The sequence below is a fragment of the Pseudophryne corroboree genome, chromosome 7 (assembly GCF_028390025.1).
Source record: "Pseudophryne corroboree isolate aPseCor3 chromosome 7, aPseCor3.hap2, whole genome shotgun sequence".
Taxonomy (NCBI): Eukaryota; Metazoa; Chordata; class Amphibia; order Anura; family Myobatrachidae; genus Pseudophryne; species Pseudophryne corroboree.
In genome coordinates, this window is record NC_086450.1 from 70,330,650 (window position 1) to 70,474,828 (window position 144,179).

General features: G+C 45.6%; 1 protein-coding gene across 4 annotated transcripts; it reads left to right on the forward strand.

Moving 5' to 3' along the window:
- The first annotated feature begins 22,849 nt into the window (after positions 1 to 22,849).
- LOC134944595 (uncharacterized) lies at positions 22,850 to 66,239 on the forward strand. Of its 4 annotated transcripts, none has more exons than XR_010181911.1 (6): positions 22,929 to 23,312; positions 25,572 to 25,710; positions 26,520 to 28,924; positions 56,786 to 56,809; positions 61,546 to 61,721; positions 66,005 to 66,235. XR_010181911.1 is itself a non-coding variant. In XM_063933279.1 (5 exons), the coding sequence occupies exons 2-4, from the start codon at positions 28,795 to 28,797 to the stop codon at positions 61,695 to 61,697; spliced, it is 306 nt and encodes a 101-aa protein (XP_063789349.1). In that variant the 5' UTR covers positions 22,850 to 25,710; positions 26,520 to 28,794; the 3' UTR covers positions 61,698 to 61,721; positions 66,005 to 66,239. The 4 variants fall into 4 exon arrangements, 1 of the variants encoding a protein (XP_063789349.1); XR_010181910.1 differs by having other exon boundaries at positions 25,575 to 25,710; XM_063933279.1 differs by having other exon boundaries at positions 22,850 to 25,710; positions 66,005 to 66,239.
- Positions 66,240 to 144,179: the final 77,940 nt, after the last annotated feature.

Genomic DNA, 144,179 nt, shown 5'->3' on the forward strand with positions numbered 1-144,179 from the left:
GCCAGCAGAGCGACTGAAAAGCTTCGCTAGACCTTGTGTGAAACTACATTGTTCGTTGTAATTGTACGACGCGCGTGCACATTGCGCCGCATACGCATAAGTGCCTTTTTTGCCTGATCGCTGTGCAGCGAACGAAAGCAGCTAGCGATCAACTCGGAATGACCCCCATGATTCTAGTCTACTATTTGGATGTATAATTCCAGTGATTTTACATTATAATTCCAGTGATTTTGCAGTATAATTCCAGTGATTTGGACGTATAATTCCAGTGATTTTGCCATTTAATCAAAGTGATTTTGCCATTTAATTCCAGTAATTTGAACACATGATTACAGTGATTTGGACGTATAATTACAGTGATTTTGCCATTTAATTCCAGTGATTTGGACGTATAATTCCAGTGATTTGGACGTATAATTCCAGTGGGAATTTTTGTGTCGCTTGGGTTAGTCATACAGCTACCTCTTTGCACCTCTTCGACATCTTTGCATGAGGTGCTGTTTGGGGCCTAGTTTTTGAAAAGTGCCATCCTGTCTGACACTGCCGTATGAGTCCAGGGGTACTGCTGTATTAGTCCACCAAGTGCAGAATTAAAAAAAAATTATAGGGGCGTGCTGGAGATGCTGTCAGCGGACCGAACAATTGCGGGCCACTCTCGACATTCAGCCACTGCGTGATACTACTAGATGGGGCAGGTGGTTGTGTCACTTAGCTTAGTCATGCAGTAACCTCGGTGCACCTTTTTTTCTTCTTTGCATCATGTGCTGTTTGCGGCCTTTTTTTGATATCTGCCCTCCTGTCTACCACTGCAGTGCCACTCCTAGATGGGCCAATTGTTCGTGTCGCATGGCTTAGTCATACAGCTACCTCATTGCACCTCTTCTACATCTTTGCATGCTGTGCTGTTTGGGGCCTAGTTTTTGAAAAGTGCCATCCTGTCTGACACTGCAGTGCCACTACTAGATGGGCCAGGTGTTTGTGCCACACACTTGTGTCGCTTGGCTTAGTCATACAGCAGCCTCGGTGCACCTCTTTTTCTTATTTGCATCCTGTGCTGTTTGGGGCCTTTTTTTAATATCTGCCCTCCTGTCTGCCACTGCAGTGCCACTCCTAGATGGGCCAATTGTTTGTGTCGCTTGGTTTAGTTATACAGCTACCTCATTGCACCTCTTCTACATCTTTGCATGAGGTACTGTTTGGGCCTGCCATCCTGTCTAACACTGCAGTGCCACTCCTAGATGAGCCAGGTGTTTCTGCCGCACACTTGTGTCGTTTAGCTTAGTCATACAGCCACCTTGGTGCAACCTTTTGGCCTAAAAACAATATTGTGAGGTGTGAGGTGTTCAGAATAGACTGGAAATGAGTGGAAATGAATGTTAATGAGGTTTTTATGATTTTTTTTTTTAAAATCATCCAGATCCAAAACCAAAACACGAAAGGGTGGTTTTGGCAAAACCAAGCCAAACACTAGATACAACAACCACCAGTGCCTGGCGCTAAATTATAGAATATATATATATACAGTATATATATATATATATATATATATATATATATACAAATATATATAGCCGTAATAACAATACCTCTGATACCTCAGACACCGATTAGTCAGATATTTTTATAGCAGCAGAGGAGTAATTGGCTTGTGGATAAAGCCAAAATTCACCTGAAGCAATCAAGTGTAGAGCAAATAAAACAACTTTTTTTTCTATCCTGGCGCTATTTAATTAGAATGAAGGAATAGGACATGAATAAACTTGATACACAAATCTATAATATTTATAATTAGTTTTAATCTCTGATGACTAGCCTCATATAAAAACCAATAAAATATATTCAAGAATGCAAACACAATACACAGTATATAATAAATGCATTTATTGTATATTGTGTTTGCATTCTTGAAAATATTTTGTTTTTTTATATGAAACTAGTCATCAGAGATTAAAACTAATTATAAATATTATAGCTTTGTCTATCAAGTTTATTCATGTCCTATTGCTTCATTCTAATTAAATAGCGCAGGGAGAGAAAAAAGCTGTTTTATTAAAACCAAGCCAAAACCAAATCACGAAAGTGGAATTAGAACCTAAACCAAAACACAAGTGATTCCCTTGGGGTGAGGCCACAGAGTAGATTATTAGTAGAAGTGTTCATATTGGAGAATTACTGGTGAAGAAATGGTGACGGGGCATTCGGGGACACTAGCCACGGATTTCACACTTTGTCAAATGATTTGGCAGAATGATTATTTATGCATGTCATATATTCCATCTTATAAATGTACCAAATACGGGAAAGGACAGCTTGTAGCAGTTTTTAACTACAGCTCACAATACACTGGAACATTCAATAAGTCAAGAATTCAATCTAATCACAGATATATGTATTTTCCAAATAATGATATTGCAAGAAAAAGACAATGAAAATGATTAAGAATATAATTGGAATGAAGAATAATCACTATTTCTCTAGATTTCCCAAAGTAAATTGTCCCAATCTTCACCGGCAATATGTTGGAGATCAGGGATCCTACAGTGCCACAGTGTTGCAATAGGGCTGTGGTCTAACTGTACTTGTCGCACAAGGGATGGAGATCCTAAAGTGCCACAGTGTTGCAATGGGGCTGTGGTCTAACTGTACTTGTCGCACAAGGGATGGAGATCCTAAAGTGCCACAGTGTTGCAATGGGGCTGTGGTGTAACGGCACTTTAGAAGAAATATTGGGACAATTGTATTAAGCCTGAAGAAGTGAAAAAGCAGTGATAAATGGAAAATGATAACGCACCAGCCATTCAGCTCCTAATGATTGGCTGGTGTGTTACCACCTTCCACTTATCACTTCTTTATCACTGCTTTATAACTTCTGCAGGCTTAATACATCTGCCCCATTGATCCGGGGAATTAGGTTAAATAATGTCACTGTTCTCGAGTGTTGTAAAAGTATATCTGTAGCAAAGGTGTCTTGGAATCTCTATCAAGCAACTGTCTCTGTATTAATAATCTCTTGAAAAAAATAACTCAGTCTCTCCAAATGAGTCACTTTCTTTTAAGGGTGCATCGGGCCATTTTTGGTGTTTTGTGTTTTGGTTTTTTATCAATATCTCTTTTGTATTTTGAATCTGTATTGTTTTTACCAAAACCACCCTTGCGGGTTTTGGTTTTGTATCTGTATTTAAAAAAATCAAATCATAAAAACAGCTAAAATCACAGAATTTGGAGGTGTTTTTGTTCCTGCAGTATTATTAACCTCAGTAACATTAACTTCCACTCATTTCCAAGCTATTTTGAACAACTCACAGCTCACAATTTTGTTTTCATCCAGTTCAGGTCAAAAAGTTGCACTGAGGTAGATGGATGACTAAGCTAAGCGACAGAAGTGGTCGTCACAAACACGTGGCACATCTAGGAGTGGCACTGCAGTGGCAGACAGGATATCAGTTTTATAAACTATGCCAAAAAAATGCTCCAAAGAGGACATATTGCAAATAAAAGAGGCGCAAGATGCAATTGTCCTTGGGCCCTCCAACCCCCCCATATGTTGTATGTTCTATATTTTATAGGACATGCACAGTATAACATACCAATCATTTCAGCGACAGGTACTGTCACTTGTTTTTGAAATGATTGGTTTGTTTGGACCCCCACAAAACAAGCTGGCAATGGGCAGTGCACAAACTGGCTTTAGTACTTTAAATAGGAACGATGTTGTCATCAACATCCGATTCCTTAGTCCCATCAGTGTGTACATCCTCTTCTTCACAGACTATTCATTTGTCCCCCTTCTCTACTTTTTGGAGGTAATTGCTGGTAAAGGTCTTGTTTGTGGAATTTGTACTTCATTTTAATTAACATCATCTTTTCCACATTTTGGGGAGTAACCTCCTATGCCAATCACTGGCATGGTTCCTGGCTGCGCTGAAAACTCTTTCTGAGTACATACTGGAGGGGGTGGGGCCAACTTAAGTAAAACAAAGCCAGTTTGTGCAAGGACCTCCAAATTGCCTCTTTTTCCTGCCAGTATTGAAACGGAGTGTCTGACATGCTTATTTGGATGCTATCCCTGAAATAGTCATCAAACATTAATTCTATGGTGACAGCATCATATGCAGTGACAGTAGACATGTCAGTAATTGTAGGCAGCTCCTTCAGTCTGCACCAGATGTCAAAATGTGTTCTCTCTGCAGATTTGTGCCTGTTGGAAAGAAAGACACAATGTACGACTTAAACTAGGATCAAGTACGGTCGCTAAATATAGTGATATGATTTCAAGGGATTGACAACCCTTGAATCCTGGCAAAGCAAATGAAGAGCTTCATCTACACGTCTGACATACTTAGCGTAATCGCTCCATTTCTGCTCTTCCTTCACTTTCTCCAGCCGCTTTTGCAAAAGCCTGATGAGGGGAATGACCTGACTCAAACTGGCAGTGTCTGAACTAACTTCACATGTGGCAACTTCAAAGGGTTTGATAACCATATACAACATGGAAATTATTCTCTACTGCGCTTGACCCAGGTGCATTCCCAGTCCTTTCCCTTTGTCATAGGTAATGTGTAGGCTTGAATGGCCTTTTGCTGCTCCTCCATCCGCTAAAGCATATAAAGGGTAGAATTTCACCTCGTTACTACCTTTTGCTTTAGATGATGGCATGACAAATTCAAGAGTGTTTGCTGGCGCCCTACCCTCTTCGACATGCAGTTGCTAAATGTCGAAAATGTCCCCAATTTTTTTTGCCCATCGAGACATTCTCCTGCACACCCCAGTCATTTTTTTTTACATTCTGCACAACCAAAATAATTGTGTGAGCAAAACATGTTGGAATTCACCCATGTCACGATCCGGGTATCTGGACGCCATTTCTTACCCATCAGATGCCTCCTAAGGCTGGCTCAGCGCTCCAGGACCGGATCCCATCTGTTATCCTAATGTTCACATTCCTGCATCCTCTCCTGTCTCTCTGAGACGCTGTCACAGTAACGCCTTATTACATCTGGCATGGCGTCTCCCGCGGCCTCCGCCGCCGTCCCTGAGCTTCTGCATGCAGAGTGTCAGAGTGGCGATTACGTCAGCCGCGGCCTCCGCTGTGTCCGCGTGGTTGGAGGTGCACTTGTCAGCCTGGCGTCTCCTGTCTCCAGTGGCCGGCGCCGCCATTACTGTTTTCATTACCACATGGATTACAAACCAAACTTCCCTCCAAGTGTCTGCATGGGCGCAGCCATCTTGGATTCTGTCAGCTGATCATTTCCTCCAATCTGTTGTCAGTATTGTTAATCTGCATAATTGCCTAGCCAATCCCTTCCTTGCTGCAGGTATAAATACACTGTGCCTGAGCAAGGAAGGCGTCAGTGCTTTGGTTGTCAAACCTAGTTCCTGTTTGTCTCTCTCCTGTGATTGTCTTCCAGGTTCCAGCTCCTGTCTCAAGACTTCCACCATAGAGACCCGCACCAGCATTCCACCTGCGGTGTAGCCTGACTCTCCAATCCATTGTGGATTCATCTGTTTCCAGCTACAACATTACCTGCTTCCAGCTCAGCTTCCAGCAGAGTACAGCTTCCCTTAAAGGGCCGGTGTCCTTTCTACACTTTACCACTCTCCACCGGTATTATTATTTCTCCGCTCTCAAGTTCTACATTTCAGTTCATATTTCATCGCTCCCAAGTTCATTTATTATTTAACTGGTTCCAGCCAGTATCCACTCCGTGCTAACAACAGTCTGGTTCCAGCCAGTATCCACAGCAGCTGTTTTACCTTCAGCAACCCAGCTTTTCCTGGAACACCAGCTGGCACAATCCTGGGTTATCTCCATTGCTACAGTCGGGCCTGGTAAGGACTTTCCATCTAGAAGATCATAAGAACTATCTCACACTACCAGTGCCCTGTGGCTCCTGCCATCCTGTAGTACCCAGGAACTGTATTTATTATTTGCTGACTTTTACGTTTTCTTTTACTGCTGCTGTGTTGCGGAGTTATCATAATAAACATCATTGACTTTTATCTAAGTTGTCGTGGTCACGCCTTCGGGCAGTTATTATTCATGTTACTTACATGTCCAGGGGTCTGATACAACCTCCCAGGTTCCGGTACATCTCAGCCCCTACAACTGAGGCTGCCTCCCGTCAGCTCAGGCCCTCAGTTGTGACAGTAAGCACTGACCTAATGAATCCAGCCGGAGACCAGGATCAAGCGGCCAGGCCGATGCAAGAACTGGCAGCCCGACTAGAACATCAGGAGGCTGCACAGGGCCACATCATCCGCTGTCTCCAGGATCTCTCTACTCGGCTGGATGGGATTCAGACAACTCTCCGTGGATCAGGCGCATCTGGTGCGTCAACCACAGTGACTCCAGCTATAACCCCACCCACCTTACCCATTTCTGCTCCACGTCTTCATCTTCCAACGCCAGCAAAATTTGACGGATCTCCAAGATTCTGCAGGGGATTTCTCAACCAGTGTGAGATTCAGTTTGAGCTACAACCTGGCAATTTTCCCAGTGACCGTACAAAAATTGCCTACATCATCTCTCTTCTCAGTGGCTCCGCCCTTGACTGGGCATCACCGTTATGGGAGAGGTCCGACACCCTGCTATCTTCTTACACTGCATTCGTGTCAACATTCAGGCGCATCTTCGACGAGCCAGGCCGGGTAACCTCAGCTTCATCCGAGATTCTCCGTTTACGCCAGGGGTCACGTACTGTAGGACAATATCTGATACAGTTCCAGATCCTGGCATCCGAACTGGCATGGAACGACGAGGCCCTGTATGCTGCATTCTGGCATGGCTTATCTGAGCTTATTAAAGATGAGTTAGCTACCAGAGACTTACCTTCTAAGTTAGATGAGCTAATCTCACTCTGCACGAAAGTTGATTTACGTTTCAGAGAGAGAGCAACTGAGCGTGGAAGATCATCTGTTCCAAAATCTTCTGCTCCTCCTCCTCGTCAACTGTCACCATCTAAAGATGAGCCCATGCAAATTGGCCGTTCCCGTTTAACTCCTGCTGAGCGCCGAAGACGTCTCTCTGAGTCTCTTTGTCTTTACTGTGCAGCTCCGTCTCACACCATCAATGCCTGTCCCGAACGTCCGGGAAAACTCCAAACCCTAGCTCGCCCAGGAGAGGGCCGGCTAGGAGTATTGATCTCCTCTCCATCTCCTCATGATTGTAATCTCCCAGTCTCGCTTCAAGTTGCTCAACGTTATCGGAACGTCATTGCTCTCCTTGATTCCGGAGCAGCTGGGAACTTTATTACTGAAGCCTATGTTAAACGGTGGTCCCTACCCACCGAGAGACTCACAAACACACCCAGCGTTTGCCCAACCACTCCCCCGTTTCTCCAGCCACTCCTGCGTTTTGCAACTCGAACGCCTGCGTTTTTCCACACACTCCCAGAAAACGGGCAGTTTCCGCCCAGAAACACCCACTTCCTGTCAATCACACTACAATCAGCACAGCGATGAAAAAACTTTGTAATGCCGTGAGTAAAATACCAAACTTTTGTGTAAAATAACTAAGCGCATGCGCTCTGCGAATATTGCGCATGCGCAGTTAGGGGATAATCGCAGTATAGCGAAAATCGGCAACGAGCGAACAACTCGGAATCACCCCCATAGTCACAGTTTGTACAATGCAGACGTTATGACAAGCAATAATACTGCACTGGACTAGCTTATATATAGCTATGTAATCTATAGATATAACACTACACAGTAAAGAATGGATGTATATCACAGGGAAATTGTACCAAATAACCCTGACCAAATGCACTCTTTCTTAACTATCACTGTCTAAACGACATGTAGAATACTTAAGTGTCTTGTAAAGGCACAGCGCTGACTGTCAGGCGGCTTTACAAAGGAGGATTTGCCAAAGCAGTCCCAGGAACAGTGTAGCTGAGAGAAATGGCACCCAAACACTGACTGGTAGTGAGGGAGAGAGAGATATGCAGCTCCAGGGTGGGAACATGGCACCCTGGGGCTGGGGGAGGGGCTACAGGTCTAAGCCCTATCCCCCCTGCTGGACATAACCACCGATACTATGGGCTTGTAGAAAATAGTTTATAAGAGAAACCGACCTGTGCCCACACCCTGGTGGCCTAGTGGGGTCGCCTGTACTGTCACAGTGCCCATGCCAGCGCGGGCGGCCCGCCTCCCACCGGCCGCGCTGGATCGCGATAAAGCGCGGGTCCCGCGAACGGGACCCACTTACCACCTCCCGAAGCGCAGCCACGCGATCCTGGAGAGCCCCAGCCGTGTATGTCTAACGACCACACGGCAGTGTTCAGCGCCGCTGAGGAGTGATGGAGCTGCAGCAGGCAATGCCTCCTGACATCTAAACTCTGCTGCAGCCCTTGTAGTCTTCACTTTTTCCACAAAATAGCTCTTCAGTTCTTATGGCTGCCAGGAGCAGCCCCTCTGTTAATCGCCTGCTATCTGCAGCACCAACTACAAAACTGAGCTCCTGTGCAGGGAGGTGGGGTTATAGAGGAGGCGGCGCTATGCATCTTGGGAACAGTCAAAGCTTTTCAGCCTGTTGGTGCCTCGGATCAAGATCCTACTCTACACCCCCCATGTCTATCCTTGTGGAGCCCAGTGTACCCCGCCAGGGGCGGATCCAGAAGAAAATGATAGGGGGGGCACCATGGAAGGGGCAAGTACATTTGCGTGCGGCTTCGGTGCATGTGAGGTGGCGCTTCTTATACAATGCCCACAGTTGTAGCGCTCATTATGCAATGTCCACTGTACTGGTAGTGCCCGTTATATAGACCCCATAGTAGTGGTGCCCCTTATGCAATGCCCGTATTGCCCCCAGTAGTAATGTTGCCTGTAGTAATGCCCCCAGTCATTTGGCGCCCTAGTAGCTATGCCTCAGTGGTAATGCCCCTGCAGGTATGACCCCAGTAGTTTACCCCCCCCCCCTTTAGTTTAGCCTCCCAGTGGTAATGCCCCCAGTAGTTTGCCTGCTTGTAGTTTAGCCACCAGTAGTAATGCCCCCCTGTAGTTTGCCCCATTGTAGTTTAGCCCCTGTAGTTATGCCCCCCTTGTAGTTTAGCCCCCAGTAGTAATGCCCCCAGTAGTTTGGCCCCTGTAGTTATCCCCCAGTAGTTTGGCCCCGTAGTTATGCCCCCAGTAGTTTGGCCACCCTGTAGTTTAGCCCTCAAGTAGTAATGCCCCAGTAGTTAAGCCGTCAGTAGTAATGCCCCTGTAGTTACGCCGCCAGTAGTAATGCCCTCCTGTAGTATGCCCCCAGTAGTTAGCCCCTTTGTAGTTGGCCCCCAGTAATAATGTCCCCCAGTAGTTTGCCCCCAGTAGATGCCCCCCAGTAATAATATCCTCCAATAGTTTGCCCCCAGTAGTAATGCCCCCTAGGAGGTTGCCCCAAATAGATGACCCCCCAGTAGTAATGCCCCCAGTAATAATGACCCCAGTAGATGGCCCCTCGTAGTAATGCCCTCAATAGATGACCTCCACAATAGTAATGCCCCCCAGTAGTAATGCCTCCCCAGTAGTAATGCCCCTTGTTGATGCTCCCAGTAGATGCTCCCCCAGTAATAATGCCCCCAGTAGTAATGCCCCTTGTTGATTCCCCCCAGTAGTAATGGGGGCGTGGCCTGGCAGGCAATGAGTGCAGACGAACCCCATCAGAGCTCCCGACTGGCGTCCACTTAACCCATACCGCCGGAGCCGTGGGATCCTGGAGCTTCCCTCACCCTGCCCGCCCACCATGGCCTTCTACCTGCTGAGCTGCTGCTCAGGCTGGGGAGCGGACGCCTATTACGGACAGAGAGCGGTGCTGTGTCCCGGCGGCCACGACCGGAAGTACCGGAGCCTGCCTGCTGATCTCTCCTCCAGAGCTGCTGCTTCTCTCACGCTCCGGCTGCTACTGCTATCTCCCTGTGCAGCACCGGGAGGGGCGACGACGGAGGGACGTGGGAGGGACGGAGGCCACAAACGACAGGGGGGGCACGGGCCCGAGTGCCCCCCCCCTGGATCCGTCACTGTACCCCGCAGCAGAAATATTAATTTGTGGAGGCAGGAATCTCCTGGGTGCAGCATTAAATCTGCCTGGGGACAAGGGACGTGCAGTCAGGGGAGGCAGTGCCTCCCCTGTCATTAATGAGTAAAATAATACAAAGATACTTATGACACATAAGTATCTTCTTTATTATTTTAACTATCATTCATGTGTGAAAATCAGTTTGGGAGGCACCGATCGTGGTGCCTCCTGTAGTGATTAGGAAAGGTATGGGGAGCGGGGGGCGGGCGCGGGCGGGGCCTAGCAATGGGCAGGAAAAGCCCATTGAAATAACATGGGAAAGCGGCACCATTAGTGGTGCCGCTTTCCTACAGGGACGTGCTTTCAACCTATGAAAGCACGTCCCTGTGAGTGAAGCCACAGTGATTGGCCAGCGGATCCGTCACTGGATCCGCTGTCAATCACTGTGTGAGCGTCGGTACCAGCGAAGGTGCGGGCGGCGGAGGTGCGGGATGCGGCGGGCCGGGCGGCGGAGGTGCTGGCGGCGGAGAGGCGGGCGGCGGGACGCGGCGGCGGGACGCGGCATTCAGGCCCCTTGTGCAGAGTTTGGCAGCGGAAGCGGTACCCATTTCAAAAATGGCGCCTCAGCGTCATTTTTGAAATTCAAGATGGCCGCCGCGAGCCAATCATGGCTCGCCGCATTATCGCCCCGCCCCCTCCCGCTGACTTATATAAGTCAGCGCGAAGCAGTGGCTGTCAGTCCGACGGCGGAGGAGGAGCGGAGAAGAGCTCCTGAAGACGCCGTGGAAGTCCTGGATGGGCGACGGCTATGCAAAAGAGCTTAGCAGCCGCCGCCCACCAGGTGAAGATGCTGGAAGTCCTGGGAAGGCGGCGGCCATGCAAAAGAGGTTAAAGGCCGCCGCCTCCCAGGTGAAGACGTCGTGGAAGTCCTGGATGGGCGGCGGCTATGCAAAAGAGCTTAGCAGCCGCCGCCCGCCAGGTGAAGACGCCGGAGGAAGACCCCAGAAGCCCTGGGGAGGTGGCGCCCCCCCAGGTGAAGACGCCGGAAGCCCTGGGAAGGCGGCGGCCATGCAAAAGAGCTTAAAGGCCGCCGCCCCCAAGTGAAGACCCAGTTTAATAAAGGATTTTTTAAAGAATGCGTCGTGTTTTTTTTCCAATATTTTCTTTACAGGTGGACTACAGGTGCCAGCGGGCCCTTTATGTCCGGGCATGCTGGCACTTGTGGTTCTCCAAGTGCCAGCATGCTGGGGCAGGCTTGCTGGGACCTGTAGGCCACCTGTAAAGAAAAATATTACTATTCTTTGCAGGTGGACTACAGGTGCCAGCGGGCCCCTTATGTCCAGGCATGCTGGCACTTGTGGTTCTCCAAGTGCCAGCATGCTGGGGCAGGCTTGTTGGGATCTGTAGGCCACCTGTAAAGAACAGTATTAGCATACAATGAACCCCGCACCCACCGCCACCAGGGGTGCGGGGCATAGCACTGGGCTATCAGTCCAGTGCTGGTTGTTGCTCGGGAGGGGGGACCCCATTTAGATTTTTTGGGGGCCCCACTTTCCGAGGAATTCCAGCCCTGGGCTGACTAGTTTGGGGTGTGTTTAATGGCATGGCAGGGGGACCCCACACTGAGTGTCTCCCCTGCTATGGCATTATCCCCCCTGGCTGGTTCTGCCTGGTGCTGGTTTTAGTGGTGTGGGGGGACTGCACTTTTTTTTCGGGGGGGGGGGGGTTTAGCTGCAGTGCCTCCCCAGGCCCTGACCTCACCGCACGTCACTGCTGGGGACCCATGTAGTTATTACTGGTACTGACACTGCAGACATGCACTATCCTGAGATTCATATATACAGTATGTACTAACCACAAATTATATTCCCCTTTACAGAGTGGATCTGGATTTAAATTGAGTTTGGACTATCGGTGGAAAAATGTTTCCAAATCCGACTCTCCACCTGCACAGATGTCCTGCTTAGCACTGAGCGCAGATATAACAGATACGTGTGTAATCACTTCCTTACCAACACTATGAAAATAAATACCATAAGTACTTTGTGTATTTTCTGCTCTGCTCATCATTATATATTTACTGCATGCTATAAAATCTCAAAATAAAATTTGTCAGACTGAAGCAAAGTGATGTGTGTACTGTTTAGTGATGTGCATTGGACATTTTTCGGGTTTTGTGTTTTGGTTTTGGATTCGGTTCCGCGGCCGTGTTTTGGATTCGGATGCATTTTGGCAAAATCTCCCTGAAAATGTTTTGTCGTATTTGGGTGTGTTTTGGATTTAGGTGTTTTTTTTCAAAAAACCCTCAAAAACAGCTTAAATCATAGAATTTGGGGGTCATTTTGATCCCATAGTATTATTAACCTCAATAACCATAATTTCCACTCATTTCCAGTCTATTCTGAACACCTCACATCTCACAATAATATTTTTAGTCCTAAAATTTGCACCGAGGTCGCTGGATGACTAAGCTAAGCGACCCAAGTGGCCGGCACAAACACCTGGCCCATCTAGGAGTGGCACTGCAGTGTCAGACAGGATGGCACTTAAAAAAAATGGCCCCAAACATCACATGATGCAAAGATAAATGAAAGAAAAAAGAGGTGCAAGATGGAATTGTCCTTGGGCCCTCCCACCCACCCATATGTTGTATAAACAGGACATGCACACTTTAACAAACCCATCATTTCAGCGACAGGGTCTGCCACACGACTGTGACTGAAATGACTGGTTGGTTTGGGCCCCCACCAAAAAAGAAGCAATCAATCTCTCCTTGCACAAACTGGCTCTACAGAGGCAAGATGTCCACCTCCTCCTCATCGTCTGATTCCTCACCCCTTTCACTGTGTACATCCCCCTCCTCACAGATTATTAATTCGTCCTCACTGAAATCCACCATCTCAGGTCCCTGTGTACTTTCTGGAGGCAATTGCTGGTGAATGTCTCCACGGAGGAATTGATTATAATTCATTTTGATGAACATCATCTTCTCCACATTTTCTGGAAGTAACCTCGTACGCCGATTGCTGACAAGGTGAGCGGCTGCACTAAACACTCTTTCGGAGTACACACTGGAGGGGGGACAACTTAGGTAGAATAAAGACAGTTTGTGCAAGGGCCTCCAAATTGCCTCTTTTTCCTGCCAGTATACGTACGGACTGTCTGACGTGCCTACTTGGATGCGGTCACTCATATAATCCTCCACCATTCTTTCAATGGTGACAGAATCATATGCCGTGACAGTAGACGATATGTCAGTAATTGTTGGCATGTCCTTCAGTCCGGACCAGATGTCAGCACTCGCTCCAGACTGCCCTGCATCACCGCCAGCGGGTGGGCTCGGAATTCTTAGCCTTTTCCTCGCAGCCCCAGTTGCGGGAGAATGTGAAGGAGGAGCTGTTGATGGGTCACGTTCCACTTGACTTGACAAGTGTCTCACCAGCAGGTCTTTGCACCTCTGCACACTTGTGTCTGCCAGAAAGAGAGATACAATGTAGGCTTTAATCCTAGGATCGAGCACGGTGGCCAAAATGTAGTGCTCTGATTTCAACAGATTGACCACCCGTGAATCCTGGTTAAGCAAATTAAGGGCTCCATCCAAAAGTCCCACATGCCTAGCGGAATCGCTCTGTTTTAGCTCCTCCTTCAATCTCTCCAGCTTCTTCTGCAAAAGCCTGATGAGGGGAATGACCTGACTCAGGCTGGCAGTGTCTGAACTGATGTCACGTGTGGCAAGTTCAAAGGGTTGCAGAACCTTGCAGAACGTTGAAATCATCCTCCACTGCGCTTGAGTCAGGTGCATTCCCCCTCCTTTGCCTATATCGTAAGCAGATGTATAGGCTTGAATGGCCTTTTGCTGCTCCTCCATCCTCTGAAGCATATAGAGGGTTGAATTCTGAATTCCACCTCGTTACCACCTCTTGCTTCAGATGATGGCGGGGCAGGTTCAGGCGTGTTTGCTGGTGCTCCAGTCTTCAGCACGCGGTGGCTGAATGCCGAAAGTGGCCCACAATTCTTTGGGCCACTGACAGCATCTCTTGCACGCCCCTGTCGTTTTTAAAAAAATTCTGCACCCCCAAATTCAATGTATGTGCAAAACATGGGACGTGCTGGAATTTGCCCACATGTAATGCATGCACAATATTGCTGGCGTTGTCCGACGTCACAAATCCCCAGGAGAGTCCAATTGGGGTAAGCCATTCTGCGATGATGTTCCTCAGTTTCCGTAAGAGGTTGTCAGCTGTGTGCCTCTTATGAAAAGCGGTGATACAAAGCGTTGCCTGCCTAGGAACGAGTTGGCGTTTGCGAGATGCTGCTACTGGTGCCGCCGCTGCTGTTCTTGCTGCGGGAGGCAAAACATCTACCCAGTGGGCTGTCACAGTCAAATAGTCCTGAGTCTGCCCTGCTCCACTTGTCCACATGTCCGTGGTTAAGTGGACATTGAGTACAACTGCATTTTTCAGGACACTGGTGACTCTTTTTCTGAGGTCTGTGTACATTCTCGGTATCGCCTGCCTAGAGAAATGGAACCTAGATGGTATTTGGTACCGGGGACATAGTACCTCAATCAATTCTCTAATTCCCTGTGAATTAAAGGAGAATACTGGACACACGTTTAACACCACCGCAGTTGCCAAGACCTGAGTTATCCGCTTTGCAGCAGGATGACTGCTGTGATATTTCATCTTCCTCGCAAATGACTGTTGGACAGTCAATTGCTTACTGGAAGTAGTACAAGTGGTCTTCCGACTTCCCCTCTGGGATGACGATCGACTCCCAGCAGCAACAACAGCGGAATGCGGTCAAGATGCCGCCAGCCGGAATCCCGGCGGTCGAAATACCGACGCCGGAATCCCGACATATTCTCCCTCCGTGGGTGTCCATGACACCCATAGAGGGAGAATATAATAGTGTGCCGAGCGTAGCGAGGCACCGTGCCTGCAGCGCGGCGAGCGAAGCGAGCCCGCAAGGGGCTGCGTTCCGCTCGCCACCCCTGTCGGGATAGTGTGGTCGGGATTCCGGCGTCGGGATTTCGACCGCCGGGATTCCGGCCGGCGGCATTTAGTACTGATCCCACAACAGCAGTGCCAGCAGCAGTAGGCGTTACACTCAAGGATGCATCGGAGGATGCCCAGGCAGGAGAGGACTCGTCAGACTTGCCAGTGACATGGCCTGCACGACTATTGGCGTTCCTGTCTAAGGAGGAAATTGACACTGAGGGACTTGGTGGTGTGGTTTGCAGGAGCTTGGTTACAAGAGGAAGGGATTTAGTTGTCAGTGGACTGTTTTCGCTGTCACCCAAAGCTTTTGAACTTGTCAATGACTTCTGATGAATGCGCTCCAGGTGACGTATAAGGGAGGATGTTCCTAGATGGTTAACGTTCTTACCCCTACTTATTATGGCTTGACAAAGGCAACACACGGCTTGACACCTGTTGTCCGCATTTCTGTTAAAATAATTCCACACCGAACAGGTGATTTTTTTTTGTAATTTGACCAGGCATGTCAATGGCCATATTTGTCCCACGGACAATAGGTGCCTCCCCGGGTGCCTGACTTAAACAAACCACCTCACCATCAGAACCCTCCTTGTCAATTTCCTCCTCAGCGCCAGCAACACCCATATCCTCATCCTGGTGTACTTCAACAGTGACATCTTCAATTTGACTATCAGGAAATGTACCGTGGGTGCTCCTTCCAGCACTTGCAGGGGGCGTGCAAATAGTGGAAGGCGCCACCTCTTCCCATCCAGTGTTGGGAAGGTCAGGCATAGCAACCGACACAATTGGACTCTCCTTGGGGATTTGTGATTTAGAAGAATGTACAGTTCTTTGCTGTGCTTTTGCCAGCTTAAGTCTTTTAAATTTTCTAGCGGGAGGATGAGTGCTTCCATCGTCATGTGAAGCTGAACCACTAGCCATGAACATAGGGCCTCAGCCGTTCCTTGCCACTCCGTGTCGTAAATGGCATATTGGCAAGTTTACGCTTCTCATCAGACGCTTTTAATTTTGATTTTTGGGTAATTTTACTGAACTTTTGTTTTTTGGATTTTACTTGCTCTCTACTATGACATTGGGCATCGGCCTTGGCAGACGACGTTGATGGCATTTCATCGTCTCGGCCATGACTAGTGGAAGCAGCTTCAGCACAAGGTGGAAGTGGATCTTGATCTTTCCCTATTTTACCCTCCACATTTTTGTTCTCCATTTTTTAATGTGTGGAATTATATGCCAGTAATATATCAATAGCAATGGCCTACTGTACCATACTGCTATATAGATATATATATATATATATATATAGTATCCTTAAAACAGGCGGCACTCAGAGAATTAATCAATGATCTCTTTGGTGAAAAAAAGCCCAGCAGGGCAACTTTATTGTGACGTTTCGGGGTGCTTGGCCCATTCCTTAGACCGTCTGAGGAAGGGGCCAAGCATCCCGAAACGTCACAATAAAGTTGCCCTGCGGGGCTTTTTATCACCAAGAAGATCATTGATTAAGTCTCTGAGTGCCGCCTGTTTTAAGGATACTATTTACAGATGCAAATCTGAAAGGAGGGCACCGGAGCAGGTTATGCATAAGCCCGGAGTGCCAGTGACATTGATTGCATTGATATATATATATATATATATATATACTGGTGGTCAGCAAAATTCTGCACTGTCCTCCTACTATATACTGTGCACAACTACAATGCAGCAGAGATATGGATCAATAGTATACTTGATGACACAGAGGTAGAGCAATGGACTACTGTACCGTACTGCTATATATATACTGGTGGTCAGCAAAATTCTGCACTGTCCTCCTACTATATACTGCGCACAACTACAATGCAGCACAGATATGGATGAATAGTATACTTGACGACACAGAGGTAGAGCAATGGACTACTGTACCGTACTGCTATATATATATATATATATATACTGGTGGTCAGCAAAATTCTGCACTGTCCTCCAACTATATACTGCGCACAGCTACAATGCAGCACAGATATGGATGGATAGTATACTTGACGACACAGAGGTAGAGCAATGGACTACTGTACCGTACTGCTATATATATATATATATATATATATACTGGTGGTCATAAAAATTCTGCACTGTCCTCCTACTATATACTGCGCACAACTACAATGCAGCACAGATATGGATGGATAGTATACTTGATGACACAGAGGTAGAGCAATGGACTACTATACCGTACTGCTATATATATATATACTGGTGGTCAGCAAAATTCTGCACTGTCCTCCTACTATAGACTGTGCACAACTACAATGCAGCACAGATATGGATGGATAGTATACTTGATGACACAGAGGTAGAGCAATGGATTACTGTACCATACTGCTATATATATACTGGTGGTCAGCAAAATTCTGCTCTGTCCTCCTACTGTATACTGCGCACAACTACAATGCAGCACAGATATGGATGGATAGTATACTTGACGACACAGAGGTAGAGCAATGGACTACTGTACCATACTGCTATATATATATACTGGTGGTCAGAAAAATTCTGCACTGTCCTCCTACAATATACTGCGCACAACTACAATGCAGCACAGATATGGATGGATAGTATACTTGACGACACAGAGGTAGAGCAATGGACTACTGTACCGTACTGCTATATATATACTGGTGGTCAGCAAAATTCTGCACTGTCCTCCTACTATATACTGCGCACAACTACAATGCAGCACAGATATGGATGAATAGTATACTTGACGACACAGAGGTAGAGCAATGGACTACTGTACCATACTGCTATATATATACTGGTGGTCAGAAAAATTCTGCACTGTCCTCCTACTATATACTGCGCACAACTACAATGCAGCAGAGATATGGATCGATAGTATACTTGATGACACAGAGGTAGAGCAATGGACTACTGTACCGTACTGCTATATATATACTGGTGGTCAGCAAAATTCTGCACTGTCCTCCTACTATATACTGCGCACAACTACAATGCAGCACAGATATGGAAGAATAGTATACTTGACGACACAGAGGTAGAGCAATGGACTACTGTACCGTACTGCTATATATATATATATATATATATACTGGTGGTCATAAAAATTCTGCACTGTCCTCCTACTATATACTGCGCACAACTACAATGCAGCACAGATATGGATGGATAGTATACTTGATGACACAGAGGTAGAGCAATGGACTACTATACCGTACTGCTATATATATATATTCTGGTGGTCAGCAAAATTCTGCACTGTCCTCCTACTATAGACTGTGCACAACTACAATGCAGCACAGATATGGATGGATAGTATACTTGACGACACAGAGGTAGAGCAATGGACTACTGTACCATACTGCTATATATATACTGGTGGTCAGCAAAATTCTGCACTGTCCTCCTACAATATACTGCGCACAACTACAATGCAGCACAGATATGGATGGATAGTATACTTGATGACACAGAGGTAGAGCAATGGACTACTGTACCGTACTGCTATATATATACTGGTGGTCAGCAAAATTCTGCACTGTCCTACTATATACTGCGCACAACTACAATGCAGCACAGATATGGATGGATAGTATACTTGACGACACAGAGGTAGAGCAATGGACTACTGTACCATACTGCTATATATATACTGGTGGTCAGCAAAATTCTGCACTGTCCTCCTACTATATACTGCGCACATCTACAATGCTGCACAGATATGGATATATTGTATACTTGACGACACAGAGGTAGAGCAATGGACTACTGTACCATACTGCTATATATATACTGGTGGTCAGCAAAATTCTGCACTGTCCTCCTACTATATACTACAATGCAGCACAGATATGGAGCGTTTTCAGGCAGAGAACATAGATATTTACAGCACACTGAGCACAGATATTTGCAGCACACTGAACACAGAAACTGAGAGAACGCAGCCACGTCCTCTCGCTATCATCTCCAATGCACAAGTGAAATTGGCAGCGACGCGCGGCTCTTTATATGCAATACGAATCTCGCGAGAATACGACAGCGGGATAATGAAGTTCGGGCGCGTTCTTGTTAACCGAGCAAGGCGGGAAGTTCGGGTGGGTTTGGATCCCGAGAAACCGAACCCGCTCATCTCTAGTACTATTTTTCTTTTTGTTTAATTGGGGTTTCAACAATAACACAAACAGTACATTCATTAAAGGGCCAAGAGAAAGTAACACAAATATATGATCATAAAGCCAATAAACAGTAAGTAATACAAAACTAGGACTTCACGTTATGGTGGCAGAAATCACATACAGTACATCTGCCCAAGTATTAGCAAATACATAAACAAAGATAGGGACACAGATTGCGACAAAGACAACATAATATATCGGAAGAGGGACAGGGCAGAGGGAATTCAGAGATGAAACAGGTGATAATACACAACATGTGACGTGTCTAATGTTCAAACCAGAAGGTAATGTAAAACACAAGTCAAGATGAGCTTGCAGGTCCATGGAGCACAAACCAGTAGATTAAAAAATTCACGCCTTCTGCCTGTGGGGGAGATGTATCAAATTTTCTAGAGATAAAGTGGAGAAGTTGGCCATAGCAACCTATCACCTGCTAACTATCAGTTATCTAGTATGGTTACGATGGTTAGAAGCTCATTGGTTGCTAAGAGGGTATGCGGTCTATAGATCTACAGTGTCTAGATAGTCAATTGGTCAACATCAAATGATCTACATGCATCAGATTGACATGGTCAAAAGGTCAACATGGTCAATATGTCGACATGTAAAAGGTCAAGAGTGCTTATGGTCCACAGGTACAAATGGTCAACATGTTCAAATGGTCGACATGGCAACAGTCGACACACATATAGCCAACCAGATAACTCAGCTGCTGTTATTATGGGAAACTGTATTGCTAGAAGATGCTATGATAAGCAGAAATAGAAAATCACTACTGCTGACCATGCTTGGTAGATGGACTTCTTATTCCCAGTGTACTTAGGGGGTTATTCAGCGTTCATTGCTATATTGCTAAATAGAAAACGGACAATGTTGCATTGCATGTGTGTGGGCTTTCAGTATGTGATCGCATCCCAGAAGGATGCGATCGCAACATGATTGACAGGTGGCGGATGTTCGGGAGCGGTAACTTGGCATTGGTGGGGAGTAGTGTAGGAAACATGGCGCCAGACCATTTGCACACGCAGCCTCGCTGCGTATACATGGGGTCTACCTCTATTCCATGATTCCTGAGATGTGATCACAATTGAATTGCAATCGCATCGCAGGGCGGCGCTACACAGGCTTGGCGGCCTTGCCCTGTGCTCGGCGGCCACCAGCATTTATTTTTATCAGTAGCAGCTTTGCTATTTTAGCAAAACTGCTACTGAGTCTGAATAACCGCCTTATTCTCCAAGTCACTGGTGTTTATATAATGGGTGCAATGTGTGTGGTGCCCACTGCCCCTGGGTCCAGTGGGCCCCCACAGTACACAATGCACCTATATTTTAATAATGCACTGAAACTGGAAGGGGATGGGGAGGGGGAGGTTTAGGGGAAATCTGAGGAAAAATTACTTCACAGAAAGGGTAGTGGACAAGTAGAATAGCCTCCCATCAGAGGTGGTAGAGGCTAAGTCAGTAGAGCAATTTAAACATGCATGGGATAGAAATAAGGATATCCTTACAAAGAAATAAGGATCAAATAAGGTTTGAGATTAAAAAAAAAAGGGGCAGACTAGATGGGCCAAGTGGTTCTTATCTGCCGTCAAATTCTATGTTTCTATGTTACTTACCTTTCCGGAGTCCCATATCAGCAAAAATCAAAGCCAAAATGGAGGCCGTATATGTGTGATAGTGAAATTAGTCTCCGGAACATGGCGGGCACCATGTTCCAGAGACCTACACATAAGCAATAGTCTCTGGCACAATGCTGGCGCCTATTGTGCTGTGGCAAAGAGGGGACCCCCTCCTCTCCTGCTCTAAGTGCTGCATAACGTAAGAGATATGTACATATAACACACAAGCATACCTCCCAACATTTTCCCTTGCAGAAACTGCAACCACAAAGGGTTGGGGCCTTTTGTGGAGGTGGTGGGGTCTCATATGAAAGTTGTGAGGCCTCTCGGCACCCCTTGTTTGTATAGGGGGCTAGCCAAGCACTCTATGAGATGCTAGGCTGTCCCCTACACTCTCCCTGTACTGTGGCTATATGCTGTGCACATTAACTCTAGCTGTTACTTTGAAAATCAGTTTGTTGTTTTTTGTGGGGGATTTATTTAGTAGATCACATCATAATTAGAGATGAGCGGGTTCAGTTCTCAGAGAACCGAACTGTACCGAACTTCACGATTCGAGTACGGATCCGAACCTGGCTCGGGTTTTCCCGCCTGACTCAGAGTCCAGAACAAGGCAAAACGTCATCATCCTGCTGTCAGATTCTCGCGGGGTTTGGATTCCATATAAAGATCCGCGCGTCCCTGACATTTTCCCTCCTGCATTGGAGAGTGTAGAGAGAGGACGTGTCTCCATCCTCAGTATCCTCAGTGTCTGTATCTTGTGCTAAATCTGTCCAGTCACAGTGCTTGTATCCTCTGCTGCAATTTGTCCAGTGCTGTCCAGTGGTGCTGTGTTGTGCTACATCAGTCCAGTGGTGGTGTGTTGTGCTGCATCAGTCACAGTGGTGGTGTGTTGTGCTGCATCAGTCACAGTGGTGGTGTGTTGTGCTACATCAGTCACAGTGGTGGTGTGTTGTGCTACATCAGTCACAGTGGTGGTGTGTTGTGCTACATCAGTCACAGTGGTGGTGTGTTGTGCTACATCAGTCACAGTGGTGGTGTGTTGTGCTACATCAGTCACAGTGGTGGTGTCCTCTGCTGCCATATGTCCAGTGCTGCTGTATAATAATAATAACAACAAGTCCCTTACAGTGTTGCTGTGTTGTGCTGCATCAGACCAGTGGTAGTGTTCTGACCATCAGTCATTCCAGTGACCAGGCAGTAACAGTGGTATATGCTGCTGCTATATGTCCACTGCTGCCATATAATAATAATAACAACAACAACAAGACCCTTGCAGTGTTGCTGTGTTGTGCTGCATCAGGCCAGTGGTAGTGTCCTGGCCATCAGGCATCAGTCATTCCTGTGCAGCATATTGTGCTATATAACTCCAAAAAAAAATGGAGAACAAAAATTTGGAGAAAAAATTAGAGAAAGATCAAGAACCACTTCCTCCAAGTGCTGAAGCTGCTGAAACTAGCCATGACATAGACGATGAAATGTCTTCAACATCGTCTACCAAGGCCGATGCCCAATGTGATAGTAGAGGGCATATAAAATCCAAAAAGCCAAAGTTCAGTAAATAGAACCAAAAAAAGAAATTTTAATCATCTGAGGAGAAACGTAACTTGCCTATATGCCATTTACGACAATGAGTGGCAAGTAACGGCTGAGGCCCTGGTCTATGTTCATGACTAGTGGTTCAGCTTTACATGACGATGGAAGCCCTCATCCTCCCGCTAGAAAAATTAAAAGAGTTAAGTTGGAAAGAGCACAGAAAAGAACTGTGCATTCTAAGATGGTATCACAAATCCCCAAAGAGAGTCCAAGTGTGTCGGCGGTTGCGATGCCTGACCTTCCCAACACTGGACGGGAAGAAGTGGCTCCTTCCACCATTTGCAAGCCCCCTGCAAGTGCTGGAAGGAGCACCTACAGTCCAGTTCCTGATATTGAAATTGAAGATGTCACTGTTGAAGTACACCAGGATGAGGATATGGGTGTTGCTGACGCTGAGGAGGAACTTGATGATGAGGATTCTGATAGTGATGTGGTTTGTTTAAGACAGACACCGGGGGAGTGTGATACGAGTGTGATATGAAAGGGTGAGAGTGGGGTTTTCTGACTGACTTCCATTTTGTGCCGCAGTAACTATGCCACATAATGACAAGAGAATAGCAATGGTGTTTGTCTTATGAAAGGGTGTTTGTCTCATGCTAGAAGAAGGATTCTTAGAATAGACAAGGACTCATGTTGTTATTTTCAGTTTGTTATAGACAAGGACTCGTGTTGTTATTTTCAGTTTGTTATAGACAAGGACTAATGTTGTCATTTTCAGTTAGATAAGATGTTTCAGAACCCCCGGAATGTACCCACATATGGATAGATTGTGTTTTTAGTTTTGTATAAAGGACGGGGAATGTTAGGGGAATTTCGGAATCCACCTGAGACGCTAGCAGACGTGCTGCGTGTGAATACCGAATTTCTCCTTGAGACGATCGTCTTGAGATTCCCCGATCCAGAGTGCTCAAGTGATGCTACAATATTCGGTAAGATATTGATGTAGTTTCTTGATATTATGCCTATATTTATGATTATGTATTAATACCTGACGAAAATACTATAAGAACTAATAAATTATTTACTATTGAGACATAAAAGTGTTGTTTGTTTTGCTGCATTAAAGTGTAAGCCTGTTCTGGGCAACAGTGAGCGCAGAATGTATTGAGCAATCTCACACACCCTAGTTCTATACAGCAAGACATTTTTGGCGTAGTCGGCAGGATTGTGTTTTATTGTATCTCGGCATAGGAAACGTGTAGCGCAAAACTCTTTTGTACGGTGGAAGGTCCTGGCCAGACTGACTCCTGTGCAAAATTTTGACAATTGGCAAATTGCCAACTTTTTGCCGATCTACAATATAACATAGTTTAATCAGGATGTTTTGCAAGAAAAAGAAGGGAACAGAACAGATTACTGTTCCAGGATGGACTGAGAGTCCATATAGTATTATAGCACGAGAGTTATTAACGTCAGGTTTAGCAGAATCATGGGATGGTAAACTCAAGAATGCAGAACCCCTCGATGTTGTATATGTACTTGAGGGGGTCCCTGCCAAGGCAGGTGATGTAATGGCGCTGGGAAGACGGTGCTGGATACTAGTATCAGCATACCGTAAAATGCACCAAAGATATCAGCAGTTACAATCACATTATTTAGATATAGAACAAACAGTAATTGACCAACAAGGAAAGATAGGATTGTTACAGTGCAGCAATCAGATGTTATCAGAAAAAGCCCAGAAATATCAGATTGTACGAGCAATTATTGCTTCTGCCGATCTTCAATGGGATCCCGATACATGGGATGGTGATGTATGGGATAGTAGTAGTAATGGGGAGGAGGGAGACGACAAGGGGGGATGGGATCCTCCCAATCCTGTCATTGACCCTCCTGGGGCAAATGCTTGTCCTGTCTCGCGCAGGCAATTAACTAAGGTTGCAGAAGGTGGAGGGCAGGCAGTCCTCAAAGAGAAAATGATACTGCAAGATTTCACTCAAAATGAAGTTCTGGAACTATTGACCAAATTTTCACAACGCCCCGGGGAAGGCGTCCTTACCTGGCTGGTCCGTTTGGTAGAGGATGGCGCTGGAGGGGTTGATGTAGATAGACAAGATGTTGCAAAATTTGAAGCCTACTGCTCCTCCCGAGGAACAGTAAGATTCAGAGGGTGATGCATAGGTAGCCAGCCAAGCCCCTGTATGGATTCGTCATGATGAGAGACCTTATGTCAAATTAGGAATCCATTGGTCACGGGGCAATGTACAAGAGGTCCCCGCGTTAATTGACACAGGGGCGGAGGCTACCCTAATATATGGAAATCCCAATAGATTTAAAGGACCCCGAATTAAAATTGCAGGGTTGGGGGGGTCGAGTAACTGAAGGGGTACAGGTGGAAATACCTCTAAAAATAGGAAATTTACCTATTAAGAAATGCCGAGAACTAATAGTACCCATTAGAGAATATATTATAGGCATTGATGTTTTAAAAGGACTGACCCTTTATTTAGATACAGGAAAATTTAGTTTTGGAGTCAGAAGTAATTGTATTCAGGCCAGACCTATTGTGGTGAGAAAAGTAAAAATGCCCCCAGTACATGTCCCACCTGCAACTAAATTAATTGCAATGAAACAATATTGTATACCGGGGGGTCATCAAGAAATAAACAAAACCATTAAAGAATTAATGGATACAGGAGTGGTACGATATACCACTACTGCTTGGAATAATCCGGTATGGCCAGTGAAAAAGAGCGATGGCTCCTGGCGCATGACTGTGGATTATAGAGAACTGGAAGAATCACCAGTAAAATGGGGTAAACCTTATTCTGAGTTAAGCGACAAATCTCAATGTCACACATGGTTTACAGATGGATCCGCACGTTATGTTGCGGGAAGAAGAAAGTGGAGATCAGTTGCCTTTAATCCCTGCATGTCTAAGACATTAGAAATAGAAGGGGAAGGAAAGAGTAGCCAATATGCCAAATTATTTGCAGTATATTTGGCCCTTAGACAGGAAATTGGAGGTGAATGTAATATTTATACTGATTCATGGTCAGTAGCCAATGGATTAGCCACATGGATAATGAGCTGGAAGAAACATTATTGGAAAATTCATGGGAAAGAGTTATGGGGAAAGGAAGTCTGGGAGGACATTGAAGTTATCACTAAACAAACAAAAGTAACTGTATTCCATGTTGATGCACATGTACCATTAGACTCACTTGAACGTTTGTTTAATTCACAAGCAGATGCACAAGCCGCCATTGCTAAGTCATCTCATGAGCCAGTGGCAGGAGAGACGAAGGAATTGGAATCATGGTTGTAGGGTACAGCCCTTTGGGCACACCAAAAGAGTGGACATCTGGGAGAAAAGGCAACTTACAGGTGGGCGCAAGAAAGGGGTATTCCCCTCACATTGGACATTGTGAAATCTGTGATTTTACGGTGTCCCTTGTGTCAACACTCCCAAAAGAGGGAAGTGCCCCATACTGTAATGGGCCATATTGGAAGAGGTAAGTTACCTGGACAAATCTGGCAGATGGACTTCATTGGACCCCTGCCAGAAAGTCGAGGGTGTAAATTTGCATGTACAGCAGTAGATACATACTCAGGATTAATGGTAGCTTTCCCCTGTAAGACTGCTACACAATGGAGTACTATTAGGACACTTGAGATTATAGTACAATATTATGGTATGCCCTTACAGATTCAAACAGAAAATGGTAGCCATTTTACAGGACAACAAGTCTAATCATTATGGACAGTTGTCAACCCGTTCTAGTATGGCCAAGAACGGAATAATAGTGATAGGAGGAGTAATTGACCCCGACTATCAAGGAGAAATTAAAATAGTTATGATGAATTTGAGCCCAGACCCCTGCGTAATCTGTGAAGGGGACCGAGTGGCACAATTGTTAATAATACCCATTTTGATAGAGCCTATCCAATTGGGAGAAGCTCCAACCGAACTTACTGTTCGAGGAGACAAAGGTTTTGGTTCATCTAACACTGTGAATGTAGGAGCAAAAATTTGGGTACAGAAGCCTCAAGGGCCGCCTGAACCGGCTGAGGTTATAGCTGTGGGAAAAGACAGAGTACTCTTAATAATGAAACCAGGACAAGAGAAATGGGAATATGTACCTCAAGAAAAATGTTATTTGCGAGAGTAACTTACACTAATTTTGTACCTATAGATTGTCGTGAGGCTCAGTCTTGGAATCCTTGGAATTGTATTATTGGTCGTCCCCTCTAGTACATGGACAGCTGGATTGAAGATAGAGAAACGAGAGTTGCATACTGTACGGTGGGGATGGAACAATGCCACCATACCAAGAACCCAAGATAATTTCACTTGTCAGGCCAATCAGCGCTGTACTAGTATAGTAAATATAACAATTTCAGGAACGATGTGGGCTGGACCGCCTGATCCACAAAGAAACAGATATCGACCTACATTTGCCTTACATCAGTCAGAAGGCAATATCACAATTAATGCTGCAGTAAATATAAGTTGCTGCTCCAAACCTTATAGGTTCCGATTTCTCCCTAAAGAAGAGAAGAATAAAGAATATAAGAATTGTTCTAAATAAGGAGCAACCACATTTCGGTTAGCTGTAAAAGACGTTTTAATTTTGGTATGTCATAATGCTACTGAAATAAAAAATCGAACGTGGTGGGCACAAGATTTAATGTTTATTGATATCAATGCATCACGAATCGATATTGGACATGTTAAAAGATTACCATCTACATGTGAAAATGTAGGTACACAAGCTCAAAAGACTGTGTTAGTCACACAAGTTGTTTTCCCTCCCAATAATAGACAATGTATATCCCGGCAACGACGTGCCTGGTATGATACATTGTTGGGAGGATATGGGACTCTAACAGGAGTATTAAATGGGATAGATATTGAAACATTAGCCAATAGGATGCATAGCGCCGGTAGTAAATTAAATGACGGACTTACATTACAAGCAAAATGGATGCCTACTATTTTTGAGCCAGCCAAAATATCGGCTGGAATAGATACTTTAATGAACCAGCTAATTAATGCTAGTAATGATTTTGCTGTTGGATTTGATACCAACATTACTAAATTTATAGATTGGACCGTCTGTACACTACAGACTATGTATGAGCAACAACAAAAAGGCGTTATGCAAACTATGCTAATGACCGGAAATGAACAAGTATGGAGAACAATGTTTAATACAAGTGTGTCCAGGGACGCTTGGATACACTTGGAAGCTGCTAAAATGATTTGTAATGACACCATATGCCAAGGTATTTTAACTATGTATAATGTAACCAAAGTTATTCAAATGTGTAAATATATTGTAATGCCTTTGTTGTTAGGACCATCTGGTGGAGAATGGTACTGGTTCCCCACTATGAAAGGAGAATATATAGATGAGAATAATAGAACTCATGATTTGAGTATTTGTACACCCACTTTACAAGGCAAGATATGTAGAGTACAATCTGCAGTTTATGAACCTTGCTTATTAGAGAATGGAGTAAATTTATGTAAATGGATAGTTTTACCTTTGTCATATACAATGATGATGGAGGTAGCCCCACAAGAAGTATGTTTGGTAACTGATACACCAGCCATACCTGGAATGGTAGTTCAATTTTCCGGATGTATTAGTAATGTTAGTTCCTTAACCTGGGAAAATTAGACATTTATATTGTATGCTGACCGTGAAGAACATGTTACAAAATATTGGAGTCCACAAAATTTAAGTATTCCCCAATGGGATTTGAAGTTAGATAAACTACATACAATTATGAAACAATCCAAAGTTATTGAAGATCATATCAAATATCTAAATCAATCTATTGTAACTCATCAAGTGACAACAACAATAATTGTTGATCAATTACAGAAAATTGGTTCTGATGTCCAGGATGCAACTTCTCATCATTGGTGGGACTTGTTTACTGGATATTCTCCGTCTGCATCCAATATGCTAAATTTTCTGATACATCCTGTTCTCATACTGTGTATAATAATAATAATTTTATTTATTTGGAACTGTGTGGTATTTTACCGCATATGTTGTAAACGACAAAAGGTTGTAATGGCAAGTTATGCGTTATAATTGGAATCAGTCAAGGGCTGTTTGTGATACGAGTGTGATATGAAAGGGTGAGAGTGGGGTTTTCTGACTGACTTCCATTTTGTGCCGCAGTAACTATGCCACATAATGACAAGAGAATAGCAAGGGTGTTTGTCTTATGAAAGGGTGTTTGTCTCATGCTAGAAGAAGGATTCTTAGAATAGACAAGGACTCATGTTGTTATTTTCAGTTTGTTATAGACAAGGACTCGTGTTGTTATTTTCAGTTTGTTATAGACAAGGACTAATGTTGTCATTTTCAGTTAGATAAGATGTTTCAGAACCCCCGGAATGTACCCACATATGGATAGATTGTGTTTTTAGTTTTGTATAAAGGACGGGGAATGTTAGGGGAATTTCGGAATCCACCTGAGACGCTAGCAGACGTGCTGCGTGTGAATACCGAATTTCCCCTTGAGACGATCGTCCTGAGATTCCCCGATCCAGAGTGCTCAAGTGATGCTACAATATTCGGTAAGATATTGATGTAGTTTCTTGATATTATGCCTATATTTATGATTATGTATTAATACCTGACGAAAATACTATAAGAACTAATAAATTATTTACTATTGAGACATAAAAGTGTTGTTTGTTTTGCTGCATTAAAGTGTAAGCCTGTTCTGGGCAACAGTGAGCGCAGAATGTATTGAGCAATCTCACACACCCTAGTTCTATACAGCAAGACAGGGAGACACCTGTTGTCTGTGGGATGAAGAAGCCCATTGTGATGCCTGGGCAAACTACCAAAAAAGCCACCTCTTCGGTGTGGAATTATTTCTCCACAAATCAAGCCATCTGTTGCCTCTGTCAATCTGTAATAAGTAGGGTTAAGGATGTTAACCACCTAGGAACATCCTCCCTTATACGTTACCTGCAGCGCATTCATCAGAAGTCAGTGTCAAGTTGTGAAACTTTGGGTAAGAGCATAAGCAGTCCACTGACACCTAAATCCCTTCTTCCTCCTGTACCCAAGATCCTGCAAGCCACACCACCAACTCCCTCAACGTCAACTTCCTCCTCAGTCAGGAACATCAGTACTCCTGCAGGCCATGTCACTGTCAAGACAGAGGATTCCTCTCCTAACCGGGATTCCTCTGGAGGATCCTTGAGTGGTACACCTGCTGTTGCTGCCGCTGCTGTTGTTGCTGCTGGGAGTCAATCGTCATCCCAGAGGGGAAGTCGGTAGACCACTTGTACTACTTCAACTAAGCAATTGACTGGCCAACAGTCCTTTGTGAGGAAGATGAAAAATGACAGCAGTCATCCTGCTGCAAAGCAGATAACTGAGGCCTTAACACTTATGTTGGTGTTACATGTGGGTCCAGTATCCACCATTAGTGCAGTGGGATTTACACAATTGATGGAGGTATTGTGTCTCCGGTACCAAATCCCTTCTAGGTTCCACTTCACAGAGAATGTACAAAGACATCAGAAAAAGAGTCACCAGTGTCCTACAAAATGCGGTTGTATCCAGTGTCCCCTTAACCACGGACATATGGACAAGTGGAACAGGGCAGACTCAGGACTATATGGCTGTGACAGCCCACTGGGTAGATGTATGGCCTCCCGCAGCAACAACAGCTGCGGCAACAGCAGCAGCATCTCGCAAATGCCAACTCATTCCTAGGCAGGCTACGCTATGTATCACAGCTTTCCATAAGAGGTACACAGCTGACAACCTCTTACGGAAACTGAGGAACATCATCGCAGAATGGCTTACCCCAATTAGACTCTCCTGGGATTTGTGATATCGGACAACGCCACCAATATTGTGCGTGCATTACAAAATCCTGCACGTTCCATGTTTTGCACATACAATTAATTTGGTGGTGCAGAATTTTTTTAAAAATGACAGGGGTGTACAGGAGATGCTGTCGGTGAACCGAAAAATTGCAGGCCACTTTCGACATTCTGCCACCGCATGCCGAAGACTGGAGCGCCAGCAAACACTCCTGAACCTGCCCCGCCATCAAACTGAAGCAAGAGGTGGTAATGAGGTGGAATTCAAAACTATATTCTTCAGAGGATGGAGAAGCAGCAAACGGCCATTAAAGCCTATTCATCCACCTACGATATAGGGAAAGGAGGGGGAATGAACCTGACTCAAGCACAGTGGAGAATGATTTCTGTCTTGTGCAAGGTTCTCCAACCCTTCGAACTTGCCACACGTGAAGTCAGTTCAGACACTGCCAGCTTGAGTCAGGTCATTCCCCTCATCAGGCTTTTGCAGAAGCAGCTGGAGAAATTGAAGGAGGAGCTAAGATGGAGCGATATCTCTAAGTATGTGGGACTTGTGGATGGAGCCCTTCATTTGCTTTGCCAGGATTCAAGGGTGGTCAATCTGTTGAAATAAGAGCACTACATTTTGGACCACTGTGCTCGATCCTAGGTTTAAAGCCTACGTTGTATCTCTCTTTCCGGCAGACACAAGTCTGCAGAGGTGCAAAGACCTGCTGGTGAGTAAATTGTCAACTCAAGCGGAACGTGACCCGTCAACAGCTCCTCCTTCAATTTCTCCTGTCACTGGGGCTGCAAGGAAAAGGATAAGATTTCCGAGCCCACCCGCTGGCGGTGATGCAGGGCAGTCAGGAGCGAAAGCTGACATCTGGTCTGGACTGAAGGACTTGCCAATGATTACTGACATGTCTATTGTCACTGCATATGATTCTGTCACCATTGAAAGAATAATGGAGGATTAGATGAGTGACAGCATCCAAGTAGGCATGTCAGACAGTCCGTATGTATACTGGCAGGAAAAAGAGGCAATTTGGAGGCCCTTGCACAAACTGGCTTTATTTTACCTAAGTTGTTTCCCCCCCCCCCTCCAGTGTATACTCCGAAAGAGTATTTAGTGCAGCCGGTAACCTTGTCAGCGATCAGCGTAGGAGGTTCATTTCACAAAATATGGAGAAGATGATGATCATCAAAATTAATTATAAATTCCTCCGAGAAGACCTTCACCAGCAATTGCCTCCAGAAAGTACAGAGGGACCTGTGATGGTGGATTCCAGTGGGGACGAATTAATACTCTGTGAGGAAGAGGATGTACACAGTGAAAGGGGTGAGGAATCGGAGGATGAGGTCGTCATCTTGCCTCTCTAGAGCCAGTTTGTGCAAGGAGAGATTGATTGCTTCTTTTTTTGGTGGGGGCCCAAACCAACCAGTCATTTCAGCCACAGTCGTGTGGCAGACCCTGTCGCTTAAATTATTGGTTTGTTAAAGTGTACATGTCCTGTTTATACAACATAAGGGTGGGTGGGAGGGCCCAAGGACAATTCCATCTTGCACCTTTTTTTCTTCTTGTCATCATGTGCTGTTTGGGGACTATTTTTTTAAAGTGCCATCCTGTCTGACACTTCCGTGTATGTCCAGTGGTACTGCCATTTAATTCCAGTGATTTGGACATATAGGTGGTCATTCCGAGTTGTTCGCTTGCTAGCTGTTTTTAGCAGCCACGCAAACGCTATGCCACCTCCCACTGGGAGTGTATTTTAGCTTAGCAGAAGTGCAAACGAAAGGATCGCACAGTGGCTACAAAATAATTTTGTGCAGTTTCATAGTAGCTTCAGACCTACTCAGCGCTTGCGATCACTTCAGACTATTCAGTTCCTGTTATGACCTCATGAACACGCCCTGCATTCGCCCAGCCACGCCTGTGTTTCCCTGGCATGCCTGCATTTTTTTGAACACTCCCTGAAAATGGTCAGTTGACACCCAGCAACGCACACTTCCTGTCAATCAATCTGCGGCCAGCAGAGCGACTGAAAAGCTTCGCTAGACCTTGTGTGAAACTACATTGTTCGTTGTAATTGTACGACGCGCGTGCACATTGCGCCGCATACGCATAAGTGCCTTTTTTGCCTGATCGCTGTGCAGCGAACGAAAGCAGCTAGCGATCAACTCGGAATGACCCCCATGATTCTAGTCTACTATTTGGATGTATAATTCCAGTGATTTTACATTATAATTCCAGTGATTTTGCAGTATAATTCCAGTGATTTGGACGTATAATTCCAGTGATTTTGCCATTTAATCAAAGTGATTTTGCCATTTAATTCCAGTAATTTGAACACATGATTACAGTGATTTGGACGTATAATTACAGTGATTTTGCCATTTAATTCCAGTGATTTGGACGTATAATTCCAGTGATTTGGACGTATAATTCCAGTGGGAATTTTTGTGTCGCTTGGGTTAGTCATACAGCTACCTCTTTGCACCTCTTCGACATCTTTGCATGAGGTGCTGTTTGGGGCCTAGTTTTTGAAAAGTGCCATCCTGTCTGACACTGCCGTATGAGTCCAGGGGTACTGCTGTATTAGTCCACCAAGTGCAGAATTAAAAAAAAATTATAGGGGCGTGCTGGAGATGCTGTCAGCGGACCGAACAATTGCGGGCCACTCTCGACATTCAGCCACTGCGTGATACTACTAGATGGGGCAGGTGGTTGTGTCACTTAGCTTAGTCATGCAGTAACCTCGGTGCACCTTTTTTTCTTCTTTGCATCATGTGCTGTTTGCGGCCTTTTTTTGATATCTGCCCTCCTGTCTACCACTGCAGTGCCACTCCTAGATGGGCCAATTGTTCGTGTCGCATGGCTTAGTCATACAGCTACCTCATTGCACCTCTTCTACATCTTTGCATGCTGTGCTGTTTGGGGCCTAGTTTTTGAAAAGTGCCATCCTGTCTGACACTGCAGTGCCACTACTAGATGGGCCAGGTGTTTGTGCCACACACTTGTGTCGCTTGGCTTAGTCATACAGCAGCCTCGGTGCACCTCTTTTTCTTATTTGCATCCTGTGCTGTTTGGGGCCTTTTTTTAATATCTGCCCTCCTGTCTGCCACTGCAGTGCCACTCCTAGATGGGCCAATTGTTTGTGTCGCTTGGTTTAGTTATACAGCTACCTCATTGCACCTCTTCTACATCTTTGCATGAGGTACTGTTTGGGCCTGCCATCCTGTCTAACACTGCAGTGCCACTCCTAGATGAGCCAGGTGTTTCTGCCGCACACTTGTGTCGTTTAGCTTAGTCATACAGCCACCTTGGTGCAACCTTTTGGCCTAAAAACAATATTGTGAGGTGTGAGGTGTTCAGAATAGACTGGAAATGAGTGGAAATGAATGTTAATGAGGTTTTTATGATTTTTTTTTTTAAAATCATCCAGATCCAAAACCAAAACACGAAAGGGTGGTTTTGGCAAAACCAAGCCAAACACTAGATACAACAACCACCAGTGCCTGGCGCTAAATTATAGAATATATATATATACAGTATATATATATATATATATATATATATATATATACAAATATATATAGCCGTAATAACAATACCTCTGATACCTCAGACACCGATTAGTCAGATATTTTTATAGCAGCAGAGGAGTAATTGGCTTGTGGATAAAGCCAAAATTCACCTGAAGCAATCAAGTGTAGAGCAAATAAAACAACTTTTTTTTCTATCCTGGCGCTATTTAATTAGAATGAAGGAATAGGACATGAATAAACTTGATACACAAATCTATAATATTTATAATTAGTTTTAATCTCTGATGACTAGCCTCATATAAAAACCAATAAAATATATTCAAGAATGCAAACACAATACACAGTATATAATAAATGCATTTATTGTATATTGTGTTTGCATTCTTGAAAATATTTTGTTTTTTTATATGAAACTAGTCATCAGAGATTAAAACTAATTATAAATATTATAGCTTTGTCTATCAAGTTTATTCATGTCCTATTGCTTCATTCTAATTAAATAGCGCAGGGAGAGAAAAAAGCTGTTTTATTAAAACCAAGCCAAAACCAAATCACGAAAGTGGAATTAGAACCTAAACCAAAACACAAGTGATTCCCTTGGGGTGAGGCCACAGAGTAGATTATTAGTAGAAGTGTTCATATTGGAGAATTACTGGTGAAGAAATGGTGACGGGGCATTCGGGGACACTAGCCACGGATTTCACACTTTGTCAAATGATTTGGCAGAATGATTATTTATGCATGTCATATATTCCATCTTATAAATGTACCAAATACGGGAAAGGACAGCTTGTAGCAGTTTTTAACTACAGCTCACAATACACTGGAACATTCAATAAGTCAAGAATTCAATCTAATCACAGATATATGTATTTTCCAAATAATGATATTGCAAGAAAAAGACAATGAAAATGATTAAGAATATAATTGGAATGAAGAATAATCACTATTTCTCTAGATTTCCCAAAGTAAATTGTCCCAATCTTCACCGGCAATATGTTGGAGATCAGGGATCCTACAGTGCCACAGTGTTGCAATAGGGCTGTGGTCTAACTGTACTTGTCGCACAAGGGATGGAGATCCTAAAGTGCCACAGTGTTGCAATGGGGCTGTGGTCTAACTGTACTTGTCGCACAAGGGATGGAGATCCTAAAGTGCCACAGTGTTGCAATGGGGCTGTGGTGTAACGGCACTTTAGAAGAAATATTGGGACAATTGTATTAAGCCTGAAGAAGTGAAAAAGCAGTGATAAATGGAAAATGATAACGCACCAGCCATTCAGCTCCTAATGATTGGCTGGTGTGTTACCACCTTCCACTTATCACTTCTTTATCACTGCTTTATAACTTCTGCAGGCTTAATACATCTGCCCCATTGATCCGGGGAATTAGGTTAAATAATGTCACTGTTCTCGAGTGTTGTAAAAGTATATCTGTAGCAAAGGTGTCTTGGAATCTCTATCAAGCAACTGTCTCTGTATTAATAATCTCTTGAAAAAAATAACTCAGTCTCTCCAAATGAGTCACTTTCTTTTAAGGGTGCATCGGGCCATTTTTGGTGTTTTGTGTTTTGGTTTTTTATCAATATCTCTTTTGTATTTTGAATCTGTATTGTTTTTACCAAAACCACCCTTGCGGGTTTTGGTTTTGTATCTGTATTTAAAAAAATCAAATCATAAAAACAGCTAAAATCACAGAATTTGGAGGTGTTTTTGTTCCTGCAGTATTATTAACCTCAGTAACATTAACTTCCACTCATTTCCAAGCTATTTTGAACAACTCACAGCTCACAATTTTGTTTTCATCCAGTTCAGGTCAAAAAGTTGCACTGAGGTAGATGGATGACTAAGCTAAGCGACAGAAGTGGTCGTCACAAACACGTGGCACATCTAGGAGTGGCACTGCAGTGGCAGACAGGATATCAGTTTTATAAACTATGCCAAAAAAATGCTCCAAAGAGGACATATTGCAAATAAAAGAGGCGCAAGATGCAATTGTCCTTGGGCCCTCCAACCCCCCCATATGTTGTATGTTCTATATTTTATAGGACATGCACAGTATAACATACCAATCATTTCAGCGACAGGTACTGTCACTTGTTTTTGAAATGATTGGTTTGTTTGGACCCCCACAAAACAAGCTGGCAATGGGCAGTGCACAAACTGGCTTTAGTACTTTAAATAGGAACGATGTTGTCATCAACATCCGATTCCTTAGTCCCATCAGTGTGTACATCCTCTTCTTCACAGACTATTCATTTGTCCCCCTTCTCTACTTTTTGGAGGTAATTGCTGGTAAAGGTCTTGTTTGTGGAATTTGTACTTCATTTTAATTAACATCATCTTTTCCACATTTTGGGGAGTAACCTCCTATGCCAATCACTGGCATGGTTCCTGGCTGCGCTGAAAACTCTTTCTGAGTACATACTGGAGGGGGTGGGGCCAACTTAAGTAAAACAAAGCCAGTTTGTGCAAGGACCTCCAAATTGCCTCTTTTTCCTGCCAGTATTGAAACGGAGTGTCTGACATGCTTATTTGGATGCTATCCCTGAAATAGTCATCAAACATTAATTCTATGGTGACAGCATCATATGCAGTGACAGTAGACATGTCAGTAATTGTAGGCAGCTCCTTCAGTCTGCACCAGATGTCAAAATGTGTTCTCTCTGCAGATTTGTGCCTGTTGGAAAGAAAGACACAATGTACGACTTAAACTAGGATCAAGTACGGTCGCTAAATATAGTGATATGATTTCAAGGGATTGACAACCCTTGAATCCTGGCAAAGCAAATGAAGAGCTTCATCTACACGTCTGACATACTTAGCGTAATCGCTCCATTTCTGCTCTTCCTTCACTTTCTCCAGCCGCTTTTGCAAAAGCCTGATGAGGGGAATGACCTGACTCAAACTGGCAGTGTCTGAACTAACTTCACATGTGGCAACTTCAAAGGGTTTGATAACCATATACAACATGGAAATTATTCTCTACTGCGCTTGACCCAGGTGCATTCCCAGTCCTTTCCCTTTGTCATAGGTAATGTGTAGGCTTGAATGGCCTTTTGCTGCTCCTCCATCCGCTAAAGCATATAAAGGGTAGAATTTCACCTCGTTACTACCTTTTGCTTTAGATGATGGCATGACAAATTCAAGAGTGTTTGCTGGCGCCCTACCCTCTTCGACATGCAGTTGCTAAATGTCGAAAATGTCCCCAATTTTTTTTGCCCATCGAGACATTCTCCTGCACACCCCAGTCATTTTTTTTTACATTCTGCACAACCAAAATAATTGTGTGAGCAAAACATGTTGGAATTCACCCATGTCACGATCCGGGTATCTGGACGCCATTTCTTACCCATCAGATGCCTCCTAAGGCTGGCTCAGCGCTCCAGGACCGGATCCCATCTGTTATCCTAATGTTCACATTCCTGCATCCTCTCCTGTCTCTCTGAGACGCTGTCACAGTAACGCCTTATTACATCTGGCATGGCGTCTCCCGCGGCCTCCGCCGCCGTCCCTGAGCTTCTGCATGCAGAGTGTCAGAGTGGCGATTACGTCAGCCGCGGCCTCCGCTGTGTCCGCGTGGTTGGAGGTGCACTTGTCAGCCTGGCGTCTCCTGTCTCCAGTGGCCGGCGCCGCCATTACTGTTTTCATTACCACATGGATTACAAACCAAACTTCCCTCCAAGTGTCTGCATGGGCGCAGCCATCTTGGATTCTGTCAGCTGATCATTTCCTCCAATCTGTTGTCAGTATTGTTAATCTGCATAATTGCCTAGCCAATCCCTTCCTTGCTGCAGGTATAAATACACTGTGCCTGAGCAAGGAAGGCGTCAGTGCTTTGGTTGTCAAACCTAGTTCCTGTTTGTCTCTCTCCTGTGATTGTCTTCCAGGTTCCAGCTCCTGTCTCAAGACTTCCACCATAGAGACCCGCACCAGCATTCCACCTGCGGTGTAGCCTGACTCTCCAATCCATTGTGGATTCATCTGTTTCCAGCTACAACATTACCTGCTTCCAGCTCAGCTTCCAGCAGAGTACAGCTTCCCTTAAAGGGCCGGTGTCCTTTCTACACTTTACCACTCTCCACCGGTATTATTATTTCTCCGCTCTCAAGTTCTACATTTCAGTTCATATTTCATCGCTCCCAAGTTCATTTATTATTTAACTGGTTCCAGCCAGTATCCACTCCGTGCTAACAACAGTCTGGTTCCAGCCAGTATCCACAGCAGCTGTTTTACCTTCAGCAACCCAGCTTTTCCTGGAACACCAGCTGGCACAATCCTGGGTTATCTCCATTGCTACAGTCGGGCCTGGTAAGGACTTTCCATCTAGAAGATCATAAGAACTATCTCACACTACCAGTGCCCTGTGGCTCCTGCCATCCTGTAGTACCCAGGAACTGTATTTATTATTTGCTGACTTTTACGTTTTCTTTTACTGCTGCTGTGTTGCGGAGTTATCATAATAAACATCATTGACTTTTATCTAAGTTGTCGTGGTCACGCCTTCGGGCAGTTATTATTCATGTTACTTACATGTCCAGGGGTCTGATACAACCTCCCAGGTTCCGGTACATCTCAGCCCCTACAACTGAGGCTGCCTCCCGTCAGCTCAGGCCCTCAGTTGTGACAGTAAGCACTGACCTAATGAATCCAGCCGGAGACCAGGATCAAGCGGCCAGGCCGATGCAAGAACTGGCAGCCCGACTAGAACATCAGGAGGCTGCACAGGGCCACATCATCCGCTGTCTCCAGGATCTCTCTACTCGGCTGGATGGGATTCAGACAACTCTCCGTGGATCAGGCGCATCTGGTGCGTCAACCACAGTGACTCCAGCTATAACCCCACCCACCTTACCCATTTCTGCTCCACGTCTTCATCTTCCAACGCCAGCAAAATTTGACGGATCTCCAAGATTCTGCAGGGGATTTCTCAACCAGTGTGAGATTCAGTTTGAGCTACAACCTGGCAATTTTCCCAGTGACCGTACAAAAATTGCCTACATCATCTCTCTTCTCAGTGGCTCCGCCCTTGACTGGGCATCACCGTTATGGGAGAGGTCCGACACCCTGCTATCTTCTTACACTGCATTCGTGTCAACATTCAGGCGCATCTTCGACGAGCCAGGCCGGGTAACCTCAGCTTCATCCGAGATTCTCCGTTTACGCCAGGGGTCACGTACTGTAGGACAATATCTGATACAGTTCCAGATCCTGGCATCCGAACTGGCATGGAACGACGAGGCCCTGTATGCTGCATTCTGGCATGGCTTATCTGAGCTTATTAAAGATGAGTTAGCTACCAGAGACTTACCTTCTAAGTTAGATGAGCTAATCTCACTCTGCACGAAAGTTGATTTACGTTTCAGAGAGAGAGCAACTGAGCGTGGAAGATCATCTGTTCCAAAATCTTCTGCTCCTCCTCCTCGTCAACTGTCACCATCTAAAGATGAGCCCATGCAAATTGGCCGTTCCCGTTTAACTCCTGCTGAGCGCCGAAGACGTCTCTCTGAGTCTCTTTGTCTTTACTGTGCAGCTCCGTCTCACACCATCAATGCCTGTCCCGAACGTCCGGGAAAACTCCAAACCCTAGCTCGCCCAGGAGAGGGCCGGCTAGGAGTATTGATCTCCTCTCCATCTCCTCATGATTGTAATCTCCCAGTCTCGCTTCAAGTTGCTCAACGTTATCGGAACGTCATTGCTCTCCTTGATTCCGGAGCAGCTGGGAACTTTATTACTGAAGCCTATGTTAAACGGTGGTCCCTACCCACCGAGAGACTTCCTTCCTCCTTTTCCTTAACTGCCGTGGATGGCAGTAAAATTTTTGATACTGTTATTGCTCTAAGGACTCTACCAGTTCGTCTGAGAGTGGGAGTTCTTCATTCCGAACTTATTTCACTTTTAGTGATTCCAAGAGCCACACATCCTGTGGTCCTGGGCCTTCCATGGCTCCGTCTTCACAATCCTACAATTGATTGGACGACTACGCAAATCCTGGCATGGGGTTCCTCCTGTGCAGAGACATGTTTGTTTAAAGTATTGCCTGTCTGTTCTTCCTCCCCCAGGTCGTCTGATGTTCCACCTCCTCCATATCAAGATTTCACGGATGTGTTCAGTAAAGCTTCTGCTGATATCCTTCCTCCTCATAGAGAATGGGACTGCCCGATTGATCTCGTTCCAGGGAAGGTTCCACCTCGAGGCCGAACTTATCCGTTGTCTCTGCCTGAGACGCATTCTATGGAGGAATACATTAAAGAGAACCTAGCAAAGGGGTTCATTCGACCTTCTTCTTCCCCAACCGGCGCAGGCTTCTTTTTTGTAAAAAAGAAAGATGGTGGTCTGCGGCCGTGCATCGACTACAGAGGTTTGAACGACATTACCATCAAGAACCGTTATCCTTTACCCCTGATTACTGAGCTCTTTGACAGAGTTAGCGGAGCTACCATCTTTACAAAGCTGGACTTGCGAGGTGCATACAATCTCATCCGGATCCGTGAGGGTGACGAGTGGAAGACCGCCTTTAACACCCGTGACGGACATTATGAGTACCTCGTCATGCCCTTCGGATTGAGCAATGCTCCAGCTGTCTTCCAGCATTTTGTCAATGAGATTTTCAGAGACATTCTATACCGTCATGTCGTGGTCTATCTAGACGATATCCTCATTTTTGCCAACGATTTAGAGGAACATCGTTTTTGGGTTAAAGAGGTTCTGTCCCGTCTCCGTGTCAATCATCTCTATTGCAAATTAGAAAAATGCGTCTTTGAAGTCAAGTCCATTCCGTTTCTAGGGTACATTGTGTCCGGTTCCGGACTAGAGATGGATCCTGAGAAACTACAAGCAATTCAGAATTGGCCGGTACCCTTAACCCTCAAAGGGGTCCAGAGGTTCTTAGGGTTCGCCAATTATTACCGAAAGTTTATACGAGACTTTTCCACCATTGTGGCGCCTATTACTGCTTTCACCAAGAAGGGTGCTAACCCGTCCAAGTGGTCTGAAGAAGCCATGCAAGCTTTTCATCTTTTAAAACAGAGGTTCATCTCTGCGCCTGTCCTGAAACAGCCTGACATCGACTCTCCTTTCATCCTAGAGGTGGATGCCTCCTCCGTTGGAGTAGGAGCGGTGTTATCTCAGAGGGCTAAAGATGGCCATTTACATCCTTGCAGTTTCTTCTCCCGGAAGTTCTCCCCAGCTGAGCGCAACTATGCCATTGGCGACCAGGAGTTGCTAGCCATCAAGCTCGCTCTAGAAGAGTGGAGGTATCTGTTGGAGGGAGCTTCTCATTTAATCACCATACTTACAGACCACAAGAAACTTTTATACCTGAAGGGCGCACAATGTCTCAACCCTCGTCAGGCCAGATGGGCACTTTTCTTTTCCAGGTTCGACTTTAAACTCCAGTTCTGTCCGGGCTCTCAGAATCGCAAGGCCGATGCCCTTTCCCGCTCATGGGAGCAAGAAAATGAGTCAGAGTCTTCAGACAAGCATCCTATTATAAATCCGTTGGCATTCTCCACGGTAGGGATGGACTCTACGCCCCCATCAGGGAAAAGTTTTGTGAAGCCGATGCTAAGGAAGAAGCTCATGCATTGGGCCCATGCTTCCCGTTTTGCCGGACATACAGGTATCCAAAAAACCCTGGAGTTTATCTCTAGGTCCTATTGGTGGCCAACTCTGAAAAAGGACGTCTTGGAGTTTATTGCATCTTGCCCAAAGTGTGCCCAACATAAAGTATCCCGCCAGTCGCCTGCGGGGCAACTGGTTCCACTATCCGTTCCCCGTCGACCATGGACCCACTTGTCGATGGATTTCATTACAGACTTACCCATGTGCAACAAGTTCAATACCATCTGGGTGGTAGTTGACCGGTTCACCAAGATGGCACACTTCATTCCTCTCACCGGTCTTCCGTCAGCTTCCAAGTTGGCTCAAGTATTCATACAAGAGATCTTCCGACTCCACGGTCTTCCTGAAGAAATTATCTCAGATCGAGGAGTTCAATTCACAGCCAAATTCTGGCGAAGTTTATGTCAAGTCCTCCAAGTCAAGCTAAAGTTTTCCACGGCTTACCATCCTCAGACCAATGGTCAAACCGAGAGGGTGAATCAGGACTTGGAGGCCTTCCTCCGCATCTATGTGTCCTCCTCTCAAGATGACTGGGTTCAATTACTTCCCTGGGCCGAGTTCTGTCATAACAACCAGTATCATTCTTCATCTGCTTCAACACCATTCTTCACTAACTTTGGATTCCACCCTAAAGTTCCTGAGTTCCAACCGCTTCCAGCAACTTCTGTTCCCGCAGTGGATATCACCTTGCATCAGTTTGCCAATATCTGGAAGAGCGTACGATCAGCTCTGCTCAAGGCATCGTTCAGGTACAAGAAGTTTGCGGATAAGAAGCGTCGAGCAGTTCCTGCTCTCAAGGTGGGTGATCGGGTATGGTTATCCACGAAGAATTTGAGGTTATGAAGTTTGCACCTCGCTATATCGGTCCTTTCAAGATTGAACAAGTCATCAATCCTGTTGCTTACAGACTCCAGTTGCCTCCCTTCTTAAAAATACCCAGGACATTCCATGTTTCCCTATTGAAACCGCTGATCTTGAATCGGTTTCATTCCTCACTTCCTCCAACTCCGAAAGTCCAAACTCAACGAGGCGTTGAGTATGAAGTGGCCAAGATCCTGGACTCACGTCACCGTTACGGTCAACTACAATATCTTATTGACTGGAAGGGTTATGGTCCTGAGGAACGTTCATGGACCAATGCTTCTGATGTCCATGCTCCTGCCTTGGTCCGGAGATTCCATTCCAAGTTTCCTCAAAAGCCAAAGAAGTGTCCTGGGGCCACTCCTAAAGGGGGGGGTGCTGTCACGATCCGGGTATCTGGACGCCATTTCTTACCCATCAGATGCCTCCTAAGGCTGGCTCAGCGCTCCAGGACCGGATCCCATCTGTTATCCTAATGTTCACATTCCTGCATCCTCTCCTGTCTCTCTGAGACGCTGTCACAGTAACGCCTTATTACATCTGGCATGGCGTCTCCCGCGGCCTCCGCCGCCGTCCCTGAGCTTCTGCATGCAGAGTGTCAGAGTGGCGATTACGTCAGCCGCGGCCTCCGCTGTGTCCGCGTGGTTGGATGTGCACTTGTCAGCCTGGCGTCTCCTGTCTCCAGTGGCCGGCGCCGCCATTACTGTTTTCATTACCACATGGATTACAAACCAAACTTCCCTCCAAGTGTCTGCATGGGCGCAGCCATCTTGGATTCTGTCAGCTGATCATTTCCTCCAATCTGTTGTCAGTATTGTTAATCTGCATAATTGCCTAGCCAATCCCTTCCTTGCTGCAGGTATAAATACACTGTGCCTGAGCAAGGAAGGCGTCAGTGCTTTGGTTGTCAAACCTAGTTCCTGTTTGTCTCTCTCCTGTGATTGTCTTCCAGGTTCCAGCTCCTGTCTCAAGACTTCCACCATAGAGACCCGCACCAGCATTCCACCTGCGGTGTAGCCTGACTCTCCAATCCATTGTGGATTCATCTGTTTCCAGCTACAACATTACCTGCTTCCAGCTCAGCTTCCAGCAGAGTACAGCTTCCCTTAAAGGGCCGGTGTCCTTTCTACACTTTACCACTCTCCACCGGTATTATTATTTCTCCGCTCTCAAGTTCTACATTTCAGTTCATATTTCATCGCTCCCAAGTTCATTTATTATTTAATTGGTTCCAGCCAGTATCCACTCCGTGCTAACAACAGTCTGGTTCCAGCCAGTATCCACAGCAGCTGTTTTACCTTCAGCAACCCAGCTTTTCCTGGAACACCAGCTGGCACAATCCTGGGTTATCTCCATTGCTACAGTCGGGCCTGGTAAGGACTTTCCATCTAGAAGATCATAAGAACTATCTCACACTACCAGTGCCCTGTGGCTCCTGCCATCCTGTAGTACCCAGGAACTGTATTTATTATTTGCTGACTTTTACGTTTTCTTTTACTGCTGCTGTGTTGCGGAGTTATCATAATAAACATCATTGACTTTTATCTAAGTTGTCGTGGTCACGCCTTCGGGCAGTTATTATTCATGTTACTTACATGTCCAGGGGTCTGATACAACCTCCCAGGTTCCGGTACATCTCAGCCCCTACAACTGAGGCTGCCTCCCGTCAGCTCAGGCCCTCAGTTGTGACAACCCAGATGTAATTCTCTCACAATATTGGTGGCATAGGGCCTAATTCAGACCTGATCGCTGCTGCAAATTTGTTAGCAGTTGGGCAAAACCATGGGGCTAATTCAGACCTGATCGCTGCTGTGAGTTTTCACACAGTGAGCGATCAGGTCTGAACTGCGAACGCACCGCAGTGCGCATGTGCATGCCAAAGATGCGATCGGCATCTCAGCCCAGCAATCGCCTCTGCCTGATTGACAGGCAGAGGCGTTCGCTGGGTGGGACGGGGCGGACCAGCAGCATTCGGCAGCCATTTTGGGGGCGCGGTCCAGGCAATGCAGGCGTGCCTGGACTGTGCGGGGGGGTAGGCCGTGGTGGCTGAGTGACATCACACGCAGTTGCTCTGAATCGGGACATGGCAAAAAGTCGCCTACCAGCGCAGCAATGCTACTCAGGTAGGGATTTACTCTCCGGGTGCACTAGCATCGCTGCCATGTGATGCTATTGTATCTGTGCAGAGGGAGGAGGGCCAGACATGTGGGGCGGACTAGCCCTGTGCTGGGCATGCCCCCGCTTGTCAGGATGGCTGATTGTAGCCGTGCAAAATCTTGCACGGCTTCGATCAGGTCTGAATTAGTTCCCTTGTGCACTGCAGGTGTGGCAGATATAACATTTGCAGAGAGAGTTAGATTTGGGTGGGTTATTTTGTTTCTGTGCAGGGTAAATACCGGCTGCTTTATTTTTACACTGTAATTTAGATTGCAGATTGAACTCACCACATCCAAATCTAACTCTATCTGCTCATGTTATATCTGCCTCCCCTGCAGTGCACAAGTATTTGCCCAACTGTTAACAAATTTGCTTCAACAATCAGGTCTGAGGGGGTCATTCCGAGATGATCGTAGATATGCTAAAATTAGTACAGTTAAGATCATTCACACTGCCATGCGGGGGGACACCTAGCAGAGGGCTAACCCACCCTGCATGTTAGTGCCGCTTCCCCCCCCCCCCACAGAAGTGCAAAGGCATCGCACAGCGGCGATGCCGTTGCACTTCAAGAGTAGCTCACGACCAGCACAGCTCCTGCGGCTGGCTGGGAGAACCTCCTCGCTGCCCAGGTCGCAGCGGCTGTGTGTTATGTCATGCAGCCATCGCGGCCCGCCCCCCCCCCCCCCACCCCCCAATGTTCCAGCCACGTCTGCGTTGGCCGGACCGCGCCCCCTAAACGGCGGCTTAACGCCGCCGTCCAGCCCCCTCCCGCCCAGTGACTGCCTCTGCCTCAGAGGCGATCGCTAGGCAACGACGGCCTTCAGCCGTCTGGCATGCGTCGGCGCACTGTGGCGCCGGCGCATGCACAGTTTTGACCCGATTGCTGCACTGCGATAAACTGCAGCGAGCGATCGGGTCGAAATGACCGCCTGAATTAGGCCCATTGTCAGATATCACAAATCCAGAGGAGAGTCCGAGTGGGGTAAGCCATTGTGCAATGATTTCCCTGAGTTTTTCTAAGAGGTTCTCAGTGGTGTGCATCTTACTTAAACCGGTGATACACAGTGTAGCCTGCCTCTGAATGAGTTGGAATTAGTCAGATGCTGCTGGTGCTGCTGTTGGTGCTGCTGAAGGCAATACGTACATCTACCCAGTGGGCTGTCACAGTCATATAGTCTTTAGTTTGCCCTGTTCCACTTGTCCACATATCCTTGGTTAAGTGGACAGTGGGCACAACAGCATTTCTGAGGACACTATTAACACTTTTTTTAAAGTCGCTGAACAGGTTGGGAATTGCTTGTCTAGTGAAGTAGAATCTAGACGGGATTTGGTACCGGGAACACAGTATGTCAATCAACTGTCTAAATCCCACTGCACTAATGGCAGATACTGGATGCATGTCTAACACCAGCATAGCTGTTATGGCCTCAGTTATCCGCTTTGCAACTGGGTGAATGCTGTCATACTTCATCTTCCTTGCAAAGGATTGTTGAACAGTCAATTGTTTGTTCATCTATAAGTAGTCTTCCTGGTCCCGTTCTGTGATGAAGATCGACTACCAGCAACAACAGGAGCAGCAGTAAGCGTAGCACTCAAGGGTCCTCCAGCGGAATTGGATACAGGACTACTTACGATCCTGAATGAGGAGGAAATTGATGATGAGGGTGTTGGTGGTGGGGGTTGCAGGTGCTTGGATATAACAGAAAAGGCAGCTAGGTGTCTCTGGACTGCTTACGTACTTATCCAAAGTTTCTGAATGTTCACCGAGAGCATCACACAAATGAGTCCGAATTATGTAGAAGTAATTTATATGTCACACACTGGCGGTTAAAGTGACACACAAATGAGTCAGAAATATATATAATAATTACACACTGCAGTTGACTTTACCGACAGCGTCGCACAAATGAGTCAAAAATATGTAGTGGTATTTTTTATATGACACGCTGGTGGTTACAGTGCTGCACAAATGAGTCAGAAATATATATAATATTTGCACACTGCAGTTGACTTCACAAACAGCTTTGCATAATACTTCACAGACAGCTTCATGCAATGAGTAGGAAATAATAGACTGTGGTCTGACCACCAGTGTCACAGTACTTATGAAAATAAAATAAAAATTGTATAGTACACTGGGGTACAGCACAAACAAATAATATATATATTTTTTATAATTATAATTTTAGGCTTTTTGTTTTTAGCTTTTATTATTTTAATTTTGCACTGGGGCAGAGCCCCTGGATGGACAGACAGATCATCCTTTGATACAGCAGGCAGAGAGAGCACCCCTTTTTCAGATACAGCTGACAGAGTGAGCACCCCTTTTTCAGATACAGCAGAGAGAGCACCCCTTTCAGATACAGCAGACAGAGAGAGCACCAATTTCAGATACAGCAGACAGAGAGAAAACCCCCTTCAGATACAGCAGACAGAGCATTTGACCCACGCCACGCCAGACACAGTATTGGAGTTGGACACATCCATCTAGTACACTCTCCACAGCTGGAGTGAAGATGGGGCCGATGCACGGGACTTATATACAGTATAATCAAAAAAACATTAGAATCTGACAGCGGGAAGATGACATTCGGCCCCGCTTTGGGATCCGAGTAAAGGCCCGTACACACTGGTCGATATATCGGCCGTTCTCTTGAACGGCCGATATATCGCGGGACCGTCGGCCAGTGTGTACGGGCGATACATCTGTGAACTCCGTCGTTCACAGACGTATCGCGTCGGCTGCGCAGCACAGCCGACGGCCAATATATCTACCGATATATTGGCGCGTCGCTGTGTGTGTACGGGGCGGTCGGCCGACCGCCCGTACACATGCTGCGGTGGCCGGCGGTGATTGACAGCTGAACTGGGCGGGCATGCGTACGCGCCCGCCCAGTTCATGACGTCAGTCCCCGACGGATCGGGCAGTGTGTATGCACAGCACACTGCCCGATCCGTCCATAGATATAGCTGCAGATCAATTGATCTGCAGATATATCTATAAGTGTGTACCCACCTTTAGGCAGGAAGTCCCGAGCTGGACTCGGATTGCAAAGTTCTGGGAATTTCAGTGAACCCACTCATCCCTACTTTCTTTATGATAATCACTCAAATGAAAAGGTGTCTGTATACCAAGGCCGGATGTAATGCTGTACGTGACGGCCGGAGCTCCAAGATTCCAGCAGAACTTGTAAGTTTTTTTAAAAGCTACAATCATTTACAAGGCAAAACCAACGCTGTTTCTGCCTGGAAACTAGAGATGTGCGGTGGGCACTTTCTGTGTTTGGTTTTGGTTCTAATTCCCCGCTCATGTTTTGGTTTTGGATTGGTTTTGCCAAAACCACCCTTTCGGGTTTTGGTTTTGCTTTTGGATCTGGATGATTTTTGAAAAAACACAAAAACAGCTAAAATCACAGAATTTGGGGGTAATTTTGATCCTACGGTATTATTAACCTCAATAACATTCATTTACACTCATTTCCAGTCTATTCTGAACACCTCACAATATTGTTTTCAGGTCAAAAGGTTGCACCGAGGTGGCTGTATGACTAAGCTCAGCGACACAAGTGTGCGGCATAAACATCTGGCCCATCTAGGGTTGGCACTGCAGTACCCATCCATTTGGCCCAAACCAGGTCTTATAGGCTTTTTAGCCCAAGAAGCTGCTTCATCAGCCAGTACCTGGGTGCTGGGTTTAAAGCAGAGTCTCTCCCATGAGTTAGGGCTCCTGAAGGCAGTTAGTGTCCAGGTGATAGGCCTGCTAATGACAGTGGGATCCAGAGGGCTGGGCCACTAGTGTCAGGATGCCGGGACCTGAAGGGTTCCTTATTAAGAGGGAGTGAGGCAGGGCCTAACCTCCCTGGTAGTTATACTGAAGACAGTGATCTTTGTTTATGTATATCTTTGTTTTTGAGCTACTTGAATAAAAGGTATTTGTTGTTTTTGTACAAGCCTGGAGTTGGTCGTTGGTGGAATTTTTGTAACAGAGCACATTCTAGCAAGACTCCTGTTACAAATGGCACCCAAAGTGGCGCCCTTCTGCTAGTCATTTCACACGTGGCAAGGTAGCGGCACACATACCAGTGAACTCCAGACCAAGCTGAACTTGTGGGCATCAGTACCAGACCAAGGGTGTCATGAGTAGTGGTTAAGACCAACCCCACGGGGTAAAAATAATGATATGTTTTGTTTAAACTGAATGTGTTTGATTTTGGTGTAAAGGTTTGCATTGGCAACAAAGAGGTTAAACAGGGTGCATGGCCTGTTCTGTCTGATATGCTTTGCACCATTCATTGAAAGTAGCTGTGCTGATTTGCTCTAAGGGGTTGCAAGCAGCTGATAATTTATGACTGAATTTCTGTTCCAAGCTTATTTTTACCTGTGCCTGCAAAATCTGGTAATGGAAGTCTGGTGTCCTGGTTAATTAGCTCATTAAGACCAATCAAGCAAAGTTGAAACCTTTTATAAATGTGGTTCTATTTAACTAGAGAAATTTTGTGGCACTATGTGTCCCAGCAATCCCTGAGTTCTAGTTTTAAGAGCCTGAAGGGAGAAGATATTTATTTACACTACCAGTGTAAGGTATTTGGGACCACTATGTACATGCTACCGTTCAGTGCTTTGTTAATAGCTTAATCTGTGCTAAAAAGAAAAAAGGAATTTTCATTTTCCCTTTCACTTACAGTTTTCAAAGGTAACAGGGTGAATAAAGATTTTCAGATATACAGCATATTCTGAAGTGTCTCTTCAAATGGGTAACAAAAAGAGAATTCATGCTAAAAAAAAACAAAAGGGGTAACAGCTCTAAAACCTCAGGTCAGGAACTTATGTGACCCTATTAAAGCCCCACAGTTGGAGAGTCAAGTTGAGAGCTTATTGGGGAGTAGTCCAGATCTTGGGGAAGATTTTAGCATGGACCTTTTTTTTTTGGTGTCACACAATAAGTTACCTTGAAAATAATGTCCTATTAAAGGACCAGGAGCTAGAAGAGCTTAAGGAAAAGTGTGATTTTCTTCAAGAACAGGTGAACACTTTAATGCAAAAGTTGGAGAAGAAGGTATCTCTTTTGTCTGACTCTCTGACCAAATTGGGAAAGAGTAGAAAAGAGATTGCTAAGCTCTCAGGCCAGTAGTCAGAATTGCAGAAAACCTTGGCAAAGGTTAAACCCAGATCTGAAAACTTTGTAGTACATAGCCATTGACTATTAGAGAAATCTCCTGTGGCCAGATATGAGATGGAAGTCTGGTGCTGGCCAATAAGGCTCTGTCGCAAGACTTGGTGGAGCTTCATGGGGAGGTTTCTCAGCTAAACCTATTGGCTATGCCTAGTTTCAGTTCAGACAGAGGCGTAGCTACACCAATTGCTTAAGACGTTATGCCAAAGTTTGGGTCAGGGACATTATCAGCAGAAATGGAGATGCCATCTTCGGGCGAAATGATGCCAACGGTGGTGCAAGCTGTGGAAGAATGGTACCATACTGTATTGGAACCCGGCTATACTGGATTCCCTGTTCCAGCCAGAAGGAACAGGAAAGTTGAGCCAGAGCTGCCAGTGCCTAAGGCCTGAAAGGCTCCCTGCTATGACACTAGTAAGGCCATCTGCCTGGAAAGTGGAAATGAGGGCCCTTCCTCAGAGGTAGAGCATTTACAGGCACTAATGTCCATTCAGTCGGTATTGCCATTCCAGAGCATGGAGGAAGCTGCAGCCATTATTGCTCAGTGCACAGAAAATCCACGGGAATTTTTCAAGCAGCAAGAGAGAGCCACATCAGATGGCAGTGTTTTGTTGTTAAGCACTGGGACTGCAGTGAGAAGTTCCTCCGAAGCAGGATCACCTCATTCTCTGGAAAAAGAACGTCATAGTGGCTTGGGTGAAAGTGGAACAAAGCCCTGAGTTCAGTAGAACCTGTTCAAGATAGAGCATGGCAGCCACAGGGGCTCACAGAAGATGTGTTTATGGAGACATGAGATGAGGATGTGGGATGCCCGGCTGCTCCTAAGTTGACAGGGAGTGAGGAGGTAGTGGTAATGGAGCGGGGAGAGGTTTACTTGATGTCAAGTGATCATCCACCTCCAAAACAAGAATCCTCTAATCTGCTGGATCTGTGGTAGAATGATGAACCCCAGGAAGCTACGTGGACAGACGGCAATTTGATGACTACCCAAGAGCCCATCCTAGAACAGGAAGTCTTACCTGAGTTGGAGATTGCTTCTGTTGAGGTCTTGGAAACCCAGGATCCTTCACCTGTTGACGCGATGTATGTTCAGAAGTTAATCCCTGATGGGACATCACAGGTTCAGAAGGCCCTGGATCTGGACATCCAGTGCACATGTGAGACTTTCTCTGATGAATCACAGACAAAGACAGTACCTTTGGAGGTGTCTCACCTACATGAGCAAGTCATGGCTAAGCTAGTGGCAATACAGGAGTCTACTTCCGAAGTCATCCAGGAACCTGCTTCTGAAGGGGTTCCCCTCGTATATGAGGAGGATAAGGTGCAAGATTTTGATCTTGTGGTTGTTGCACCCTGGCCTGATCCACCACGGGAGGCTCAAGATCCAATTGCAGGATCACTGGAACTATACGGCAGGATCACTGGAATTATACGGCAGTACCGCTGGATATATACGGCACAATCAATGGACATATACAGCAGTATTACTAGACAATATATGGCAGTATCACTGGACTGGATTTATACGCAGGATCACTGGAATTATACAGCAGGATCACTGGAATTACACAGCAGGATCACTGGAATTATACAGCAGTACAGCTGGACATATATGGCAGTATCAGTGGACATATAGAGCAGTATCAATGGACATATACAGCAGTATCAATGGACATATACGGCAGTACCACTGGACATATACGGCAGTACCACTGGACTGGAATTATATAGCAGGATCACTGGACTTATAAGACAGGATCACTGGAATTGTATGGCAGGATCACTGGAATTATACGGCATGATCACTGGAATTATACGGCAGTACCGCTGGACAAATACGGCACTATCAATGGACATATACGGCAGTATCAAAGGACATATACAGCAGTATCACTGGACATATGCTGCAGTACCACTGGACTGGACTTGTACGCCAGTACCATACAAAAAAATGGAGAATATAACTTAACCAGCGCTTGTGTTTAGGCGTCCAAAATCTGGCGTATTCCTTATCTATTCGTCCTTATAGTAAATCATATGGAAGAAAAAAGATGTATATAGCATAACACCTTTTATTATCACACAACAATAAACAAATAGCAGCACAAATCCTGGAGTATTAACAGGTGCAGTGGGTAATTACCAGATGTTCCAGAACTGTGATTAAACAGTTCTAAATAGGCATAGAGATATAACTGCAGGAATTCCGGATTTCCCCCAATAGTCGGTCAGATGATATTGTAACCGTGTCTCCACTCCACTGCAAACCCGTGGTCACCTCCCTGGATCTCACCAACGCGTTTCCACCCCGGGCTGGGGTCTTTTTCAAGGTGCAAAATGTGCAATGTAGCTCTCTTTACAACTCCTGATATTTAACTAAACAGGGCACCAATCATAGTCCAACAGGTCCAGCTGGACCCTATACATTAATCACCTAAAGTTCCGTGATTAATGTATAGTCTAGTAAAATCCCGGGATTCTATTTTTATATATTTTTTACATATATATCTTTTATATACTGGTGGTCTGGATTATTATAGTATTTAATGTGTTAACTGTACTGTATGACTTGAATATACATTGAATTTGTGTATATTGTAAAAGGATGTCTCAATTTTATAGACAAATCAATGTCCGGCATGAAACTATACTGACGGGTATAGAGACTTTCATCACCATGGCAACCGGGACGCTGTTTGGCCGTTGTATGAGAGCGGGATGACGTACACCGCTACAAGACGTATTTCCGGATTAGGAGCAACGGGTTGCTATGGCAACAGAGACGCGGCCGGACGCAGTGATTATATCGAGGGACGGGTAACCAGGGCAACGGGGGAAGTGACGTACAGGTCCAGCAGAGGACCACGGAACTTTAGGTGATTAATGTATAGGGTCCAGCTGGACCTGATGGACTATGATTGGTGCCCTGTTTAGTTAAATATCAGGAGTTGTAAAGAGAGCTACATTGCACATTTTGCACCTTGAAAAAGACCCCAGCCCGGGGTGGAAACGCGTTGGTGAGATCCAGGGAGGTGACCACGGGTTTGCAGTGGAGTGGAGACACGGTTACAATATCATCTGACCGACTACTTGGGGAAATCCGGAATTCCTGCAGTTATATCTCTATGCCTATTTAGAACTGTTTAATCACAGTTCTGGAACATCTGGTAATTATCCACTGCACCTGTTAATACTCCAGGATTTGTGCTGCTATTTGTTTTATTGTTGTGTGATAATTAAAGGTGTTATGCTATATACATCTTTTTTCTTCCATATGATTTACTATGAGGACGAATAGATAAGGAATACGCCAGATTTTGGACGCCTAAACACAAGCGCTGGTTAAGTTATATTCTCCATTTTTTTGTATATTCTGTGCACTTGTGGTGAGGGGTTGGAAGAAACCTCACAGGAGTTTAAGCATTACTAGCGGCTGTTGCGCACGGAACACTGCCATATTGTCTTTTGTACGCCAGTACTATTGGAATTACACAGCAGGATCACTGGAATTATACGGCAGTACCGCTGGACATATTCAGCAGTATCAATGGACATATACGGCAGTATCAAAGGACATATACGGCAGTATCACTGGACATATACGGCAGTGTCACTGCACATATACAGCAGCACAGGGACACCACCACTGGACTGATGCAAGACAACACAGAACCACTGCAATGGACTGGACTTATACAGCAGCACTGGACATATGAAAGCAGAGGACATCACCACTATGACTGATGCAGCACAAGACACTACCACTGGACTGATGCAGGACAACACAGCACCACTGCAATGGACTGGACTTATACAGCAGCACTGGCCATATGGCAGCAGAGGACACCACCACTGTGACTGGACTGATGCAGCACAAGACACTAACACTAAACTGATGCAGGACACTGAGGACGGAGACACATCCTCTCTCTACACTCTCCAATGCCGGAGTGAAAATGGCGGCGATGCGCGGCTCCTTATATGGAATTCAAACCCCGCGAGAATCCGACAGCAGGATGATGACGTTTTGCCTTTCTGGTTTCCGAGTCAGGCGGGAAAACCCGAGCTTGACTCGGATCCGGACTCAGCTGGTGAAGTGCGGTAGGGTTTGGTTCTCTGAGAACCGAACCCGCTCATCTCTGCTGGAAATGTCAGGTGCAAAACACTTTCATTCATGTTTTAAAGGGGCATATTCAGTTTTATTCCGGGGTGCCACACCTGCACCCAGTATGTCCCCACAGTGGTCGCCGCCCTTCATTCACCCAGGCTGTCACCCCTCTGCCAGCTGACTGCCACAATCGTAGGGGACAGAGAGCTCCACCCTTCTTGCACTCTTTGCTGCTGCCAAGATCACGTTCCCCTACCCTGCACCCAGTGCTGCTGCTGGTGCCGCTGTCAGAATCATGCTGTCGCTCCCCAAATGTCCAGTTTCTCAAGAAATTAGGCCGGGACTGAGATAAGTATTATCTGTTAAATATAAACTAATTAAGAAAGTACATTCATTTATTAAGCAATGAGGTGTAGACGGGGTTCCGAGCAGTAGTGTCCTGTTTTACAGGATCTGGAGTGGAGGCTAATTTGCCTGGAGAAGAGACTCCTATGTAATTAGAATTCCTCCCTATTAGACTTTATAACACACAACATGAATCAGCAGCTGTCAGTAATAGTAGTGGGCTTTATGTGCTACATATTAATACTGATAAACATATCTTATGTCCAGTGCAATCTTGTCTTACTCTGTCATTGGCTGACAGACTTGTTATTATATTATTATCACAGGTGTCTCAGAGACTTGAAATGTCTTATAATTAATTAAAATTAACTTGGAATGTAAATTGAGTTTCCCGTTCTGTGCCCAGCCTCTTATCATTTGCATCTGTTTTATTCCACGCTGTCCTCCTGCTGCTATAAAAGTGGCTGAGTCCTATCTGAGTGATCATATCTCACTCTCCATCCTCAGGTGTCAGTGTCAGGTATGTATAGGATATTCATTATTTCTGAAACATCTGCTCATGGTGTTTTCCACTTGATGGCTTTGCTAAATCTCCTCTCTGCCCAATATTAGTACATTGGGGGAGGTTCCTCCTCTGGCACTCTCATCATTCCCTCTATTCTGTATGATGCCCGCACTCACTACTCTACAATGCATAGGCCTAGTCTGTATGTGAGTCCTGTGATCCTGCTACATATAGTGAATGATGGGGCTCCACCACCTACTGTATTCATGTGGATTTAGCATAGAGGGCATTTAAAGTGGAGATCCAAATTCATGTTATTTAGACCTGATATTGTAAATGTTTCCCGTACATTGCTGGGAATACTCACATGTTACCAAGAGTGAGCAAATACTATTCAGTGTACGTGTGCATTAGGGATATGCAGAGGGGTTCGATATCTAATATCGCCGCTGCCGGGATCCTGACAATCGGTATTCTAACCACACACCTATGCAGAGGAAAGATTACCCTGACAGTAGAGCTGTGACTGCTGACAGACATGTAGCAAGAGAATTAGAATTATCAGGCATGCAGTCCTGAAAAACATGGAAGTCACCTCAGAGAAAGTTGCTGTACTGTACAGATGGGTCCTTGCTTACCTTGCTTATCCGTGGTAAGATAGCCACGGCAAGTGTGTCCGCAACGGAGTGTGCGTACTTATAGCGGCTAAGTCACAGGTGCAACTAGTCGCAGTGTGGAGAGGATAATCTCCCACACATGTAAGATCAGCAGGGACATCATTCTGTGGCACATTTGTCTTATGCCCCATACAATGGGATGATTTTTACCTATATTGTAAGCGATCTGACTAGATTGCTTAGAAATTAAGCACAAATCATCGCTCCGTTTGTAAGCCCCATAGCAATAGCGATGCACAGCCCCGTGTGTTACTATCGCTGGCTCAGATCTTTCAAGCATGCAGGTAAAATCTAGTCAGATCGCCTAGCATGTGTATACAGAACACTCATACCCTCCAACTGTACCATTTCAGCAGGTACATTACCTTTTTTATGGTCTGTACCGATTTTTGGCTCTCCAAACTTCCATTGAAAGGTAAGGAAAAGGGGCATGGCCACACCCCCTTTACCTGTGGCCACGCCCCCTTTATAGTTTATACTGATTTTTATGTGTAAAATGTTGAAGGGTATTGAACACTCAGCACACATAGCTGTGTATATAGCGGTGTATAGTGATGTGTGCTGAGCGATCTGTGCTAACCTAGATCGCTTATCACACAGGCACAAGTCTCTCCGTGTGTACCCCGCCTTAGATTTCCAATTGGGAATGTTGGCAGCTATGTGTAATTATAGCACCATATGACTAGCTAAGTCCAGAGACAAAGAGGCCGCGGCTTTGGGTGGCAGGAGTGCATATCTACATATAGGAGGTGAGCATATCTACAGACACTGGGACTAAGCTCTTTGGTACAGGGGGCATTGGCATGGCATGTCATTTTTTTTTATTAAAAAAAGTTTTCACTCAAACATCGGAACATTGGTCAGAGCCATCAGAACATTGAAAACATCGGAAACATTGTGACCATCACAACTTTCCTTTTAACAGTGGGGACATCCACCATGTACACAGAAAGGTCTTGGTGGGGTTGATTTACACTTCCCCAGCGGCTGCTATTGTCTGCGATCTATTGTCTGTGCTAACCGAACACTGGGGGGGAGGATTCAGGAAGGTAAAGGCCTCTTAGAGCAGCAGCAGAGGGAAGTTTCTCTTCCCTGCAGCTGCAAACACCTTATCTGACTGGTTGCATCCTGTGTGACCAGGTCAAATTAAGCACTTGTTGGTGTGGTTGCTTCTGATGCGACCATGCCAGGCAAGTGGTTAATAGCTATATCCAGATGTCAGTTATTTCTGTAAAATGCTACATGATAGACAGCAAATAGATATAGTATGTATGAAAAATTGGAATATCCTCCTGGTGTAGCGAGGCATTGGTTTAGAAAATGAACATCAGTTGCTGACTGTTCATACTGTACCTATTCTTCCATATCTGCTTATGGAGCTATATAACCCAACTGTGCTAATGGCAGAGTACATGGGATATAAGAGTCATAAGAGGCACTTTATAACCAATGATCGGCTCTATGAAGGGATCAAAATCACTAAATATATAAATAAGTATATCAGTTTCATCTATAATTAATTGTAGATATCTCTAAATGATTATATTCTAATGTTTACCCTGTCTGAATAAATGGATGTATAATGACTAATTCTTTATATATTTTGTTATTATAAAGGTCACTCCATCATGCCATACTACGGTAAGTAATCCCTCAAGACCTATTACTGAATTGTGGACTCTTCAGGCCTTATATAATAGCCTGCGAGATGCAGGCATGGGGGCGATTCCTGAGTTAGGCAAAACCAACCGGGTGATTACAGAAGAGCCACCAGCCTTTAGTTGCGCTATTCTAACACTTGTATCATCTGACTCCTCCTCAAATAGGACACATGTAAAAGACTTGGATTTCACATTAAGCACATAAACATTTTGCAAAACCCACTCTATATTGTTTTAACCTGGCAAACCTTACATCAAAGTCACTGTGCCCAAAGTAATCCCATGCTAGTCAGACATTCATTTACTAATTGATCACAATACTTTGATACTAAAATCACTAATCTGTAGCAGTACTTCATCTCAGACTTGCAGAAGCAGTGCAAAACAGTTATAGTCATTGTCTTATTCAAGATGGCGGCAGCTATAAGGGACAGAGAACATAAAGAAAGTACTGTAAATAATATAGAAAACAAAGTTGTATATCTGCTTTATACTGTACATTATGAAATGCTATATGAACCTCTATAGTTTGATATATAAAACTGAATGTAGCTATCCTTAGAGATGTGTGGTTCGGTTCAGATTTGGTTCTTTTCACAAACGTATCGTAAATTTTCATCTATCTTATTGGTTATCCAAAGCAAGTGACAGCCAGATAACCAATAAGATGACATTCTGAACATACCGAACTGCTCATCTCTAGTGCATACTTCTAAGGTGCTGTAGGGTTATCATCTGCTCTAGTTGGCTGGTTGGAACTTAGGGGGACATGTACTATATCAAAAAAGAAGAAAGGAGGTAGCATTGTGGTGCACACAGTCATAAACTGACTAATGTTTATTAATTAAAACGTAACTTTTATTAGTTGTAGTACCTAAAATAAACTCCCCACCTTTCTAAAAGGCGAAATATTAAAATTTAGAAGATAGTAAGAGATGAAATAATAAAATCTGGCGCTGGGGCACCTAATGTGACTCCTGCTTATATTAAATAATCGATCCAAATATCGGTGATAATATTGTGTCTTCAAGTGGTATTTAATTTTCACCACTAAATATATTGTCCAGTGATCCACAAACAAACAAAAACAAAAATCACTCCTCCTCTATTTTACCCATATCGTTGTATAATTAAGGAGTGATTAACAAGTAGAGATGAGTTTTATAGTGATTTCTATCCCTGAGTGGTTGAATAGGACAATATAACATCCTATGTGAGCTGAACTGTCCACTCAGTTGGATGATATGTTTCCCCCATACAATGTTGCAAAAAACTGAAAAGATGTGTATATATTCTGCTTGGTTGTTCACTGTTATGAAATAACAAAACAGGTCACTGTAACAATGATGTTGCAAATTGGTTATGAATTCTTTTCTCTATAAACTGCTAAAGTGCAGAGCGTGATCTAAAGTTCACTGATCACTGCTGCCCACAAATCTGGTGATAATCCACTGTATTGTGGGAATGCCAGGTTGTAACTGCTCCCAATTGCTAAATAAATGTATTCCTTTTAAACGGCTTAACAATTTAAGCTTATACAGAGCTCCAAGGACTGCATCCAAGGAGTATCGTAGAGTGACAGAATGGTTAATTTATTGAAATAATAACAGCTTGACTCGTTATTCCTACCTCTGTACACTACTGAGGCTTGCAGTCTATTCTCAGAATAAATACTATATTCAGCGCATCTCACAGAAATGATGGTAGTTCACTTCCATAAAGGTTAAGGGGATTATATTCCCTCTCATGTGCTGCCTTAGTGAATATATCTCTTTTAGATGTGTTAATTGATCAGATTTAATTAATTACCCTTCAGGGTGTACAATGGACCGTCCAACTTGGTCACCATTCTGACACAATTATACTGCTAACGTGTTACACATTGAAGCTAAATTGCTTCCTGACCTTATATGTACTTATATAGTCTCAGCTCCATGATTAAGCTACGGGCGAAATGCGCATTGGAGTGAGGCGCTGACGGCCCTATATGTGCTCCTAGCAATATTGTGAAATATATGTTATGTGTTATCGTAATTAAAGTGATCCAATTGAAGGGCGCAAGGTGTTCATGAAATATAACACTGCCCCTAGCATGAGAGTATGAGATGTTATCCCCAGTTTCTTCTATTAGGTAAGAGTTATAACTGTATGTAACATAGTGCAGATTATCACCTTTCAACACCCTTCTACTCAGTACGGCTAAAGTTAATCTAACAGGCTGTTACCAATTAGATACATAAAGAGACACTGATGACTGAATATTATGTATACAGCTTACTTGTTAATGCGTGAAGGATATAGGACTATATAAGTACATATTAACACTTGTATAAGGTCAGGAAGCAATTTGGATTCAATGTGTAACACGTTAGCAGTATAATTGTGTCGGAATGGTGACCAAGTTGGACGGTCCATTGTACACCCTGAAGGGTAATTAATTAAGTCTGACCAATTAACACATCTAAAAGAGATATATTCACTAAAACAGCACATGAGGGAATATAATCCCCTTAACCTTTATGGAAGTGAACTACCATCATTTCTGTGAGATGCGCTGAACATAGTATTTATTCTGAGAATAGACTGCAAGCCTCAGTAGTGTACAGAGGTAGGAATAACGAGTCAAGCTGTTATTATTTCAATAAATTAACCATTCTGTCACTCTACGATACTCCTTGGATGCAGTCCTTGGAGCTCTGTATAAGCTTAAATTGTTAAGCCGTTTAAAAGGAATACATTTATTTAGCAATTGGGAGCAGTTACAACCTGGCATTCCCACAATACAGTGGATTATCACCAGATTTGTGGGCAGCAGTGATCAGTGAACTTTAGATCACGCTCTGCACTTTAGCAGTTTATAGAGAAAAGAATTCATAACCAATTTGCAACATCATTGTTACAGTGACCTGTTTTGTTATTTCATAACAGTGAACAACCAAGCAGAATATATACACATCTTTTCAGTTTTTTGCAACATTGTATGGGGGAAACATATCCAACTGAGTGGACAGTTCAGCTCACATAGGATGTTATATTGTCCTATTCAACCACTCAGGGATAGAAATCACTATAAAACTCATCTCTACTTGTTAATCACTCCTTAATTATACAACGATATGGGTAAAATAGAGGAGGAGTGATTGTTGTTTTTGTTTTTGTTTGTTTGTGGATCACTGGACAATATATTTAGTGGTGAAAATTAAATACCACTTGTAGACACAATATTATCACCGATATTTGGATCGATTATTTAATATAAGCAGGAGTCACATTAGGTGCCCCAGCGCCAGATTTTATTATTTCATCTCTTACTATCTTCTAAATTTTAATATTTCGCTTTTTAGATAGGTGGGGAGTTTATTTTAGGTCCTACAACTAATAAAAGTTACGTTTTAATTAATAAACATTAGTCAGTTTATGACTGTGTGCACCACAATGCTACCTCCTTTCTTCTTTTTTGATAAAATACATGTTCTCTAGGTAGCAGGTAGCACGTCCCCCCATATATACTCAGACTTTGAGGTCATTTCACTATACGGGGATTTAGTCATATTATACCGGTGCGGAAACACTTGTTTTTGTTTGCAGGACATGTACTAAGCAGTGATAAAAGTGGAGAAGTGAGCCAGTGGAGAAGCTGCCTATGGCAACCAATCAGCATTGACATAACATTTATAATTTGCATACTATAAAAGTATACAGAGCAGCTGATTGGTTGCCATGAGCAACTTCTCCACTGGGTCACTTCTCCACTTTTATCACTGCTTAGTACTTGTCACTCTTAATCTTATAATGATGGCATAGCCCTTTCCAATACACAGCGCTATCGGAGTGCGAAGAGGGATCTCTTCATATAGAACCCATCAGGGAATGTTTGCTGCTGCGATTCTGTATTTGGAATTGGTCCACATATGACTACTTTGAGAAATAGCGCCTGATGAAATATTTAAAATCGCAGTGATATGCAAATGTTTTATTCACCCATTGCCTCGAATGATGAGTATACCCTTAAACTTGTGACTGCTGTGATATAGGAAACGACAAACCCCTAATTAGAGCTGTGCCACGCACCTCCTTCCCCACTATGGTTTACTTGTAGCGGCACAATGTAGCGCTGTGCTGCTCATCAGCATTCATATCAGTCCCTTGGCACTTACATTGTAAATTTGCTGTCACTCAAATCCACATTTATTATAGGGTAGAGGTACTGTAGGCTGAGGCATAGGCAGCATGAGCAATTACCTAGGGCTTGGTGCCTCAGTGGACCCCATCAGTCAGAGACAGAGTGTTCCCCATCACTGACTGGATCTCCGGAGTGATCCCCTGTGAGACTCATTGCTGATTACTGGGTCACCTCTTCTCTAGGTTTTTTTTGTCACCAGCCAAATAAATTACCACTATGTCTTCTGGGATGGGGAGGAAACCTGAGGACCCAGAGAAGTCCCATACACAGGAAGAATATACAAACTCCACACATAAAGGGCTTCGGTCAGAACTGAACTCACGTCCAGAGTGCTAAACACTGTGCCATCATGCTTATAATTATCCAGGATTTTATTTAATTGCTCTTTATTAACTTTCAAACCAGCAAAGATGCCACAACATAGCTCATTCACTTAAACTGTAAAAGTTACAGTACTAGGAAATATATGTGTTATGGTTCTGTGTGTTCATCAGTCATAAGTATCATCTAAACTCTATATATGTGTTTTATAGGTAATCACAATTACTATCATGGTCCAGGACACGGCCCTTACTACAACAACTTTCATGGAAATTCTTCATCATACTACCATCATTACCCACCTCATGGCTTTGGACCTCAGCCACACTACAATGGTCCACCTTATTACCATGGGTTTCATTAGAAGAACAAGCCTGGTTGCAGCATGGTGAATATGATTGCCTTTTCTGTAGTCATATGTTGGGTGTTAGTGTATCGGTCTTACTGTGACTCTTTGATAGAATGTATTTCTGACTAAGGGGTCTATGTACTAAGCTTTGTATAGAGATAATGTGGAGAGAGATAAAATACCAGTCAATCAGCTCCTAACCTCCATGTTACAGACTGTGGCTAGATGCATCATTGCTTGGAGAGTGATAAAATGGAGAAAGAAAAAGCACCAGCCAATCAGCTCCTAGCTGACATATTACAGACCCCATTTGAAAAATGACAGGAGCTGGTTGGCTGGTACTTTATCACACTCCGTTTTATCACTCTCCAAGTGATGATCCATCTAGCCCTTTGTTTGAAAGATAACAGTTAGGAGCTGGTTGGTCGGTACTTGGTGTCTCCCTCCGCTTTATCTCTTTCCAAGGCTTAGTGCTAGATATGAGCGGGTCCGGTTTGACTTGTATTTACTCGTATTAACCCGAATCTCCTTATTGGCTATCGGACGACACATGTTTTGGATAGTCAATAAGAAAAATCCAGAAAATAAGAAATGGCGATAATTCTGGCGTAAAGAACCGAGTAAATCCGAACCCGCTCATCTCTACATAGGGCCTTATTCAGGTTGGTTAGCAAAGCAAAAAAGTTAGCAAATTCATGTTGCACTGCAAAAGGGGCAGATGTAACATGTGCAGAGAGATTTAGATTTGGGTGGGGGTTTGACCATTTGCTAACTTTTTTGGTTTGCTAACCAACCTGAATAAACCCCTTAGTACGTAGACCCCTAAAAGTTTAAACCCATATGTAATTATTAGGAAACAGTCCTTGATAAAATAAAGTTGTTAAATTGTGCCCCAACTTCTATGTCTTTTAAACGTCTTAGTTATTATTTACATAAACCCTTTGTGTGGGCTGCAAATATCATGTGACTGTAGCAGCCAATCAGCAGGAGATGGAATACTTGTAGGAGGCTGATAATGTCAGAGAAAGAGTCCTAAGCTGGGTGCACACTTTTGCAATCACTTGGCTGATCGGGAGCATGGGACCTCATGCAGCTATTGAGCCAAAAATAGCAATTTTCTCTATCCTGCTTCCAGGGCTGGCAACAGAAATCTTGGGGCCCAGTACTGTGATATTTCTGGGGCCCCCTTCAAAACACATAAGTATATATGTGTGTGTGTGTGTGTGTGTGTGTATATATATATATATATATATATACACGTATTTGTACCCCGGCACTCCTGGTGTCCACGCTGGGATTGTCTTGCACCAAGGCCCTCCCCAAGCGGTAAGCCTTCTATGTAATGGGTAAAAAAAGACCCGGAACTCTGCGACTTTCAAACAGCAAGGTATCGTGTATTACATGTGGTTCATCAACATTTCGGGGACCCCGTCCCCTTCTTCAGGAATTCTGAAGAAGAGGATGGGGGTCCCCAAAACATTGATGAACCACATGCAATACACATTACCTTGCTGTTTGAAAGTCGCAGAGTCTCGCCTCTTTTTTTACCCATTATATATATATATATACACATACACATACATACACAGTCCATAGCAGCTGGAACTCCTACTGAAAACAACAACTGGTCTCCGTGCCCGGGCAATAAAACTGAGAACAGGGCGCATGCTCCAAAACATTTACTTTAAATACAAGTGATTTCTGCTATATTACAGTCTCCAGTGCTGTGATTTTGGAGATACATTATATATATAAAGTTGGGTATTTCCAAAGGGAGCTAATATGAACGGAAAGATGTACTTTCTCTGCCAATAACAACAGTTTAAAAAAAATAAATGTATTCATAAGAGCAAGCTAGACATAAAATGACTTATAGTCTCTGTTGGGACAGTATGATTTACAGTTTGCAATGAGCAATGACATCCAATTTTGGCATTAGACAATAAACAATGTAGATGATGGCGATAAAATGAAGATTCTGATAGCAATTCAGAGCAGCATAAAAATCCAACGCGTTTCGTCCATAGGTCTTCTTCATGGGTCTTATATCAATGCACAATTATACGGTCCTTCTATAGTCGTTAAATAGACATTGGAGTTCAAAAATAGAAGGCCAATATGAGAACTTCTACAGATCATGTGACAGTAATTCACAACAAATGTAGTATGGAAATGTCAATGCCAATAGTTCACTTCAATGTTACAAACCATGTAAATATCCTTCACAGTGGATAGGTGTACACAAAAAGCTTCTCACAGCCAAATAGTATCCAAAACAACAGTACTGCTGTGAATCACAAAATTGTGTATGCAGTCGCAAAAAATCGAGTACCATCGAATAACTACTAGCTACTCAGAAAAATGAGAATGCAGCTGCACCGGGAGCCATGTTTTCAACTGCAGGAATCGCCACTGATGTCAGATGCATGCCCTGAAAATGGGCATGACACGCCTGCGTTCCCCCAACCACTCCCAGCAACTGCCATGTGTACGCCCACGAATGCCTGCCGCTTGTCAGTCAGCCTGTGATCACATCCCGGCAAGATGCAATCGCAGAAGAATCGCAAATCACGAGCTGCGCACGCACATTGTATTCACAGGGAGTTATGGTGGCCCATAGTGTGTAACCAGCATGACCCCCTGTGACCCCGTACACACTGTGCTAGAAATAGAATGGAACCAGGAGGCTGAAATCTAAAATATTAAACTGCACATAAGATATAACCCTCTGACCCCCCTGCATTGCAGAAGTGTTTTACAGCGTTTTTCAGTTAGTGCTCCTGCAATACACCTATACAATCATCCCATGGGTGGGGGGGGCAGTTGGAAGGGTGGTCTTTAGTATGCCGCCAGCCGGTATACCGACCGCCGGCATGCCGACACATATTCTCCCTCTTGGGGGTCCACGACCCTCCTGGAGGGAGAATAAATAGCATGGCGAGCGCAGTGTAGTGACCACTGCGAGCCCACAAGGGGCTCATTATCGCTCGCCCGGCTGTCGGGATCCCGGTGCCGGTATGCTGGCCCCCAGGATCCCGGCCACTACACCCAGTTGGGAGAGGTAGTGATCACCGCTGCTCTGCTTTGCAAAGCAGCCGGTTATCACACTGAATACATTTAATGGTGCACCCATCTATCAGCACAAGGAGGGGAGCCAGGGGCTGTCCAGCAGATCATGGAGCACTGGACATGCCCCCAAAATGATGAAACCGGGAGCCAATAGGCCATGCCCCCTTGCCACGAGACCCTACCCCTCTACCCAAAGCTCTGCCCCTTTTCAGCCACGGTGGCATGTCCCAATTCCCAAGGGACAGAAGTTGGGAGGTATGCCTATCGGGTGACTGGTCAGACGGTTATATAGGTCATACTTGCCTACTCACCCGAAAGTTGCTGAAGGCTCATCATTTTTTGGATAGACCTCCGCATCACCGGAACAGTGGCTAGATCTCTCGCATCTAGCTTACTTCCTAGTGAAGTGGGCAGACTGGGGAGCTAACACTGGGAATCACGGCTCCATTAATAAATAATAAATAATGCACCCGCACCTTCCTTGCAGACCCGGAGTTCTAAAAAGCTCCTGTCAGTATATGCGGACATGTATAAATGCATCCTCCCAGCCGTCCCGCTGTTGGTGGGAGAGTCCTGAGACCAGGATGTTTATCCCGATATGTGGAGGGTTGGGAGATGTTGCACTGCACATGATGTGGAGGCAGGAATCTCCGCCGCCGCCCTCTGGGAGTGTATCTTAGCTTAGCAGAAGTGCGAACGAAAGGATCGCAGAGCGGCTGCAAAAAAATATTGTGCGGTTTCTGAATAGCTTCAGACCTACTCAGTGCTTGCGATCACTTCAGACCATTCAGTTCCGGATTTGACGTCACAAACACGCCCTGCGTTCGGCCAGCCACGCCTGCGTTTTTCCTGGTACGCCTGCCTTTTTTTGAACACTCCCTGAAAACGATCAGTTGACACCCAGAAACGCCAACTTCATGTCAATCACTCTGCGGTCAGAAGTGCGACTGAAATGCTTCGCTAGACCTTGTGTGAAAATACATTGGCCGTTGTGAAAGTACATCGCGCGTGCGCACTGCGCCGCATACGTATGCCCAGAAGTGCCGGGTTTTACCTTAATCGCAGCGAACATTTTCAGCTAGCGATCAACTCGGAATGACCCCATGATGTGGAGGCAGGAATCTCCTGGGTGCACCATTAAATCTGCCTGGGAACCCATGTAGTTATTACTGGTACTGACACTGCAGACATGCACTATCCTGAGATTCATATATACAGTATGTACTAACCACAAATTGTATTCTTTCTTACAGAGTGGATCTGGATTTAAATTGAGTTTGGACTATCAGTGGAAAAATGTTTCCAAATCCGACTCTCCACCTGCACAGATGTCCTGCTTAGCACTGAGCGCAGATATAACAGATACGTGTGTAATCACTTCCTTACCAACACTATGAAAATAAATACCATAAGTACTTTGTGTATTTTCTGCTCTGCTCATCATTATATAATATTTACTGCACGCTATAAAATATCAAAATAAAATTTGTCAGACTGAAGCAAAGTGATGTGTGTACTGTTTAGTGATGTGTGTATTATTTTTCTTTTTTTTAATTGGGGTTTCAACAATAACACAAACAGTACATTCATTAAAGGGTCATGAGAAAGTAAAGGCCCATATTCACGGGCAGATCTAGGGAGAGATGTGTGCTGAGCGAACCGCTCAGCACAGCGCGATCTGTGCTGAGCGTGCGGGGGGAACGGGGGGGGTGCTCATCTCACCCAGTGGGTAAAATGAGCGACCTGCTAGATTGGCCAATCTAGCACCAGCGATAGCGATGCGCAGGGCTGCGCATCGCTATCGCTGTAGGGGGTACACATGGAGCGATCAGGCTTAAAATCTAAGCAATCTAGTCAGATTGCTTAGATTATCGCTCCGTGAGTACCCACTTTACACAAATATATGATCATAAAGCCAATAAACAGTAAGCTTTATGATCACAAGATCAGTAGCACAAGAATACAAAACTAGGACTGCATGTTATGGTGGCAGAAATCACATACATCTGCCCAGTAGACATTCGATATGTCGGCTGTCGGGATCCCTGCGTTCAGCATACCGGTGCCGGGATACTGACAGCCGGCATACCGACAACTATTCTCCCTCTTGGGGTGTCCACGACACCCCTAGAGGGAGAATAAATAGCATGGTGCATGCCTCGCGTCACCATGCCCGCAGCGTGGCGAGCACAGCGAGTCTGCAAGGGGCTCTTTTGCGCTCGCCCCAGTGCCAGCATGCCAGCGGACGAGATCCCGACGCCGGTATGCTCTGCACCGGGATCCTGACAGCAGGCATAACGTAGTACACCCCATCTGCCCAAGTATTAACAAAATACATAAACAAAGATAGGGACACAGACAGCGACAAAGACAACAGATAATAGATCGGAAGAGGGACAGGGCAGAGGGGAATTCAGAGATAAACAGGTAATAACTCCACATATTAGTGTTTTTTGCTGATACAGCATCTTTGGCGCTGATTGCTTCCTTTGTAAATTATATATATATATATATATATATATATATATATATATAAAATCACAAGATCCCCCCAAGAGCATATATATCATAATCTGAAGGGGCCCCAGAAATATCACTGTATGGGGCCCAAAGATTTCTGTTGCCAGCCCTGGTCTCTACCCTACATACTGTATGTCTCTTTCTCTCCCTGTGTCTGCCTCTCTCCATCTCTCCCCGTGTCTATCTCTCTCCCTGTCTCTCTCTCACCCTGTCTGTCTGTCTGTCTGTCTGTCTCTCTCCGTGCGTGTGTGTCAGTGCCATTTCTAGCGGCAGGCGCCCGCCGCGGCACTTTGCATGTACTTATTTCCCCCTCCTCCCTCTTCCCGAGCACTCCTGCTCGGGGGCGGAGTTTCACGGAATGACGCATTTGCGTCGTGATGTCACGACGCAATTGCGTCCTTCCACGAAACCCCGCCCCCCGAGCAGGAGTACTCAAGAGGGAGGAGGAGCAGACAAGCCTGGAAGGAGGAGGTGGCCGGCGCGAGGGAGGTGAGGCGGCCTGACCCGAAGAGCGGGAAGATCTTCTATGTAAGTAGTCTCTATCCCTCTCCCTTCCTTCCCCCCCCACTTGACACCTGTCTTCCGCACTGTTTAAAATGGGGACACCTGCCTGCGTACTGTGTAAAATGGGGACACCTGCCTGCCGCACTGTGTAAAATGGGGACACCTGCCTGCCGTACTGTGTAAAATGGGGACACCTGCCTGACGCACTCTGTAAAATGGGGACACCTGCCTGCCGTACTGTGTAAAATGGGGACACCTGCCTGCCGCGCTGTTTAAAATGGGGACACCTGCCTGCCGTGCTGTTTAAAATGGGGACACCTGCCTGCCGTGCTGTGTAAAATGGGGACACCTGCCTGCCGCACTGTGTAAAATGGGGACACCTGCCTGCCGCACTGTGTAAAATGGGGACACCTGCCTGCCACACTGTGTAAAATGGGGACACCTGCCTGCCGTACTGTGTAAAATGGGAACACGTGCCTGCCACACTGTGTAAAATGGGGACACTTGCCTGCCGTACTGTGTAAAATGGGGACACCTGCCTGCCGTGCTGTGTAAAATGGGGACACCTGCCTGCCGCACTGTGTAAAATGGGGACACTTGCCTGCTGTACTGTGTAAAATGGGGACATGTGCCTGCAGTACTGTGTACAATGGGGACACTTGCCTGCCGTACTGTGTAAAATGGGGACATGTGCCTGCCGTACTGTGTAAAATGGGGACACGCGCCTGCCATACTGTGTAAAATGGGGACACTTGCCTGATGTAATGTATAAAATGGGGACTTTCGATTTTTATATTTTTTCCATTTTTCTTTTTATAGCTATGGGGGGGGGGGGGCGCCTTTTGAAATCTCGCACTGGGAGCCAAATTGGCTAGAAACGGCCCTGGTGTGTGTGTGTGTGTGTGTGTGTGTGTGTGTGTGTGTGTGTGTGTGTGTGTGTCTCTGTCCCTCTCTCTGAGTCCCTTCTCATGTCAGTCTCTCTCTCTCTCTCTCTCTCTCCGTCCCACGTCACTCTCTTTATTTCCATCTATCTCTCTGCATGTCTGTGTCTCCCTCTATACTGTATGTCTCTCTCTCTCGCCCTGTGTTTGTCTCTCTCCATCTCTCTCCCTGTGTCTCTCTCTCACCCTGTCTGTCTCTCTCCCTGTGTGTCTCTCTCTCTGTCTTTCTCTCTCTCCGAGTCCCTTCTCATGTCAGCCTCTTCCTCCCCACGTCACTCTCTCTTTATTTCCATCTCTCTCTCTCTCTTTGCATGTCTGTCTGTCACTGTGTCTGTCTCTCCACGTGTCTCTCCATCCATATGTCCCTCTCTCTCTCTCTCTCTCCCCCTGTGTCTGTCTCTCTCCATCTCTCCCCCTGTGCCTGTCTCTTTCTCTCTCCCTCTCACCATGTCTCCTCCTCCCTCCCCATGTCTGTGTGTCTCACTCTCTCTTCCCGTATCTGTCCCTCCCCATTTCTGTCTGTCTGTCTGTCTGTCTGTCTCTCTCTCTCTCTCTCTCTCTCTCTCTCCATGTCTGAGTTTCCCTCCACATGTCACTCTCTCCTTGTCTGTCTCTGTCTCTCCCTACCCATGTCACACTCCCTCTGTCCCATGTCTGTCTGTCTCTCACCCTCTCTGCATGTCTGCCGCTTTCTCTGTCTCTCCTTTCCCATGTCACTCTCTCCCTCCCTATGTCCTCCTCTCTCCCCATTTCTGTCTCTATATCTCTCCCTCCCTCCTCATGTCTACTTGGCTCTGTGTGTACACAGACCCGGTACCACCCGCTCAGCAAAGGGATGCAAAGCAGGTAGGCACCAGGCAGGAGAGGCGCTTTCCCTGCTTTGCATCACCGCTGCTGTGCTTGTCCCCCCTGCTGCTGCTGCCAGTGCAGGCTGCTGCGCCTGTCACACTGTGTGACAGACACCGGCGGTGGCAGCTGCAAACCTCTCCAGTCCTGTCCCACTTGACACAGCGGCACTGCTCCAATGCTCCTGCTCGGCAGAAAAGGGGGCGGAGCTTCACAGCATTTAGGGGGCGAAGCTACACGGACAGGCTGCCAGACTCAAGAGAGGGTTGGTTCTATATCGGAGGGGCTGAAGGGACCTTGTGACGTATTGAGGGGAGGAGCTATGTCACCAGGGGGAGGAGCTACGGGCGAACAGGGTACCCGAAAAGTACCCTCGCGGGCTCGCTTCGCTCGCCACGCTTCGGGCACGGTGGCTCGCTTCGCTCACCACCTAATTACTAAAGGTAATAGTTGATGGCGTGGATAGTAGAGGAACTATCCCGCTGGCCTAGCTCCTCCCCCTTGCGTCGTAACTCCTCCCCTTACGGAAAAGGTCCCTTAGCCCACTTGATTCTAACATCTACCCTCAAGAGAGGGACAGAAGTGCTGCTTGAAGTTGAAGTTATGAGGTACTGTAAGCGGGAGAGGAGGGAACAGATTTTTTTTTCGTGCTGTATGTGGTTCTAATTTTGTGTGTGTGTGTGTGTGTGTGTGTGTGTGTGTGTGTGTGTGTGTGTGTGTGTGTTTATGTGGGGGAGGAAGTAGTGTGACACAGAGCCTTCCCCACTCTCTCTAGTGCCATTCTTACCCCCCTCCTCCTGCTGCTGCCCACCAGTCACCCAGCACCCACACCCTACCAGAGAGAGAGAGAGAGAAAGGAGGTGATTGGGTTGGGGGAGATCCTGCAGCTTATTAACATCCCTGTATGGGGCCTACAGGTGCGTACAAACTGGCCGATATATTGGCTGTTTTCTTGAATGGCCGATATATCACGGGTCCGTCGGCCAGTGTGTACGTGCGATATGTCTGTGTGCATGACCGCCCACACAAAGGGGGTCATTCCGAGTTGCTCGTAGCTGTGCTAAATTTAGCACAGCTACGATCATTCAAATCCACCCCGCATGTCAGTGCCGGCCCCTCCCACAGAAGTGCAAAGGCATCGCACAGCGGCAATGCCTTTGCACTTCAAGAGTAGCTCCCAACCAACGCAGCTTTAGCATGCTGGCCGGGAGCTACTCATCGCTCCACAGCCTGCAGCGGCTGCGTGTGACATCACGCAGCCGCCGCGGCCCGCCCCCCCAATGGTCCAGCCACGCCTGCGTTGGCTGGACCGCTCCCCCTAAATGGCGGCTTAACACCGCCGTCCAGCCCCCTCCTCCCCAGTGAACGCCTCTGCCTCAGAGGCGATCACTAGGCAACGACGGCTGCCATGTGCCGGCGCACTGCGGCGCTGGTGCATGCGCAGTTCCAATCCGATCGCTGCGCTGCAACAAACTGCAGCGAGTGATCGGGTCAGAATGACCCCCAAAAGCTGCAGCAGCCGGTGGCGACTGACAGCTGACCTGGGCGGGTGGGTGTAAATGCCCTCCCAGTTCATGTCATCAGTCCCCGACGGATGGGGCAGTGTGTATGCACAGCACACTGCCCGATCCGGCTTTAGATATATCTGCAGATCAATTGATCTGCAGAGATATTTGTAGGTGTGTACCCAGCATAAGGATAAAATCCATGGCTGCCAGTCCTCATTTCACTGCTCAGGGCAGAGAAATCAGCACTTGCTGCTGGATGCAGGGAGGGTTACACTTGTGTGTAGCCTCCTCCATATTTGGTGCCAACACTCAGGCTATGCCTGTTCTATAATCTATACCACCCTGGTTACCTCTGTAGTGATACTACCTGCCCTCCTCAGCCTGTCCCTGGTCACCCCATTCAGCGTGATGCGGTCAAGATGCTGCCTGTAGGGATCCCAGCAGTCGAAATACCGAAGCCGGGATCCCGACACCCTTCAGAATCCCCGAAAGGGAGGAGACCAATACCTGAATCCTAGCAGGCGGCATCCCGACCGTAAGTATACATGGCAGGTTAGGTTTAGGGCCGGGAGGGGGGGGTTGGGTTTAGACACCAGGCAGTGGGTTAGTAAGTTCAATGCAAGTGCAAGTTCAATCTAGGTGCCCGGAGGCAAAATAGATGATGGCGTGCCCCCCCAACACCCCCCCCCCCCCCGCCATTCGTACACATCCACATATGCACAAAGCCACAAACACATAGCCACATATACATACACAGCCACACACACAATCTGATATACACAGACAGCCACATACTGTATGCACACATACAGACACATATGCAGTGCACAGTCACATATACACAGACAGCCAGATACAGTAAACACACATATACACCAGGGACGTGCGATGAGGTAAATGACTCAGGAGGCACTGGTCAGTACCAGAATCAGATTTCTACACAATATATGAGGCTCCGCCTTACCTGGCCGCACGTCACTGCATCCAATAGTGCACGATCTCATAGCATGTGTGTGTGACTCTGTGTATGCAGTGTGTGTGTGTAGTGTGAGCAGTAGGGAGGCAATGTGTCTGTGGGGAGGAGCACTGACATGTGAAAGGGCAGTAAATTGTGATGGGGTAGGGAACTGCGGGACCAGTATGGTGTGAACGGGCAGTGAGGTGTGAGGAGAGCACTTTGAGCTGTGGAAGTGGGGAGGGAAGTGAGATATGAAGGGAACGTTGTTCTTTTTTTTTTTTTAGAGGGGGGCGGACAAAAATGTTGTTCCTAGGGGTGGTCTGACCCCTAAATCCACCTCTGACTGTGTACATTGGGGGTCATTCCGAGTCGTTCGCTCGCAAGCCGTTTTTAGCAGCATTGCACACGCTAAGCCGCCGCCTACTGGGAGTGAATCTTAGCATAGTAAAATTGTGGACGAAAGATTCGCAATATTGCGATTTCACAAGTCTTAGCAGTTTCTGAGTAACTTCAACCTTATTCGGCATCTGCGATCAGTTCAGTGCTTGTCGTTCCTGGTTTGACGTCACAAACACACCCAGCGTTCGCCCAGACACTCCCCCGTTTCTCCGGCCACTCCTGCGTTTTTTCCGGAAACGGTAGCGTTTATTCCCACACGCCCATAAAACGGCCTGTTTCCGCCCAGTAACACCCATTTCCTGTCAATCACATTACGATCGCCAGAACGATGAAAATGCCGTGAGTAAAATTCCTAAGTGCATAGCAAATTTACTTGGCGCAGTCGCAGTGCGGACATTGCGCATGCGCATTAAGCGGAAAATCGCTGCGATGCGAAGATTTTTACCGAGCGAACAACTCGGAATGACCCCCATTATGTGTATAATCAGCACTACTACTGTGGGCATTTTGTGTATAAGCAGCACTACTACTGGGTGCAAAATGTGTATAAGCGGCACTACTACTGGGTGCAAAATGTGTATAAGCGGCACTACTACTGGGTGCAGTATGTGTATAAGCGGCACTACTACTGGGGTAGTATGTGTATAAGCAGCACTACTAAATGCGGGGTAATGTGAATAAGATTGTGCTACTTTGTGGTGTAATTTGAAATGCTACTATTGTGTGGCCACGTCCCTCCCTTGTGAGACCACACCCCTTTTTCCAACACACACTGTCCCTTTGTAAAATTTGGGAGGTCGTAAATTTATAGTTTGCAGGGGGCGCCAAACACCATAGCACCGGCCCTGTGTGTACAGTATATTTCTTACACACTTGCAGTGGGTTGGAGGTTTCCATATATGTGCGCTCCCTCTATTTCTCTCTTTCCCCCTCAAGGGGGACTGTAATGTGTGAAAAAGAGGGACTCTACTGCCATGTGTAAAAAAAAAGAGGGACTCTACTGCCATATTGTGTAAAAAAAAAAGGGGGACTCTGCTGATGTAATGTGTAAAAAAAGGTGGACTCTGCTTGCTTTATGTGTAAAAAGGGGTACTCTGTTACTGTAATGTGTACAAAAAAGGGGACTCTGCTGCTGTACTGTGTAAAAGGGAGCTCTGCCTAATGTAATGTGTAAAAGGAAGCTCGGTGACCACACCCCTTCCCCATGAAGCCTATATTTTTTGGCACGCACATTGATCCTGTTTTGTATATGGGGGGGAGGGGCGCCGATGATGTTTCTTGCACACAGCGCTAAAATGTCTAGTTATGGCACTGCAACAGCACCACTGGACTGGAATTATACGGCAGCACCAATTGACTGGACTGGACTTATACAGCAGCACCACTGGACTTATGACAGCAAAGGACACCACCTGTGGACTTATGGCAGCACAGGACACCACCACTGGACTGATGCAGCACAAGACAGCACCACTGGACTGGACTTATACAGCAGCACTCAGCGATGGATTGGGGCCTTAATTTGTCCCTGGCATTCGTGAATGCGTGCGCCGAAGGGGGGGGGGCATGCCGCAAGTCATGGAGGCATGGACTCGTGGCACATTCCCATTACCATGGCGATGGTTGCTGGGGGGCGGGGGCGTGCCGCGAGTCCGGGGGCCTGGACTTGCGGCACGCCCCCATTTCCATGGAGACCATGGAACCAGAGAGCCGGAGGCTGTGCTGTGCACGGCTTCCCGGCTCTCTGAGTGACCGGTTCGGTCCACCTGCCCATCGGCCCTTCTGGCATGTGCCAGATGGCTAGTCCGGCCATGGCAGCACCACTGGACTTATGGCAGCACAGGACACCACCACTGGACTTATGGCCACACAAGATAGCACCACTGGACTGGACTTATACAGCAGCACTGGACTTATGGCAGCACAGGACACCACCATTGGACTTATGGCAGCACAGGACACCACCACTGGATGGACTGGACTGATGCAGCAGAAGACAGCACCACTGGGCTGGACTTATACAGCAGCACTGGACTGATGGCAGCACAGGACACCACCACTGGACTGATGGCAGCACAGGACACCACCACTGGACTGATGGCAGCACAAGACAGCACCGCTGTACTGGACTTAAACAGCAGCACTGACATGGCCGGTGCTAGAGTTTCCGGCGCCCCCCTGCAAATGATAAATTTGCACCCTCCCATATTTTACAAAGGGACAGCGTGCGGCAAAAAGGGGTGTGGTCTCACAAGGAAGGGGCATGACAACACAATAGTACCTTAATTTCAAATTATACCACACAATAGCACATCTTATTCACATTACCCTGCACATAGTAGTGCTGTTTATACACATAATGTCCACAGTAGTGGCGCCGGTTATACACATAATACCCCCTGTAGTAGCTCCGGTTATACACATAATAGCCCCTGTGGTAGTGCCGGTTATACACGTAATAGCCCCAGTGGCGGTTCTTGCCACGGGCAAGCGGCACTTTTGCCCGGGGCGCCGCCTTCCGGAGGGCGCCGGCGCCTTCCGGAGGGCGCCGGCGCCATCCGGAGGGCGCCGCACCAGGGCAAGATCCGCCACTGTGTCCCCCGCAGTGCCCTGCTGTGCCCCCCCCCGCTTTGAAGGGAACTAGACGCGTAGCATCTAGTTTCCCTTCATTGAGAGGACCTTAGTTGTGCGGTGCGCGATGACGTCATCGTGCACCGCACAGCAAAGGTCCTCTCCATGAAGGGAAACTAGACGCCACGGTCTAGTTTCCCTTCGTCTAGAGGACCTTTGCTGTGCGATGCGCGATGACGTCATCGCGCACCGCACAGCATAGTGGCACAGACACTAGGGGTCATAATTGACCTCTAGTGTCTATGCTCTTCTATGGGAGAGACGTAATAACGTCTCTCCCATAGATTGAAGAGAAGAGAGGAGAGGAGAGGAGAAGAGCGGCGCCGCCGGCGGAGGGGGTCTGGATCAGGAACGGGGATGGTAAGTATACTTTTTATTTATTTTTATTTTTTCTTTCAGCGCGTTGACCACGCCCCCAATTGAAGCCACGCCCCCCATATTTTGCCCGGGGCGCCACAAATCTTAGAACCGGCCCTGAATAGCCCCTATGGTAGCACCAGTTATACACATAATAGCCCCTGTAGTAGCGCCAGTTATACACATAATAGCCCCTGTAGTAGCACCGGTTATATATAATGCCCTCAGCAGTGCCATTTATTCAAATTATTCAAATTATGCCCCCCCCTCCCACCAGTGGAGTCAGTACTGTGTGCATGCGCCTTAGCCACGCATGCTAAAAATGGGTGTGGCAAAATGCCACATGGGGCATGGCCAATGAAAATGGGGGGGATGATACACATATGGGGGGCCAGATACACATATGACCCCCATAGTGCCAGATACACATATGACCCCACCATGCCAGATATGCTCCTACAGTGCTTGATATACCCCCACAGTGCCAGATATACAAATGCCCCACAGTGCCAGATACACAAATGCCCCACAGTGGCAGATACACAAATGCTCCTAGCAGTGCCATATATGCCGCCACAGTGCCAGATACGCCCCCACTTTGCCAGATACACATATGCTCCAACAGTGCCAGATATGTTCCACAGTGCCAGAAACACAGTGCCCCAGAGTGCCAGATAGACAGTGCCCCACAGTGCCAGATAGACAGTGCCCCATAGTGCCAGATACACAGTGTCCCACAGTGCCAGATACACAGTGCCCCACAGTGCCAGATACACAGTGCCCCACAGTGCCAGATACACAGTGCCCCACAGTGCCAGATACACAGTACCCTACAGTGCCATATACACATTGCTCCACAGTGCCATATACATTGCCTTCCACACACACACATACTCATAGATACTCACACACATATATACACACACACTGTAGATGCACATACACATAGATAGATACACACACACACACACACACTTTGTCACTCACGCTCCTTCAACATATCTGGCTGGCTGGATTTGTAGCAGTTTCTGTCCTCTTCACCCTGGTCCCACGTAGCTCCGCCCATCAGCGCCGTGTAGCTCTGCCCCCTTTTTCGGCCAGAGCCCAGGACACAGACGGACACTGCAGGGGGGTAAGGGGAAGCTTCAAGCTACCGGCGCCGCTGCCTTTCAAACGGTGTGACTGGCACAGCAGCCGGCAGCAGCAGCCGGGGGCCCAGGCACAGCATCGGTGATGCAGAGCAGGGCGCCTACCTGCTTTGTATCCCATTCCTGAGCAGGTAGCGCCGGGCCTGAGCACTGGACTTATGACAGCACCGGACACCACCACTGTAACTGGACTGATGCAGCACAAGAAACCACCACTGGACTGATGCAGCACAAGACGGCACCATTGAAATGATACATAAGAGCAGGTCGCCACTAGAAATGAGCGCCGGAAATTTTTCGGGTTTTGTGTTTTGGTTTTGGGTTCGGTTCCGCGGCCGTGTTTTGGGTTCGACCGCGTTTTGGCAAAACCTCACGGAATTTTTTTTGTCGGATTCGGGTGTGTTTTGGATTCGGGTGTTTTTTTCAAAAAACCCTAAAAAACAGCTTAAATCATAGAATTTGGGGGTCATTTTGATCCCAAAGTATTATTAACCTCAAAAACCATAATTTCCACTCATTTTCAGTCTATTCTGAATACCTCACACCTCACAATATTATTTTTAGTCCTAAAATTTGCACCGAGGTCGCTGTGTGAGTAAGATAAGCGACCCTAGTGGCCGACACAAACACCGGGCCCATCTAGGAGTGGCACTGCAGTGTCACGCAGGATGTCCCTTCCAAAAAACCCTCCCCAAACAGCACATGACGCAAAGAAAAAAAGAGGCGCAATGAGGTAGCTGTGTGAGTAAGATAAGCGACCCTAGTGGCCGACACAAACACCGGGCCCATCTAGGAGTGGCACTGCAGTGTCACGCAGGATGGCCCTTCCAAAAAACCCTCCCCAAACAGCACATGACGCAAAGAAAAAAAGAGGCGCAATGAGGTAGCTGACTGTGTGAGTAAGATAAGCGACCCTAGTGGCCGACACAAACACCGGGCCCATCTAGGAGTGGCACTGCAGTGTCACGCAGGATGTCCCTTCCAAAAAACCCTCCCCAAACAGCACATGACGCAAAGAAAAAAAGAGGCGCAATGAGGTAGCTGACTGTGTGAGTAAGATAAGCGACCCTAGTGGCCGACACAAACACCGGGCCCATCTAGGAGTGGCACTGCAGTGTCACGCAGGATGGCCCTTCCAAAAAACCCTCCCCAAACAGCACATGACGCAAAGAAAAATAAAAGAAAAAAGAGGTGCAAGATGGAATTGTCCTTGGGCCCTCCCACCCACCCTCATGTTGTATAAACAAAACAGGACATGCACACTTTAACCAACCCATCATTTCAGTGACAGGGTCTGCCACACGACTGTGACTGATATGACGGGTTGGTTTGGACCCCCCCCCAAAAAAGAAGCAATTAATCTCTCCTTGCACAAACTGGCTCTACAGAGGCAAGATGTCCACCTCATCATCATCCTCCGATATATCACCGTGTACATCCCCCTCCTCACAGATTATCAATTCGTCCCCACTGGAATCCACCATCTCAGCTCCCTGTGTACTTTGTGGAGGCAATTGCTGCTGGTCAATGTCTCCGCGGAGGAATTGATTATAATTCATTTTAATGAACATCATCTTCTCCACATTTTCTGGATGTAACCTCGTACGCCGATTGCTGACAAGGTGAGCGGCGGCACTAAACACTCTTTCGGAGTACACACTTGTGGGAGGGCAACTTAGGTAGAATAAAGCCAGTTTGTGCAAGGGCCTCCAAATTGCCTCTTTTTCCTGCCAGTATAAGTACGGACTGTGTGACGTGCCTACTTGGATGCGGTCACTCATATAATCCTCCACCATTCTTTCAATGTTGAGAGAATCATATGCAGTGACAGTAGACGACATGTCCGTAATCGTTGTCAGGTCCTTCAGTCCGGACCAGATGTCAGCATCAGCAGTCGCTCCAGACTGCCCTGCATCACCGCCAGCGGGTGGGCTCGGAATTCTGAGCCTTTTCCTCGCACCCCCAGTTGCGGGAGAATGTGAAGGAGGAGATGTTGACAGGTCGCGTTCCGCTTGACTTGACAATTTTCTCACCAGCAGGTCTTTCAACCCCAGCAGACTTGTGTCTGCCGGAAAGAGAGATCCAAGGTAGGCTTTAAATCTAGGATCGAGCATGGTGGCCAAAATGTAGTGCTCTGATTTCAACAGATTGACCACCCGTGAATCCTTGTTAAGCGAATTAAGGGCTCCATCCACAAGTCCCACATGCCTAGCGGAATCGCTCCGTGTTAGCTCCTCCTTCAATGTCTCCAGCTTCTTCTGCAAAAGCCTGATGAGGGGAATGACCTGACTCAGGCTGGCAGTGTCTGAACTGACTTCACGTGTGGCAAGTTCAAAGGGCATCAGAACCTTGCACAACGTTGAAATCATTCTCCACTGCGCTTGAGACAGGTGCATTCCACCTCCTATATCGTGCTCAATTGTATAGGCTTGAATGGCCTTTTGCTGCTCCTCCAACCTCTGAAGCATATAGAGGGTTGAATTCCACCTCGTTACCACTTCTTGCTTCAGATGATGGCAGGGCAGGTTCAGTAGTTTTTGGTGGTGCTCCAGTCTTCTGTACGTGGTGCCTGTACGCCGAAAGTGTCCCGCAATTCTTCTGGCCACCGACAGCATCTCTTGCACGCCCCTGTCGTTTTTTAAAAAATTCTGCACCACCAAATTCAAGGTATGTGCAAAACATGGGACGTGCTGGAATTTGCCCATATTTAATGCACACACAATATTGCTGGCGTTGTCCAATGCCACAAATCCACAGGAGAGTCCAATTGGGGTAAGCCATTCCGCGATGATCTTCCTCAGTTGCCGTAAGAGGTTTTCAGCTGTGTGCGTATTCTGGAAACCGGTGATACAAAGCGTAGCCTGCCTAGGAAAGAGTTGGCGTTTGCGAGATGCTGCTACTGGTGCCGCCGCTGCTGTTCTTGCGGCGGGAGTCCATACATCTACCCAGTGGGCTGTCACAGTCATATAGTCCTGACCCTGCCCTGCTCCACTTGTCCACATGTCCGTGGTTAAGTGGACATTGGGTACAGCTGCATTTTTTAGGACACTGGTGACTCTTTTTCTGAGGTCTGTGTACATTTTCGGTATCGCCTGCCTAGAGAAATGGAACCTAGATGGTATTTGGTACCGGGGACACAGTACCTCCAACAAGTCTCTAGTTGGCTCTGCAGTAATGATGGATACCGGAACCACGTTTCTCACCACCCAGGATGCCAAGGCCTCAGTTATCCGCTTTGCAGTAGGATGACTGCTGTGATATTTCATCTTCCTCGCAAAGGACTGTTGAACAGTCAATTGCTTACTGGAAGTAGTACAAGTGGGCTTACGACTTCCCCTCTGGGATGACCATCGACTCCCAGCAGCAACAACAACAGCGCCAGCAGCAGTAGGCGTTACACGCAAGGATGCATCGGAGGAATCCCAGGCAGGAGAGGACTCGTCAGAATTGCCAGTGACATGGCCTGCAGGACTATTGGCATTCCTGGGGAAGGAGGAAATTGACACTGAGGGAGTTGGTGGGGTGGTTTGCGTGAGCTTGGTTACAAGAGGAAGGGATTTACTGGTCAGTGGACTGCTTCCGCTGTCGCCCAAAGTTTTTGAACTTGTCACTGACTTATTATGAATGCGCTGCAGGTGACGTATAAGGGAGGATGTTCCGAGGTGGTTAACGTCCTTACCCCTACTTATTACAGCTTGACAAAGGCAACACACGGCTTGACACCTGTTGTCCGCATTTCTGTTGAAATACTTAGACACCGAAGAGCTGATTTTTTTGGTATTTTCACCAGGCATGTCAGTGGCCATATTCCTCCCACGGACAACAGGTGTCTCCCCGGGTGCCTGACTTAAACAAACCACCTCACCATCAGAATCCTCCTGGTCAATTTCCTCCCCAGCGCCAGCAACACCCATATCCTCCTCATCCTGGTGTACTTCAACACTGACATCTTCAATCTGACTATCAGGAACTGGACTGCGGGTGCTCCTTCCAGCACTTGCAGGGGGCGTGCAAATGGTGGAAGGCGCATGCTCTTCACGTCCAGTGTTGGGAAGGTCAGGCATCGCAACCGACACAATTGGACTCTCCTTGTGGATTTGGGATTTCGAAGAACGCACAGTTCTTTGCGGTGCTTTTGCCAGCTTGAGTCTTTTCATTTTTCTAGCGAGAGGCTGAGTGCTTCCATCCTCATGTGAAGCTGAACCACTAGCCATGAACATAGGCCAGGGCCTCAGCCGTTCCTTGCCACTCCGTGTGGTAAATGGCATATTGGCAAGTTTACGCTTCTCCTCCGACAATTTTATTTTAGGTTTTGGAGTCCTTTTTTTACTGATATTTGGTGTTTTGGATTTGACATGCTCTGTACTATGACATTGGGCATCGGCCTTGGCAGACGACGTTGCTGGCATTTCATCGTCTCGGCCATGACTAGTGGCAGCAGCTTCAGCACGAGGTGGAAGTGGATCTTGATCTTTCCCTAATTTTGGAACCTCAACATTTTTGTTCTCCATATTTTAATAGGCACAACTAAAAGGCACCTCAGGTAAACAATGGAGATGGATGGATACTAGTATACAATTATGGATGGACTGCCGAGTGCCGACACAGAGGTAGCTACAGCCGTGGACTACCGTACTGTACTGTGTCTGCTGCTAATATAGACTGGATGATAATGAGATGTAGTATGTATAAAGAAGAAAAAAAAAACCACGGGTAGGTGGTATACAATTATGGATGGACTGCCGAGTGCCGACACAGAGGTAGCTACAGCCGTGGACTACCGTACTGTACTGTGTCTGCTGCAAATATAGACTGGATGATAATGAGATGTAGTATGTATAAAGAAGAAAGAAAAAAAAACCACGGGTAGGTGGTATACAATTATGGACGGACTGCCGAGTGCCGACACAGAGGTAGCTACAGCCGTGGACTACCGTACTGTACTGTGTCTGCTGCTAATATAGACTGGATGATAATGAGATGTAATATGTATAAAGAAGAAAGAAAAAAAAACCACGGGTAGGTGGTATACAATTATGGATGGACTGCCGAGTGCCGACACAGAGGTAGCTACAGCCGTGGACTACCGTACTGTACTGTGTCTGCTGCTAATATAGACTGGATGATAATGAGATGTAGTATGTATAAAGAAGAAAAAAAAAACCACGGGTAGCTGGTATACAATTATGGATGGACTGCCGAGTGCCGACACAGAGGTAGCTACAGCCGTGGACTACCGTACTGTACTGTGTCTGCTGCTAATATAGACTGGATGATAATGAGATGTAGTATGTATAAAGAAGAAAGAAAAAAAAACCACGGGTAGGTGGTATACAATTATGGACGGACTGCCGAGTGCCGACACAGAGGTAGCTACAGCCGTGGACTACCGTACTGTACTGTGTCTGCTGCTAATATAGACTGGTTGATAATGAGATGTAGTATGTATAAAGAAGAAAGGAAAAAAAACCACGGGTAGGTGGTATACAATTATGGATGGACTGCCGAGTGCCGACACAGAGGTAGCTACAGCCGTGGACTACCGTACTGTACTGTGTCTGCTGCTAATATAGACTGGATGATAATGAGATGTAGTATGCATAAAGAAGAAAAAAAAAACCACGGGTAGGTGGTATACAATTATGGATGGACTGCCGAGTGCCGACACAGAGGTAGCTACAGCCGTGGACTACCGTACTGTACTGTGTCTGCTGCTAATATAGACTGGATGATAATGAGATGTAGTATGTATAAAGAAGAAAGAAAAAAAAACCACGGGTAGGTGGTATACAATTATGGATGGACTGCCGAGTGCCGACACAGAGGTAGCTACAGCCGTGAACTACCGTACTGTGTCTGCTGCGACTGGATGATAAATAATGATATAAAAAATATATATATATCACTACTGCAGCCGGACAGGTATATATTATATAATGACGGACCTGCTGGACACTGTCTGTCAGCAGAATGAGTTTTTTATAGAATAAAAAAACACCACACAAGTCACACGACGAGTGTTTAACTTTTTCAGGCAATCACAATATAGTATACTATACTGGTGGTCAGTGTGGTCAGGTCACTGGTCAGTCACACTGGCAGTGGCACTCCTGCAGCAAAAGTGTGCACTGTTTAATTTTAATAATATGTACTCCTGGCTCCTGCTATAACCTATAACTGCTCCCCAGTCTCCCCCACAATTAAGCTGTGTGAGCACAGTCAGATATTATACATAGATGATGCAGCACACTGGGCTGAGCACAGATATGGTATGTGACTGAGTCACTGTGTATCGTTTTTTTCAGGCAGAGAACGGATTATATTAAATAAAACTGCACTGGTGGTCACTGGTCAGTGGTCAGTCACTAGTAAACTCTGCACTCTCTAGTACTCCTAAGCTCCAGTAAATCAAGTGTCTCTGTCTCAATCTCACTCTCTCTCTTCTAATCTAAATGGAGAGGACGCCAGCCACGTCCTCTCCCTATCAATCTCAATGCACGTGTGAAAATGGCGGCGACGCGCGGCTCCTTATATAGAATCCGAGTCTCGCGATAGAATCCGAGCCTCGCGAGAATCCGACAGCGTCATGATGACGTTCGGGCGCGCTCGGGTTAACCGAGCAAGGCGGGAAGATCCGAGTCGCTCGGATCCGTGTAAAAAAAGCAGAAGTTCGGGCGGGTTCGGATTCCGAGGAACCGAACCCGCTCATCTCTAGTCGCCACCCCACCCACGTGCCATGCCACTTTCCCACACAGACACATCCTCTCGCTAGACTCTCCAGGACTGGAGTGAAAATGGCGGCAACGTGCGGCTCCTTATATGGAATTCAAAACCTGCGAGAATCCAACAGCGGGATGATGATGTTTTGCCTCATTCTGGTTTCCAAGTCTCTGAGAACCGAACCCGCTCATCTCTAAATAATACACATGTGGCGTGTCTAATGTTCAAACCAGAATGTAAAACACAAGTAAAGATGAGCCTGCAGGTCCATGGAGCACAAACCAGTAGATTCAAAAATTCACGCCTTGTGCCTGTGTGAGAGATGTATCAAATCTTCGATTGATAAAGTGGAGAAGTTGCCCAAAGCAACCTATCACCTTCTAACTGTCACTTACTGTATCTAGTATGGTTAGAAGCTCATTGGTTGCTATGAGGGTATGCAGTCTATAGAAATACAGTGTTTAGGTAGACAGTCAATACAATAGGTCGACACCAAATACCGTATATACTCGAGTATAAGCCGACTTTTTCAGCACATTTTTCTATGCTGAAAAAGCCCCCCTCGGCTTATACTCGAGTCAAGTTGTCAACGGCTGCAGCAGACGCCGTGGGCTGTGTGGGCGTCCGCTGCAGCCGGCTCCAGGGACAGACACTAGAGGTCATTATTGACCTCTAGTGTCTGTGCGGCGTTGCTATGGGAGAGATGTCATGACGTCTCTCCCATAGACATGATCGGGTGCCGGGAAGCGGGCGCCGGAGCGGGGGCGGCCAGACGGAGCGGGTGGACAGACGGAGCGGAGCAGCGCAGCAGCAGAAGAAGCGGTCGGGAAGCAGGAGCGGGGCAGTGGTAAGTATTGTTTTAGTGTGTGTTTTGTGTGTTTGTAAGCGGCAACGGGGGCACAGTAACAGGGGGCAAAGAAAGGGGGCACAATTACTGAGGGCAAAGAAAGAGAGGTCATAACTACTGGGGGCAATGAAAGAGGGGGCACAACTACTGGGGGCAAAGAAAGAGAGGGCATAACTACTGGGGGCAATGAAAGAGGGGGCACAACTACTGGGGGCAAAGAAGGGGCATAACTACTGGGGGCAAAGCAGCGGGGGCATGTTTTTTATCTGGCACTGTGGGGAGATATATGTCACTGGGGGTATATGTGGCACTGGGGGCACAACCCTAGCAACAAGCATTACCCCCTGGCAACAAGCATAACACCTACCGCATGAAACCCCTGGCAACGAGCATGACACCCTGAGCATGAAAACCCCCGGCACCGTGCATTTCCCACCCTAGGCTTATACTCGAGTCAGTAATTTTTCCCAGTTTTTTGTGGTAAAATTAGGTGCCTCGGCTTATATTCGGGTCGACTTATACTCGAGTATATACGGTAATTGTCATGCCTTAGATCGACCTGGTCAATAGGTCAACATGGTCAGTAGGTCGACGTGTAAAAGGTCGACAGTGCTTATGGTCGACAGGTACAAATGGTCAACAGGTTCAAATGGTCGACATGGCAATAGTCGACACACATATGGCCAGCCAGATCACTCAGCTGCTGTTATTATGGGAAACTGTACTGCTTGAACATGCTACGATAAGCAGAAATAGAAAATCACTACTACTGACCATGCTTGGTAGATGGACTTCTTATTCCCAATTGAATTGCGATCGCATCGCAGGGCGGTGCTACACAGGCTGGATGGCCATGCCCTGTGCTCGGCGGCCACCAGCTATTTTGGCAAAACTGCTACTGAGTCTGAATAACCCCCTTATTCTCCAAGTCATTGGTGTTTCTATAAGGGGCACAATGTGTGTGGTGCACACGGGCCCCTGGGTCCAGGGGAGCCACACAGAACACACTGCACCCATGTTTTAATACTTACTTTTCCGGAGACCCACATCGGGCGCTGCGGCCACAGCAAAAATTACAGCCAAAATGGCCGCCGCATATGCGCAATAGTGAAACTAGTCTCTGGAACATTGCGGGCACCATGTTCCAGAGACCTACAATTGCGCAGTAGTCTCCGTCACAATGCTGACGCCTACTGTGCTGTGGCAAGGAGGGGACCCCCTCCTCTCCTGCTCTAAGTGCTGCATAACGTAAGAGATATGTACACATAACACACAAGCATACCTCCCAACATTTTCCCGTGCAGAAACAAAGGGTTGGGGCCTTTTGTGGAGGGGGTGGGGTCTATATAAAAGATAAAAATGGGAAAGGATAAATAAATATTATCACAAGGGAGCGCTATATGTTTTTCAATGGTTCAAATAACCCCCCACTGCTGAAACCAAACTCTCACCGCTGCCGTTAGTTTTCTTTAGCACAGCCGGCTGTATTGCATGTATTGGGTGGTGTCGGGTAGATGCAGCGGTACGTCTGTGTCCACAGGGAGGGGGAGCGCAGCTCCGGGTGGCAGCCGATGAATAAAACCAAAAACAGCCTCAGGTCTGTGGATCCTTCTAGGCACTCCGGATCACGTAGGTGCAGTGATAAAATCCCTTAACACGTTTCTCCGTGCTTATTAGACATATGGGGGTATATTTACTAAAATTCGTAATTTCCCGTTTGAGGTCAAAGTTCAATCACGAATGACATCGAAAGTGTAAAGTTGCAACTTTTTGAATTTAGTACGACTAATTTACTAAGCTGTCGTATTCTGCATTTTCGGATTTACCGATGTCGATGTCATTCGGTTTTTTTGGCAGTGTTTTACGTGAGTGACTTGTAAAACACTGCCTACTTTAATACAATGAATCTCGGCCGGATCTGAGAGATCCGTGCTGGGCTTCATTGTGCACCTTTGTAAAAAATGAAATCATTGTTAAATTCCAAAAAAAAATTGCGTGGGGTCCCCCCTCCTAAGCCAAACCAGCCTCTGGCTCTTTGAGCCGGTCCTGGTTGCAAAAATATGGGGGGAAAAATGTTAGGGGTTCCCCCATATTTAAACAACCAGCACCGGGCTCTGCGCCTGGTCCTGGTTCCAAAAATACAGGGGACAAAAAGCGTAGGGGTCCCCCGTATTTCTGAAACCAGCACCGGGCTCCACTAGCCAGATACATAATGCCACAGCCGGGGGACACTTTTATATAGGTCCCGGCGGCCCTGGCATTACATAACCAACTAGTCACCCCTGGCCGGGGTACCCTGGAGGAGTGGGGACCTCTTCAGTCAAGGGGTCGTCCCCCCCCTCCAGCCACCCAAGGACCAGGGGTGAAGCCCGAGGCTGTCCCCCCCATCCAAGGGCTGCGGATGGGAGGCTGATAGACGTTTTGTAAAAAAATGAATATTGTTTTTAGTAGCAGTACTACAAGTCCCAGCAAGCCTCCCCCGCAAGCTGGTACTTGGAGAACCACAAGTACCAGCATGCGGTGAAAAACCGGGCCCGCTGGTACCTGTAGTACTACTACTAAAAAAATACCCCAATAAAAACATAAGACACACACCTTGAAAGTAAAACTTTAATGCATACATCCACACCTCCATATACACATACTTACCTATGTTCACACGAGGGTCGGTCCTCTTCTCCATGTAGAATCCATGGTGTACCTGTTGAAAAAAATATACTCACAAAATCCAGTGTAGAAGGCTCCTCTTGTAATCCATTTGTAATCCAGGTACTTGGCAAAAAAACAAAACGGATACCCGACCTCGCACTGAAAGGGGCCCCATGTTTTCACATGGGACCCCTTTCCCCGAATGCCAGAAACCCCACTCTGACTTATGTCTAAGAGGGTTCCATCAGCCAATCAGGGAGCGCCACATTGTGGCACCCTCCTGATTGGCTGTGTGCTCCTGTACTGTATGACAGGCAGCACCCGGCAGTGTTACAATGTAGCGCCTATGCGCTCCATTGTAACCAATGGTGGGAACTTTGTGGTCAGCGGTTGACCGAAAGTAACCTCACCGCTGACCGCAAAGTTCCCACCATTGGTTACAATGGAGCGCATAGGCGCTACATTGTAACACTGCCGGGTGCCACCTGTCATACAGTACAGGAGCACACAGCCAATCAGGAGGGTGCCACAATGTGGCGCTCCCTGATTGGCTGATGGAACCCTCTTAGACATAAGTCAGAGGGGGTTTCTGGCATTCGGGGAAAGGGGTCCCATGTGAAAACATGGGGCCCCTTTCAGTGCGAGGTCGGGTATCCGTTTTGTTTTTTTGCCAAGTACCTGGATTACAAATGGATTACAAGAAGGGCCTTCTACACTGGATTTTGTGAGTATAATTTTTTCAACCAACAGGTACACAATGGATTCTACATGGAGAAGAGGACCGACCCTCGTGTGAACATAGGTAAGTATGTGTATATGGAGGTGTGGATGTATGCATTAAAGTTTTACTTTCAAGGTGTGTGTCTTATGTTTTTATTGGGGTATTTTTTTAGTAGTAGTACTACAGGTACCAGCGGGCCCGGTTTTCCACCGCATGCTGGTACTTGTGGTTCTCCAAGTACCAGCTTGCGGGGGAGGCTTGCTGGGACTTGTAGTACTGCTACTAAAAACAATATTCATTTTTTTACAAAACGGCTATCAGCCTCCCATCCGCAGCCCTTGGATGGGGGGGGACAGCCTCGGGCTTCACCCCTGGTCCTTGGGTGGCTGGAGGGGGGGACCCCTTGATTGAAGGGGTCCCCACTCCTCCAGGGTACCCCGGCCAGGGGTGACTAGTTGGCTATGTAATGCCAGGGCCGCCGGGACCTATATAAAAGTGTCCCCCGGCTGTGGCATTATGTATCTGGCTAGTGGAGCCCGGTGCTGGTTTCAGAAATACAGGGGACCCCTTCGCTTTTTGTCCCCCGTATTTCTGGAACCAGGACCAGGCGCAGAGCCCGGTGCTGGTTGTTTAAATATGGGGGAACCCCTATCATTTTTTCCCCCATATTTTTGCAACCAGGACCGGCTCAAAGAGCCCGAGGCTGGTTTTGCTTAGGAGGGGGGACCCCACGCATTTTTTTTTCAAAATAATAACACTTTCCCATCCCCTTCCCACTGATAAACATGCACGGATCTCATGGATCCGTGCATGCCTATCCAAACATGGCAAAAAAAAGCAGGTCTGTTTTTTTTTAGCACTTTTTCACGAATTGTATTTCAGCACGGCAGTGTTTGGCTATTGTCGGCAGTGTTTGTGATTTGCACTTTTTAGTAAATTACCGATTTCTACCAAATTGCAGGCGTATTTGACCGATGGTGTATTGATTCGTAATTTTTTCCTAGGACTTCCAAAATATTACGAATGCCCCCATCACTGCCGAGATTTTTGCTTAGTAAATTCCTGACATGACACTTTGAAGAAAAAACGTCATCTCGGTCAAAATCGGGACCTTAGTAAATATACCCCATGGTTTCATCAGAAGGTAGACTGGTGTGTTAGGTAGTCCATATTTAAAGAACAAATAACCAATTGGATAGCGACCTTAATTAATGGTGCATATGTGTGTAGATGGAGAGCACCTGTGTGTAGATGGAGAGCACCTGGCAATTAATTCCAACATCAGGTGAAACTTCACAGATCTTATTTCCATCCAACACAATTGTGAAGCAGAAAATAAAAAATATATATATACACCAGAGTGCACAATTTATATATATATATATATATATATATATATATATATATATATACATACAATCAAACAATAAAACAGTAATGGCAACAGAATATTATCACTAGTTATATTGTGATAAGTAGCTTATAGTTAGTATCATAAAAAGGCTACAAGTTTATTTCTTCAATGGAGAGACATAGAATAGACCATATAAATTTATAAGTGAAATCAGCTTTAAAATGCTGATAAAGAGTAACCTCTGTTAAAGGAGCATATAGCTCAGTGGTCTAATGTGCTGTGTTACTACACAGATCAACTGGGGTTCAAATCCCAGTAGGGCTCACTATAAATATTATTTGCTAGTTTTAATCTTTAATATTACTTTATTACTTTATATATTTATCTACAAATTTATTGTATCTTATACAGTTAATTGTTTTACTAAATACTCATTTATTGTATAATTGCTTTTACTAGCGCAACTTGACATAAGAAACAAAAATATAATATCTCACAAAAATAAAGAAACAAAAAATGTATAAATGCACACACATATAGAAATAATTATAAAAAATATATATATAAACATTTTTTGTTGTTGTTATTTTGGAACTCAACATACTGCAAAGTTAGAGATATTATACATATATTTATAACACCCAATAGCTGGTAAGATATCTAATATCAGGTATGTACCATACAGTACACACACATACATCAAATAATGTATTTCCTTTTGGATTTATATATGCTCAACAAAAGGGATATCACTTAGGAATCGAAAATTCAAATGTTATTCATTTCAATGGAATCATTCAATCCGTTCGGAAATAACGTCCCCAGGGAAAAGATCCAAAACGCTTTGCGTTTACATAGAAAATTGAATCTATCTCCCCCTCTTGTGGTTCTCGCAACATGCTCAACACCTTGTATACTGATGACAGAGATGTTACTGTTATGTTTGTGTTATACATGTCGAACTAGACTATGTGTGCTCAAACCTCGTCTGATGTTATTTTTGTGTTCTAAGAACCGAATATGGAGCATCCTCATCGTTCTCCCTACGTACTGTACTCCACATGTACAAGTTATTACATAAATCACATAGGATGTACGACAGTCAATGTTACCTTGGATTTCGAAAAAGGTTCCATAGGAATGAGACTTAATGGCAGTAGTTTTATCAGCCATATGGCTACAAGTAGAGCATCCTATTTTTCTACACTTAAAATTTCCCTTCCCTCTTGAATAGTTTGAAAGCCAAGTACTCTTATTTGTAAATTTCGTATCATGTGATTTGTAGTGACTAGGTGCTAGATTACGTAAGTTAGATGCCTTTTTGAAAATAACACAGGGTCTATCATCTAATTCTTTGGAAAGTATCTTATCTGTTTTCAGGATAGGATAATTCTTTTTAGTAATGTGTTTAATCTCCTTTGATAACGTATTATATTTAGTGATGAATCTTGGTTGATGTTCTGAAACAAGATCCATATCATAGTTTGTACGTTTACAAGTCAAAAGGCTTTGTCTATCACAATTCAGAGCTGACTCAAAGGCCTGCTTAGTGAGATCTGTGGGATAACCCTGTTCATCAAAAGATACAGTTAATTCTAAAGCTTGCGTCTTAAATTGCTCAAGATCAGAACAATTGCGCCTAAGTCTGAGGTATTGGCTTTTAGGTATATTTTTAAGCCAAGGACGATAATGGCAACTATAGTAATTCAATAAGTTGTTAGTATCCATCTCTTTTCTATAGGTGGATTTGTTGATACGACCATTAGTCGCAGAGAGGGCGATATCTAAAAAAGTAATATGTGACTTCTGCATGGTGCTGGTGAATGTTAATACAAAAGTGTTCGTATTTAAATAAGTCAAGAAAAGATCCGCCTGCTCAGTGCCTCCATCCCAAACAAAAAACATGTCGTCGATGTACCTGCCATAGAGCACCAGGTTCGCCTTATATGGGCCATCCCAGATATAAATATCCTCCAACTGGCATATATAGATGTTCACTAAACTAGGGGCGAACCTGGTGCCCATGGCAACTCCGAGGACCTGTAAATAATACTATGAATCAAAAGTGAAATAATTATGTCATAATAAATTTGACAGCTTACAATATAAACCAGTTTTTAGTAGAGATGAGCGGGTTCGGTTCCTCGGAATCCGAACCCCCCCCGAACTTCACCCATTTTACATGGGTCCGAGGCAGACTCGGATCCTCCCGCCTTGCTCGGTTAACCTGAGCGCGCCCAAACGTCATCATCCCGCTGTCGGATTCTCGCAAGATTCGTATTCTATATAAGGAGCCGCGCTTCGCCGCCATTTTCACTCGTGCATTGGAGATGATAGGGAGAGGACGTGTGCAGCGTTCTCTCAGTTGTGTTCAGTGTGCTGCAAATATCTGTGCTCAGTGTGCTGCAAAAATCTATGCTCAGTGTGCTTGCAAATATCTGTGCTCAGTGTGCTGAAAATATCTACGTTCTCTGCCTGAAAAACGCTACATATCTGTGCTCAGTGTGCTGCAAATATCTGTGCTCAGTGTGCTTTATTGTGGGGACTGGGGACCACCAGTATTATATAGTAGGAGGACAGTGCAGAGTTTTGCTGACCAGTGACCACCAGTATTATACGTTCTCTGCCTGAAAAATGCTCCATATCTGTGCTGCATTGTAGTATATATAGTAGAAGGACCATGCAGAATTTTGCTGACCAGTGACCACCAGTATTATATCAGTATGGTACAGTAGTCCACTGCTCTACCTACCTCTGTGTCGTCAAGTATACTATCCATCCATACCTGTGGTGCATTTTAGTTGTTGTGCGCAGCAGTAGGAGGACAGTGCATCATTTTGCTGACCACCAGTATATAATATATAGCAGTACGGTAAAGTAGTCCACTGCTCTACCTACTTCTGTGTCGTCGAGTATACTATCCATCCATACCTGTGGTGCATTTTAGTTGTTGTGCGCAGTAGTAGGAGGACAGTGCATAATTTTGCTGACCACCAGTATATAATATATAGCCGTACGGTACAGTAGTCCACTGCTCTACCTACCTCTGTGTCGTCAAGTATACTATCCATCAATACCTGTAGTGCATTTTAGTTGTGCGCAGTAGTAGGAGGACAGTGCATAATTTTGCTGACCACCAGTATATAATATATAGCAGTACGGTACAGTAGTCCACTGCTCTACCTACCTCTGTGTCATCAAGTATACTATCCATCCATACCTGTGGTGCATTTTAGTTGTTGTGCGCAGTAGTAGGAGGATAGTGCATAATTTTGCTGACCACCAGTATATAATATATAGCAGTACGGTACAGTAGTCCACTGCTCTACCTATCTCTGTGTCGTCAAGTATACTATCCATCCATACCTGTGGTGCATTTTAGTTGTTGTGCGCAGTAGTAGGAGGACAGTGCATAATTTTGCTGACCACCAGTTTATAATATATAGCAGTACGGTACAGTAGTCCACTGCTCTACCTACCTCTGTGTCATCAAGTATACTATCCATCCATACCTGTGGTGCATTTTAGTTGTTGTGCGCAGTAGTAGGAGGACAGTGCATAATTTTGCTGACCACCAGTATATAATATATAGCCGTACGGTACAGTAGTCCACTGCTCTACCTACCTCTGTGTCGTCAAGTATACTATCCATCAATACCTGTAGTGCATTTTAGTTGTGCGCAGTAGTAGGAGGACAGTGCATAATTTTGCTGACCACCAGTATATAATATATAGCAGTACGGTACAGTAGTCCACTGCTCTACCTATCTCTGTGTCGTCAAGAATACTATCCATCCATACCTGTGGTGCATTTTAGTTGTTGTGCGCAGCAGTAGGAGGACAGTGCATCATTTTGCTGACCACCAGTATATAATATATAGCAGTACGGTAAAGTAGTCCACTGCTCTACCTACTTCTGTGTCGTCGAGTATACTATCCATCCATACCTGTGGTGCATTTTAGTTGTTGTGCGCAGTAGTAGGAGGACAGTGCATAATTTTGCTGACCACCAGTATATAATATATAGCCGTACGGTACAGTAGTCCACTGCTCTACCTACCTCTGTGTCGTCAAGTATACTATCCATCAATACCTGTAGTGCATTTTAGTTGTGCGCAGTAGTAGGAGGACAGTGCATAATTTTGCTGACCACCAGTATATAATATATAGCAGTACGGTACAGTAGTCCACTGCTCTACCTATCTCTGTGTCGTCAAGAATACTATCCATCCATACCTGTGGTGCATTTTAGTTGTTGTGCGCAGTAGTAGGAGGACAGTGCATAATTTTGCTGACCACCAGTTTATAATATATAGCAGTACGGTACAGTAGTCCACTGCTCTACCTACCTCTGTGTCATCAAGTATACTATCCATCCATACCTGTGGTGCATTTTAGTTGTTGTGCGCAGTAGTAGGAGGACAGTGCATAATTTTGCTGACCACCAGTACATAATATATAGCAGTACGTTACAGTAGTCCACTGCTCTACCTACCTCTGTGTCGTCAAGTATACTATCCATCCATACCTGTGGTGCATTTTAGTTGTTGTGCGCAGCAGTAGGAGGACAGTGCATCATTTTGCTGACCACCAGTATATAATATATAGCAGTACGGTAAAGTAGTCCACTGCTCTACCTACTTCTGTGTCGTCGAGTATACTATCCATCCATACCTGTGGTGCATTTTAGTTGTTGTGCGCAGTAGTAGGAGGACAGTGCATAATTTTGCTGACCACCAGTATATAATATATAGCCGTACGGTACAGTAGTCCACTGCTCTACCTACCTCTGTGTCGTCAAGTATACTATCCATCAATACCTGTAGTGCATTTTAGTTGTGCGCAGTAGTAGGAGGACAGTGCATAATTTTGCTGACCACCAGTATATAATATATAGCAGTACGGTACAGTAGTCCACTGCTCTACCTACCTCTGTGTCATCAAGTATACTATCCATCCATACCTGTGGTGCATTTTAGTTGTTGTGCGCAGTAGTAGGAGGATAGTGCATAATTTTGCTGACCACCAGTATATAATATATAGCAGTACGGTACAGTAGTCCACTGCTCTACCTACCTCTGTGTCGTCAAGTATACTATCCATCCATACCTGTGGTGCATTTTAGTTGTTGTGCGCAGTAGTAGGAGGACAGTGCATAATTTTGCTGACCACCAGTATATAATATATAGCAGTACGGTACAGTAGTCCACTGCTCTACCTACCTCTGTGTCATCAAGTATACTATCCATCCATACCTGTGGTGCATTTTAGTTGTTGTGCGCAGTAGTAGGAGGACAGTGCATAATTTTGCTGACCACCAGTATATAATATATAGCAGTACGGTACAGTAGTCCACTGCTCTACCTACCTCTGTGTCGTCAAGTATACTATCCATCCATACCTGTGGTGCATTTTAGTTGTTGTGCGCAGTAGTAGGAGGACAGTGCATAATTTTGCTGACCACCAGTATATAATATATAGCCGTACGGTACAGTAGTCCACTGCTCTACCTACCTCTGTGTCGTCAAGTATACTACCCATCAATACCTGTAGTGCATTTTAGTTGTTGTGCGCAGTAGTAGGAGGACAGTGCATAATTTTGCTGACCACCACCTGTGGTGCATTTTAGTTGTTGTGCGCAGTAGTAGGAGGACAGTGCATAATTTTGCTGACCACCAGTATATAATATATAGCAGTACGGTACAGTAGTCCACTGCTCTACCTATCTCTGTGTCATCAAGTATACTATCCATCCATACCTGTGGTGCATTTTAGTTGTTATGCGCAGTAGTAGGAGTACAGTGCATAATTTTTCTGACCACCAATATATAATATATAGCAGTACGGTACAGTAGTCCACTGCTCTACCTACCTCTGTGTCGTCAAGTATACTATCCATCCATACCTGTGGTGCATTTTAGTTGTTGTGCGCAGTAGTAGGAGGACAGTGCATAATTTTGCTGACCACCAGTTTATAATATATAGCAGTACGGTACAGTAGTCCACTGCTCTACCTACCTCTGTGTCATCAAGTATACTATCCATCCATACCTGTGGTGCATTTTAGTTGTTGTGCGCAGTAGTAGGAGGACAGTGCATAATTTTGCTGACCACCAGTATATAATATATAGCCGTACGGTACAGTAGTCCACTGCTCTACCTACCTCTGTGTCGTCAAGTATACTATCCATCAAAACCTGTAGTGCATTTTAGTTGTGCGCAGTAGTAGGAGGATAGTGCATAATTTTGCTGACCACCAGTATATAATATATAGCAGTACGGTACAGTAGTCCACTGCTCTACCTACCTCTGTGTCGTCAAGTATACTATCCATCCATACCTGTGGTGCATTTTAGTTGTTGTGCGCAGTAGTAGGAGGACAGTGCATAATTTTGCTGACCACCAGTATATAATATATAGCAGTACGGTACAGTAGTCCACTGCTCTACCTACCTATGTGTCGTCAAGTATACTATCCATCCATACCTGTGGTGCATTTTAGTTGTTGTGCGCAGTAGTAGGAGGACAGTGCATAATTTTGCTGACCACCAGTATATAATATATAGCAGTACGGTACAGTAGTCCACTGCTCTACCTATCTCTGTGTCGTCAAGAATACTATCCATCCATACCTGTGGTGCATTTTAGTTGTTGTGCGCAGTAGTAGGAGGACAGTGCATAATTTTGCTGACCACCAGTACATAATATATAGCAGTACGTTACAGTAGTCCACTGCTCTACCTACCTCTGTGTCGTCAAGTATACTATCCATCCATACCTGTGGTGCATTTTAGTTGTTGTGCGCAGCAGTAGGAGGACAGTGCATCATTTTGCTGACCACCAGTATATAATATATAGCAGTACGGTAAAGTAGTCCACTGCTCTACCTACTTCTGTGTCGTCGAGTATACTATCCATCCATACCTGTGGTGCATTTTAGTTGTTGTGCGCAGTAGTAGGAGGACAGTGCATAATTTTGCTGACCACCAGTATATAATATATAGCCGTACGGTACAGTAGTCCACTGCTCTACCTACCTCTGTGTCGTCAAGTATACTATCCATCAATACCTGTAGTGCATTTTAGTTGTGCGCAGTAGTAGGAGGACAGTGCATAATTTTGCTGACCACCAGTATATAATATATAGCAGTACGGTACAGTAGTCCACTGCTCTACCTACCTCTGTGTCATCAAGTATACTATCCATCCATACCTGTGGTGCATTTTAGTTGTTGTGCGCAGTAGTAGGAGGATAGTGCATAATTTTGCTGACCACCAGTATATAATATATAGCCGTACGGTACAGTAGTCCACTGCTCTACCTACCTCTGTGTCGTCAAGTATACTATCCATCAATACCTGTAGTGCATTTTAGTTGTGCGCAGTAGTAGGAGGACAGTGCATAATTTTGCTGACCACCAGTATATAATATATAGCAGTACGGTACAGTAGTCCACTGCTCTACCTACCTCTGTGTCATCAAGTATACTATCCATCCATACCTGTGGTGCATTTTAATTGTTGTGCGCAGTAGTAGGAGGACAGTGCATAATTTTGCTGACCACCAGTATATAATATATAGCAGTACGGTACAGTAGTCCACTGCTCTACCTACCTCTGTGTCGTCAAGTATACTATCCATCCATACCTGTGGTGCATTTTAGTTGTTGTGCGCAGTAGTAGGAGGACAGTGCATAATTTTGCTGACCACCAGTATATAATATATAGCCGTACGGTACAGTAGTCCACTGCTCTACCTACCTCTGTGTCGTCAAGTATACTACCCATCAATACCTGTAGTGCATTTTAGTTGTTGTGCGCAGTAGTAGGAGGACAGTGCATAATTTTGCTGACCACCACCTGTGGTGCATTTTAGTTGTTGTGCGCAGTAGTAGGAGGACAGTGCATAATTTTGCTGACCACCAGTATATAATATATAGCAGTACGGTACAGTAGTCCACTGCTCTACCTATCTCTGTGTCATCAAGTATACTATCCATCCATACCTGTGGTGCATTTTAGTTGTTATGCGCAGTAGTAGGAGTACAGTGCATAATTTTTCTGACCACCAATATATAATATATAGCAGTACGGTACAGTAGTCCACTGCTCTACCTACCTCTGTGTCGTCAAGTATACTATCCATCCATACCTGTGGTGCATTTTAGTTGTTGTGCGCAGTAGTAGGAGGACAGTGCATAATTTTGCTGACCACCAGTTTATAATATATAGCAGTACGGTACAGTAGTCCACTGCTCTACCTACCTCTGTGTCATCAAGTATACTATCCATCCATACCTGTGGTGCATTTTAGTTGTTGTGCGCAGTAGTAGGAGGACAGTGCATAATTTTGCTGACCACCAGTATATAATATATAGCCGTACGGTACAGTAGTCCACTGCTCTACCTACCTCTGTGTCGTCAAGTATACTATCCATCAATACCTGTAGTGCATTTTAGTTGTGCGCAGTAGTAGGAGGATAGTGCATAATTTTGCTGACCACCAGTATATAATATATAGCAGTACGGTACAGTAGTCCACTGCTCTACCTACCTCTGTGTCGTCAAGTATACTATCCATCCATACCTGTGGTGCATTTTAGTTGTTGTGCGCAGTAGTAGGAGGACAGTGCATAATTTTGCTGACCACCAGTATATAATATATAGCAGTACGGTACAGTAGTCCACTGCTCTACCTACCTATGTGTCGTCAAGTATACTATCCATCCATACCTGTGGTGCATTTTAGTTGTTGTGCGCAGTAGTAGGAGGACAGTGCATAATTTTGCTGACCACCAGTATATAATATATAGCAGTACGGTACAGTAGTCCACTGCTCTACCTATCTCTGTGTCGTCAAGAATACTATCCATCCATACCTGTGGTGCATTTTAGTTGTTGTGCGCAGTAGTAGGAGGACAGTGCATAATTTTGCTGACCACCAGTACATAATATATAGCAGTACGTTACAGTAGTCCACTGCTCTACCTACCTCTGTGTCGTCAAGTACACTATCCATCCATACCTGTGGTGCATTTTAGTTGTTGTGCGCAGTAGTAGGAGGACAGTGCATAATTTTGCTGACCACCAGTATATAATATATAGCCGTACGGTACAGTAGTCCACTGCTCTACCTACCTCTGTGTCGTCAAGTATACTATCCATCAATACCTGTAGTGCATTTTAGTTGTGCGCAGTAGTAGGAGGACAGTGCATAATTTTGCTGACCACCAGTATATAATATATAGCAGTACGGTACAGTAGTCCACTGCTCTACCTACCTCTGTGTCATCAAGTATACTATCCATCCATACCTGTGGTGCATTTTAGTTGTTGTGCGCAGTAGTAGGAGGATAGTGCATAATTTTGCTGACCACCAGTATATAATATATAGCCGTACGGTACAGTAGTCCACTGCTCTACCTACCTCTGTGTCGTCAAGTATACTATCCATCAATACCTGTAGTGCATTTTAGTTGTGCGCAGTAGTAGGAGGACAGTGCATAATTTTGCTGACCACCAGTACATAATATATAGCAGTACGTTACAGTAGTCCACTGCTCTACCTACCTCTGTGTCATCAAGTATACTATCCATCCATACCTGTGGTGCATTTTAGTTGTTGTGCGCAGTAGTAGGAGGATAGTGCATAATTTTGCTGACCACCAGTATATAATATATAGCAGTACGGTACAGTAGTCCACTGCTCTACCTACCTCTGTGTCGTCAAGTATACTATCCATCCATACCTGTGGTGCATTTTAGTTGTTGTGCGCAGTAGTAGGAGGACAGTGCATAATTTTGCTGACCACCAGTATATAATATATAGCAGTACGGTACAGTAGTCCACTGCTCTACCTACCTCTGTGTCATCAAGTATACTATCCATCCATACCTGTGGTGCATTTTAGTTGTTGTGCGCAGTAGTAGGAGGACAGTGCATAATTTTGCTGACCACCAGTATATAATATATAGCAGTACGGTACAGTAGTCCACTGCTCTACCTACCTCTGTGTCGTCAAGTATACTATCCATCCATACCTGTGGTGCATTTTAGTTGTTGTGCGCAGTAGTAGGAGGACAGTGCATAATTTTGCTGACCACCAGTATATAATATATAGCCGTACGGTACAGTAGTCCACTGCTCTACCTACCTCTGTGTCGTCAAGTATACTACCCATCAATACCTGTAGTGCATTTTAGTTGTTGTGCGCAGTAGTAGGAGGACAGTGCATAATTTTGCTGACCACCACCTGTGGTGCATTTTAGTTGTTGTGCGCAGTAGTAGGAGGACAGTGCATAATTTTGCTGACCACCAGTATATAATATATAGCAGTACGGTACAGTAGTCCACTGCTCTACCTATCTCTGTGTCATCAAGTATACTATCCATCCATACCTGTGGTGCATTTTAGTTGTTATGCGCAGTAGTAGGAGTACAGTGCATAATTTTTCTGACCACCAATATATAATATATAGCAGTACGGTACAGTAGTCCACTGCTCTACCTACCTCTGTGTCGTCAAGTATACTATCCATCCATACCTGTGGTGCATTTTAGTTGTTGTGCGCAGTAGTAGGAGGACAGTGCATAATTTTGCTGACCACCAGTTTATAATATATAGCAGTACGGTACAGTAGTCCACTGCTCTACCTACCTCTGTGTCATCAAGTATACTATCCATCCATACCTGTGGTGCATTTTAGTTGTTGTGCGCAGTAGTAGGAGGACAGTGCATAATTTTGCTGACCACCAGTATATAATATATAGCCGTACGGTACAGTAGTCCACTGCTCTACCTACCTCTGTGTCGTCAAGTATACTATCCATCAATACCTGTAGTGCATTTTAGTTGTGCGCAGTAGTAGGAGGATAGTGCATAATTTTGCTGACCACCAGTATATAATATATAGCAGTACGGTACAGTAGTCCACTGCTCTACCTACCTCTGTGTCGTCAAGTATAATATCCATCCATACCTGTGGTGCATTTTAGTTGTTGTGCGCAGTAGTAGGAGGACAGTGCATAATTTTGCTGACCACCAGTATATAATATATAGCAGTACGGTACAGTAGTCCACTGCTCTACCTATCTCTGTGTCGTCAAGAATACTATCCATCCATACCTGTGGTGCATTTTAGTTGTTGTGAGCAGTAGTAGGAGGACAGTGCATAATTTTGCTGACCACCAGTACATAATATATAGCAGTACGTTACAGTAGTCCACTGCTCTACCTACCTCTGTGTCGTCAAGTATACTATCCATCCATACCTGTGGTGCATTTTAGTTGTTGTGCGCAGCAGTAGGAGGACAGTGCATCATTTTGCTGACCACCAGTATATAATATATAGCAGTACGGTAAAGTAGTCCACTGCTCTACCTACTTCTGTGTCGTCGAGTATACTATCCATCCATACCTGTGGTGCATTTTAGTTGTTGTGCGCAGTAGTAGGAGGACAGTGCATAATTTTGCTGACCACCAGTATATAATATATAGCCGTACGGTACAGTAGTCCACTGCTCTACCTACCTCTGTGTCGTCAAGTATACTATCCATCAATACCTGTAGTGCATTTTAGTTGTGCGCAGTAGTAGGAGGACAGTGCATAATTTTGCTGACCACCAGTACATAATATATAGCAGTACGTTACAGTAGTCCACTGCTCTACCTACCTCTGTGTCATCAAGTATACTATCCATCCATACCTGTGGTGCATTTTAGTTGTTGTGCGCAGTAGTAGGAGGATAGTGCATAATTTTGCTGACCACCAGTATATAATATATAGCAGTACGGTACAGTAGTCCACTGCTCTACCTACCTCTGTGTCGTCAAGTATACTATCCATCCATACCTGTGGTGCATTTTAGTTGTTGTGCGCAGTAGTAGGAGGACAGTGCATAATTTTGCTGACCACCAGTATATAATATATAGCAGTACGGTACAGTAGTCCACTGCTCTACCTACCTCTGTGTCATCAAGTATACTATCCATCCATACCTGTGGTGCGTTTTAGTTGTTGTGCGCAGTAGTAGGAGGACAGTGCATAATTTTGCTGACCACCAGTATATAATATATAGCCGTACGGTACAGTAGTCCACTGCTCTACCTACCTCTGTGTCGTCAAGTATACTACCCATCAATACCTGTAGTGCATTTTAGTTGTTGTGCGCAGTAGTAGGAGGACAGTGCATAATTTTGCTGACCACCACCTGTGGTGCATTTTAGTTGTTGTGCGCAGTAGTAGGAGGACAGTGCATAATTTTGCTGACCACCAGTATATAATATATAGCAGTACGGTACAGTAGTCCACTGCTCTACCTACCTCTGTGTCATCAAGTTTACTATCCATCCATACCTGTGGTGCATTTTAGTTGTTATGCGCAGTAGTAGGAGTACAGTGCATAATTTTTCTGACCACCAATATATAATATATAGCAGTACGGTACAGTAGTCCACTGCTCTACCTACCTCTGTGTCGTCAAGTATACTATCCATCCATACCTGTGGTGCATTTTAGTTGTTGTGCGCAGTAGTAGGAGGACAGTGCATAATTTTGCTGACCACCAGTTTATAATATATAGCAGTACGGTACAGTAGTCCACTGCTCTACCTACCTCTGTGTCATCAAGTATACTATCCATCCATACCTGTGGTGCATTTTAGTTGTTGTGCGCAGTAGTAGGAGGAAAGTGCATAATTTTGCTGACCACCAGTATATAATATATAGCAGTACGGTACAGTAGTCCACTGCTCTACCTACCTCTGTGTCATCAAGTATACTATCCATCCATACCTGTGGTGCATTTTAGTTGTTATGCGCAGTAGTAGGAGTACAGTGCATAATTTTTCTGACCACCAATATATAATATATAGCAGTACGGTACAGTAGTCCACTGCTCTACCTACCTCTGTGTCGTCAAGTATACTATCCATCCATACCTGTGGTGCATTTTAGTTGTTGTGCGCAGTAGTAGGAGGACAGTGCATAATTTTGCTGACCACCAGTTTATAATATACAGCAGTACGGTACAGTAGTCCACTGCTCTACCTACCTCTGTGTCATCAAGTATACTATCCATCCATACCTGTGGTGCATTTTAGTTGTTGTGCGCAGTAGTAGGAGGAAAGTGCATAATTTTGCTGACCACCAGTATATAATATATAGCAGTACGGTACAGTAGGCCATTGCTATTGATATATTACTGGCATATAATTCCACACATTAAAAAATGGAGAACAAAAATGTGGAGGGTAAAATAGGGAAAGATCAAGATCCACTTCCACCTCGTGCTGAAGCTGCTGCCACTAGTCATGGCCGAGACGATGAAATGCCATCAACGTCGTCTGCCAAGGCCGATGCCCAATGTCATAGTAGAGAGCATGTAAAATAAAAAAAACAAAAGTTCTGTAAAATGACCCAAAAATCTAAATAAAAGCGTCTAAGGAGAAGCGTAAACTTGCCAATATGCCATTTACGACACGTAGTGGCAAGGAACGGCTGAGGCCCTCTCCTATGTTCCTCATGACTAGTGGGTCAGCTTCACATGAGGATGGAAGCACTCATCCTCCCACTAGAAAAATGAAAAGACTTAAGCAAAAGCACAGCAAAGAACTGTGCGTTCTTCTAAATCACAAATCCCCAAGGAGAGTCCAATTGTGTCGGTTGCGATGCCTGACCTTCCCAACACTGGACAGGAAGAGGTGGCGCCTTCCACCATTTGCACACCCCCTGCAAGTGCTGGAAGGAGCACCCGCAGTCCGGTTCCTGATAGTCAAATTGAAGATGTCACTGTTGAAGTACACCAGGATGAGGATATGGGTGTTGCTAGCGCTGAGGAAGAAATTGACAAGGAGGATTCTGATGGTGAGGTGGTTTGTTTAAGTCAGGCACCCGGGGAGACACCTGTTGTCTATGGGACGTATATGGCCATTGACATGCCTGGTCAAATTACAAAAAAAATCACCTCGTCGGTGTGGAATTATTTTAAAAAGAAATGCGGACAACATTTGTCAAGCCGTGTATTGCCTTTGTCAAGCTGTAATAAGTAGGGGTAAGGACGTTAACCACCTAGGAACATCCTCCCTTATACGTCACCTGGAGCGCATTCATCAGAAGTCATTGACAAGTTCAAAAACTTTGGATGACAGCGGAAGCAGTCCACTGACAGCTAAATCCCTTCCTCTTGTAACCAAGCTCCTGCAAACCACACCACCAACTCCCTCAGTGTCAATTTCCTCCTTAGACAGGAACGCCAATAGTCCTGCAGGCCATGTCACTGTCAAGTCTGACGAGTCCTCTCCTGCCTGGGATTCCTCCGATGCATCCTTGAGTGTAACGCCTACTGCTGCTGGCGCTGCTGTTGTTGTTGCTGGGAGTCGATCGTCATTCCAGAGGGTAAGTTGGAAGACCACTTGTACTACTTCCAGTAAGCAATTGACTGTCCAACAGTCCTTTGCGAGGAAGATGAAATATCACAGCAGTCATCCTGCTGCAAAGCGGATAAATCAAGCCTTGGCAGCCTGGGCGGTGTTAAACGTGTTTACGGTATCCACCGTTAATTCACAGGAAACTAGAGATTTGCTTGTGGTACTGTGTCCCCAGTACCAAATACCATCTAGGTTCCATTTCTCTAGGCAGGCGATACCGAGAATGTACACAGACCTCAGAAAAAGAGTCACCAGTGTCCTAAAAAATGCAGTTGTACCCAATGTCCACTTAACCACGGACATGTGGACAAGTGGAGCAGGGCAGACTAAGGACTATATGACTGTGACAGCCCACTGGGTAGATGTATTGCCTCCCGCAGCAAGAACAGCAGCGGCGGCACCGGTAGCAGCATCTCGCAAACGCCAACGCATTCCTAGGCAGGCTACGCTTTGTATCACCGCTTTCCAGAAGAAGCACACAGCTGACAACCTCTTATGGAAACTGAGGAACATCATCGCAGAATGGCTTACCCCAATTGGACTCTCCTGGGGATTTGTGACATCTGACAACGCCACCAATATTGTGCGTGCATTACATCTGGGAAAATTCCTGCCCCGCCATCATCTGAAGCAAGAGGTGGTAACGAGGTGGAATTCAACCCTCTATATGCTTCAGAGGATGGAGGAGCAGCAAAAGGCCATTCAAGCCTATACAGCTACCTACGATATAGGCAAAAGAGGGGGAATGCACCTGACTCAAGCGCAGTGGAGAATGATTTCAACGTTGTGCAAGGTTCTGCAACCCTTTGAACTTGCCACACGTGAAGTCAGTTCAGACACTGCCAGCCTGAGTCAGGTCATTCCCCTCATCAGGCTTTTGCAGAAGAAGCTGGAGACATTGAAGGAGGAGCTAAAACAGAGCGATTCCGCTAAGCATGTGGGACTTGTGGATGGAGCTCTTAATTCGCTTAACCAGGATTCACGGGTGGTCAATCTGTTGAAATCAGAGCACTACATTTTGGCCACCGTGCTCGATCCTAGATTTAAAACCTACGTTGGATCTCTCTTTCCGGCAGACACAAGTCTGCAGAGGTTCAAAGACCTGCTGGTGAGAAAATTGTCAAGTCAAGCGGAACGTGACCCGTCAACAGCTCCTCCTTCACATTCTCCCGCAACTGAGGCTGCGAGGAATAGGCTAAGAATTCCGAGCCCACCCGCTGGCGGTGATGCAGGGCAGTCTGGAGCGAGTGCTGACATCTGGTCCGGACTGAAGGACCTGCCAACGATTACTGACATGTCGTCTACTGTCACTGCATATGATTCTGTCACCATTGAAAGAATGGTGGAGGATTATATGAGTGACCGCATCCAAGTAGGCACGTCAGACAGTCCGTACGTATACTGGCAGGAAAAAGAGGCAATTTGGAGGCCCTTGCACAAACTGGCGTTATTTTACCTAAGTTGCCCCCCCCCCCCTCCAGTGTGTACTCCGGAAGAGTGTTTAGTGCAGCCGCTCACCTTGTCAGCAATCGGCGTACGAGGTTACTTCCAGAAAATGTGGAGAAGATTATGTTCATCAAAATGAATTATAATCAATTCCTCCGTGGAGACATTCACCAGCAATTGCCTCCAGAAAGTACACAGGGACCTGAGATGGTGGATTCCAGTGGGGACGAATTAATAATCTGTGAGGAGGGGGATGTACACAGTGAAAGGGGTGAGGAATCGGATGATGAGGAGGAGGTAGACAAGGAGAGATTGATTGCTTCTTTTTTGGTGGGGGCCCAAACCAACCAGTCATTTCAGTCACAGTTGTGTGGCAGACCCTGTCGCTGAAATGATGGGTTTGTTAAAGTGTGCATGTCCTGTTTATACAACATAAGGGTGGGTGGGAGAGCCCAAGGACAATTCCATCTTGCACCTCTTTTTTTCTTTAATTTATCTTTGCATCATGTGCTGTTTGGGGACTATTTTTTAAATCTGCCATCCTGTCTGACACTGCAGTGCCACTCCTAGATGGGCCAGTTGTTTGTGTCGGCCACTTGGGTCGCTTAGCTTAACCATCCAGCGACCTTGGTGCACCTCTTTTTTTCTATGCATCATGTGCTGTTTGGGGACTATTTTTTGAAGTGCCCTCCTGTCTGACACTGCAGTGCCACTCCTAGATGGGCCAGGTGTTTGTGTCGGCCACTTGGGTCGCTTAGCTTAGTCATTCAGCGACCTCGGTGCAAATTTTAGGACTAAAAATAATATTGTGAGGTGTGAGGTGTTCAGAATAGACGGGAAATTAGTGAAAATTATGGTTATTGAGGTTAATAATACTATGGGATCAAAATGACCCCCAAATTCTATGATTTAAGCTGTTTTTGAGGTTTTTTTGTAAAAAAAACCCACCCGAATCCAAAACACACCCGAATCCGACTAAAAATTTTCAGGGAGGTTTTGCCAAAACGCGTCCGAATCCAAAACACGGCCGTGGAACCGAATCCAAAACCCAAACACAAAACCCAAAAAATGTCCGGTGCACATCACTAGTTTTTAGTAGTGCTGAGTGATTCATCTGTGCTTAATACAAACTCAAGTACCTCTAACCCAAATTTGTGAGGAATATTGGTATAGAGGGACTCCACATCACAAGTCATAAATACATAGTTGTCCCTCCATTCCAAATCTTTCGTGAGATTGATAAAGTGAGTGGAGTCCCTGATATACGATCTCAGTGCCAAAACATGTGGTTGCAAAAAGTGATCAACAAAGGCAGATAAATTAGAAGTGAGGGATCCCAACCCAGAAATTATAGGTCAACCAGGAGGTTAATGGAGTGTCTTGTGAATTTTAGGGAGGTGATAGTAAGTGGGTGTAACCGGGTGAATAATATATAAAGTCGTGAATTCTGTTTTAGATATCGCCCCCTCCGCCAATGCCACATCCAGAAGTGATTTCAATTCATTCTGATATCTAGATGTGGGGTCTACCTCAATTTTAGAATAGAAACGTGTATTGTTTAATTGTCTATATGCCTCAGTAAGATAATCTGTAGTATTTTGAACCACAGTGCCTCCCCCTTTGTCTGCAGCTCTGATTGTGATAGAACTGTCACTAATAAGGCTTTTGAGAGCCCTTCTTTCTTGTGGGTGTAAATTGTCCTTTTTCTTAGGTAAGGATCTTGAATTTTGACACAGTGTTTTGAAGCCCTGAATGGTAAGATCGTAAAATACTTCTATACCTCCACTCAGTTGTTGAGTGGGGTAAAATTTGGACTTCTTCTTAAAGATCTTTTTTGCCTGTACCCACACTGAACAAAGGTATAGTGCTATTTTGACTAGAATTTTCATGTTCTAATTCCTTTAGGATATTAAGACCCAAGGAGTCAGTGGAATCAAGTACTACGGGTGTCCCTGTTACATCATGTTGCTTTAAATATTTATTAGTGAAGTACCGTTTTCAACATAAGTCCCTTGTGTATCTATTGAGCTCAACAAAGAGCTCAAATAGATCGGGCTTTCTTGAAGGAGCAAATTTAAGGCCCTTCGCAATAAGGGCTTTTTCATTTTCAGTCAAAACACGTGATGATAAATTAAACAGACCTTTGTTTCTTATGAATTTCTTGCGTTTTTGGATTGATTTCCTTTTTCCAGCTCTTCCTCCTCTATATCTAGAGCTTTTCTTTTTGGTGAATTTGTTTGCAGGGCCTGATATTTGTTTCTGTTTCTCCAAATGGGATATAGGCCCTGTTCTAAAAAAGAGGTATAAAAATAGGCTGCTCTACTTGTAGACATATGGTTGATAAAAGTACTGCCATTAAGTCTCATTCCTATGGAACCTTTTTCGAAATCCAAGGTAACATTGACTGTCGTACATCCTATGTGATTTCTGTAATAACTTGTATATGTGGAGTACAGTACGTAGGGAGAACAACGAGGATGCTCCATATTCGGTTCTTAGAACACAAAAATAACATCAGACGAGGTTTGAGCACACATAGGGGTATATTTACTAAAATTCGTATTTTTCAGAATGAGATTAAAGTTCAAACACGAATGACATCGAATGTGTAAAGTTGCAACTTTTTGAATTTATTACGACTCATTTACTAAGCTGTCGTATTTTTCATTTTCATGTTTTCCGATGTCGATGTCATTCGTGTTTTTCAAAGGTAGAATGCGGCCGATTTTGTGGATTTGCGGCCGTGTTATGAGGTTTTTTTCCGACTGCGTCATTTTTCGTTTACGGCAGTGTTTATCCGTTACCGGACGCGTTTTTTTTCTAAGTTTCATTTTTGTCACTCGTCCGTGATTGGTTTGATTCGTGATGGAGGAGTGTCTGTGCTCATTAATATAAAACCGCCCCAAACCGTCCGCACCTTGTGGGTTTAGCTAGTGGAGAGGTGAGAGGAAGGTGTGTTAGGAGTTGGTGAGTTGTTAGGAGTTTTTGGCGGTTTTGAGGAGGTTCTTTGCGATTGTTGAGTGCTGTACTGTGTGTGTAAGTAGTCTTGTCATACTTGTTGTGTAGTTATTTAAAAGTCTGTCTAGTTTTTTGTCTTTGTTTTTTTTTAACGTCTATTGTCATTGTTTGTGAGTGAGTGTGTGTGTGTGTGTGTGTGTGTGTGTGTGTGTGTGTGTGTGTGTGTGTGTGTGTGTGTGTGTGTGTTTGGTGTGTGGTGGTAGTGGAGGAGTGTGTTTACTGTTTTTTTTTCCTCAGTGTTATTTGTTGTTTGTCCTGATTATGTCCCAGTCAGAGGTGAGTGTGGTGGAGGAGGTGAGTGAGAGGGAGGAGGTGAGTGAGAGGGAGGAGGTGAGTGAGGTGGAGGAGGTGAGTTTGGTGGAGGAGGTGAGTGTAGAGGGAGGAGGTGAGGTCGAGGAGGTTAGTGAGGAGGAGGGGGAGGTTGCTGCTGCGGCCTCCAGTAATAGTGACAGTGATGGTGCTGTGGCTCCGCAGCCACGCACCACTACAAAGACGGGCCACAATGTTAAATTCAGCTACGCTGAGAATATGGCATTGGTGCGGGAGCTGATGAGGCATCATCGACAACTGTTTGGCCATGATGCTGCAAAGGTTTCGTCACACAGGAAGACTGTTCTGTGGGGGAAGGTCGTTGCGGCTGTTAATAGTGAGGGTGTGGTGAGGCGGACCGAGGACACGTGTCGTAAGCGATTCTACGACATCAAGCGCCGTGTCAAGGCTAAGATGTCTAAGGAGGCTAAATCAGCCCGCCAAACAAGGGGGTGGACACCCCTTCCGAGCGTCATATCGGGTTGGTGCGACTCATGTCCGGGATTCGGATTGCCCAAGGCAGGATGGTGAGTTTTTTTTTTTGTTTTTTTTTTAATAATTTAAACATCTGTGCTTTGTCCTTAGTTGTCTGAAATGTCTTCTAGCTAATTGTGGTTGTAAGTTGGTTCATTCTTCTAATGTGTTGGTGATGTAGTTTTAATCACAATTAGTTATGTTTTTATTCTTTGTATTGTCATTTTAGCAGGTTGCCTTGGGCTTTTTCTGGTGTTTTAATTCAAAAGTAAATTGTTGTAGGTGTATTTTAAAGAAGTGTGATTCATGTGTTTTTTGAAAAGTTTTTTTTTTTAAAGATTTTCAATGGACTTATGGTTATTGTGTGTTGTTCTGGGTTGTCCTTTGTGTGGTTGATGTGATTTTTCATGCATATTTGTATTTGATGCTTACAATTGTGTGCAGATATTTGGGGGTAGTGTTTTGTTGTTAGCAGCAAAAATTTGAAACATAGCGAGCAATATTCTGGTTGTGTCAAGATACCACGTTTGGGTTTTAAGTAGTATAATATTGTGCATTATGCACCTTTGTGTATGGATTGGTTGGTGAAATTGTTTCTGATTTCAACTATACACACCCAATGAAGTCAGGCAGAAAAGCATAAGCATAGTTTAGTTTACTTCTCATCTGGTTTCACATATGTTTATATCACAATAAGGAATTTGCATAAACATATAAACATAATAGTATGTTCATAAGGAGATTCTTCATATTTCTACAGTACGAAAGAGAAGCAGCACAGCCAGGCCACATCCAACACTGCCAAGAGATGCAGATGCTGGCAATGCAGGTAAGCTTTTAGTGTAAACACATATTCTGAAAACACATAGAAAAGCAGAATGTTAATGTTTATCTTATCACATAGGTTCTTCTTCAGCAAACCCCCCTCCACTAAGGCAAACATCACAGGGCTCGGATACTCAACATAGGAGGCCAACCAAGAGACGCCGTCTTGAGGCTGAATCACCAGCAGCATCCTCACCACCCCAACGGAACATCTCCACAGTGTCGGCCATGCCACCACAAGCCATTTTGGCCAGCCCACAAAGCGAGGATCCACAATCCCCTCAGCTGTCTGGTGAGTAAACATAACAATTACTTGTAAAGAAGTGAAAAAACAGTGGGGCAGATGTATTAACCTGGAGAAGGCATAAGGAAGTGATAAACCAGTGCTATGTGCAAGGTGATAAAGGCAGCAGCCAAACAGATCCTAACTGTTAATTTACATATTGGAGCTGTTTGGCTTGTGCCTTTATCACCTTGCACATATCACTGGTTTATCACTTCCTCATGTCTTCTCCAGGTTAATTCATCTGCCCCACTGTTTGTGCACAGCAAAAAAAATGTGTCACAAATAAACAGTCAGCCTTGTAATAATCACCAACAGCAAGCACATGGGGGTAAGGTTTTTTTTTTTTGGTTAATTTTCAGATGTGATGTCGGGCATAGCAACAAAAATTTTTATTTTTAATCTTTGCTAGAAACAGCTCCATAAATTTTAAGTCTCATCCAATTGTTTTGCATGCCCAACATCACCAGTTCTAAACATAGGCCACCTTAAGACTTTTTCCCCCATTGTTAATGTATTCATTTTTTACCACTATATTTGTTTAAGTTTTGGCCAGACCACTGACTGCCTTGAACAATGTATGAGTGTATTGCTCAACACATTTATTGTATTGTGTGTGTTGTACAAAAGGAAGCTTCATACACAATATGTAAATGTAGTAATTTGTATTTTTTAGAGTTCTTCGTGTTCGCACATTAATTATGGCTCAGAGTCCAACAATTCCCTCAAACATTTTTCAACTGAGTAGTGAACGTTAGAAGCCACATATTTATACAAAAAGGTGAGCAACATAGTTAAGTTTAGGCCACAATCTATTTATCAATTCCAACATGAATATTAAGAAGTAATGCATGTTGACGTAAAGCTATAATAAGACCAATGCAAAATATTGACTAAATAGTGGCTGTCTTCAACCCAATACAGAACCACCCATCATGGCCGAGGATGCCCAGCAGGAAAGTGACCAGCAGGATACGTACACACTACACCTGCAAGCGATAGATCTTACCCAGCCAACCATGCCGCAGGACATACCCCAACCACCCCAAACATCCCACAGCCCCCAATTGAGCCCAACACCACCCCAGCAACAAATGGCCCCAGAGTTTTGGAGCAGTTGGGCCACACAACAGGCGCAACACTATGCGTGCCTGAACACCCACACCCAATACCTTGCCAGTCTGCCCCATCATCTGCCTAGACTCAGTCGAAACTCAGGCAGACTGATAGTTCAGGTTGGCAGAATTGCCAATTCAATGAAGCAGATGAGGTCAGACAACAGCCAAATGCAAGCCAATCTGCAACGCATCATGGATGAGCAACAGCGGTAGCAACAAGCCCTCATTCAACTGATTCAACACAACCAAATGATTAACGAAAACCTGTCCAGAATTATTACAAACAACACTGCCGCTAATAGACAACTCACTGCAAGCCTAAATAACCTGAGCCAAAGCCTTAATGTGTTGGCATCACACCAACTAAGCTCTAGCTCGGGAACAACTACACCAAGCCAGACCCCAGTTAACTCCCCAGTTAGACGCTCCAGCAGAACCCGGACCAACGAACCAGGGCAATCCTCTGCACCCAGCACACAAAAAAAAATAAGAATTTACTTACCGATAATTCTATTTCTCATAGTCCGTAGTGGATGCTGGGACTCCGTCAGGACCATGGGGAATAGCGGGCTCCGCAGGAGACAGGGCACATCTAAATAAAGCTTTTAGGATCACATGGTGCGTACTGGCTCCTCCCCCTATGACCCTCCTCCAAGCCTCAGTTAGGTACTGTGCCCGGACGAGCGTACACAATAAGGAAGGATCTTGAATCCCGGGTAAGACTCATACCAGCCACACCAATCACACCGTACAACTTGTGATCTGAACCCAGTTAACAGTATGATAACAAAAAACGAAGTAGCCTCTGAAAAGATGGCTCACAACAATAGTAATAACCCGATCTTTGTAACAATAACTATGTACAAGTATTGCAGACAATCCGCACTTGGGATGGGCGCCCAGCATCCACTACGGACTATGAGAAATAGAATTATCGGTAAGTAAATTCTTATTTTCTCTAACGTCCTAGTGGATGCTGGGACTCCGTCAGGACCATGGGGATTATACCAAAGCTCCCAAACGGGCGGGAGAGTGCGGATGACTCTGCAGCACCGAATGAGAGAACTCCAGGTCCTCCTTAGCCAGAGTATCAAATTTGTAAAATTTTACAAACGTGTTCTCCCCTGACCACGTAGCTGCTCGGCAAAGTTGTAATGCCGAGACCCCTCGGGCAGCCGCCCAAGATGAGCCCACTTTCCTTGTGGAGTGGGCCTTTACAGATTTAGGCTGTGGCAGGCCTGCCACAGAATGTGCAAGTTGGATTGTGCTACAGATCCAACGTGCAATCGTCTGTTTAGACGCAGGAGCACCCATCTTGTTGGGTGCATACAATATAAACAACGAGTCAGATTTTCTGACTCCAGCTGTCCTTGAAATATATATTTTTAATGCTCTGACAACGTCCAGTAACTTGGAGTCCTCCAAGTCGCTAGTAGCCGCAGGCACCACAATAGGCTGGTTCAAGTGAAAAACCGAAACCACCTTAGGGAGAAAATGAGGACGTGTCCGCAGTTCTGCCCTGTCCGAATGGAAAATCAGATATGGGCTTTTGTATGATAAAGCCGCCAACTCTGAAACTCTCCTGGCTGAAGCCAGGGCCAATAGCATGGTTACCTTCCATGTAAGGTATTTTAAATCTACCGATTTTAGAGGCTCAAACCAATGAGATTTGAGAAAATTCAAAACTACGTTCAAATCCCACGGTGCCACTGGAGGCACTATTGGGGGTTGTATATGTAGTACACCTTTGACAAAAGTTTGTACTTCAGGCACTGATGCCAATTCCTTCTGGAAGAAGATTGATAAGGCCGAAATTTGAACTTTAATGGACCCCAATTTTAGGCCCATAGACAATCCTGCTTGCAGGAAATGTAAGAATCGACCCAATTGAAATTCTTCCGTTGGAGCCTTCTTGGCCTCACACCACGCAACATATTTTCGCCAAATGCGGTGATAATGTTGTACAGTCACTTCCTTTCTAGCCTTAATCAAGGTAGGAATAACTTCCTCTGGAATGCCCTTTTCTTTTAGAATCCGGCGTTCAACCGCCATGCCGTCAAACGCAGACGCGGTAAGTCTTGGAACATACAAGGTCCCTGCTGAAGCAGATCCCTTCTTAGAGGTAGAGGCCATGGATCCTCCGTGAGCATCTCTTGAAGTTCCGGATACCAAGTTCTTCTTGGCCAGTCCGGAGCCACCAGTATTGTTCTTACTCCTCTTTTCCGTATAATTCTCAGTACCTTTGGTATGAGAGGCAGAGGAGGGAACACATACACTGACTGGTACACCCACGGTGTTACCAGAGCGTCCACAGCTATTGCCTGAGGGTCTCTTGACCTGGCGCAATATCTGTCCAATTTTTTGTTGAGGCGAGACGCCATCATGTCCACCTTTGGTCTTTCCCAACGGTTCACAATCATGTGGAAGACTTCTGGATGAAGTCCCCACTCTCCCGGGTGAAGGTCGTGTCTGCTGAGGAAGTCTGCTTCCCAGTTGTCCACTCCCGGGATGAACACTGCTGACAGTGCTATGACATGATTCTCCGCCCAGCGCAGAATCCTTGCAGCTTCTGTCATTGCTCTTCTGCTTCTCGTGCCGCCTTGTCGGTTTACGTGGGCGACTGCCGTGATGTTGTCCGACTGGATCAACACCGGCTGACCCTGAAGCAGCGATTTTGCCAGGCTTAGAGCATTGTAGATCGCTCTTAGCTCCAGTATATTTATGTGAAGGGACGTCTCCAGGTTTGACCACACGCCCTGGAAGTTTCTTCCCTGTGTGACTGCTCCCCAGCCTCGTAGGCTGGCATCCGTAGTCACCAGGACCCAGTCCTGTATGCCGAATCTGCGGCCCTCTAACAGATGGGCACTCTGCAACCACCACAGGAGAGACAACCTTGTTCTTGGTGACAGTGTTATCCGCTGATGCATGTGCAGATGCGATCCGGACCATTTGTCCAGCAGATCCCACTGAAATGTCCGTGCATGGAATCTGCCGAATGGAATCGCTTCGTAAGAAGCCACCATCTTTCCCAGGACTCTTGTGCATTGATGTACTGCCACAGTTCCTGGTTTTAGGAGGTTCCTGACAAGTTCGGATAACTCCCTTGCTTTCTCCTCCGGGAGAAACACCTTTTTCTGAACCGTGTCCAGAATCATTCCCAGGAACAGCAGACGAGTTGTCGGGGTCAATTGAGATTTTGGAAGATTCAGAATCCACCCGTGTTGCTGAAGCACTACCTGGGTTAGTGCTACACCGACTTCCAGCTGTTCTCTGGACTTTGCCCTTATCAGGAGATCGTCCAAGTAAGGGATAATTAATATGCCTTTTCTTCGTAGAAGAACCATCATTTCGGTCATTACCTTGGTAAAGACCCGAGGGGCCGTGGACAAACCAAACGGCAGCGTTTGAAACTGATAATGACAGTCTTGTATCACGAACCTGAGATACCCTTGGTGTGAGGGGTAAATTGGGACATGCAGATAAGCATCTTTTATGTCCAGGGACACCATGAAGTCCCCTTCTTCCAGATTCGCTATCACTGCTCTGAGTGACTCCATCTTGAACTTGAATTTCTGTATGTACAGGTTCAAGGATTTCAGGTTTAGAATAGGTCTTACCGAACCGTCCGGCTTCGGTACCACAAATAGTGTGGAATAATACCCCTTTCCCTGTTGTAGGAGGGGTACCTTGACTATCACCTGCTGAGAATACAGCTTGTGAATGGCTTCCAAAACCGACGTCCTTTCTGAGGGAGACGTTGGTAAAGCAGACTTTAGGAACCGGCGAGGGGGAGACCTTTCGAACTCCAACATGTAACCCTGAGATATTATCTGCAGGATCCATGGGTCCACTTGTGAGCGAGCCCACTGATTGCTGAAAATCTTGAGTCGACCCCCCACCGCTCCTGAGTCCGCTTGTAAAGCCCCAGCGTCATGCTGATGGCTTTGTAGAACCCGGGGCGGGCTTCTGGTCCTGGGCAGGGGCTGCTTGCTGCCCTCTCTTACCCTTTCCTCTGCCTCGCGGCAGATAAGACTGTCCTTTTGGTCGCTTGTTTTTATAGGAGCGAAAGGACTGCGGCTGAAAAGACGGTGTCTTTTTCTGTTGGGAGGGGGTCTGAGGTAAAAAAGTGGATTTGCCGGCAGTTGCCGTGGCCACCAGGTCCGAAAGACCGACCCCAAATAATTCCTCTCCTTTATATGGCAATACTTCCATATGCCTTTTGGAATCCACATCACCTGACCACTGTCGCGTCCATAAACTTCTTCTGGCAGATATGGACATCGCGCTTACTCTTGATGCTAGAGTACAAATATCCCTCTGAGCATCTCGCATATAAAGAAAAGCATCCTTTAATTGCTCTAGAGTCAATAAAATACTGTCCCTATCCAGGGTATCAATATTTTCAGTCAGAGAATCCAACCACACTACCCCAGCACTGCACATCCAGGCTGAGGCTACTGCCGGTCGCAGTATAACACCAGTATGTGTGTATATACTCTTCAGTGTAGTTTCCAGCCTCCTATCTGCTGGATCCTTGAGGGCGGCCGTATCAGGAGACGGCAACGCCACTTGCTTTGATAAACGTGTGAGCGCCTTATCCACCCTAGGGGGTGTTTCCCAGCGCGCCCTAACCTCTGGTGGGAAAGGGTATAATGCCAATAACTTCTTGGAAATTAGCAGTTTTCTATCTGGGTTAACCCACGCTTCGTCACACACGTCATTCAATTCCTCTGATTCTGGAAAAGCTACAGGTAGTTTTTTCACCCCCCACATAATACCCCTTTTTGAGGTACCAGCAGTATCAGAGATCTGCAAAGCCTCCTTCATTGCCGTGATCATATAACGTGTGGCCCTATTGGAAAATACGTTTGTTTCTTCACTAGATTCATCTGTGTCGGTACCCGTGTCGACTGACTGAGGTAAGGGACGTTTTACAGCCCCTGACGGTGTCTGAGACGCCTGAGCCGGTACTAACTGGTTTTCCGGCCGTCTCATTTCGTCAACTGACTTTTGTAATGTGCTAACATTATCACGTAATTCCATAACTAAAGCCATCCATTCCGGTGTCGACTCCCTAGGGGGTGACATCACCATTACCGGCAATTGCTCTGCCTCCACACCAACATCATCCTCATACATGTCGACACACACGTACCGACACACAGCAGCCACACAGGGAATGCTCTAATCGAAGACAGGACCCTCTTAGCCCTTTGGGGAGACAGAGGGAGAGTTTGCCAGCACACACCAAAAGCGCTATAAATGTATATAAACAACCCTAGAAGGTGTTGTTTTTGATATAAGCGCTTTTAATATATCAATATCGCCAAATTATGCCCCCCTTCTCTTTGTTACCCTGTTTCTGTAGTGCAGTGCAGGGGAGAGTCCTGGGAGCCTTCCTCACCAGCGGAGCTGAGCAGGATAATGGCGCTGAGTGCTGAGGAGAATAAGCTCCGCCCCTTTTCCGGCGGGCTTTTCTCACGGGTTTTAAGAAAACTGGCCTGGGTTAAATACATACATATAGCCTTAATGGCTATATGTGATGTATTTATTTTGCCACTAAAGGTATTTAATATTGCTGCCCAGGGCGCCCCCAGTAGCGCCCTGCACCCTCCGTGACTGAATCAGTGAGACGTGTAGCAACAATGGCGCACAGCTGCAGTGCTGTGCGCTACCTTCATGAAGACTGAGGAGTCTTCTGCCGCCTGCTTTCCGGACCTCCGTCTTCAGCGTCTGTAAGGGGGATCGGCGGCGCGGCTCCGGGACGAACCCCAGGAGGACCTGTGTTCCGACTCCCTCTGGAGCTAAGTGTCCAGTAGCCTAAGACTCCAATCCATCCTGCACGCAGGTGAGTTGGAAATCTCTCCCCTAAGTCCCTCGATGCAGTGATCCTGTTGCCAGCAGGATTCACTGAGATTTAAACCTAAAAAAACTTTTTCTAAGCAGCTCTTTAGGAGAGCCACCTAGATTGCACCCTTCTCGGACGGGCACAAAAACCTAACTGAGGCTTGGAGGAGGGTCATAGGGGGAGGAGCCAGTACGCACCATGTGATCCTAAAAGCTTTATTTAGATGTGCCCTGTCTCCTGCGGAGCCCGCTATTCCCCATGGTCCTGACGGAGTCCCAGCATCCACTAGGACGTTAGAGAAAATAATAATAATCACGGCTGCAGCAAATAGTTTGTTACAAATAATGTTTTTTGAATTGTTACACAAAAAATGCCTGTGTTCAAGGTAATAAATTATTCACACGGAATATGTGTATTGTTTAATTTGCTACACAAACCACCTGCACATTAGTGGATTGGCCCAGATGTCTATTGGTATAAATATATTGCCTGCCCCTAGGTGGGCTCAGCTCAACGTATGTGCAATCTATGGCACCCAGCACATTGGGCATGCCAGCAAGCTCAGAGAAAGCTACCCTGACTGCATGCCACTGCGACTCCTGGGTAGGGAAGCAGAGAGAGTCATCTATGTGGGCATCCAAGACCTGAGTGAACATTACAAAATTTAAGGTGAGTGTCATGACCTGTAATCAATACAATACTGTGTTATATTACATAACAGAAGCACCACTTAGACATAGACGTGTATGTATGTTTTAACTCACCTGAATTAAATATTTAGAAAAGGTGGCCTGTGAGATACTAATTACATCACCAGTCACAGGCTGGAAGCTGCCAGTAGCCATAAAGTGCAACACAGCCAGGAGTTTGTGCAGGCCTGAGACAGAGCGAGAGCGTGCTGTCTCAGGGTCTAGATTCAGTTTGACAAGGTCATACAGACGGAAAATGTTTTATCTATTTAGCCGGACCATCTGTATAACCTGGTCATCGGGCAATTTGTTCAAGTTTAAACGCCCCCTAAAAAAACCAGGCCTGCCCAGCCTACGCGGAACCGGTACAACCTGCTGACCATGTTCAGTTTCCTGGCCTCGGTTTATTGTTGCCTCATGGAGCAGTCTCAGGTATCCCCCAGCAAACAAGAAATCAGTACTACACACGGTAGCAGCCATTTCAGAGTGAGAGATGTTAAAAATGTGCTTGGGTCCCTTTTAAAGGTCCAAAAATTCAGGTGTGAGTAATGTAGAATTGGAAACACATGTAAACACACTTCTCAAAAGCAGGTCTACTTTTTTTTAGGCTTTTTTTACGATTTGTATTTTTTCACAGCCGCACATGCATTTTCACGGTAGAGATTTCAAATACGAATGCATAGTAAATGAGCGAGTTCTATACCTAAACAGCCGCGTTTGACCGATGGTGTATTCAGTCGTATTTTTACTACACAGTCGTAAAAAAAATACGAATGCCCTCATCACTGCCGAGATTTTAGTTTAGTAAATTCCCGAGATGACACTTTGAACAAAAAACACAAAATCGGTCAAATTCGGCAGCTTAGTAAATATACCCCATAGTCTACTTCGACATGTAAAACACAAACATAACAGTAACATCTCTGTCATCAGTATACAAGGTGTTCAGCATGTTGCGAGAACCACAAGAGGGGGAGATAGATTCAATTTTCTATGTAAACGCGAAGCGTTTTGTATCTTCTCCCTGGGGATGTTATTTCCGAACGGATTGAATGATTCCATTGACATGAATAACATTTGAATTTTCAATTCCTAAGTGATATCCCTTTTGTTGAGCATATATAAATCCAAAAGGAAATACATTATTTGATGTATGTGTGTTTACTGTATGGTACATACCTGATATTAGATATCTTACCAGCTATTGGGTGTTATAAATATATGTATAATATCTCTAGCTTTGCAGTATGTTGAGTTCCAAAATAACAACAACAAAAAATGTTTATATATATATTTTTTATAATTATTTCTATATGTATGTGCATTTATACACTTTTTGTTTCTTTATTTTTGGAGATATTATATTTCTTGTTGCTTATGTCAAGTTGCGCTAGTAAAAGCAATTATACAATTAATGAGTATTTAGTAAAACAATTAACTGTATAAGATACAATAAATTTGTAGATAAATATATAAAGTAATATTAAAGATTAAAACTAGCATATAATATTTATAGCGAGCCCTACTGGGATTTGAACCCCAGTTGATCTGTGTAGTAACACAGAACATTAGACCACTGAGCTATATGCTCCTTTAACAGAGGTTACTCTTTATCAGCATTTTAAAGCTGATTTCACTTATAAATGTATATGGTCTATTCTATGTCTCTCCATTGAAGAAATAAACTTGTAGCCTTTTTATGCTACTAACTATAAGCTACTTATCACAATATAACTAGTGATAATATTCTGTTGCCATTACTGTTTTATTGTTTTACTGTAAATATGGCGAGGGGGGGGGGGTTGTGGAGCGCAACGAAGCCCCTTTGCCGTGTCAAAGTCAAAAATATTACATAGAGAGACCATATAAACTGCACACATATAAGTCGCTATACTTGCAAATATGCGCAGCGAGCACAGCAATATATGGAAACACACGCATTTGCTCGGACATGGCACAGAGATGGATTCGGCACTTGTTTCATACAGTACATGGTTATAATAATGAACAGCACCAGACACCAAGGAGATTTAGAATTGGCTAATGAATTAATGTCATGGATGTGTATCATTCGAACCGAACCAGATAAACACATCATGTTTGGTATTGAAGCAAGCAGAATCAGGTGTGGGTTAGTTTGAGGCCTGTTGTGTTGTTGTGGGACATTGCAGCGGATAGATATGATTATATGTATAAAAGCTAAGATCATATTGTTAGAACAATATGATGCTCAAGACAACCTTTTACTAAGTTTTCAGGGCTGAACCTGATTAGCATATACAAAGAGAATGGTGACTCAATACAAAGGAGAAAGAAAGACCCCTCCCCCAGGTACTGGTCAAACAGGAAGGTAGTGGTCAGGTGTGGCCTCAGAGAACAGATGTAATGTAGCTACACTCACAGACACACACACAGCTACCTGGCACCAAGCAGCATGGCGGCTGAATCCCCAGGACATCTTCCAAACTAAAGGCTAAGTATATAATCACATGGCTATAGAAGGAAATATAGACATATTGCTTTCTGGTTTAAATAGGATATTGTAACTTGGTTGTGTGATTGTTGGGTGTTTGTGGATACTCTGTGAAGTCTGTGATAAATTGGAACAGTATACAATCTGTAGCATAATATTTGTGGTATTTGTTTGCCAATGGAGATTTAAAATAGATTGTGCTGGTTAGTTATAATATATATCCTGTTAATCATAAATACCACCATGCAGTTACGTTTGTGTTAATTACATTGTGATCTGGTCTTGTGATGAATATGCTCTGGTTATTGAGATACTGAAGTTGTTTGGGATGTGAAATTATGAGATGGTTCTAGGAAGTTGGATTACATTGTGAAAGGTGTTTTAGATGGTTTGGAATTGTAAAATCAGAACATATGCATTGTTTTGAGGCTTGGACATTTTGGAAGAAAATGGAGTCTTGTGTTTTCTGCTATGTGATTGTGGTTTAGTATAGAGTGCCATGTGTTTGGACCTGCAAATCTAAAATGGCTGCTGCTGGATGTCTTCCCCTCCCCCTTTCAGCCATGTGGTGTGGTCTTTGGAATCAAGTGGAGGTTTCTCAAAATGGAGTCTAGCTTCCATCCCATGCTGTATTCAGCATTGACTAACTGCGCAGCGATTGTCTCTCACATGTGTAGTTTTATCTGCAACCATGTTGTCTCTTATTTAATGTTATCATGAGCCATTTCTCTCTATCTCTCTCTTCTTCTCTTCCCCTTCCATTTTCCCATAAATAGTAATTGTATTGTATTGTATTTCTTGTGTAGTTATCTGGTTAGGAAGTCTTTGTTATATTGTAGTGTATCATTTGTACTGTTATCCCCTTTTACAAGTATATTAGATATAATACAGTTAATAGGCCTTGGAACCTAAACCAGCATCTGTGTATTTTCTATAGTGATAAGTGTTCATTTGAGCGTCGGTGACGCTCATGCAGCTTTGTAGATAGTCAGGTTACACAAGGTTGCACTTACACCCTGTACTCACATTAAGGTATTCAGTGTATTTCATTGGTATAAGGTTTTAACATAAAGGTATAGTGTTGTAAGCGTCTGCATCGCTGGTGACCTCCTCGTGGTCTCGAGCGTATGCTACGCTACAGCGAATCATTCCCCTAGACATAACCAATAACGTGTCCTGTGATCACTGGGCCGTGAGCGAACGTGACGCTTGAGCGTCTCGCCTACGGCTGAGCGATCGCTACGCAGATAGCGTACCATTACGGTACTTCTTAAGTAAACAGCGTACAGTGTTCTTAGCTTCATAAAGGGTTGTTTATACGACAAAGGAATTTAGCATTGTCAATTGCGGGCTCGTCCTATACTTCTCATATCTGCACTAGGTAGATCAGCAGACATTATCCCTCCAGCAAAGGGTGGGAGGTTGTCTCACAGTGCTGACGGGATAAGCGTCTGCTTCGCTTAGATAAAGAGTGCTGAAGGAACCCGGTAACCGGAGGTAAGAACAGTACGCTATTGTCTTTAAAAATCTGGTTTTTATTTCAATTTGGTGCCAACTACACACTCAGGCCTAGAATAACTTTAGGAGTTTTGAATGATGACTTTCTTTGTGACAAGAGACCGCATGGTCTGTCCACCATTTTGTGTGACCCTCATGGAGGTGGAAGGGGGAGGAGCAGCGGCCATTTTGGGAAGGTCAAAAAAAAAAAAAAAAAATTTTTTTTTTTTTCTGAGCGGCTGGTTTTCAGTTGACTCAGGAAACAATCAGCCATCCACTGTCAAAAAGAAATCATCATTTAATGAGTTTTTTTTTTTATGCATTTATTTAATCTATATCATAGTCAATCATAAGTAATAGTGATTGGTACTTATATGTAATATCTATATGCGTGTGCTTACATCAATGTATGTTATTAGATTAAATTTAGAATTGCATTTTCATCTGTGTAAGTTTCACATCTCACCTTCCTGTTTGCCATTTGCATTGATAACGTGCTGAGAAAAAACAAGCACACAGCATAGAAGATACTGTGTGGTGTTTGGTAAGCGTTTATATAGTGAAATATCGCTTATAGTAAGGCGATACAGAAGCCACAAGACAATAGCACACATTTGTTCAGTTTCCAAAATTTAGTTTAAATACCTTACTTTACTGTAACGCCTCTGGGGAGAGCTATCAGACTACGGGAAATGATTTTTCTGATCAGAAAACTATAAGAATGATAGTGGGTTGAAAACGGTATGAGTGTATTGAATCCCGCTTTGTGGACTTTGTGATCTATGTGATAAAACGGTATTGAATTCCGCTTTGTGGACTTTGTGAACTTTGTGATCTATGTGGAACGTGATGAGCACGATCTGAGTGAAAACGTGCAACAGAGTGTGATAAAGTTTTCGTTGTATTACGCTCTGGCTGTTTTGGAGCACAGTAGGGAGACTCCAATGATCCTACCATTTATGGGCAACAAGTGTCTATAAGTGGTACGATTGGACCGCACGGTTGTATGTGTGACCAATAACGCAACGTGATATGAGGTCGTATATCCATGCGTAAATCATGCCCTCATACGTGTTGTAGGGAGCACATGCAAGCGTGATTTGTGTAAAGAAAAAGGAAGGGAATTTTCTCAGGAAAATCTCTAGAGATAGGGCCTGCAACGGCTACACGTGTCTGCTAGAAGGCGGACCGGAGATACCCGGAGCAGAAGAAGTTCAGTGGAAGAGCTTTAAGGATTTCCAACGAAGTTCTGTGTTTGGTGCATTTTAGGAAGTTTTTCTGTGTTAAAAAGGTCCACAATGGCAGCCAAGTGCACAACACAGAGACGGTCGGAGGTCAGGATTCAGACTCCAGAGGCTTGCAGACCCCGAGGGTCTGCTCGGTTAGTAATGTGGGGGAAATATGGTCCCCACACTGAGACCTTTTGTGATGAATGGACACGAATGACTGCGGGGGATAAGGCACCATTTCCCGGGATAGGTAGTTTTGACTTAGAGGTGTTGCATAATTTAAGGCAGAGGATCTGTCTCATAAAATCCTGGAAACAACGAGTTAAACATTATGATTGTTTGCAGTTATGGCAACAGGAAAGTGAAATGCAAAGAAATGTAACTTACATATCTAACTTTCATCTTGAGAGGAGAGACATGGCATTGAAGAGGATTATGGTTGCAGAGAAATGGCACAATGTTGTACGATAAAAATGCACTTAGTAACTGTATTAAGAATGAAAGTGTTAAATGTAATAATGTTTATGAAAATGAAAGTGTAAAAATTACAAATGTTAACCTGTGCAAGTCGCACCCCATGTTAAACTTCCCTCAGGATTACCAACAAGAAAGTGAGCCCAGAACGATGTCGGCACCTCTTAAAGAAGCCATCCTACAAGACATCCAGGTGGACGCGACCAAATTGGTAAAGGCAATAATCAAACCCCCTAACGGAGGGTCAGGTGAGGTCGTGTCCACAGGTACGTACAATGTTTTATATCACGCACAAACAAATGTACCCCATATTGTAAGACCAAAACAAGGTGATGTAATTGAGTTTAGTCCTGTCAGGGTGATCACAGTCCCCAATGGGAAGACTGACGATCAGGGAATCATTCCCGTCAAGGACAGTGCAATGCGCCATCCCTGGTCCCGGACAGAATTGAGATCAATCATGTCTGATTACCCAGATCCTAGGAAAGATCTAACTGTATGATCAAAGATTCACAGAAGGCATATCAACTCCCTAGACAACGACATAATCATGGTATCCAAGGAACCAGGTAGGTACAGGGAAAGCGGTTGAGGGTGATGAGCATCCAAACGTTTGAGGAGGCATCAAATCAACCAAAACCCCAGGCCATTGGCACATGGAGGAACTTAAGGAGTTGTGATCTGTGCAAAAGAGAACTGCAATAACCCACATAAAGTTAGACCCCCTAGACATGAAAATGAGCAAAAGTTATGACACACCAAATTACAAGCAGGGATCATATAGGAAGAATTTTGGGCCACACCCATAATATATAGTTAGGAAAGGTGATTATTAGGAATGGAGGCAAGCCTGAGGTAACGGTTAATAAATTGGGAGGTCATTCACTGAAGACACAGGAATGACCAGGTTAAACGTTGTAAATGTATTTGTGAAAAATGTTTTTTCTTTCTCTCTCTATCCCCATCTCTGACGATTATTGGTAAGAATTCAAACATTGCATATTCGCTTGGTCCTTGCAGAAGTCTACCAAACCCCAGCATGACCTATCCACCACAATGTATTCTGGCCAGATACAGACAGTGGAATAATGCAAGTGCTGGTGGGGAGGGACTGCTCAAGGAAACCATTAGACACGTAGATACGACAGCCTAATAAGTCTGACAATATTTTTCTAATGCTAACAATGTTTTCTTAATGTTGACAATGTTTAAAAATGTTTTGTTTCTCTTTTCTCATTGGTGGTTATTGTCGAGTTATGTAATGTATATATGCACATGAATTGTTCTCTATCTCTTTTGTTTTTTTGTTGTCTCTCTCTTCCCACTCATGTTTCCATGGTTTAAAGATGGTATGTCATCCCTCAGTTGGACCAATGGTAATGCCAGATTTTTTCTCCTTACAGAAAGATCGCCGGTTAGGAAGGAATATTGCATCACCAGAATGTTCGTTTGGAAGACTGAGAGACAGCACCTTTGAGAGGACAGCAGAACAAGAAGAACAACAAGACGAGAGAACTTATTATCGTAACAAGTTCTCTCCCCCTCAAACTGTTTTCTTATACCCCCTTTACAAATTTCTTCTTTTCTCCTCCTGTAAGATGGACTTGCCCCAAGAGACTGTGATATGGATTTTCCCGTTAACCATGATGTTGACCAGAGCAGTCTGTTTCGGTGAGAGTACCAGTGAGGTCGAGAAAGGATCCAGAAAGGTCCTGATGACTGAGACGGAGGTGTAAATTTCCAATAGCAACCCAATCACCAAGCAAAGGCGAGTACCGGGCACGATCTAACAACCATGTTATCTGTAAACATTTTCTTTGAAGGATTGTTAGTTCAAAAAGAAAAACTGTATCTGTAGGCTCTGTGACAATGGTTGAAGATGGATGCATAAAGAAATGCCAATCCAGTCTTAATATCCATATGGACCGGCATCCATTGAGTGACTATCACTCCTTAGTGGGTAGTGTGTTAAATAAAACTGATTGTTGGGTATGCTCTCAAGTACCTCAGGGTCATAGTAAATCAGGGCTAGTACCATTTCCTTTAACATTAGGGGAGGTACTTGAGCTAAGTGGTGGGAGACCGGTGGACAGGAGGTTTAATATCTCCAGCCCTCCTAGTTTGAAGCTCCACCAATACCATGTGGATAGGTCCCTCATATGTTTTAACATCTCCAATCCCAGAAAACCGGGAAATTGGGAAGTGTCATGGAGCAACCTTACCATGACCTTTTCACACAGAGCAGATAGAATGCCTACAGATACAGAGCTCGTACGCCACATAGCCAGTAGAGGAAAATCTTTCCGGTATCGATATACCTTAGGAAATAGGATTACTAGAGTTGGAGAGGTATCACCAGGATACTGTGCACATATCGTACAAACTGATACGTGTATTAAGCAGATGGAAGAATTAGGGTCAGGAGATTTCACCTGGAAGGTTTGTAACATGGTCATGTCCTTCTCCGTCCCTTATGTTCTCCCCGATGACGCATATTTCATATGCGGGAGAAAGGCGTATGAGCGGCTTGCCCCAAACCCTGAAGGATTGTGTTGTATTGGAAAAGTACTACCTGAGGTAATGAGCTTGAGGAGTGAGGAAACTGTAATTAACCTGGATTTGATTTATGACCCAATGATAGAAACCAGAATGTGATGAAAATGCGATTATACGGTCCGTTTCTTTCACCTGTTTTTCTGCTTTTCTCCCAGATACAAAGACCCCCTTGGACGAGGAAGCTGACGAGACGAGATGTATACAGACAACAGACAAGCACCAAAGAAGAAGATTTGACAACTTTAAATATGGACACTTGATGAACTTTGCCATGGATCCCCAGTTTCCCTAGTATCTTTAAACTCACGCTAGCCCAACATTTTTGTAAATCTGATGGCTCAGACAAAGCTATTTGCTCATGCCTAAGGAGCAATACAGCGCAAAGAAGACGACTCTCAACAGATACCGAACACAACCTCAACGACAGATGTACATTTCCCTGACATAGAATATCATTGCATTTTCCATAAGTGTTCTTTATCTTCATCTCTACAACCCTCAGGTAATAACACACATAGACGATAGGGAATACAGGCACAGATATCAGCAACCACATACCTCCCCCATTCATGTATCACCAATTAAAATGTGCATCCCCATTTTGTTACAACCACAGCCGAAATGAGCTCGGTAGAGTTTGACAGCCCATCCACAGACCCTTAGTACGGGATAAGAAGGAATTCAAATGTATACTTCGCAATACCTCGAAGCTTGATGTACAACACGTACGGCACGATGATACATGACCCCCCAAACATGGATTCATACACACATGCTTCTGCTATCTCACTAGGTCATACCCTCTTCACACCTTCTCCTCTCTCCTCCCTTACCCAACCATTGAAATGTATTAACCCCTGACATATATTTTTCTCTTTTTGAAATGTTTTAGGAAGTGGCAGTTATTGGTGACTGCCAAAGGGTGGACTGTCAAAGTCAAAAATATTACATAGAGAGACCATATAAACTGCACACATATAAGTCGCTATACTTGCAAATATGCGCAGCGAGCACAGCAATATATGGAAACACACGCATTTGCTCGGACATGGCACAGAGATGGATTCGGCACTTGTTTCATACAGTACATGGTTATAATAATGAACAGCACCAGACACCAAGGAGATTTAGAATTGGCTAATGAATTAATGTCATGGATGTGTATCATTCGAACCGAACCAGATAAACACATCATGTTTGGTATTGAAGCAAGCAGAATCAGGTGTGGGTTAGTTTGAGGCCTGTTGTGTTGTTGTGGGACATTGCAGCGGATAGATATGATTATATGTATAAAAGCTAAGATCATATTGTTAGAACAATATGATGCTCAAGACAACCTTTTACTAAGTTTTCAGGGCTGAACCTGATTAGCATATACAAAGAGAATGGTGACTCAATACAAAGGAGAAAGAAAGACCCCTCCCCCAGGTACTGGTCAAACAGGAAGGTAGTGGTCAGGTGTGGCCTCAGAGAACAGATGTAATGTAGCTACACTCACAGACACACACACAGCTACCTGGCACCAAGCAGCATGGCGGCTGAATCCCCAGGACATCTTCCAAACTAAAGGCTAAGTATATAATCACATGGCTATAGAAGGAAATATAGACATATTGCTTTCTGGTTTAAATAGGATATTGTAACTTGGTTGTGTGATTGTTGGGTGTTTGTGGATACTCTGTGAAGTCTGTGATAAATTGGAACAGTATACAATCTGTAGCATAATATTTGTGGTATTTGTTTGCCAATGGAGATTTAAAATAGATTGTGCTGGTTAGTTATAATATATATCCTGTTAATCATAAATACCACCATGCAGTTACGTTTGTGTTAATTACATTGTGATCTGGTCTTGTGATGAATATGCTCTGGTTATTGAGATACTGAAGTTGTTTGGGATGTGAAATTATGAGATGGTTCTAGGAAGTTGGATTACATTGTGAAAGGTGTTTTAGATGGTTTGGAATTGTAAAATCAGAACATATGCATTGTTTTGAGGCTTGGACATTTTGGAAGAAAATGGAGTCTTGTGTTTTCTGCTATGTGATTGTGGTTTAGTATAGAGTGCCATGTGTTTGGACCTGCAAATCTAAAATGGCTGCTGCTGGATGTCTTCCCCTCCCCCTTTCAGCCATGTGGTGTGGTCTTTGGAATCAAGTGGAGGTTTCTCAAAATGGAGTCTAGCTTCCATCCCATGCTGTATTCAGCATTGACTAACTGCGCAGCGATTGTCTCTCACATGTGTAGTTTTATCTGCAACCATGTTGTCTCTTATTTAATGTTATCATGAGCCATTTCTCTCTATCTCTCTCTTCTTCTCTTCCCCTTCCATTTTCCCATAAATAGTAATTGTATTGTATTGTATTTCTTGTGTAGTTATCTGGTTAGGAAGTCTTTGTTATATTGTAGTGTATCATTTGTACTGTTATCCCCTTTTACAAGTATATTAGATATAATACAGTTAATAGGCCTTGGAACCTAAACCAGCATCTGTGTATTTTCTATAGTGATAAGTGTTCATTTGAGCGTCGGTGACGCTCATGCAGCTTTGTAGATAGTCAGGTTACACAAGGTTGCACTTACACCCTGTACTCACATTAAGGTATTCAGTGTATTTCATTGGTATAAGGTTTTAACATAAAGGTATAGTGTTGTAAGCGTCTGCATCGCTGGTGACCTCCTCGTGGTCTCGAGCGTATGCTACGCTACAGCGAATCATTCCCCTAGACATAACCAATAACGTGTCCTGTGATCACTGGGCCGTGAGCGAACGTGACGCTTGAGCGTCTCGCCTACGGCTGAGCGATCGCTACGCAGATAGCGTACCATTACGGTACTTCTTAAGTAAACAGCGTACAGTGTTCTTAGCTTCATAAAGGGTTGTTTATACGACAAAGGAATTTAGCATTGTCAGCCGGCTTGCTGCATTTGCCATGCAGCTGGCTCGGTGGCTCGCTGCACTCGTCACAGGTTCTATTCCCACCCTATGGGTATCGGGTGTCCACGAGCAGGAATACAGTAGTCCCTGTTAGTCGGCATGCCAACTGTCGGACTGTCCAGCGCTCGGGATTCCAGCATCGGTAGAGTGACCGGCGGTATCCCGACCGCCACTCACATAACTACATCCCCACTATGATACTTATTCACACTACATCACTGCCCTACATCCCTGCAGTATATCACTACGCTACCTTCCCACACTACATCTCCACACTATTTCACTGCACTACCTCTCAGCACTAAACCTACCTCCCCACACCTCATTACTGCGCTATCTTCCCACACCATCATACTGCACTACCTTCCCACACCACCATACTGTGTTACCTTCCCACACCACATTAATGCACTACCTTCCCACACCACAGTACTGCACTGCCTTCCCACACCACCATACTGTGTTACCTTCTCACACCACATTAATGCACTACCTTCACAATGCACTACTTTCCCACACCACTATACTGCGCTACCTTCCCAAACCACCATACTACTATATCTTTCTACACCATCATATTGTGCTACCTCCCCACACCACATTACTGTGCAACCTTCCAACACCACCGTACTGCGATACCTTCCCACACCACATTACTGTGCTACCTTACCACACCACTGTACTGCACTACCTTCCCACACCACATTAATGAGCTACTTTCCCACACCACCGTACTGTGCTACCTCCTCAAACCACATTACTGCGCTACCTTCCCACACCACATAACTGCGCTACCTTCTCACACCACCGTACTGTGCTATTTTCCCACACACCACATTATTGCACTACCTTCCCACACCAACGTACTGTCTACCTTTCCACACTCCACATTACCGTACTACCTACCCACACCACATTACTGCGCTACCTTCCCACACCACCGTACTGCGCTACCTTCCCACACCACATTACTGCGCTACCTTCCCACACCACATTACTGCGCTACAGGTATATTCCCATACCACTGTATTGCGCTACCTACCTACACCACCGTACTGCGCTATATTCCCATACCACTGTATTGCGTTACCTTCCCGCACCACATTACTGCGCTACCTTCCCACACCACCATAATGCACTACCTTCCCGCACCAATGTACTGCGCTGCCTTCCCACACTACATTACTGCGCTACCTTCCCATACCACCATACTGCGCTATCTTCCCACACTACATTACTGTGTTCCCTTCCCACACCACATTACTGTGCTACCTTCAAACACCACGTTACTGCGCTACCTTCAAACACCACCGTACTGCGCTATATTCCCATACCACTGTATTGCACTACCTACCTACACCACCGTACTGCGCTATATTCCCATACCACTGTATTGCATCTTCCTGCACCACATTACTGCGCTACCTACCCACACCACCGTAATGCTCTACCTTCCCGTACAACCGTACTGCATTACCTTCCGAAACTACATTACTGCGCTACCTTCCCACACCACCGTACTGTACTACCTTCCCACACCACATTACTGTGCTACCTTCCCGTGCCACATTACTGCGCTACCTTCCCACGCCACCGTACTGTGCTAGTTTGGCACTCATTTCATGCCACTACCCATCAAGCCCTGCTCTGGCACCAGCCCATGCCCACTATGCAGCCACTAGTATGCAGCTTCCCTGGCATCAGCCAACCCACCCAATACGCTGCCTCCACAATTCAGCTACTTGAATCCCGCCCCACCTGGCTTCTATTGGTCAGGAGGGGGCTACATCTCGGATCCTTATGGAAGCTCCTACTCCCATTGGTCCAGTGGCGTCTACCCATACCCCACAGGCAACCCCAGATGGTCGTGAGCACTGGGAGGTGGCGTACATAGTACATTATGTAAAGAAATACCCTGCAGAATACCACTTCACTGTATGTACACTGCTCTGGCCGGCGACGTCACCCTCCATCTGCCAGGTCTGTTATGCCTCTGCTTGTAACAGTACCTCTATAATGTCACGATCCGGGTATCTGGACGCCATTACTTACCCTTCAGATGCCTCCTAAGGCTGGCTCAGCGTTCCAGGACCGGATCCCGCTGTTCCTGAGTTTCCACATGCAGAATGTCAGAGTGGTGATTTCATCAGCCGCGGCCTCCGCTGTGCCCGCGTGGTTAAATGTGCGCTTGTCAGTCTGGCGTCTCCTGTCTCCTGTGGCCGGCGTCGCCATTACTGTTTCAATTCTCACATGGATTACAAACCAAACTTCCCTCCAAGTGTCTGCATGGGCGCAGCCATCTTGGATTTTGTCATCTGATTATTTCCACCAATCTGCTGTCTGTATTGTTGATTTGCATAATTGCCTAGCCAACTCCTTCCTTGCTGCAGGTATAAGTATGCTGTGCCTGAGCAAGGAAGGCGTCAGTGCTTTGGTTGTCTAACCTAGTTCCAGTTTGTCTCTCTCCTGTGGTTGTCTTCCAGGTTCCAGCTCCTGTCTCCAGACTTCTGCTATAGAGATCCGCACCAGCATTCCATCTGCGGTGTAGCCTGACTCTCCGATCCATTCTGGACTCACCTGTTTCCAGCTACAACAATCACCTGCTTCCAGCCCAGCTTCCAGCAGTGTACAGCTTCTCTTAAAGGGCCGGTGTCCTTTCTGCAGTTTACCACTCTCCACTGGCATTATTATTTCATCGCTCTCAAGTTCGTTTATTATTTAACTGGTTCCAGCCAGTATCCACTCCGTACCAACAACAGTCTGGTTCCAGCCAGTATCCACAGCAGCCGTTTTACCTTCAGCAGCCCAGCCTTTCCTGGAACATCAGCTGGTACGATCCTGGGTTCTCTCCATTGCTAGTCAGGCCTGGTAAGGACTTTCCAACTAGAAGATTATAAGAACTGTCTCACACTACCAGTGCCTGTGGCCCTTGCCACCCTGTAGTACCCAGGAATTGTATTTATCCTCTGTTGACTTTTATGTTTCCTTTTACTGCTGCTGTGTTACGGAGTTTGTCATAATAAACATCATTGACTTTTATCCTGGTTGTCGTGGTCACGCCTTCGGGCAGTTATTCTACATGTTACTTACATGTCTAGGGGTCTGATACAACCTCCCAGGTTCCGTTACATCTCAGCCCCTACAACTGAGGCTGCCTCCCGTCAGCTCAGGCCCTCAGTTGTGACAGTAAGCACTGACCTAATGAATCCAGCCGGAGACCAGGATCAAGCGGCCAGGCCGATGCAAGAACTGGCAGCCCGACTTGAACATCAGGAGGCTGCACAGGGCCACATCATCCGCTGTCTCCAGGATCTCTCTACACGGCTGGATGGGATTCAAACGACCCTCCGTGGACCTGGCACGTCCGGTGCGTCCACTACAGTAACACCAGCTGTAACCCCACCCACCTTACCCATTTCCAGTCCACATCTTCATCTTCCAACGCCAGCAAAATTTGATGGATCTCCAAGGTTCTGCAGGGGATTTCTCAATCAATGTGAAATCCACTTTGAGCTTCTACCTGGCAATTTCTTCAGTGACCGTACCAAAATTGCCTATATCATCTCCCTTCTCAGTGGCTCAGCCCTTGACTGGGCATCACCTTTATGGGAGAAGTCTGATCACCTGCTATCCTCCTATACTGACTTTGTAGCTACATTCAGGCGCATCTTCGACGAGCCAGGCCGGATAACATCTGCTTCATCTGAGATTCTCCGTTTACGCCAGGGAACACGTACTGTGGGACAGTATCTTATACAGTTTAAAATCCTGGCATCCGAACTGGCATGGAACGACGAGGCCCTGTATGCTGCATTCTGGCATGGCTTATCAGAACGCATCAAGGATGAGTTAGCTACCAGAGACTTGCCCTCTAAGTTGGATGAGCTAATTTCTCTTTGCACGAAGGTTGATCTACGTTTCAGAGAGAGAGCAACCGAGCGAGGAAGATCATCTACTCCTAAATCTTCTGCTCCTCCTCATCGTCAACCATCTCCATCCAAGGATGAGCCTATGCAAATTAGTCGTTCCCGTCTATCTCCCGCTGAGCGCCGAAGACGTCTCTCTGAGTCTCTCTGTCTCTACTGTGCAGCTCCGTCGCACACTATCAATGCCTGTCCCAAACGTCCGGGAAACTCCAGATCCTAGCTCGCCAAGGAGAGGGCCGGCTAGGAGTAATGATCTCCTCTCCATCTCCTCATGACTGTAACCTCCCAGTGTCGCTCCAAATTGCTCAACGTTACAGGAACGTCATTGCCCTCCTTGATTCCGGAGCAGCTGGGAATTTCATAACCGAAGCTTATGTTAAACGGTGGTCCCTACCCACCGAGAGACTGTCCTCGTCCATCTCTTTGACTGCCGTGGATGGCAGCAAGATTTTTGATGCAGTCATTTCCTTAAGGACTCTTCCAGTTCGTCTGAGAGTGGGAGTTCTTCATTCTGAGTATATTTCTTTTTTAGTGATTCCAAGAGCCACACATCCAGTGGTTTTAGGCCTTCCATGGCTCCGTCTCCACAACCCATCAATTGACTGGACGACTACGCAAATACTGGCATGGGGTCCCTCCTGTGCTGAGACTTGTTTAGCCAAAGTTCTTCCTGTTTGTTCTTCCTTCCCCAGGTCATCTGATGTTCCGCCTCCTCCATATCAAGACTTCACGGACGTGTTCAGTAAAGCCTCTGCTGATATCCTTCCTCCTCATAGAGAATGGGACTGCCCAATCGACCTCATTCCAGGGAAGGTTCCACCGCGAGGCCGAACTTATCCGTTGTCTCTGCTTGAGACACACTCCATGGAAGAGTACATCAAAGAGAACCTGGCGAAGGGTTTCATCCGACCATCTTCTTCTCCAGCCGGCGCAGGCTTCTTCTTCGTTAAGAAGAAAGACGGTGGTCTGCGTCCGTGCATCGACTACAGAGGTCTGAACGACATTACCGTCAAGAACCGATACCCTTTACCCCTGATTACCGAGCTCTTTGATAGAGTTAGTGGTGCAACTATTTTCACAAAGCTGGACTTGAGGGGTGCCTACAATCTCATCCGAATCCGTGAGGGTGACGAGTGGAAGACCGCCTTTAACACCCGTGACGGACATTATGAGTACCTCGTCATGCCATTCGGATTGAGCAACGCTCCAGCAGTCTTCCAGCACTTCGTGAATGAGATTTTCAGAGACATCTTGTACCGCCATGTCGTGGTTTATCTAGACGACATCCTCATCTTTGCTAATAATCTCGAAGATCATCGTTTCTGGGTAAAAGAGGTTCTTTCCCGTCTCCGTGTCAATCACCTCTATTGTAAATTGGAGAAGTGTGTGTTTGAAGTTAAAACCATTCCGTTTCTAGGTTACATTGTGTCCGGTTCCGGACTAGAGATGGATCCTGAGAAACTCCAAGCAATCCAGAATTGGCCTATACCCTTAAGCCTCAAAGGGGTCCAGAGGTTCTTAGGGTTCGCCAATTATTATAGAAAATTTATACGAGACTTTTCCACCATCGTGGCGCCTATCACTGCATTAACCAAGAAAGGTGCTAATCCGTCCAAGTGGTCCGAGGAAGCTACACAGGCCTTTCACCTTCTGAAGCAATGGTTCATCTCTGCACCAGTTCTGAAACAGCCCGACACCGACTCTCCTTTTATCTTAGAGGTAGATGCCTCCTCCGTTGGAGTAGGAGCAGTGTTATCCCAGAGGGCCAAAGATGGACATCTACATCCTTGCAGTTTCTTCTCCCGGAAGTTCTCCCCAGCTGAGCGCAACTATGCCATTGGCGATCAGGAGTTGCTAGCCATCAAGCTCGCTCTGGAGGAGTGGAGATACCTGTTGGAGGGAGCTTCCCACTCAATCACCATACTTACCGACCACAAAAATCTTTTATATCTCAAAGGCGCACAATGTCTGAATCCTCGTCAGGCCAGATGGGCACTTTTCTTCTCTAGGTTTGACTTTAAACTCCAGTTCTGTCCGGGTTCTCAGAATCGTAAGGCCGATGCCCTTTCCCGCTCATGGGAGCAAGAAAATGAGTCCGAGTCTGCAGACAAGCATCCTATTATTAATCCGTTGGCATTCTCCACGGTAGGGATGGACTCTACGCCTCCACCAGGGAAAAGTTTTGTTAAGCCAGTTCTAAGGAAGAAGCTCATGCATTGGGCCCATGCTTCCCGTTTTGCTGGACATACAGGCATTCAGAAAACCCTTGAATTTATCTCTAGGTCCTACTGGTGGCCAACTCTGAAGAAGGACGTTATGGAATTTATTGCCTCCTGCCCAAAGTGTGCCCAACACAAAGTCTCCCGCCAGTCGCCTGCGGGGCAACTGGTTCCATTATCTGTTCCCCGTCGACCTTGGACCCATTTGTCGATGGACTTTGTTTCCGATCTACCTATCTGCAACAAGTTTAATACCATCTGGGTGGTAGTTGACCGGTTCACCAAGATGGCACATTTCATCCCTCTCACCGGTCTTCCGTCAGCTTCCAAGTTGGCTCAAGTGTTTATACAAGAGATCTTCCGACTTCACGGTCTTCCTGAAGAGATCATCTCGGATCGTGGAGTACAATTTGTAGCCAAATTTTGGCGAAGTTTGTGTCAAGCCCTCCAAGTCAAGTTAAAGTTTTCCACGGCTTACCATCCTCAGACCAATGGTCAAACCGAGAGGGTGAATCAGGACTTGGAGGCCTTCCTCCGTATATATGTGTCTTCCTCTCAAGATGACTGGGTTCAACTCCTTCCTTGGGCCGAGTTCAGCCACAACAATCAATACCATTCCTCATCTTCTTCTACACCATTCTTCATTAATTATGGATTCCACCCTAAAGTCTCAGAATTCCAACCGCTTCCCGCAACTTCTGTTCCAGCAGTGGATGTCACCTTGCGTCAGTTTTCAAATAACTGGAGGAACGTCCGCGCAGCCCTGCTTAAAGCCTCATTCAGGTATAAGAAGTTTGCCGATAGGAAGCAAGAGCGGTTCCTGCTCTCAAGGTGGGTGATCGTGTGTGGCTGTCCACGAAGAATTTGAGGTTGAGAGTTCCCAGCATGAAATTTGCACCTCGCTACATCGGACCCTTCAAGATTGAACAAGTCATCAATCCTGTTGCCTACAGGTTACAGTTACCATCCTTCTTGAAAATACCCAGGTCATTTCATGTTTCTTTGTTGAAACCGCTGATCCTGAATCGGTTTCATTCCGCACTTCCTCCAGCTCCCAAAGTTCAGACTCAACGGGGAGTCGAGTACGAGGTGGCCAAGATTTTGGACTCACGTTTCCGTTACGGTCAGTTACAATACCTCATTGACTGGAAGGGCTATGGTCCTGAAGAACGCTCTTGGACCAATGCCTCAGACGTCCATGCTCCTGCCTTGGTCCGAAATTTCCACGCAAAGTTTCCTTTAAAGCCTAAGAAGTGTCCTGGGGCCACTCCTAAAGGGGGGGGTGCTGTCACGATCCGGGTATCTGGACGCCATTACTTACCCTTCAGATGCCTCCTAAGGCTGGCTCAGCGTTCCAGGACCGGATCCCGCTGTTCCTGAGTTTCCACATGCAGAATGTCAGAGTGGTGATTTCATCAGCCGCGGCCTCCACTGTGCCCGCGTGGTTAAATGTGCGCTTGTCAGTCTGGCGTCTCCTGTCTCCTGTGGCCGGCGTCGCCATTACTGTTTCAATTCTCACATGGATTACAAACCAAACTTCCCTCCAAGTGTCTGCATGGGCGCAGCCATCTTGGATTTTGTCATCTGATTATTTCCACCAATCTGCTGTCTGTATTGTTGATTTGCATAATTGCCTAGCCAACTCCTTCCTTGCTGCAGGTATAAGTATGCTGTGCCTGAGCAAGGAAGGCGTCAGTGCTTTGGTTGTCTAACCTAGTTCCAGTTTGTCTCTCTCCTGTGGTTGTCTTCCAGGTTCCAGCTCCTGTCTCCAGACTTCTGCTATAGAGATCCGCACCAGCATTCCATCTGCGGTGTAGCCTGACTCTCCGATCCATTCTGGACTCACCTGTTTCCAGCTACAACAATCACCTGCTTCCAGCCCAGCTTCCAGCAGTGTACAGCTTCTCTTAAAGGGCCGGTGTCCTTTCTGCAGTTTACCACTCTCCACTGGCATTATTATTTCATCGCTCTCAAGTTCGTTTATTATTTAACTGGTTCCAGCCAGTATCCACTCTGTACCAACAACAGTCTGGTTCCAGCCAGTATCCACAGCAGCCGTTTTACCTTCAGCAGCCCAGCCTTTCCTGGAACATCAGCTGGTACGATCCTGGGTTCTCTCCATTGCTACAGTCAGGCCTGGTAAGGACTTTCCAACTAGAAGATTATAAGAACTGTCTCACACTACCAGTGCCTGTGGCCCTTGCCACCCTGTAGTACCAAGGAATTGTATTTATCCTCTGTTGACTTTTATGTTTCCTTTTACTGCTGCTGTGTTACGGAGTTTGTCATAATAAACATCATTGACTTTTATCCTGGTTGTCATGGTCACGCCTTCGGGCAGTTATTCTACATGTTACTTACATGTCTAGGGGTCTGATACAACCTCCCAGGTTCCGTTACATCTCAGCCCCTACAACTGAGGCTGCCTCCCGTCAGCTCAGGCCCTCAGTTGTGACATATAATACCCACTACTAAATATTGCCACTAGGTACCTTTCTCTGCAGAGCCACAGCAGCCAATGACAGACAACAGCTGCTGAACAATTCACAAAGTTCACACCACTGGCAGCAATAGAGAAGGAGAGGTCTGTCCAGGATTGATGGCAGCTGAACAAGCAGGACTTCTGATCACCTGAGGGGACACGCTGCTGACTTTCAGGGGGCGGAGCTAATCAGGCCTATGGGCGGAGCTATGGGCTTCTCGTGAGAAGGGAGGGGTGGCTCCAGCTTTAATATGGAAGGAGTGGAGCAGCCGGGGACAGCGCTTTAGATAGCATGGGGTTGGAGCTAATCAAACCCAAAGGCGAAGGTTTGGGCTTCCCAGGGGAAGGCACAGGTTGCTCCAGCCTCAATATGGAAGGAGGGGAGCAGCCGAAGACAGAGCTTTAGACAGCATGGGGGCGGAGCTTCGGGCTGTCTGAGAAAGCACAGCTGCAGGCTGCCTAGGGGGCGAGGCTTATTGCCGTTCTGGGCGGAACTTATCCCGGAGTCTGACTTTGAGCTTCAGGCAAGTTGAGCAACCCAAGGGAGGGACTGGTTGTGTATAGCTGCGGGCGGTCCGGAAGTGACAGGGGGAGCTTTGGCCGGGAGGGAGGCATATACTGTTTATGAGTGGTGACAGGAGAAAAGGCTGACTGCAGTGCAGGGACTCTGTGGGCCTTTTTTCAATGAGGGGCCTGGAGCTGCAGCTCCATCCGCCCCATTGTTAATCCGGCCCTGTAAACAGGACATGCAAAGTTTAACAAACTGATCATTTCAACACAGGGACTGTTACTTGTGGCTGAAATTATTGGTTTGTTTGGACCCCCACAAAAAAAGCTGGCAATGGGCAGTGCACAAACTGGCTTTAGTACTTTAAATAGGAATGATGTCGTCATCAACATCCGATTCCTCACAGAGTATTAATTCGCCCCCGCTGGAATCCACCATCACAGGTCCCTTTGTACTTTTTGGAGGTAATTGCTAGTAAAGGTCTTCCTCATGGAATTTGTAAATTAATTTTGATGAACATCATCTTTTCCACATTTTGGGGGAGTAACCTCCTATGCCAATCACTGAGAAGGTTCCGGTTGGGCTAAAAACTCTTTCTGAGTACACACTGGAGGGTGAGCAACTTAAGTAAAACAAAGCCGGTTTGTGCAAGGGCCTCCAAATTGCCTCTTTTTCCTGCCAATATTGAAATGGACTGTATGACATGGCTATTTGGATGCTATCACTGAAATAGTCATCAATCATTCTGCAGATAGCATCATATGCGGTAACAGTAGACATGTCTGTAATTGTAGGCAGCTCCTTCAGTCCGAGCCAGATGTCAAAACTTGTTCCTAACTGATCTGCATCACCGCCGGCGGGTCTCTTTGGAAAATGTATAATTTTCTTTCCAGCCACAGTTGCCGGAGAAAATTAAGGCTGAGATGTTGCCGTGTCACGTTCTGTTTGAGCTGACAATTTTCTCACCAACAATTCTGTGCATCTCTGCAGATTTGTGCCTGTTGGAAAGAAAAACACAAAGTACAGTATGATTTAAACTCAAGTACGGTCACCAAAATTTCTCCAGCCGCTTTGGCAAAAGTCTGATGAGGGGAATGACCTGACTCAAGCTGGCAGTGTCCGAACTAACTTCACATGTGGCAACTTTGAAGGGTTTGAGAACCTTGCACAACATGGAAATTATTCTCAACTGTGCTTGACTCAGGTGCATTCCCACTACTTTCCCTATGTTATAGGTGGATATGTAGGCTTGAATGGACTTTTGCTGCTCCTCCATCCGCTGAAGCATATAAAGGGTAGAATTCCACCTCGTTACTACCTCTTGCTTCAGGTGATGGCAGGGCAAATTCAAGTGTTTGCTGGCGCTCTAGTGTTCGACATGCAGTTGCTGAATGTCAAAAATGTCCACAAATTTTTCATGCCACCGACAGCATCTCCTGCACAACTTTGTCATTTTTTAAAAAATTCTGCACAAATTAATTGTGTAAGCAAAACTTGGGACATGTTGGAATTCGTCCAGATGTAATGCTCTTACAATATTGGTGTCATTGTCAGATATCACAAATCCCAAGGAGAGTCCAAGTGGGGTAAGCCATTGTGCCATGATTTCCCTGAGGTTTTTTTTAAGATGTTCTCAGCAGTGTGACTCTTACTGAAACTGGTGATACACAGCATAGCCTGCCTCTGAATAAGTTGGCATTTGTGAGGTGGTGCTGCTGCTGCTGCTGTTGGTGCTGCTGAAGGCAATACGTACATCTACCCAGTGGGCTGTCACAGTCATAAAGTCTTTAGTTTGCCCTGTTCCACTTGTCCACATATCCGTGGTTAAGTGGACAGTTGGCACAACAGCATTTCTGAGGACACTGATTACACTTTTTTTAATGTCTTTGTACAGGCTGGGAATTGCTTGTCTAGTAAAGTGGAATCTAGATGGATTTGGTACCGGAGACACAGTACATAAATCAACTGTCTAAATCCCACTGCACTAATGGCAGATACCGGATGCACGTCTAACACCAGCATAGCTGTTATGGCCTCAGTTATCCGCTTTGCAACTGGGTGAATGCTGTCATACTTCATCTTCCTTGCAAAGGATTGCTGAACAGTCAATTGTTTTGTTAAACTACAAGTAGTCTTCCTGGTCCCCTTCTGGGATGAAGATCGACTCCCAGCAACAACAGCAGCAGCAGTAGGCGTAGCACTCAAGGCAGTGGCGTAACTACTGCCCCCGCAGTCCTCGCGGTGGCTTGGGGGCGAGGGGCTGCGGGGGCGCCACTGACTTTGCACAGATTGACATGCGGACGAGCGTCCGCATGTCAATCTGCGGTCTCCTTCCCTCCGCTGCTGTAAGGAGGGACACGGAGCGCACATCGCGCGCCTCTCCTGTGTCCCTCCCTGGCTCTCCCCCGGCCTGTCTAATAAAGGAAGTGCCATTCGTGAGCTCTGATTGGCTCACGAGCCGGCACTTCCTTTATTAGACCGGCAGGAGAGCCAGGAGGGACACAGGAGAGGCGCGCTATGCGCTCTGTGTCCCTCCAACACAAAGGAGCGGGGGGTGGGGGGGAGCAGGCACTGTGGGGGAATAACTGGCACTGGGGGCATATACCTGGCACTGTGGTGGAAGATCTGGCACTGGGGGCATATACCTGGCACTGTGGGGGAAGATCTGGCACTGGGGGCATATACTTGGCACTGTGGGGGAAGATCTGGCACTGGGGGCATATACCTGGCACTGTGGGGGAAGATCTGGCACTGGGGGCATATACCTGGCACTGGGGGCATATACCTGGCACTGTGGGGAGCAGGCACTGAGGGGGCATATGTGGCACTGTGGGGGAATATCTGGCACTGGGGGCATATACCTGGCATTGTGGGGGAAGATCTGGCACTGGGGGCATATACCTGGCACTGTGGGGGAAGATCTGGCACTGGGGGCATATACCTGGCACTGGGGGCATATACCTGGCACTGTGGGGAGCAGGCACTGAGGGGGCATATGTGGCACTGTGGGGGAATATCTGGCACTGGGGGCATATACCTGGCATTGTGGGGGAAGATCTGGCACTGGGGGCATATACCTGGCACTGTGGGGGAAGATCTGGCACTGGGGGCATATACCTGGCACTGTGGGGGAATATTTGGCACTGGGGGGAGCAGGCACTGAGGGGGCATATGTGGCACTGTGGGGGAATATCTGGCACTGGGGGCATATACCTGGCACTGTGGGGGAATATCTGGCACTGGGGGGAGCAGGCACTGAGGGGGCATATGTGGCACTGTGGGGGAATATTTGGCACTGGGGGGAGCAGGCACTGAGGGGGCATATGTGGCACTGGGGGGGTATATGTGGCACTGGGGGCATGTACCTGGCACTGTGGGGGAAGATCTGGCACTGGGGGCATATACTTGGCACTGTGGGGGAAGATCTGGCACTGGGGGCATATACCTGGCACTGTGGGGGAAGATCTGGCACTGGGGGCATATACCTGGCACTGGGGGCATATACCTGGCACTGTGGGGAGCAGGCACTGAGGGGGCATATGTGGCACTGTGGGGGAATATCTGGCACTGGGGGCATATACCTGGCATTGTGGGGGAAGATCTGGCACTGGGGGCATATACCTGGCACTGTGGGGGAAGATCTGGCACTGGGGGCATATACCTGGCACTGGGGGCATATACCTGGCACTGTGGGGAGCAGGCACTGAGGGGGCATATGTGGCACTGTGGGGGAATATCTGGCACTGGGGGCATATACCTGGCATTGTGGGGGAAGATCTGGCACTGGGGGCATATACCTGGCACTGTGGGGGAAGATCTGGCACTGGGGGCATATACCTGGCACTGTGGGGGAATATTTGGCACTGGGGGGAGCAGGCACTGAGGGGGCATATGTGGCACTGTGGGGGAATATCTGGCACTGGGGGCATATACCTGGCACTGTGGGGGAATATCTGGCACTGGGGGGAGCAGGCACTGAGGGGGCATATGTGGCACTGTGGGGGAATATTTGGCACTGGGGGGAGCAGGCACTGAGGGGGCATATGTGGCACTGGGGGGGTATATGTGGCACTGGGGGCATGTACCTGGCACTGTGGGGGAATATCTGGCACTGGGGACATATACCTGGCACTGTGGGGGAATATCTGGCACTGGGGGCATATGTGGCACTGGGAGCATGGCCCTAGCAACAAGCACTACCCCCTAGCAACGAGCATGACACCCAGTGCATGAAACCCCTGGCAACAAGCATGACACCCAGTGCATGAAACCCCTGGCAACGAGCATGACACCCAGTGCATGAAACCCCTGGCAACGAGCATGACACCCTGAGCATGAAAACCCCTGGCACCGTGCATGGAACCAAGAGTATGAAACCGCTGGCAACGAGCATGACACCAAGTGCATGAAAACCCTGGCAACGAGCATGACACCCTGAGCATGAAAACCCCTGGCACCGTGCATGGAACCAAGAGCATGAAACCCCTGGCAACGAGCAGGTAATTTAAAAGTAATTAGAAGCCTTACTGTAGAACTTAATGTGTAATGGGCATTACGGTGTGTGGCATAATGTATCACGGACATTGCGGTGTGTGTCATAATGTGTCAGGCATTACGGTGTGTTGTATGCTATATCACGGGCATTGTGGTATGTGGTATAATGTCTCAGGATCATTGTGGTGTGTGTCATACTGTGTCACAGACATTGTATGTGCTATAATGTATCAGGGGCATTGCTGTGCGTAGCATAATGTATAACGGGCATTGCGATTCCTGTCATAATGTGTCACAGGCATTACGGTGTGTGGCATAATGTGTCGAGGGCATTACAGTGTGTGCATATTGTGTCATGTGCATTATTGTGTGTGGCATAATGGCTAAGGCCATTGCAGTATGTGGAATAATGTATACTGGGCATTACTATAAGGAGGAAAAATGACAAATAATGTAAGGGGCATGAATCAGGATTATTTTTCTTTCCTGTGGTGGCAAAACGTCTGGGCGTGCAGGTTGCAAAACTGGGGTATAAGGTAGTCTTTTCCTGCAACGCCACGCCCCTTTACGCGAAGCCACTCCCATTTCAACGAAGCCACACACCCTTTTTGGCGGCGCGCGCCTACGACGCGCACATATTTGTCCCTTTTACTAGTGCCAATTATGGGGGGTATGGGGGGGGGGGGAGCGCCGAAGGATTTTTTGGCTTGGGGGAGAAAAATTTCTAGTTACGCCACTGACTCAAGGATCCTCCAGAGGAATTGGATACAGGACTACTTCCGATCCTGAATGAGGAGGAAATTGACGATGAGGGTGTTGGTGGTGGGGATTGCAGGCACTTGGATCCAACAGAGAACAGGCAGCTAGGTATCGTTGGACTTATGTTCTTATCTGAAGTTTCTGAATGTTTTAACAACTTGTGATGTATGCGCTGCAAGTGGCATAACAAGGAGGAAGTTCCTAGGTGGTTTAGGTCCCTATTGCTACTTACAATGGCTTTACAAAAAGGCGTCAGATGGCTACACAGTAATTGTCCGGGTGTGGAGAGAAATAATTCCACACAGAAGAGGTGGATTTTTTTTTAAATATTTTTTTGCCCAGGCATGACAATAGGCTTTTTAATACCATGGGCAACAACTGTCTCCACTGGAGCCTTAGTTAAACAAACCACATCCCATCATCAAAATCCTCAAAGTCATCATACTCATTAGTGCCAGCTACACCAATATCCTCCTCATCCTGGTGTACTTCTACAGTGACATCCTCAATCTCAATGTCAGCACATTGACTGGTGCTGCTCCTCCCAACACTTGCAGAGGGTGTGCAAATGGTGGTAGGAGCCTTCTCTTCCCGAACAGTATTGGAGAGGTCAGGCTTATATATCACAACCGCGGACACACTTGGACTCTCCTTGGGGATTGGTGATATGTCTGAATGCACAGTTGGTGATTTATCATTCACGTTTCTCCTATGCCAGACAGGGGTGGATTGGGAACTTAACGTTGCCCTGGAAATATATGAAAAGTGGCCTCATGTAGGTTGGAGTAAGTCAGCTAAAAGAGGGGCCCAACACAAATTGGGTGTTAGCAAATTTGTTAGCACGAGCCACAATGGTAGTAAGCAAGGCCAATGCAGCATGGTAGGCAGTCACTGCACCAGCAGGGGGATCCTGTCACCATAACTCTTTTACAGGGAGGAGGGCTTACATGATCACTATGAGATGCAGAACCGCCAGTCATAAACACAGGCCAAGACTTTAGCATTTCGTATTCATAACGCTTCGTTTTAGAAGCAAAAAGTTGCATATAGGACGCACAAGCAGCTCCTGCTGTTTAAAATGATATGCAGCATGCCTATATTCTGTGTGTAATAGCAGAAATGTATTTGCATACAAAATGTTATGTTACAATGTATTCCAGCTATACACTTTAACATAATTAGATACAGTCGTAAGCACACACTGAATAAAGCCATACCGCATATAATTTAAATCAGCATAAGCTGCTTGTGTGACTTAGTACAATTATATGCCTCTAATACACATTTCCTAGGTAAAATAACGTAAAAATAACAAGTAGAGTATGTGGAGC

What these genes read in the sequence shown, in the direction of transcription:
- LOC134944595 (XM_063933279.1), top strand. Translation starts at nt 28,795, where the DNA reads ATGTTAGGGGAATTTCGGAATCCACCTGAGACGCTAGCAGACGTGCTG. An exon ending in AAGTGATGCTACAATATTCG is followed by an intron (nt 28,925 to 56,785) that starts GTAAGATATTGA and finishes GTTATTATAAAG; the next exon opens with GTCACTCCATCATGCCATAC. An exon ending in CTCCATCATGCCATACTACG is followed by an intron (nt 56,810 to 61,545) that starts GTAAGTAATCCC and finishes TGTGTTTTATAG; the next exon opens with GTAATCACAATTACTATCAT.